Below are 108,770 nucleotides of genomic sequence, written 5' to 3' on the forward strand. Positions count from 1 at the left end.
CCTTGCTCTGTGCTGGTATGGCCTCACCTTGAGTATTGTGCAAAGTTTTGGACACCACAATATAGAAAGGTGTCACGGATTTGACCAGATCAATCTATGTCCGTGACAGGGGCGACAGGCCTCTGCCCTCCCCCCCCACCCCTGTCCCACAAAATGGGAAGGAAGGAAGGGAGGAAAAGAACAGCGGCAACAATCTATGGAGGAAAACTTATTTTACTATAATATCGGAATACAAGATAACACAATAGATACAATTTAATTGCAATTGAGATTAATAAATCAGACAAGATGAGAGAGAGAGAGTTCCCGGGACCGATTCAAACCTGAAAAGCTTGGAACGGCTAGGAAAGCACCCTCCAGCACCCACTGCCAGGCAGCAAGAGAGCGCCCCCCCCACCCGGAAAGGGCCAGATCCCGTGACTTCTGTAATGTACAGGGATAGGTAGCTGGGATTGGGCAGTGACACTTTAATGCCCCGTACACTACATGATGTTTTGATGTGGAATACTGAAACCCAAAAACAAAAAGCATAGAACCATGACAAAAGGACATAAAACTATTAGAGAGCATTCAAAGGAGGGCTACAAAGAAGGGGAAGGGTCTAGAGGGCAGGATGCATGAGGAGCAGCTGAAGTCATTTGGTTTGTTTGTGAAGTCCACAGGAGCTGAGGGGAGGCCTGATAGTGGCTGCAGCTCCTCGTAGGGAGCGGAGGGGCAGCACTGAACTCTGCTCTCTGGTGACAGCAACACGATCCAATGGAACGGCATGGAATTGCATCAAGGTGGGGTTGGGTTTGGTGTTAGGAAGATTTTCTTCAACAGGGGGTTGTCAGGCACTGGAACTGGCTCCTCAGGGCAGTGGTTGCAGCACCAAGCCTGACAGAGTTCAAGAAGCATTTGAATAGTGCTCTCAGAAATACTGAGTGTTGGGTGGCCCTGTGTGTAGAGCTGGACTGAACGATCCTCGTTAGTTCCTTCTACGTCAAGATATTCTGTGATTCTATTATTTACGATCTGAATACCTTTTAAAGAAATGGCATCACAGTGACTGAAGTGAGAGGTAATGTCTGCATAACCCCCAGATATAATACCAACCATCAGGACACCGGGAGAGAAAAATCTTCATTATACTTCTGGAGTGGAGTTTCCGCTAGTGAATGAATATTGGGTAACTCAAACCCATTTGCCATGGCGTGAAAGCTGCTTGAAGACTCCTTGTAGTGAGAACTTAGAGGGTTATATGTACATCCTTGGTAATGTAAAACAAGCTCATGCTTGTGGGTACTGCCATTCAGATGCTCACTTTCTTAGAATAGATTTTTACTCTGTGACAATCCTACGTATTATTGCCGGAGTGATTACATGTATACTCTATGGGTAGGAAAGTACTAATTTCTAGAAAAACAGAAAAACTTGGCCTTCAGTGTTTGGGGAATGAATTGGCTATGCTTGTAGTCTCAGTTGAAGAGGTATCAAGGAGAGCTTTGATTGCAAAAGACAAGCAGAATCTGGATCAGTACACGTGCAACAAATTATTTAGTCATCAGCACTTTCCTTTGCAAATAGATGACTGCTAAAATAATAGTTGTTACTGTCTTTCCCTCAATTGCACAGTAGTTCTACAATGAGTACCAGAGATGGATTAGTAAAGCAATTGCAAATTTCAACCACAACATTCCTCTCAAAGGTATCACTGGTAAAAACCCAAGGGTCATTATGTGGAAAAGAACAAAAGCTTATTCCACTATTTCTGAAATAAAGATGTGCAAAAGTTGTCAAAAAAGTAGCTACTGAGAACCTCACCATATATAAAGCATCGTAACGGGATCACTTCTTTTCTGAGTAGTTCATATTTTACTAATATTTTACTTCTGAAAATCAGAATGAAGGAAAAAGTTTCTACTGAAGAACAGAATTTATCATTAGCTTCAGTATCGTCTTTCATTTTAGTAGGCTTAGTATTTATTTTGGTTTATACTTACTGACAGCTCAGTTAAAATATTTTGCTATCAAATGACAAACAAGAAAGTATGACCTCATGAAATAGTTGATATTCACTGCTGCAGTGAAGAAATCACAACTTCCTGCTAGTAGGCAAGAAACTTTTCAGAACTTTAAAATGAAGGAATCTTTGAATTCCTTAAAAATTTACAGCTTAGGCTGCTTGAGGTGGTAAATGAAACATATGTAGCTCTTGTTTTGCAATGCCTGTGGATTTCCTGCTTGTGTTTTCATGTATGGTTAATGGTAGCAATTCTTAGCAACTTAACTGAAACTTAACATTTTGTACTAAAAGTTTAGTAATCTAGATTGTATGCGTCATATCCCATTAATATCTTCTTACTCTTCTCATTTTTCATCTTTTTTCAGTAGTATGAATGCCTTTTGTTTCTGAACGAGAGGAATCTGGGATGCCAAAAGAAGTTATATACCTAAATTCCTGCGGTAATTCTAGGCAAAGATCTTAGGATCTATGCTGTACTCAAATATGAATGTTATCTTCATCTTACATTCTTCAGACTATCAAAACTTCTTGAGTTTTTTTCCTTCTCATGTGGCAACGTAGCTTTTGCATTTTCTGAAGGCAAAAAAAACTAAATTGTGTTGGAGTAATTCTAAGCAGAGAAAAAGAGCTGTTATGTCCCTTCATGCAGTTCTAACTGAACTTGTTTAGTCACAGCTATGGGGAAACTTGGCTGAAGTTTGAAAACTGAGATGCCACTGCTAAATTGACTAGACAGCTGTAACGGCTACATTTGACTGAAAAATCCCTTCTGAAAATACTGGCTGGACATCTGTCAAAAAGCACCTCCTCACTCATCATCTCACATAGGAAACGGGAAGGGCATACATTATTTATCTGCTGAGATGGATAAAGCTGAAACTGAAAAAGCAATTGTATCAAAAATAATGTGAAAGTCTTATTACAATGCTCAAAACAAGTTGATCTGAAAAATTGGCTACTTTTTCTTATGGGAGAGGGTCTAAGTGCACACAGGGAGCGTTTTGAGAGGTGGTTCTGTGCAGCCAAGGCACAGCATGGTTACAGCATCACCCTATCCTCTTCATTCTGCACGTGCATTCCAGGAAAGCAACACGTTCAAAATCTATGACGCTGCAGGGGAAGTGTGTGGCAGGTGGTTTAATGTTGTTTTCCACATGTACAATGCACTTTTGCAATATTTCACTTTTAGAGAAATAATGGGAAACTCATGATTTTTCATTGTGTGACATTTCTCTGTGACAGCCGTTTTGGTTGGGTTTTGCCTTTACTTCACTGCTTATACATCTTTGAACTCTATGAGCCAGTAATTCACTACAGAAATTAATCATTGCAATTACTCTATACATTTAGGAATTCTTGTTTCCAAAATTAACTTGCCAGCAATACAACCATTAAGTCCCAGTCAAAGAAGCCACTGTCACAGTTACAATCCAACTAGGTGCTGTAAGCTTTAGATTCCTAGGTTTGAAAATCTCTACCAATCTGTTTTATAAAGATGGGGTTTGTAAAACCACGTGGTCCAAAAGCTAAAATTGCAGGCACATCTTGTTTTCAGTGGGAATTGTTATGAACTTGTGATTGCAATGTATGTGCTGTGCGTGTACTTGGCTGAACACTGTGTGCTACCAAAGGAAAGAAATCACTTGTATCCACCGATAGCTTTCACCATCATCTAGAAATAGGCTAAGCTCTGTTGTGGGAAAACCTTAAGGGTAATCCTCCCTGCCTTCCATAGCTGCTGAAGGAAATGAGTGCATTTGTGGGTACTACGAATTATAAAGATAAACTTGGAAAACCACCAAAAATCATTAAAAATTAAATGCAGCCTGACTCCTGTTTCATTTTCCTCTTGGAGGTGCACAGCTCATTGTCTGTGTTGGTGTTACCTAACCACAAGCAGCTTTCTCATCTTCTGCGAGCTCCATTTCTGTCAAATGATAGTGATGACCCAGACCCTCTGTCTAAAGATGTCAGGAGAGGAGAAAAACCAGACTGCTGTAAGTGACACAGTGAATACTCCTTTCCTGTTACAAATTCCATATTAAATCTAAGTAATTACTTGGCTGCAGTGATACTCAGTCTACAGGACAATACGTTTACAGACATTTAGAAACAGCAGTTTACAATAATGCTTGCATATGGGTTTGATATCTCATGTTGTTAAAACAAATCAGCAAGTCTAGACTGTAATTTGCTGAAGCAATTTATGGTTATTTCATGCTTCTTTTCTCTAAGCAGAGGTGAATACATTTGACTGTCTTAAGAGGAAGGATGGCACATTCTTTTCATTTTAACTGGCAGGCTGATTTGAAGCAGAAGCATTAACATGCTCATTTTCATACCACAGGAAAACTGCCCTAGACTATTAGTGCTTTATTCCACTATGATGTTTGAATATTTTACCAACTGCTGCTTAATCCTGCAAACAGCAGTGCAAGGTGGTCAACACAGCTGCAGCCATTTCTTCATAAATTAATAAATTGAGAATGTCAGTACTCATTGACAATACTCAAACTTAGTAGCAGAGCAGGGGAAAAAGGCCCATCTGGGAACCTCAGCTGCCTTATATTTGTGCTGAAATCACAGAAGCAGAGCAGCCTGCAGGAGTTGAGGATTCTTCTTAGTCCCTCTCTTGTAGGCTCCTGTTTCAGTAGCAAGGTGAAACAAATGCTGTTGTATTTAGGGGAACGTTGTTTTCCAGCAAACTTGCTGATACTTTCCTTCTGGGTGAACATTTGCAGATAATTGTGTCACCTTATTTTTCCAATCCATCCCACACAGCATCAAGGTCTGCAAAACCCTAAAAGAGACCATTCTAATTCTGCTTATATGTGATTGTATTTCTGAAGAATGTACACGATATACAACTATACAAAAACAGAGTCCCCAGAACAATGGAATACTTTCCCAGTGAGAGTTTCCTTCGCACCATTCAGCCAGGAAGATGCTCCCATTCCCATGGCTGGTACCCAGCACCCCACTGCTGAGCCCTCACATGGGTGAAGCTACAGATGCAGAGAGCCCTGGGATTTGCAGCACACCTTCACAGGGACTTTTCCCATGTAGGAGCTGCCTGTCCTCCACAGAGCAGCCTTCCAGAATAAGGTTGGCTGTAGCTTCAGGGTACTCCCCAGCAAAGGAGTATACAGGTAGAATAGAAATTGGCTTTATACGAACTAGTCTATTAATCAGAAGAATATTCAGGCTGTATGTTTCTATTAAAATTTTACAACAAAAAATGCAAAAACTTAGCCTATGGAGACCTCCACATCTGCATGGACTGCAGTGTTTTCTGGAGCTGATCACTTATTATAATGAAGATCCTCCTGGATTTCATGGAGCTTTGTACTCTTCCACATTCCTTTTTTCTTTATTTCCCTATTTCTCATGGAGATACATATGCATTACGTTCTCAGTAATAACCTGATGTCTAGATCAAGTGCTTTGTGTAGTGTGGTTGTTATGCTACTGACAGAAAGACTTTGGAAAAACAAATCACAGAATGCATTTATTATTCCTGGCAGTGGTCAGATTTAGAATTCACAAGGAAGTGTGTCATTTTAGTAAAAAGATCAAATGGGCATCCTCCTCTATTGTCAAGGGGAAGCTCTTTACCGAGAGAGTGGTGAGGTGCTGGAACAGGCTGCCCAGAGAGGCTGTGGATGCCCCGTCCCTGGATTTGTTCAATGCCAGACTGGATGGGGCCCTGGGCAGCCTGGTCTAGTATTAAATGGGGAGGTTGGTGGCCCTGCCTGTGGAGGAGGAGTTGGATCTTCATGAACCTTGAGGTCCTTTCCAACCCAGGCCATTCTGTGATTCTGTGGTGTTGGTACAAAGTGGTGCAACTCTGCTAATGGTGCAGTACTTTCTTTTCATTGAAAATCAAAATCTTTATGAAATGCACAACTATATACTCATTGCAACTAATACAAAAGCTCGTAAGTGGCCATCTTAGGTTTGACACTGGTTACTCATTTTCATCCTTCAGATATATCATTTTGTGATGAAAAATGAGATAAACCTGCCACTTTCAGAGCACTATGTGAGGAACTCACAGCACTGTACAAACTGTAACCAATGGAGCCTTTGAACTTCCAGGGCTGAGGAAAAGGAGTTCTTTTCCAAACAGACTGCAGTTTGTAACAAGCCACCTCATTTCAAATTATTGCTCTTCTGATATTATTACAGTTTGGGCTGTGTTTGGCTTCGCTTACTTCGCACAGCACACATGGACGGCAGTTTTTCTGTAACTTAATCCTAATAACATCAGTTCTGAGAAATGATCCTCCTTCAGGTAAAGAGATGAGTGTGTTTATCAAGGTATCAAGAAACAGTCTAGCACTCAGAATTGTCTGACCAGGTCAAAAAAAGCCTGCTTTGGTGGCCTAAGAAAGCTGTAGTAAGACATGAAACTACACAATAGTATTGGCGTGATCTACAAGTAATAGCTGAGTACTTATCTCTAATAGCTCCAAGAGGTGTGCCGGGTTATTAAATCAGTGATCGGAAGAGAGAAACGTCCGAGGGCTCACACTAGTGTCTGTAGAGAGCTTCAGTCCATGTCTGATGTTTTTGCAATTTCAGTGTGACATTCCAGGATATGTGTCATGGCCTCTTCTGAGAAGAGTGAAGTCACTTGGCCTTTGGCCTTGTGACTTCCAGCACACCCCAGGAAAGGAATAACTCCATCAGCATCCACAGTCTAATTGTCCTCGTCTGCAGTTACTGCCTTGGCTGCGCCAAACTGCATTAACCCTTATATAGTGGCATGTGTTGCTGCACTCCCTGAGATGCCTGCGCTTAGGCAGCTCTTAAAAAGGCGTCCTGCAATGTCTTTACCTGTTACAAGAGCTGATTCCAGCATGCGTGAATGAAGTCTGTCCAGTTCCATAGGGTCTGATTTATTCTTTTACTTTTCAACATCCTTCAACTCACACATAGTTTTCAGATGGGATAGAAACCAACAAAAAATCAAGAGAAACGAAGCCCTACAGTCAAATCGCGATCTGCTCATGGTGCTTTCTGCTATGACTTCTGTGAATAGTTCACTGTTGTGTGCACGATGATGACACCGAATGTGACCGTGACACCACAACGACCAGCAGTGTCATCAGACCAGAGCCATCACAGGCAGGGTCACTCTGAGTATGGCACAGACATGCACTTAATCTTTCTGTCACCTGTGCCACTTGGTAGACGTACTTGTTCTGTGCCATCTTCCCAGCATCCTCTAAGCAAGCAGCCATGTTTGTGTGTATGTGACAGTCACTGTATCAGGCAAGAACATTGCGATTAATTGTTTCTAACTGGACTCATGTCACCTACTGCTTTATAAAGGAGCTAAAACTTTAAGATAAGTAGCTAAAATTTATTTGTGTGTTCAAGCTAATCCTCTACCTGGTGTTTTTCCATAGCTCTGAAGAACATTTCTGACAGCACCTTTCACGATCTCAAGTCCAAATGTTGTTTCACACTGCCTGCAAGCAAGAAAGAGAGAAGAGGTCCAGGTGTTATCCTTTGTCATTTCCCTGCAGTCCATGTAGAAGATCAGATGGAATTTATTTTCTAAACATTAGAAAAGCTTGCTAGCATGAAAACAGAAATATTGATTAATGAAATGTCCCCCACGGGCTTCCCTTATTTCACTTTAGCTAATTAGCGTGCAAAATTAATTTCGTCCTGATTATCAATGACACAAAAACATGACTGGTTTGGCCTTTTCACCAGAGTCCTCACCTTTCATCTGGCAATTCAGCCATTGTTCTGGATGAAATGAAGTTTGACTAATAACAGGAAACAAGTGTTAGAAAATGGCATGTAACATACCACGCACAATATACATAGCAGTCAATCAAGACTAAGGCATTATGGCAACTGAGCCATTTATCACTGTTTAAAACATATGTAAAGCTTTTCTCAGGGGAAAAAAAAAAGGAGAAAGAAGTGCAAATTTTTCACAGTAGGCCTATCTAAGAAAACAGTTCATTACAGAATTGTATGCAATGTGCAGAAACAAACACATTACAGAAAGTGTTTTAAAGCACTTTTCTCAGTGTATGCTCATTTTGTCTGCTGCTACTCCCCATTCTTATTCTGATTTTTAGGGAATAAAGCATTTTTTGGCCCATGGCCTGAAATGGCCCTCCCTCTGTTCTCAGGAACTCTGTCAAAAATCCATCAGCTGCAGCAGAACTATCTTAGGCATTCATCTTCTTAAGATATTTTTTCAAAGTGAATACAACCAGCAATCATAAAATAACAACTCCCACTGGCAGCTATAACAGAGCATTGTTATATATTGGATACTAAAATAAAGTATTTGATGGGATAGAATCAGACTGTGTTGGGCAATGCAGCCACGTCGGGTTATATTGGGCCATAAACTTGTCTATTCTGTTCAAAAATTATATTAAAGAATGTTGGAAACTGGTCAGTAGATTATTCTGAACCTGTTACTGCTTCCTTCAGGAGAATATTGCTGGAGAAGGGTACATCTAGCAAGAAAGCTGGCAATTGCCATACAGGACATCTTCAACACTTGTTTATGAGTATGCTTTTCTAGCCATTCTTAAAGTTCTCTTGAATTCCCTGGTAAGGACGCGCTTGATCCCTCTATTGAGAATAGCATTTTTCTTGTTTCTAAGTGTTTCACTGGGAAGCAATTCTTCAAACTCTCTGCTCTCTGTGGCCACAGTGAACACATCAGAACCATAAGCAGATTTTGCACCTCTGGTGTGAGGCTTGGCTCTCTGTACAGTGATCTCAAGAGCTCACATAGATAGCTTTGCCAAAATGCAGTTCCTGGCCTCAGTTTCTGCCTCCCAGAGCATTCAGCCTAAGGAAAGTACATTGAAGTGGTGTTGCACAGAACCATGCAAACTTTACCTGTTATGCTGTGCACATAGAGAAGATTCAACAGGGGTAAGCCACCAAAGAGGTGTGGTAGGCTGTGCCATGTCTTACAGGCTTTGTAGATAAGAAGTATCAACTCTAGTACATGAAGGAGAAGATTTTTTTCTATTGCTTTCTGTGGCTGTAAAATAAGTCTTTGAATTCTTAAGCAGAATTAAGACCAGAGAAAGGGAGCCCCTTGGCCTCTTGCATAACCATGTTACTCTGCTACCTGCCAAAGTAACCAATCTGAAGGAGAATGGGGCAGCTGACTGGCTTCTGATTGCCATTGAAAGAGCAGTGAGGGGGAGAGGAACAATAGACTGAAACCAGACTACCCACAGCACGTAAGAAATACAAAGCAGGAGACTAATACCAAGGAGAGCTGTATGAGTGGCTGCTCTCTGCAGCACTTCAAGCGCCATCACGTTCACCACCAGACATTTGGTTCATGTTTCCACAACCTGAGCCTACAAAATAATTTTCAATTCACACGGCACAGGATTTGCAGGATATTCAGCAAGGCATCAGAGGACTCCTCTATATAGGTGAGACGTAACCTATACAAACAAAACAAAACAAAAACTCTCTAGGAAGAAAGCTTGGCACATCCGCTCTGTTTCGGACAAGAAAGTCAATACCCATATGCCTAACAGAAATGAATTTTAGTACGAGGACAGACTCTGCTCTTGAGGAACTACACAAAGAATGAACACAGGAACACAGCAAATGCATCCCAAAGGAGCTCCTTAAGTAACCTCACTGAAGGTAACTCCTGCTCAGCAGCAAAGCATTTTGTAGACCTGATACAGTTGTTTGTTTCTACTTCGGCTGGAAGGATGTTCTGGAACTGCACACCTTGGGCGGTAAATGTCTCCATCCTGCTGTGTAACAACTGAGCTAGGTTATCTCAGTGTGACTATTCTAAACAACGTGGTAGGTTTCTGGGAAGGCAGAAAGAAGCTGATTTTAGTAGATGATTGAAGAAATAACTCCACCCTGGATACAATTTCTGCAAGTGGAATTGAAAGAATAAACATAATCTGATACCAGACCTGAGAGGAAAGTATTCTATAACAATGCCAAAATTATGAGAGAGGGGAAATACATTTGTGGGGGGAGACAATACTGCACATAAGTACTTCACTTGAGTTGGTAAATAGAAAAGAGTGCCACTCAAGATGCCTATGATCTGGTTTATTCTTCCACCAATCCACCAGATATTTTTGGAGCACTGTCTGCCATTATCCCTTCGATTTGATGTTGCCACTTGTATGTCATGTGAAATACAATTTCCATGCCAGGGCATGAAGATTCTCGTACACGCTGCTGACAGCTGTTTTGAAACTAAGAATCTGACGGATGCTACATCTGGTGGTGCTGGAGTACAGACAGTGGAAAAGTACAAATTCTCTGTTGGGATGGCTAGGAAGGGCTTACAGTATCTAAGTACCTTACTCAGGATAAGGTACTACGTAATGACCTGTCCTGAGAGATAACCTTGTGAAATCAGAGCCAAAGACTGAGCTGAGTATGTCTGCCATGCTGGTTCACTCTTTGTAATCAGGGAAAATGACACAGCACATGAAAGATGAAAGGAGTTTAAATGTGTGAATAAGTTAAGTAAGTGAATCAATAAATGATCTAAAAATACTTTTTCATTAATTTTCATGACACAGATGTGACTACACCAAGCCAGGCATCATGTGTACTCAAACTTAATAAAGCCTAATGCCAATGACTCAGTGGCAGAAATGGCAGCTGGCTCCCTGGAAGCTACAGTGAAGGGATTAATTAGGGGATTGTTAGTTTTGGGTCTACACTGTAGACAGTATCGAGTAAAAGAGAGTAAAACCAACAGTGCTTTAAAATGTTTGGAGTGGAACAGCCAGGTGAACAGCTTTCTCTCTGCTAGCTCCAGATGTATTTCTTACAACTGATTTTGGTGTAAGTTTGTAAATACTGGTGATCTGAGCGTCTGTACTGATCTGCTCTCCTCCTACCCACTGTTTTTACAAAAGAAAAGTTATCACTAGACAGAAAGACTTAAGCAGCATCAGGAGAGAGTCTAAGAGAAGATAAGTTTCCTTTTTCCTTTCTTTACAGAGACAGAGGTGTTGGGCTCTGGTGTATGAACATCAGACACAGTGAAGGCATTCTTGGTTCCTGAACTGATTCAGGATGATCAGTCAAGTATGGGAACTTCAAAACAGGTGATTGCTCAGCACTTGCAAGACAGCACCTTCAGTACTAAAGTGAGTCTGAGTTGACTGACAAATCATGATGTTATCTGTTCAATCTGACATAGATTTTCCTTTAAATTAAGGTTAAAATGGTAGATGTTTGACAAGCTTTGTAACCGCTTGACTTAATTTTGGTAAGGGCCATTACAGCTTCTGAGAGAGCTGAATATACTTCAAACAAGAGAACTAAGGAATTTTTTTTTCAATTGTGCTCCAGTTATTTGGTTTCATGAGTAAAGGGAAATGAGCATATCCACACAGAAAAGAATTATCCAAGTAATACAAAATACAAAAAATTTAGTTACTTTGTGGGTATGTAGGTTTATGATGAATAGTTCTGAAAGAATAGAATAGATAGAAAGAATAGACAGATAGAAAGAATAGTTCTGAAGCTGTCTGATTGCCACAAATATGTGTACATATGAGCGCACAAAGTATTAATGATTAAAAATGTACAGAACTACATTTTAAATGACAAGGAAATTATAATTCAGGCTTTCATCGTATTATTTTATCATACTAAAGATAACTCTTTTGATTCCTGAATAATATATAATAATGATTTAGCATTCAGAATAAAAAGATGAGATTCAAATCCAACCACAGAGGCTCTAGAAACAATCTATCGTTTGGGTGCTGAATAGACTTCAGGCCACCCAACTGTCACTTGGCCATCGGTTCTTCAAGTAAAACCTCTCTAGCTTCTAGAAGTCTGAAGGGCTCTTAGTCTTTCTATCATGAGAGAGAGCAGAAAATGAACATTTCATAAGGGTAAAACAGTAATTAGGAAACTTCCATGACATTTCTGATTTTAAGAAGCAACAGTTCTTAAAAATAACATGCCAGGAATACAGTGGGTTCCCATATAATGCATAATATCAAATTTATGATAAACAAGGTTTTTCTACTTAAGATGTGCTGTGAGTGAAGCTGACTGAGCAGCTTTGAGATTTTCTCGATTTTCTTTTCCTACCAGCAGCTCCACTAAATGTAAAATCACTCTGTGGCTGATACTCAAATCCTTTAAATATGCAATTTTAAAATACACAAAACTAAACTCAAGTTCCTTTGCCATTTCTTTAATAGGGATTGATTAGACGGAGTGTCAGAACCCAATTAAAACCATATGAAGATGGAGCTTGCCTGGGGAAAGTGAGTACATCAACAGCAATCCTAGTATTTCATTTCACATGGAGAAAGTCTTTCTGTTGAGGTTGCACGTTCCTCTGGACTGGAACGATTTGGATAGAATTTTGCCCAGAAAATACAAACACATTTTGTACTTCTATGAGTTATAGGGTCTTCAACAAAGGGCTGCAGTGTTGTAAGATTGTCTTAGGTTCTGAATGTTTTGAAACACAAGCAGAGTGGAAGTTTATGTGGATGACTACCTTATTCTCAGTTGACTGATTTTGGGAAAGATTTCTGAATTTCCAATGCCAGTGACATCAAATGAAAATATAGACTTGAAACTGGAAGTGAACAACAAGCATGAGGCAATGCTTGAACTGGAATCTGATCAGGTACAGCTACAGAATGAAGCACTCAGTAGCAATCATCATTTGAAATACAGGACATAAGACAAGTCTGGGTTTCTATATTAACCATCACCATAACATCCAAGAGCATCCCAAGAAGGTCTGCAATTGGCTTTGCCAAGTCATAAAATCATTAAGGTTGGAAAAACCCTTCCATATCACCAAGTCACCAAGAGGGGTGGCCAGCAGGAATAGTGTGGTGATTGTCCCTCTCTACTTTGCCCTTGTGAGGCCCCATCTGGAGTACTGCATCCAGGTCTGGGGCCCCCAGTTTCTTGTACAGGGAGCTGTTAGAGAGTCCAGAGTCCAGAGGAGAGCCACAAAGATGATCAGAAGGCTGGAGCTCCTACCCTACGAAGACAGGCTGAGGGAGCTGGGCTTGTTCAGCCTGGAGAAGAGAAGACTGCGGGGTGACCTCATTACAGCCTTGCAGTACCTAAAGGGAGCCTACAAACAGGAGGGAAATCAACTCTTTGAAAGGATAGATAATAGCAGGACAAGGGGAAATGGTTTTAGGTTGAAGGAGGTAAGATTTAGGTTGGATATCGGGGGAAGTTCTTTACCAAGAGAATGGTGACATGCTGGAACAGGCTGCCCAGGGAGATTGTGGATGCCTCCCTGGAGGTGTCCAAGGCCAGGTTGGATGGGGCCCTGGGCAGCCTGGTCTAGTATTAAATGGGGAGGTTGGTGGCCCTGTCTGCAGTGGGGGGTTGGAGGTTGATGATCCTCGAGGACCGGGTTCCAACCTGGGCCATTCTGTGATTCTATGATTCTATGAAGTCCAACCACCAACCTGACCTGCTGACTCTCACCACAATGCTGAGTCCTTTCACAAACATTCTGATCTCACTTCCAGAACCTCCACTGTTTCAGGCACTGATGCTTGGGTGTTGGAGAGAAACAGCGCATCTCAGTGCCTTGCCAGCTCCTTCACAGCAAAAGAGAGTGGAACTGGGCTGAGGTTGGGAATGCTCTCTCCAGCCCCAAGTAACTTTTAAGTCAAGCTTCTGCTAAGTGATACAACACATCCTTGGAGAGGGATAAGTGTGGACAGAGGAGATCCTGTGCTGCTCACTGGCTGCAGCCTTTCTTCAGCGACGTGTTCAGGACTCCTAGCTGGTGCTCAGTTCACTGGAAACACCATCCAGAAGGATGAAAATACTTGCAGAGCCTTAGAAAAAAATCAAGAAAATTCCAGTGATCAAGCTAGTGATTTTTCCAGCTGGTGAAATAAAGCAAAAACAACTGCATTTTTGTATGGCACTTCTTTATAAAGAATTAGTAAGTCCATAAAATTAAAGCTTTCTTGTAACTATAAGGACATACTGGTTTTAGGTGATACGAATGTTTGAAGTAATAGTGTTTAACTGGAGAGGACAGTAAATCATTAATAAAGGATCATCATTATCCCAGATGAAAAATCTTAATGGATCAAGTTTAAAAAAAATATCTCTTCACTTCCATGTTCCTTCTTTAAGACAGACCTCATCTTAATTAAGGAGGCTTGAATTTATTGAGATTAATATTATTACAATTTTAGCAAATCTCCAGACATCCATAAAGTCTGCTATGAATTTGGGATCCAATTTCACAAAGAAATACAGTAATTAAACAAAAACATATTTTAAAAATCAGAAGAAAAATTGAACAGGAAATGTGTACCTTTTGGCTCCCATTTGAGAATAGCATAGGCAATTTCCATGAGTCCTCTAACTGAATATTTAGCTTGTTTTTACTTAACTTATTTTGTAGTATCCCAAAATGTGCCATAGAATGTTTGGCTTTGATTTTGCAAAGGCATCTGCCTGAGTAGATCCTTATGGAGTCCCCTTCCTGAATAGTATAGCTTAGATATAGTAAATCTATCCCAGTCATCCCAAAAGAGAAATTGGACTTTTCCACTGTCTGAACTCAAACCTCAGCACCTCCAGATGCAGCATGCATCAAGTCTTCGCTTCAGAACAGCTGTCAAGATTGTGCTGCAGACTTTCTACTGTCATGCCATAGAGACAGGATTCCATACGACATAGAAATGGCAAAATAAAGTGAAATAATTGTACATGATATAAGAAGAAAAATCCAAAATGGTAGCAGTCATTCTCTTAAATTCAGAGTTTCTCTGAAGTGAGTATAATCTGATACAGCCCTGAAAACGATGATGCTAAGTTGTAGCATGATTTACTGGGAGAATAACTCTACCTGCCTAACATATATGAAAAGAGGTCTTCTGGAATTTATCCAGTCTATTAACTTCTTTAAAATTGTTAAACTTGGAACAGGTCCAGAGGAGGGCCACTAAGATGATCAGAGGGCTGGAGCACCTCTCCTATGAGGAAAGGCTGAGGGAGCTGGGCTTGTTTAGCTTGAAGAAGAGAAGGCTCCAGGGAGACCAAATTGTGGTCTTCCAGTAGTTGAAGAGAGCTTATAAACAGGAGGGGGAACGGCTGTTTACAAGGGTGGATAGTGATAGGACAAGGGGGGATGGTTTTAAACTGAAACAGGGAGGTTTAGGCTAGGCATTAGGAGGAAATTTTTCCACATAGAGGGTGGTGACACACTGGAACAGGTTGCCCAAGGAGGCTGTGGATGCCCCATCCCCAGAGGCATTCAAGGCCAGGCTGGATGTGGCTCTGGGCAGCCTGGTCTGCTGGTTGGCGACCCTGCACACAGCAGGGGGTTGAAACTAGGTGATCATTGTGGTCCTTTTCAACCCAGGCCATTCTATGATTCTATGACTCTATGAAAATACCCACTATTTTTAACTTAGCTATTATTTGCAGTATATAAAGTTCTACGCATGAGCAATGAAGCAGAGTTTGTAACTTGCAACCTTCACATCATGGTGTAAAAAAAATCCCTGAAACTGTTTTTATATATAATTTGGAATGATTTTGCCAATTACCAACACGCTTCCTATATATAAGTAGAATTTTAGTAAGTAATGTATTTGATGAGGCAGATTAAGCTGACAACTTTAATTAGTCAGACATACAACCATTGTAAAAATTTTCCAAACCAGAAGGTTAGTCTTCAGAAATTAGACACTGATGTTGGCAGGTTCTGAGATACTTTTTCAGCTTTATAAAACAGTACATCTGTGCCATTATAAATGACTCAGAAAGTAATATACTGGAGCATATACTGATGGCCTGACGCTGAAAGATGCCAAAAAAATAAGGGAAATTTAGATGGCCCTGTTCAAGTGGTTTTATTCCTATATATGTCAGATGTTACAACAACAGCAGCAGACAACTTGAGCTGAAATTCAGATAAATACTAGGAATTAAGTTTTTAATTGGTCTTTCAAATAAACGTCATCAAAAAGGCTATTCAAGAGGTATATTCTGAAAATTGTTTAATACTCTGTTTGACAAATTATTTCATTTTGTGTAATAGCATTGTGGTTTATTAGTTATACAGTATCAAATAAATTGAGGAAGAGCCCTCTCAGAGGACTCACTATACATTGCTTTTATACAAGATCAAGTCAGGCCAGATGATCTAATAGTCTCTCGTGACAACAACACTTATAAGTCTATGAAAAAGTTTAATAAAATGTTTAGACCAAAGATGCTCTTGTGTTTCTCAGTCCTTTGAGCTTTAGCTATTTTTTCCCCTTTCGTGTTTATCTTAAACCGATTCAGTTTTTTACTTCAGATTTTCCTGTATATTTAAGCACACTGGTTACACGGCTTTTCCACTTTTTTTATTCTTGAATTCAGAACCTACCAGTCACAATTTCTATGTTTTTATCTAAGCATTTAAGCTTCTTGTACACTGTTTGCATATTCAAATAGAAAGTTGAGAACAAAAATATATTTGATAACCCAAATTCATCAAAATTGTGTTACAAATGAATCCTCTACAGACTTTTACTACATCCTTATTGTAAAACCTGTTATTTATCTTAAAAAATTATTCATTGTTCTTAAATAAGAACCTGTCAGACATAAATCTTCATTGCCATAATGCTCTGTAAGGTTAGCTCTAAGTAATGACATAATCTGATTATTGTAGCATTTTAGGAAAGTTAAAGAACCACAGAATGGCTTGGGTTGGATGAGACTTTAAAGATCATCCATTTCCAACCCCCCTGCCACAGGCAGCATCGCCACCACCAGATCAGATTCAGCCTGGCCTTGATTTCCTCCAGTAATGGAGCATCCACAGCTTCCCTGGGTAATTTAGGTCAGTGCCTCACCACTCTCTGAGTAAAGAATTTTCTCCTAATATCTAACTTAAATCTACCTTCTTTAATCTGAAACCTGAAAGATATAGAAGACGTGTTTCAGCCTTCTGAGCATTACTGTGCCCTTGTCTGGACACGCTCCACAGCTCAGTATTCATCCTCTGCTTGGATGACCTGGATGCAATACTCCAGATTGCACCTTACAAGGACAGAGCAGAGGGGCACAATCACCTCTCTTGACCACTCTTTTGGAGCAGCCCAAGATACTTTTGGGCTTCTGGGCTGCAAGTGCAGATTGCTGACAGATGGTCCAGCTTTTTGTCTACCAGAAACCCCAAATCCTTCTCCATATGGCTGCTCTCAAGAGTTCTCCCAGTCTGTACACATATTTGGGATTGCCCCAACCCAGATGCAACACCTTACACTTGGCCTTGTTGAACCTCATTAAGTTCACATGAGCCAACTTCTCAAGCTCACCCAGGTCCCTTTGGATGGCTTCTCTTCCTTTTGTCGTATCAACTGCACCATTCAGCTTGATATTGTCTGCAAACTTGCTGAGGGTGCACTTGATTCCACTGCCTATGTTATTGCTAAAGATATTGGAGAGCACACATCCCAAGATGGACCCCTGATGGACACCACTCATCACCTTCAATGAGTATAAATTTTGAGACCACAACTCATTAGTTGTTAACAGTTCATATAGCCTGTCCTTTTGTTTCTGTCCAACAGCACTTACCTAGTTGTTTAGTGAGAACTTCCCACGTGCTAGCTATTTTGCAAGTGTTACTCAAGAAATACTGCAGTATTTCAACTTTTCTTGAGCATCAATCATGTTGGTCAAAGAGTTCTGAATGTATTGCTATATCATAACGACTTTTTTATAGTATGTCATCTACAACATCATACAGAATCATACAGAATCATACAGAATGGCTGAGGTTGGAAGAGACCTCTGGAGGTCGTCTGATCCAAGTCCTGCTCAAGCAGAGCCATCACTGAGATCATCATGTAGGATGAGTTACGTGCAATGATTATGCAATACTGATTTTATAAAAACGGGTATTTATTTCATTAGTAGTACTAATACAGAAAATATTTTGCAATAATAAGAATCAAGTACTACTAATGAATATCTGCTTAAGAATCTGAGTAAAAAGATGGACTAAATTAGTTCTTATTTGATTTTTACTTATTAAACAAGCATTGGAAAGCATTCAAAATCCTCTGTACTTGCTTCAATTTTTTTGTATACCAGCTCCACAGACCCAAAGAATTATGTTTAAGTGAGCTACCAAACCTGGGTTTCTCAGTCAGCCTGAGTGCTCTCAGCTTATCAACAGCTTACATGCTGCTGCTATTCTAATATCCACATCCTTGCTATACAAGTGCTTTTCCTTAAGAAGCAGATTTCAGAGTCACTGAAGCATATCCACACTTATCAAGGTGTGAGGTGTGAGCCTTGGTTAAAATACCCGGAAAAGGCTGTAGCCTACAGCACACTCTGGTAGTTACCTGAGTTTCTACCTGTGTTTATGATTTCCAGGATGTGTTGGAATCACTAACTTTTTACAGGCATTTGTATCCAAGCTGACAGCATGCACTGCAGCCTAACACTATCCCAATTGTTTTCCAGCAGAATTCGTGGCAGTGGGCACAGGCTGGACCTGATTTGGAGGATGGAGATGGAAATAGGGATTGTAAAAAACACCCCATTATCATACGGTCTGGTAGTTGGCTACAGTGCTGGTTTACTGACATGATTTGGTACAGATGTTTCATTTAAACTCTAGGTTTATAAAGGTACACATTTTTTTGGTTTACTCTGATTATAACCACAGTCTACTCCTCCCCAGTAATCAACTGCAAGAATTTGTCAAATGTTGTCATTTAATATGTGGGTCACTTCCAGTGCTGTGTTTGTTGCATGGAATGCTCCACTTCCATAGAAACAGATGTTTCAACTTAACAGCAAAAAGAGCTAAACAAGTGCATGTGAAGGCACTGTGCAAATAATGTGTTTCATTTCTGTTATTTATAGCTGTCCACAGCTATCATAATTTTTTTATTTGAAAATTATTAAATCAATTACAAGAAGTTTATCTGCAGATGCTGCCAACAATAATGCACGTTAGGAAACTGCTTCTGGAGGAAAAAGTGGCTTCTTTTTGACTGTTACAGGAGCATTTAAGTGAAGCCAATGCATATCTGAAAGACTACAGAATGAGTCTATGCACCAAGTCTCAGAGTACATGCAGAATAAAATAATTTTTTTTAGATCTCCAAATTCCACTGGCAGATACGCCTGGTGGCAAGGGCAGTGGAGCCAGGCTATAATTTCTCAGCATATTTGAACAGGTGAAGGCCAGCAGAAATGATGGAGAAAAAGAAGATGCTCAGGAGAGAGGAAAAAGGCAATTTCACTGGAATACTTCCCAACTAAACTGGGAATTATGGTTCTATGAAAAACCAGTTCTTATTTTATCTACAATGCAAGCAGAAAATGGCAAGTTTCAGGTCACTGCAGGAGTCACAATTTTATAATGAAAGTGATGTTTGAAAATGAGCCATACCACAGGTTTATGAAAACACACAGCCAGAGTCATTTTCAACAGTTCTGTAATAATGCATATAGATGGACTGACGACATAAAGAAAGAGCTGTGTGCAACCAAGGTAAGGGCTGACATTTCATGCTGCCTAATCTTTTTTCCAAACTAATCCCAGAATTTCTACACTTGAGCTGGGCTGAAAGTACAGCCCAGGCTATTCCAAAAGTTCAGCGTGTTCCTTGACGGCCCACCCAAACACCCCGGACGTGTACTCCACCCACCTAAACTGGGCTTTCTGTGCAGAAGACAGAGCCAGGCCAGATGAAAGAAGTATCTGTAGTTGGAAAGCCTCTGCAAATGTAAGACACAAAAGCAGTAAACAAATCAAACGGGATGCCAGACCAAATGTGTTCCACATTTGTGAAAATAACAAAGTTCAGTCAGGAAGAAAGGTTTATGTGTCTTCTCCTCATATAATCCTTCCCAAGGTACTTTCCTTCAATCCCTCCCAATATTAAACCCAGCACAGACAGCAGCAGTATCTGTGAAATGAGCATGAACACACGGCATCACCAAATGCCTCACAAAGCCACCATCAGCTCCGCGTGGCTTGGCACTGACCGGTGAGCAGATGTTTCCTTCCAGGCCTTCCCCCAGGGCCTGCCCTGAGCAGCAGCACACTTGGCAGGGCTAGGAAGAACAAACGTGCATACTTCCCTCACCTGCCACCTGTAGCAAGTAGTTGCTCAGGATCCAGGCTGGCAACCCCCTCCTACACAACTGTCAGATCTATCCCCAAGCCTATGAATTCCTGCATGGGAAAATCTTACCATTCTCCCTAGCTGTGAGAAGGAGCTAAGGAAGCCTGCCTCCATTGGTGGCAGTTCCTGAAGGCTTTTTCATACTTCCTTCTAAGGAAATCATGAAGTGATGTGATCCAGCACAGCTCTCCTGAACAGATCCCTCAGCATCAGACATCTCCACTGTTTGGTGTCCAGTAGCTAAACTACTGCTACAGAACTGCTGTTCAACATCAAATTTACATTAAATGTTAAATATAAAAAGCATAAATTACTGAAAAGTTTGTCAGAAGGTTCCTATTAATCCATTTTTCTGTATAAATCTTGATGTGACAGAAAAATCACTTGGAGCCATTCATTAAAGATGTGCCTTTGCTTATCCATCATGAAAGATCGATTCAGGTTGGATATTGAGTAAAATTTATTCTCCAAAAGAGTGGTCAGGCTCTGCAACAGGCTGCCCAGGAAGGTGGTGGAATCACCATCCCTGGAGGTGTTCAAGAAACGTTTAGATGTGGTACCGAGGGACACAATTTAGTGGGGAAATATTGGTGGTATGGGATTGGTGGATGGTTGGATCTTGGAGGTGTTTTCCAACCTTGGTGATTCAATGTTTCCATGGGAATTTTGGAAGGTTGGGAAATCCGGGAAGCACTTACAGATCTCTTTAGTGCATTCAAACTGAATATTTCATGACCCTATATAGTAAATAAGCACAGTCCCACCCAAGTCTGCAATAAATAAAATTAATTTTTGTTGAAATTTTAAAATCCTACTGTTTACTCAAAAGTAAGTCTATATTAATTTATTGAATATTAAGGTATAAGGTTATATTATTTATTCAATAAACTCAGACTTCTCACTGATTGCAAGTTTTCTACAGAATAAGTGCCATAAGTTTGTTTCAAATTCATTTTTGTCTAAAAAAAGTTAATATTTCAGTACAATTTACATGCATGAGACTATGCATTTATTATTTCAAATGCAGAATTTAATTGTTCACAGGATTCAACTCTCATTTTCAATTTTTGCTGAATGGACTTAACCTTTATAGAGTGGGCAGAAGGGCTTCATGAATGAACTGGGACCTTCATTCATGTAGAATTGTGAGTAAAGAAGGAACGTGTATTAGAACTGGATAACCAGATACTAGGACATCACATATTTTTCTCAATTTCTTTACTAATAAAATCAATATTTGCCTATGTGCACGGTCATATAGATTTAATACATGCTCTCTGGCCAAATGAACCAGAAAAACATTGCAATAAGACTCAACTGATTTAGCAGACCTCAAAATTCCAAATTCTTTTTACGCATCAGATATGCACAGCTTTGCCTGTGTATTATAGTCACATTCATCTTTCTTCTCTTTACACTTATTTGTCATAGAGCCAAAATCTGGAACAAAGATTTGGGAATCCACCTTCACATTTCAATGAGAAAAGAAGTCTTACTCTGAACATTAGGTGCGACCTTTTCTTGCTTTTTCTTCTGTTTTCTGTTCACTAGCTAAATTACATTCTCAACTCTGTTCTACCAGCTACTCACAGCACTGTAGTGAATACACGCTTCGTGCAGGTTTTCTTCAAGATTTCCCCTCATATGTACATTAAGATGCATTACTAATGCACGATGCATTGTCACAGCTCACAACCAACAACTTGTAAACTTCAGTTCAGTGGTTTTTCCAGTGCATATAATCTCCTCTGGTCATATACTTCTGTCCACTGTCAGGAGGGCTACGTTGTCCTGCAGCCACAGGAATCATCTGGTGTATGGTCAGCCTCTGATTGCAAAAATCAAGCAAACAATGAACAACTTCTCATATATGTAGGTAAAGCTGAGGCAAAGCTAAATCCAGGAAGGCAAATATCTCTCTACCCTGTTCTGTCTCCAATGAGCATCGTTGAGCTTTGGTACTCTTCTTCGAAACCAATTCCCTGAACAAATGGCTCCTGTCCCATAGATCTTCTGTATTTTTCCTCCCTGAGAAAAGAATGTATTTGTACCAGGAGCTTGCATATTCTCTGAGCTTCCTTTGCAACTGCACTCATGGGGGCATGGACATTACCTAGCAAACAGTTTCTTCACAAGAAGTTTGCTATCAATCTCCTGTTTGACTACTCCAGGCATTCTCTGGAATTAAATAACTGAAGGAACTAACATGAAAACTGGATAGTACTGAATTTCTCAGACTGTTTTCTAGCTGTTCATTTATGCCATGATTCAGTTTTAATTAAAATCTTGCAAAGTTCTTGGACTCTTTCTTTTTCCCCCTGGGTAATGCGCAATTTCATACCATACCATACCCAACATTTCATACCAAAAAGAGTAATTTCAACAAAGATAAGTAGTTTATTTTATCAACACATCACCCCATACTGAGAAACAAAGGCTTAAATAAAAGTGGATGAAAGATGAAAAGAGATGAAGTGCCCAGGGATGCAGCATGCACCACAAACAATTGTTCTGAAATAAAGCTAAAAGGAAACCAGTCAAATTCTTCTGAGCTTAATAAACTTTAGATTAGATCAAATTAGGTATGAGTCAGAACTTCTCCATGCTTACTGTGTAACTGATTTCTACTTTCCTTTTTCCCAGGATGAAAAACATTGGAATTGATTTATCTTTGCAGACTCACAAGATATCTACTTGAATTGAGTTTTCTGAGTGCAAGGAGACAGTCAGTCTGCAAGACAAGAGGACTGCAGCGCACCTGACAACAGCAGAGGCAAAGGGAATGGTGAAAAAAAATCATGATGATGGAAGCAGAAAGACTTGCCACAATCTCACCTCATTGATACTCAAAAAACTCCACCTTCTCTACCTCTGAAAAATAAAAGGATGGACCAGCAGTTTCCGCAGCTATAGTGATCTGTAAACTTGGAATTTGGGCTGGTTAGGCATACCAACTTCATAATTTTTCTCAATTCCTGTGCAAAAATAAAGCACGTGTGCTTGAAATAACTGTGAAGCTGCAGACAAAGGCAATTCTGAACAAGTTTGTTCAAACGTTTTATACTCATTTTTACCTGCTTTGGGGGACTCAGTCTATTGGTCAGTGGCCCCTGCTCCTGTGCAGTGTTTTGTTTCCCTTAGCAGTTTGTGGTGCAGAGAGCTTTGTTCAGTTCTGTGGCAGCTTTGGACCTCTCAGAGAACTCAGCTGGGGAAAGTCATTTTTCCTGCCAGCAGGCCAATGCCAGCTGTGCACTACATTTAATGGCCTTTTATAAAATTTGGTAGCTGTCTCAAGAGTTGAGAAGAAATATGAGGATTTCATTTAATGAAGTAATTTTATTACATAGAAATCAATCTCTTGCTAGGATTTTCTAACTGCAACAAGATTTTCTACTACATTTTACAGAACCTCTACCTAAATCAATCCATTAACTTAGGTAGAAGAAGACGGCATCTATGGGATCTTCATTAAAACACCAATATGAAACATTTCAAACTGTGTTTGCAGCCCCTTCCTTGTTTAATATGGAGCCCTAAATCATAATTATCATCAGCAGGAAAAGAAAAAGCAGAAACTTCTCATGCTGGCAACTGCTCCTGAGTCATATTTTTCTTGAAGAGTACTCTAAATCTGTATATTACAACTACATTAAAGCTTATATGTTTGAGGTCTTAACGAATCTGAATGTTGACATGGGACGGTTTTAATCTCCAATTTGTTTATTGCAAGTGTGCTTCCTGAATATTTTGCTTTTGCTTCTTGCATGCTGGAATCCATGTTTTTTGTTTGTGTGTATGTTATAAAGGAAAAATGCTTGTACGTTTATAAGTTCTCTTTCTTGAAGATGTTGTTATTTGGTAGGGAAGAGGATAATTTTAAAAATGAGGCAATGAAGGCAATACAAAAGCACAATTTCCTTTCATGATACTTGTCTTTCTCCTTCTATTCCTAATTCTGCATCTAAATTCCCTCTTCTCTTTCACATCTCAGAACAAATATTTGCAAGGGTTTCCCTTGGATGCAGAGTCAGCCCAAGACCTGGAATCTGTACATAGATTTTATGCACAGATGGATCAGTTTCATGGGAAGTAAATGGCAAGAGGAAACTTGACTGCGTGTACTCATATGTACACCAGTGACTTGTCTCAGTCAAGTAGATGGAAGCACATATTTTTAGATTCTGATCTGTAGTTCAGCCATAAATAAAAAATTTGCAAAATACGTCTTCTATGTAATACTTGCTCTGTTCATTCTTTTCCATTTAAGCTAAATAAAAACCTGTTCTACAACGCACTGATGGGGGAAAGGTGCATTCTCAATGAGAAATAGTATTTCTCAGTAAGACCTTACATTCCAATATTTTTTGTGGTCTAAGCACAAAATGTTAATTTCCCTGGAGAGTCAAAGGTTATCATATTCAGGCCCAGGCTCATGAGTTGAATTTCAGTGGTGTTTTCTTCAGTCTTGCCATGAATAATGAGCCTCCCATGCAAGGGCTGAGAAGGCACAACATGCTGAACTGCTGCAAGCTTGGCATCAACAGAGAGCAGCTTGCAGCAGTGCTTCTGGAGAGCTGATCACATGTTCTTTTGAGCATGGTGCATAATTATGTTGTTTTTTGTAAAATTATGAACTATTAAATCTGCGTGACATGTAGATGAGAGAAGAAAAGTTCAAAATCCCACTGTAATTTATGAACATGTGGTGAACAGATGTTCTGTGAGATTTTTCTTCCCCTCACTTTAAAAAATTTGGATTATGTTTTCTCTGTTTTCTCTCCTTTTCTCTCACTCATGTTCAGACTCTGTACTTGATGCTTTATTAGATGTCTCAGCAGGGTAAATGCATGATTAATAATTGTCGATGACAGAAATTTGGTTTCTATAAGCTATGGAATGAAAGATAAATATGATGGGAACAGTTCTACCTAAGTATATATGTTTATGACAACTAAGCCTCTTTAAGACTGTCTGTGTTAGGGTTACTCATGATTTATGGGGATGTCACCACTGACCCTAGATCTGGAAAATCTCTTGCAATTTCTCTTATTGTAATCATCGCTTTTTCTTCAGATACCTGGGGAAAAAAAACATCCCCCAAAGAAAGAAAGGAAAAGTTAACATTTTCAGGGTCAGAAAATATTCTATAAGCCCTTCAACTTCTAATACTAAGGCAGTACAAACTTTCTTTATAACAATACACTGTTGTGTGCTACCATCTCTCAATTTACCTGTGACAACAGATGGTCAGAATGAGAGCATTCTTCACATGTGCTGGCATTCTGAACTGAAGCACCAGTCCAAGGCAGACTCTAGTCACAACTTCACTGTTTTACTGTGGAGAAATAAAGAACATTTTGACCCCCTCCTGAACGGAGATGATCTTGATCTTGTAGTGCTATCCACCAAGACAGGGTTTCTCTTCAAGACCATCTATTTTCTAATGAGAAGTAGCAGGTCACAACAAATTAAATCAAATTTTCAGGCTGTTAAATTAAAGGAAAATGTATGATAAGATAGGTAGATAGGCAGTAATAAGTCAAGCAATCGACAAGCTAATACAATAGTCTTTCTTAATTTTGAAGTCTATCACACTTGAAAATACAAAGTTGTAATTTGATTCTTTCTGTTTCTTCAGTTTATTGGAGAAATACCAAAAACAAACAAACAAAAAAATTTTCTTGGCCATATTTTCCATCTTCTTTAGGCCTAGACAGTATAAGTTTCCTAAGAACAGTTAAAAAAATGTTGTCACTGTGATACTAAATTACTTCTCATATCAGTTACTGATAATTGGAGACTCCTGAAAGGAATCACAACACGTATGTGCAAGGAAGTGTACCGTCTAGGAGCAGAGATGAAGGAGAAGAAACATTCCAATATTTGAAACATTATCAAGGAAAGTCAACTGTAACAGCTGGGGGGGGGGGGGCAGGACTGTGTTATGAACACTTCACAACTATACTAGCAATTCCCATGAGCTAAACAAAACTATAGGCCATTTACTTATCATTATTTAAAAAGACAAAGCTCCCTTTTGATACGTATGCAACTACTGAAGATACTTTTTTCGCTCAAAGTTTCTGTTCTGCAGAAAAAGACGTTTTCTGGGAAAAAAAAACACCTACTGCAGATATGGAGGGCTGAACAGGCAACAGACACATGACATTCAACAAGAACAAGTGCTGGATTCTGCACCTGGAATGGGGCAAACCTGCAAAAAGGTACAGAATACAGGACAAGAGGCTGCAGAGCAGCCAAATGGAAAGGGAGCTGGGGGTTCTGGATGACAGCAAGTTGAATGTGAGTCAGCAGCAGGCTCTGGCAGCCAAAACGGCCAAGTGTGGGGAACATCAGGCCCAGCACTGCCACTGGGCGAGGGAAGGGGTTGTTCTGCTCTGCTCTGCGCTGTGCGGCCTCACCTCAAGCACTGGGTGCAGTCTGGGGCACCACAGTATAAAAAGGGTATGGATTAATATTAGAGAGCGTTATAGATCACTGTCAGAGAGCATCTGCAAGAGCACAACCAAGAAGGGGCAGGGTCTGGAGGGCGAGATGTGCGGGCAGCGCTGAGGCCCCTGGCTGTGCTCAGCTCAGAGCAGAGGAGCTGAGGGGAGGCCCGATGGCGGCTGCAGCTGCTCACTGGGAGCGGAGGGCAGCGCTGAGCTCTGCTCCGTGTGACAGCGACAGGGCCCGAGGGAACGGCATGGAGCTGCGTCAGGGGAGGGGGCTCAGGGACAGGGGCTGCACCAGAGGGCGGTGGGCACAGAACGGGCTGCACGGGGCTGTGGTCCGAGCCTATTGGAGCCCAAGAAGCATTTGTGCAACGCTCTCAGACCTAGGGTTTGATTTTTGTGTGGTCCAGCCAGGAGCTGGACTCCATGATCCCTGTGGGTCCCTCCCAGTTTGATATACGATTTTGTGAAATTACTCAGACGCCTGCTGTTACAGCATTGTGTTCCACTGGGTCGGCAGGAGGATGGAAACTCTCTGCTTTTCTGCATCTCTTCTCTCTCATCTCCATGACATTTTCACCAGGTAAGTTCGCATCTAAAAATGAGAAATACACCTTCAGGCAATATGTAACAGGCTTGGGAAATGTATCGTCTGTTTTGGGATAGAACATTATGCATGTATATAATGCATACATAAAGACTTTCCTGCTTGAGAACCATTGTTGAACAAATTATATAAATTATTCTTTCTTATTACCAATAATGCATACTGATAGAAACCTTACCTAATTTACAGTCCAAGAGAGTACGAAGACTGGTGAAGAGTTTTCAAATATGATACAAAGCCCTCTTTCTGTCATGCTAAGGTTTGGACTCTATCTTTGCTTTGAGTTCAAACCCACATATATCTAAAAGTGTAAAACAAAAATAACTGAAATAAGTTATTCTGAAAAGACAGGAAAGGTCTGCACTGTATTCTGCACTGGCTGCCTCCTCCTCTGAGGCTCTTAGAAAAAAAAAGAAAAAAAAAAAAAAGAAAGCAGATTTATTTTCTCCTATCTGCAGCTTTGATCTGAGCTGCTGGCAAAATGTTCCTCCGCAATATGAATTACCAAAACCAATGGAAGACTCCCAGTAATTTATTTGGCTCTGGAACAGCTTGTTCTAAACATTGCTTGTCCCATAGCTTTGAATTGGACCACAATTTTACCATAGACAGAAGAGGTAGAAAAGTCAGAAATAAGGAACCTGTGCCAAATGTTCCTATCAACCTCCAGAATTGGTTTCGTTGTGAAACTTCATTACATAATGCTGAAGCAAAGCAATAGTTCTTAATTGCTTTAGAGGACAGAATTGCCTGAAGTACAGCTCCACTCATGAAATGGCTCCATGTTTGCCAGGCAGCACTTCAGGGTTAGCGAAAACTGTGGGTTCTCAGTAGAAACTGAGAAAAACAAATAAGAAAACAGAATAACATTGCTTGTTTTAAAACATGATTTCACTTAATGCTAAGGCTCCTAAAAGCCCTCAGTTCCCATGGCTGTGAAACCCAATGTGCAGCCCTTGTAAATCACACGTGGCAGTGGAGGGTCCTGTCCTGTCCCTTTCCACCAGCTGGGGCAGCTCCTTCTCAGCCCCTCCTAAAAGTTCATTCATCATGCTGAAGCCACCATCTAAATGTCAAGGGTGAACCAGGGTCTCCAGAGCTAAAACCACCATTTCATCCATGCAGGATATTTTGTTCACCTCTCGGCATTTTAGAACAAGTTCCATTATATAAACTATTTATCTTTGTGAGTGAGAATTACTGTGTTTTAATTCAGAGATTTTTCTCTTCAGGGCAGGGCTTTCATTTGACAGTACAAAGCAGAATGCTTCACTACATGCTTCCATGCCAAAGGACTGGTTCACCCAGATGGTTCTCCAGGGGTTTCAAGCTGTTAGAGCACTTGGTTTTAGCTTGAACAGTCTGGGTGGGGCTGCAGCTGGTAAATTTTCATGCCACCCGCAAGTCTAGGCTGAGATGGATATTCACATTAATTCTAGGTCAGTGAGGTTAATGATAATGAATAAGTAGATTGGGTAGGTTGGGAGTCTTAGCAACTGTGGAGGCTCCACTGACAGGCTTGAAATTACCACCTCTGAATTGCACTGTCTTACAGTCTGGTTTATACAGCATAAGAAACAAGACAAGGATAATTCAAGAAACAGCCTGGAAAGAATTCATCCCACTATAGATGTCCAAGTCCTGTATGCAGTGTGCAGTATACAGGGGTTCTTCTGAAAGTAATGCCTTTTATTTTATTATGTTGGCCCACAATGTGTGAGGCAGATGTTGGTAGCACAGCAGTAGAGGCTGAACCTTCCCTCCAGTATCCCATCGGATGTTGCTGCAGTGGGACAGATGGCAGCAGAGGGGCACTCTGACAAAATGATGTCTGATGTGGAAATGTAAATGAAGCAAAGGTGTGTCACTGCATTCCTCCATGCACAAAAAACTGCCCTCAATGACATTCACTGATGCTTCCTGAATGTCTAGAGAGACCAATCAATGGATGTGAACACAGTGAGGCAGTGGGTGCTGAGTTTCAGCAGTGGCATCAAGCCACAGTGGATCACCTCTACAGGTGCAGATTTTTACAAGTGCGGCATGCAGGCTCTTGTTCACTGCTGGTGAAAATACACAGCTAATAGTGGTTACTATGCTGAAAAACAGTGTTTTGTAGCTGAGAATTTGCTGTACTGTATCAAATAGCGTTGTTGTCTAGAGGTTGATCATTGTGGTCCTTCTCAACCCAGTCCATTCTATGATTCTGTGATCTTTTTTACTTATTTACTTACCTAATTTATTTTTTATGGAAATAAATAGGAAGCATTAGCGTTGGAGTGACATTCATTACTTTTGGAGTAACCTTATGCATATATATATATGCAGGAACACATTTCTTCTGTTTCATACCTTTCATCTGTAAAACCCATCTCTGAGAGTTGACTGATGTCAGTCCATATTTAAAGGCCACATGCCAGTATTACAAATACTGATATCTTACATAAAAGCAAAACTAATTTTTCTCCCTGGTCATCTCACTTATTCATTTCTGAGACAGTGTACTTCTTCCAGATGGACTGACTATAGGTAGATTTTTTCAGTGATGGAAAGATAGAGAGAGACAAAGATGATTAGCATAAAACTCTAATATATGTTAATTTCACCCATTTTTTGACAATTAATGATAAAGACTACCGATCCTTTCAGATATTTCTGACAATCTCACAGTTCCCACCAATGATGCAGAAGAAACCCTAAGAAGAATGGATAAAAGAAAAGTTAGCAACATTGGGTATGTTAGTACTTTGGAATCTGGTATAGCATGATGCTGCAGACAGAAGATCTGTCCAGCTGCAGAATAACATGTGTTCTTATGTTTGATATCCTGGACAGAGATATTCAGGAAGGTCTGAAGTATTGTCAAACTTAGGTGCAAATCCCACTCTCAGCTTCTGCTTTAGATTGCCTCCAGAATCCTCATGTTAGCAACTAAGCAAAGAGTGTAAAAGAAAGGAAAACATGCATTTTATTAGTGTTGAGAATAAACTCAGGATTTATTTCTATCTTCGAAGGGCTCTTACATAAATTTCAAATATTTTTGCTGTTTGATATATTTCAGACATGCTGCCCTGTACTAATGAGAAGGAAAAAGAGGATATGCTTCCTCTTTTTCCTGCTCTCCAGTTGGTCTGAGCTTAGTGCAAACATAAGGCTTTGAAAACTCTAACTGGTTCCAGCTGAATCCTAGAGAGCCTACAAAGACCAAGTTCCTCTTAGGCAGATTGAGGAAACATAAACTCCTCTTCTGACATAGCGGTGTGAAGCACTAAAAGCCCCAGCCACTGGGAGAAGTTCTGCAGAGCTACGCAACAGCTTATCAGAGACAGAACTGAGTATGCTCTTAAGTAAAAGTAATAACAATAAAAAAATTAAAACACATGAACATGAGACTGCAATAACCAGATACACACAAGAATGGACCTCATCAAGAAAGTATAGAGAATTACATCCCATGAGTTATTTAAAACTGGACTGGGCAAAATAATGCAAAATACACTGTACTGAACAATCTTTCATTAGGAGAAAGAAAGATACAGTGAACTATCAGGTCATTTTTCTTATTAGTAATGTCTTCTATTGCTTTTGAAAATAACCTTGCTTGCCAGACAGATCTTGCTGAGGGACAGAAAAGCCTCACATTTATAATGACAGGATACAAAGAATGAGTCAATGGGGAACCCGTTGCAAAATGCATTTTTGACAACATTTTGCAAGTTGAAACATTGCTCTTTAGGTTATTGTTCATAAGGAAGTACAAATCCAAAAGGTAAATTTTAATGGCAGGCATTGTGCATAACTGGAACAGTTTTCTTGTAAATTTGTCAACGTATTCAAACAAATGAACCAAGGCAGAATTAGGGCAGTGAAAGACAAAGATGAAAATCAATATAATTCTGAGTAAAGCTGGTGCTCTTGCAGTATACTCCTACTGGGATTTAGTTTAAAAGTTTTTTCCAATACCCTAGTATTTACTTCTTTCCCAGCTGTTGATAGCAGATATCATATGCTTGCGCTGATGTCAAAAATGGCAAATATTTGTTTTTATGGAATGTCTCATTTTAGCTGTATGCAAACAAACACTATATTGTAATGCTGAACTGGAAGCCTTTCACTGACATGAAAACATGGAAGAAATTTAATTGCTTCCGTAATTCTTCATTTGAGTTAAATAAATCTATTCAGATGTGTAACCTGAAAAGACTGCAGATGCTATGAAGTGAAACCTTTTGTGCTTCCTTCAATAGAAAATGTGAACTGAGAGTGTTTATGCAAACATACAAGATAGAAAATAGCACACTTCTAATTTAACTCTAATAACAGCTTCCAAATATCATCTGTAAATATTTAAGCAGGGACAAAAGGTACTCCTTTTTTACAGCATTTCATTAAAGACAAAAGCAATGATCTAGTATATTCAATTACAATATCGTGCTGGCAATTGACTGCTGCTCCATCCAGTATTTTCTCATAATGTCTGCTATTTGCTCCCATTTTGTGATTGCTCTCAATTTCTCCTTTTATCAAAAACAGGCCTGAGTAAGTTCATTTTATTTCTTTCTGTAGATCAAGAAAGAAAAGGTAGTATAATTTCCATTAGACCTTGGAATACGCTTTCCTTTGTACCAGCAAGTGTTTTCTTTTTCTAAAAATACAACATTTATCCATCACTGAAGCCTGTTATAAAATAGAAACTGAATTGGCAACACTGAGTAAAACCACATATCCAAACCAATTCTTTTACATCTGCTTTTATTTTTTGGACTTCTTTAACCTTGCTCAGATTTCAGCTCCATGTATCAACTAAGCAAGAATTTTGCATGGGATAAAGCCATCAACCTGGAGGAAAATGCAGAGCTCACAGGGAAGGTTCTGAGGATTCCGAGGGGTCAGCATGGATGGTGTGAGACTCCCTGAGTACATGGGTGTGCCTGGCATTGCAATGAGAAATGTGGGCTCATGCTAGCAGAACACATACATCGTGCCACTCTGTGAACACAATTACAGAGTAATACAAATTGTTTACTTCTAGAGTTACTTGATTAGTTCTGCTATTAGCTAGGGTCTTGCAAACATTGTCACAATATCACAGAGAAATAAAGGGCATTAAGGATGGTCCCCAGATGAACTTTTCTCATATGTCTGAGTAAAGAGCTATTGTTAGAAAAGAGTGTCTTAGTTTCATTCGGGACAGAATTGTTTTCTTCAGAGTGTCTGGTATGATGTGGGAAAGCGTTGGAGGTAGAAGGCTGTTGTATGGATTTCTGCATGACGAGTTGCAGAAGCTACTGAAGGAAAGGGTGAATTGAGCCAGTTTGCAGAAGTAAAGGCCATCCAGCTGGCTTTAGGCATTGCTGAATAAGAGATGTAGCCGGTGCTCTACCTCTACACTGACCCCTGGATGGTGGCAAATGCCCTCTGGGGTGGTTACAGCAATGGAAGCACAGCTGGCAGTGCAGGGGCAAACTCATCTGGGCTGCTGGATATGGAAAGATACTGCTGCTGATAGAGAACATGGGTGTAAAGATACATCACATACCCAAGAGTTGTGCCACTGAAGAACACTGAAACAACCAGCAGGTGGATCAGTCCTCTAGGATTGAAGTTGCTCAGATAGATCTGGACTGGCAAGAGAAGGATGAACTATTTCTAGGTCGATGTGGCCATGACACTTCAGGCCATCAAGGAAGAGATGCAACCAATAGATGAGCTCAGGACTGGGGGGTGGGCTTGACTGTGGATGCTATTGCACAGGTTGTCCATGACTGTGAAATGTACCATAATTAAGCAAGCCAAGCGAATAAAGCCCCTTTGGTATGGAAGACAGTGGCTGAAATACATATATATAGGGAGAGCTGGCAAGTAGATCATATCACATTCCCACAGACTCACCATGGCAAATGCCATGTGCTTACAGTGGTGGAAGTAAACACTGAAAGGCTGGAAATATATCCTGTGTGCCATGCCACCACTCAAAATGCTATCTTGGGTCTTCAAAAGTAAGTCTTGTGGCAACATGTCACCCCAGAGAGAATTGAGTCAGACAATGGGATTCATTTCTGAAACAATCTCATAATCACCTGGGCAGAACAGCATGGCACTGAATGGGTCCAGCACATCCCCTATCATGTACCAGCCTCTGGGAAAATGGAACGATACAATGGATTGTTAAAGACTGCGTGGAGAGCAATGGGTGCTGTGATATTCAAACACTGGGACACGGGCTAAAGCCACCTGGTTAGTCAACACTCAGGGATGTGCAAATTGAACTGGTCCTCCCCAGTCAAACCTCCTGCATATAGTAGAAGAGAATAAAGTCCTGGTGGTGCATATAAAGAACGTTATGAGCATGACAGCCTGAATTATTCCTGCCTCAGGGAAAGGCAAGTCTATTGGTCAGACTGCTTTTACTCAAGGACCTGAGTGGTGGGTAATGCGGAAGGATCGGGATGTCCACTGTGTACCTCAGGGTGATTTGATGCTGGGTGAGAACAGCATAATTTAAACTACATGTAGCTAAACTGTTACATAATACCAAATCATCATTATTATGATTATTATGTGTCTTGTTAAAAGTAGTACAGTAGGAATTACTCAAGTTAAAAAAGAACAATCTCTGAAGGAACCAGAACTAGCTTCTGCATGCAGTAACCCAACACTGAATCATCCCTCCCTGAATGACTGCTAATGACAGATAGAGTCCAAAGTTATGAACTAAATTAATAACATGGACAATTTACATGGATGGCCCATAGACTATGGGAATAATATGTGTGCATGTATCTACCAAAAAGCAAGATAGATGATGGTGATTAGCTGCGACATGTAGAAATGGTAGGACCAGAGCATGATGTAGATGGTATGGAATAAGGGGTGGATATTGTCTTAGTTTCAGCTGGGATAGAGCTGTTTTCTTTGGAGTGTCTGATACCATGCTGTGTTTTGGTTCTAGGGGAAAAACAGTGTTGATAACACACCAATGCTTATAGTTGCTTGCTGAGCAGTGCTGTACAGAGACAAGGTCATTTTCAGTAAAGGGCCCAAGTAGCTGGGAGGGAACAGAATTAAGACAGCTGACTTAAACTGTCCAAAGGGATATTCTGTATTGTATGACATCACATAGGAGGAGTTTTGAATAGAGTGATAATTCATCTTTCTCTCTTCTGCTGCTCAAGGCATGGGATGGTGAACAATCATTTGTGCATTTGTTATATACATTAACGTATATATTATAATTAGTGTCGTAACTATTATCTTTTTCCTTTTCTGTATCTTACTAAATTGTTTTATTTCAGTCTGTGAGTTCTACTTTGTTTTTTCCTGATTCTTTCCCCAGTCCCTTTGGGAAGGCAAAGGAGTGGGTGAATGACTGTGTGGTGCTCAGCCACCTGCTGGGTTAAACCATAAGAGAGAAAATTTAATTAAAAAAATGACTCAGTAACCTGAAGCCACCAGAACAAGGTGCCCCATCTTCAGAGGTAGCTGTGACTCACCTTCATTGAAGTTGACATTGAAGTGGTGGGAATATTTAGTTCTGATATAATTCCTCCTTAAGCCAGTAATGCATATACTCATCACACCTGACATATCTCAATATAGCCTTTAGCCATCTAATTGGAAATGAGAAAATAATTTTCAAAGTAACTGCATTTCAGTTATTAACTTTAGAGTCTTGCTATTCTGCTTTGTGTTCCAGTAGTCAGTTTGCCAAGGAGATACAGAAGAGCCAGAGAAAAATATGAGTAGTTGAAAAAGAAAGCACTGTCATGATTTAAAAGAGGTTGCTGGCATTTACAAATTTCTGTGTATTCAGATTCAGTATTTTCAAATATGAAGATCATCATTTAATATTAATATTGAAACTCTATGCTGGTTAGGGCCCTTCTTCCAAATCTGGAGATACAAAGACACATTCAGTCCCTGCCCAGAGGTGCTTGGAAATAATATCCTGTCTGTATAACTTGAAATAGAAAGGTGTTTATTTTTACAACAGTAAGTGCTTAACAAGCAGTATCTAAACCAAAACTATTATTTCAAAAGTATTTAGAATAATATTTTAATTATCCCAATGTTTATAGAGTTGAAAAAGCAGGAACTTTTAGCTACTAATAATGGCAGTCTCCAATACTTGTAATTTTTTTAAAAATCCGGAGACCAGTATAATGGTTTAGGCTTGTTAAAAAAGAAAACAGTTGGACAGAGCAGCTCTTCCACTGCAGAATTTAGCTTAGAGAACTGTAAACAAACCAACATTCTCTTCAGGGCAATTTACACCTATCAGCCTTCAGAAATTTGTACTGTTAAAGAATTTTGGGGAGTTTTACTATGCCAAGTCAGAAAACACGGGAAGTTATTTATATGACCAGCAAAAAGACAGTAACCACATGAAAGAGAATGCAATACTTCGTTCAGGTTATGTGGGAATACAGAACGTCAAAAGTAGCAAGGATAAAAGTAAGTGTCTGGACCCAGGAAATAAAACGGCCTCTTCAGATAATTCTTATCACCACAAACACTGAGGAGCATCCAGCCTTTATCATCAGTCAACCTCACTGTCATCTGATTCTTGAGAAATGCATCATTCAAGGAGTATCTGTGATACTCACAGCACGCCTGTGAATGAAGACCTAACGATTCTTTGACTACTGCGCAGCTCTTCTGGGCTCCGCAGTTTAAAAAGGAAGTTAAGATCTGCAAAAGCATTCAGCATTGGCAACAAACTGCTAACTGGGCAGGAAGGTGTGCCCTGTGAGGAGAGGCTGAGGACACTGGGCTGTCAGCCTGGATAAGGCCGAGACGTGACCTCACTGCTCTCTGCAACTTCGTGGGAAGGGGAAGCAGAGGGAGATGTGGGGCTGTGCTCAACAGGATGTGTGGGAAGGGCACAAAGCTGTGCCAGGAGAGGATCAGACTTGACATTAGGAAAAATTTCTTTACCACGAAGGTGGCCAAACCCTGGGACAGGCCTCCCTGAGAGGCATTGATGCCCCGTGCTGTCAGCCTTCCAGAGGATTAGGGCAATGCCCTCATTAATCTGCTTTATCTGGTGGTTAGCCTTGAAGAGGTAATTGGACTAAATGCTCTTCGAAGACTCCTTCCAACTGAACTCTTCTATTCTACTGTGTAACCAACACGTATGTGAGACACCAAAGAAGAGATTCACAAGTAGCGCAAGTGAAGAATAAAAAAAGCCCTGTTAGGATAATGCTACAATATGGACAGCAGAGAACAGCTAGCGTGACACCAGCACTGAGTGGAGACAGGACTCGGCACTGTACTGCCATCCCAGCCGCTCCACGCACAGTGCTGCTGCACAGCCAGCAGCTGTCCCCAGGCGCTCCCTCTCCTTGCTGTGCTCCTTGGCTGCTGAGTGGAACAGGAGTCTCATGTGCAGGGAATCTACTCCCCTGTCTGTCGTCTGGGCCCTTGCACGATCCATTCCCACAGAGCAGCTCCCGCACAGCCAGTATGAAAAAGCTAAAAGACGAAAATACGCAAGAGAGTACAGAGAGGAGAGGAAATCCCTGTTTTAATATACACCACATGCACAACATGTCTGTGCTACAGCCCTTGGGAGTCATAATTTTGAATGTCCTGACTTTTGTGTGTTTAAAATCTCAACTGCAGCATTACGACTTTTTTTTCATTTATTTTTTTTTCTTAAGGAAAGAAGAAAGTATGCTTTACTATAAAGTCAAAAAGACTAACAGATTAACAGTCAAATAAATATCATCCACACATTTATGTGCATGATTAAGCCATTGGACACTCAAGAAAATAGAACTGAGTGCATTTATTTGAATAACCTCAAAGGTATTAGGTGGTACATAAAGAAAAAAGTGACAGCAAGACATAGACCTTTTCATTGTTTAAAACAGTGCAACTCGAGTAACTCCTCTGAAACGAATAAAAAATGAATGAAAGAACAAGTGACACACATCTGAAACACTTTCTGCTTTCCCCATTCTCCCTCTACACAAAAAAGCTGTTGATTTTAATTCTTGGTGATGTACAAGATACATTACGAATATGTGTCTAGACAAAGTTCAGTGCCTTAGTGGTTTGCTAGATATCCAACACAAGATGGCACAGTGCCCACACATCCTTGTTCCATTAGGAGATCATGAAGCAAAACTACTTTTCAAATAGATAAAGAAGAAACAAAGACAAATGGTTCTTCTGTGGTGTTGTTCTTTTCCTTAAAAGCATTTAGTATTGCACTGTGCACTGTTGCTTCCACATTAAAAAAAGAGCAAGAGGACAGAATTGGTAGAGCAGATCACTTGGTATGGAAGGGTTTTGTTGTTTGTCTTGTTTTTGAAAGGACTTCTGGAGGAGCTCTGGACAAGCCCCATATGCTGAATGCCCTACTTGTAGCTGGCAAATATTAGGTATGTTCTAGGAGTCCATCCTCCGGTTTAGTTTAACCCAAATGAATGTAGTCCATATACTCCAAGACAATGAGAAGCAGAGCACAGTCAAGATGGACAGCTGGAAGTTTTGTTTCAAAAGTGCACTCCTAATTTGCCCTACAGTATTAACAAGGGCACGCAGTGTGAAGGGTGGAAAGATGACTTGGGTTGATGAATGATGCCTTCTACATTTTTCTCAGTGAAAAAGAATAAACTGTAGAAAAAGCACCTAATTTTTACTTCTTCCGTGTGTGGACACATTAATGAACCTATTATTAGAAAAGCTTCATGAAATGATTGTGATGATTCTTCCAAGGAAGCACGTATGAATTCAGACATTAGTCCTCTGTGACTCAGAGCCGGTATGATGCTTAGTCATTACTCCTGTGCTAGTGATGACAGAAAACAGTATCCAGAAGCATCCAAATACCCAATGGATCTTATTTTCACTATCTGAAACAATAGTTTCATTTAGCAATGGTGAGAGAACTGAAATGAGTTAAGGCCTTTCTGTACAGTATTACAGAATCACAGAAATGGCAAAAGGGGTTCTAAAATGATGATCATAAACAAAGAGATGATTAAAAAAGAAAAAAAAAAGTTCTGTCAAGATAAAGAAAATGTCTTAAGCCATGCAGTATTTTCCTTATGGTTAGACTCATGACCAAGACCATAAAAATAGCAAAGGTTGTAACTTCCAGACCTGCTGAAATCTGATAATTTATAATGGAAGCAATAACCACTCCTGAAACCTGCCCCGGGAGCTGGGAGCTGGGTATTGTCGTTTTTGTCATGCAGTACCACAGTATGACATCATATCATCCAGTAGATTGTATCACGTGGGAACTGGTCCATACAGCTCTCCCAGGTCACCTGATGATCAACAATGAATAAATGATAACTTACTCTCCAGCCTTCATTTGGAGAAAAACAGTTTGTTCCCCTCAAATCAAAACATGTGTCCCTCTGTGCATAAATGCACTGTTCATTGCTCCTAGAGGACTGCATGGACACTCATGGGGTTTGCTTAATGCAGTCTTTCACCCCTATTCCACATTGCTCACTGTCATATCCCAGAGCCTGCAATCCATGCCTTAAGATTTATTTAATGAAACCACCATTCTTGTGGACTGCTGTTCAACCTGCACACTGCACTTAATGAGAAAAACTACAGAAAATCCAGCAACGTATAGGACAGCCAGAGCACCATATGAGGCACCATACAAGGCTCAGAAAAATCAAACACTAAATATAACTAGTCTGTTTCAGAGTGCAGCAGTCCTGAGAATCCTGGGTAAGTCTACTCTTCACTTGATAGTCCGTGAGCTAGACATTATGTCTACAGTGCATACAGCTAACAGCATAAGTGTATTAAGAACATCTTAGTTTCTTTAAAGGGAACTCTTCCATGTTCTCTTAATAGGAAACTCCTGGGTATCTGAGAAGAAAGACAAAGCCATTCTTGGATCTGTAATTGCAAGGGAAAATAGTGAAGGGAATTCCATGATTGTGTCACCTGGCACACCAGTGCAAAGGAGGATCACTTGAACCAGTTCTGTTCAGCTGTTCTTTGGGAAGAAGCAATAGGTGAGTGTGCAGTGGGCTACTTACGTAGCCTCTAGAACTTGAGCTACACATTCAGCACAAACTTGGAAAACTTAGGAGAGAGCAGTGTCTTGAGACACAGTTTGACCTACCAGGAAGGTAGGCAGAGTGCAAACAGCTTCTTCCACCTCTTCATGCTCATTATCCCCATGGCATCTTTATCTGCATTGCCTGTTCCAGCCAACACAGGTAGCTCCAGACCTCCTATATAGGGGAGTATGAGCCGCATGATGAAGTGTCAAGTTCTAGAAAATCAAGCTACAAGGCCAGTGTAGTGCCAGATGGCTGTAAATTGTTTTCTCTGGCAACAAAGTACTGGTCTGAAAGCCTGTGAATACGTTATTATGAATTCTGCTTTCCTACAGCAGGTTGGGAACACGGTCAGGTTTATTGGCACCATTCAGGTGACTGCTAGTCACAGAGCAAATGGTTTAATAAGTAGATTTGTTCAAACATTTATGTCTCCATTCCCTGAGGACTAAGTGAGATTAAAAGCCGTTATTAGTCATAATAAAGATTAACTGCCTGAATAAAGATGGACTCCAAGCTACACTACAATGCTCTTTTACAGATAAAACCAGTCGATGCTATGAAAATAAGAGCACTCTTTGGCAAGAAATGAAATTAAAGCATGTTGAAAATATTTAAAGCAATATAAATTACAATAATAGAAATCCTTAATTATCCTAACATATTACTGAGAGGGATTTCATTAACTCCTTCTGAAACAAATCATTTCAGTTATCCAATAAAAATTTTAACGAGCAATCTAAACTGGAAGTGAACTAAACCATAACTTCTGCAGATTTCTCATAACTAATCACAGAATGTGACCTGCCAGTTATCTCTGAACTGCAAGCTTAACATATAGGATACTGCTTCGAAAGCATCTGAAATTCATCAACCACCTATTTCGGTGCAGTTTTAGAACTCCAGCTTTAGAATTTCCAGCTCCAGTTTTAGAATTTCCAGCTTCTTGCTGAAAATGCAAGAAATTCAGTTGCCACAAAGCCAAATGGGAGTCAAATACAAGAATATAAAAATCCTTTCTGCAAAAACTTTAAAAAGAAAGAACGACAAATGATAACAACAAATACCACACCAAACACCACTGTTCACTGAAAGATTGAGCTAGCCAGTACTTACGTTTAACTTTACAATTGTGAACTTGCAATCAGTTATGCAGATTTCCCCTGGCAAGCCATAACTGAACTTCACTCACTGGGGCACTAACTTGAGTCTCTCTTCTTTAGCATCAATTTTCATGAAATGCATAAGACCTTAATAGTTCTGAGACCTCTAATCCTCAGTCAAATTTAGTTAAAATTGACTACCAGGTTCAGAAATTACTTATAAGACTGTTAAACAAGCAGATGGAGGAACAAAAGAGCAGTGCAATCAATAATTTGCTTTTCCTTATAAAAACAGTTTAAAAGAAAACAGGCAGATAGAAAGTAGGGCATGAGTCAAGGAAAAAGTTCTACCTGATGTTCCTATTTGATTATCAGGAGTCTTCAGAAGAAGGTGCTGGAAATGGCATCCCTTGAAACATTTCAGACTTTACTTAACAAAGCATCTGTGAATATATTATAATAAATAACCCTTCAGTCAACGTATTCTTATAGTGAATAATAAAGCACTTTCAGTAGAATTGGTCAGCTTTAAACAGAGATGATTCCTTGCCATTTCTCTCAGGAGAGCAAATGTATATGCATACATATAAAATTTTATTGAGATATGAAACAATTCCTAAATGAAAATCTCCTTCAGTAATTTTTTTAGGAGATGAAAAAATACATCACTATATCAGAATGGTAATATATAAGGCTTAAAAAGAAAATTTCTATGTTAAACAAAAATTTGTCCATGTTGGATGCCATACTCTATCACCAATGCAAATAATTGGTTTTACTTAACATTTATAACCAAATGAGTCATCCTGTTTATATGTCCTTTGTCATTAACCATGCTCAAAACAATCTTAATCATCTCCAAAAGGTACGTATACATACATCTTTATTGACAAGAATGCACCATGTCAGTTAATAGAAACCTCTTGGTTTGTACGGCTGCTACCTGCTAACGTTGTGTTCCTCAAAAAAAAAAGGGAAATTTTCTTTGCTTAGTCTGTTACTGTAAAACAAACTAATTTTTTATTTCAAATCATATTCTTCTTAGGAACTTTATCCTTAAATATCACCTTTGCGGAAATTCCTTAACACTTGGAACTGTGTTTCATTTTCTTTTGCAGACCCAACTACAGCAGTCTGCAATTGCTCTGAATCCTTCAGTGTACACAATGGCAATAACATTTGGTCCTGTAAATGCAACATGCATTGCAGGTCATCACCTAGCAGGTGGTGTGAAGCTTCTGAAATCACAGAACCTAAATGCATGGTCATGTAGTATGTTACAAAAAGCCCCAAAAACATTCATTGGCACATGCAGCCTGGCAGTTGTAACATCATAGAATGGCTTGGGTTGGAAGTCATAATAATACAGGTTGCATCAAACAAGTACTGTCTCCCTTTAAAAACAAAACTTTCCGATGTCACATTTGTACATTGATTCTGATTTTTCGCTAAGTTCTATTTTTGTATTAATCTTTTGCTTATCATCAATGGCAAAGAGAGAAAGCAGGCAATAATACAGCACACAAAAGAAAATCCCAGCTGGTTCTGGTAAGCAACAGAAAACATGCCCTTTCAGGACATTTTTAGATGACTCTACAATGCTTTTGAATTTTGATGTGCTTACCTTGAGAACAGTAGGGGTTAGAAGGCACCTCCAGAGATCACCGAGTCCAACCCCCTGCAAAGCAGGCTCCCTACAACAGGCTGCACAGGTAGGCATCCAGGTGGGTCTTGAACATCTCCAGAGGAGAATCCACAGCCTCCCTGGGTAGCCTGTTCCAGTGCTCTGTCACCCTCACTGTGAAGAAGTTCCTTTGTATATTGGTGCAGAACTTCCTATGCTCATGTTTATAGCCATTTCCCCGTGTCCTGTCATCACAGCTAGCTGAAAAGAAGTTGGCCGTGTCCCTTTCACTCTCACACTTAAGGTATTTATAAACATTAATAAGATCACCTCTGAGTCTTCTTTTCTCAAAGCTGAACAGACTCAGTTTGCTCAGCCTTTCCTCATAAGGGAGATGCTCCAGGCTCTTTATCATCTTTGTGGCCCACCACTGGACTCTCTCCATGAGATCCCTGTCTTTTTTGTACCAGGGAGCCCAGAACTGGGTACAGTACTCCAGGTGAGGCCTGACCAGCTCAGAGTAGAGGGGGAAAGATCATCGCCCTCGACTTGCTGGCCACACTCCTTTGAATGCACCCCAGGATCCCCTTGGCCTTCTTGGCCACCAGGGCACACTGCTGGCTCATGGCCAACCTGTCATCCACCAGGACTCCCAGGTGCTTCACAGAGCTCCTCTCCAGCAGGTCACATCCCAATCTGTACTCATACTTGTGGTTTTTCCTTCCCAGGTGCAAGACTCTACACTTGCTTTTATTAACCCCCATTTGGTTTCTTACTGCCCAGCTCTCCTGCCTGTCCAGGTCTTGCTGAATGGCAGCACAGCTTTCAGGTCTTTCAGCCACTCCTCTCAGCTTTTTGTTGTCGGCACACTTGCTGAGGGTGGACGCTATCCCCTCATCAAGGTTGTTGATGAAGATATTGAACAAGACCAGACCCAGTACTGACTCCTTGGGAGCACTGCTAGTCACAGGTCTCCAATCAGACTCCGCACCACCAATCACCTCCCTCTGAGCTCAGCCAGTCAGCCAGTTCTCAACCCACCTCACTGTCCACTCATCTATCCCACACTTTCTCAGCTTCGTTCTCAGGATGTCATGGGAGACAGTGTTAAAAGCTTTGCTGAAGTCAAGGTAGAAAACATCCACTGCCCACCTACCCAGCCGGTAATGCCATCACAGAAGGCTATGACTCTTGTCAAGCATGAGTTTCCCTCGGTGAATCCATGCTGACTACTCCTGATAGCCTTCTTTTCTACCAATTGTTTGGAGAGGGCATCCAGAAAAAGCTTTTCCATCACCTTTTCAGAGTCAGAAGTGAGGCTGACTGGCCTGGTAGTTTCCCAGATCCTGCTTCTTGCCCTTTTTGAACACTGGACTGACACTGGCTATCTTCCAGTCTTCAGGCACCTCTCCTGTTCTCCAAGACCTGTCGAAGATGATAGAAAGCGGTTCAGCAATCACCTCTGCCAGCTTCCTCAGCACACGTGGATGCATCCCATCAGGGCCCATGGATTTGGGCACACTGATGCCATCTAGATGCTCCTGGACCACCCCTTCCTCAACCAAGTCCATTACATACTGTAAGCCAAAGTCTTAAAAGGGGAAACTCCACTCCTGCTCAAGTCTCTGGTGTCTTCCTGCCTTCAAACCTTTCCATCAACTCCAACAGAAGCAAGGTTTTATCAGCAGATTTTACAAAAGAGGTTGCACATATTACTGGAGCTGTGTCAGTACCAGCTGAGTCAGTTCTTGCTTCAAGTATCAGTTTAATTTCAAGGCCTGACAGAAAGCTGTGTGGAAATGCAGAGCCCCAGAAGGAGGCTCAAGGAAGCTCCCCATCTCACCCTACTGAGTGACAGCCCTGTGCCAGGGCCAGTGCACTTTCACACGACTGCAAACAATTTCCTCCACTCCTGGCATTAGATCGTAAGGGCCAGCAACTGCTGAGCAGACGACAGAAAGAATCCTGCCTGTGAACTACACCAGAGTTCTGACAACAACACTGAACCACCTATGCAAAGGAGAGGAACAGCTCAGAAAACACAAAGTTAGTTGTGTATTGCTATGAATCTTCCAGCCCATCATGCCTACAGGAACAATATTATTTTTTTCTTTCAGTGCAGCTGATGAAAACTGACTGATATTTGGCAGCCAAATAACTGTTTTGTGAAACTTGCAGACTGAAAGTCCAGAATGCTGCTTGGTTTTGCCAATACCTCTTCATGACAGCCCTCAGCACAATCACAGCCTTTTCTCTTTCTGATCAAAACGCTGCACCAACACCAGGAGCTTGTCAAATAACCAAGACATGCAGCCCCAACCCACAGAGGACAGAGGACAGCAGAATAACTGAAAACAGTAGTGACGCCTCCTTGGAACGGTACAGTGTGAGATGAAATGTCATTTAAAACAAAGTGGAAAATGATGTTATTTCAATGCAAAGTGAACTGAAAGGTGCCACTTTGTCCAGCTATCCTACATGTCTGTCAATTGCCTCTAACTTACTGAATAACAACGACAAAAAAAAGTTTCCTCCATTCCCTGCACTTCAGTAAATTAAATCACTCAAGCAACTGTTTACCAGATAAGCAGAACCTACAACTGCCTCTCATAAACTCAGTGTAACTAACGTAAATAGGAAAATATACAGTGTTATCAGTGAAATCTGAAATACAAAGACATTGAATTGGATTCCAAGGTAAATTATACTCTATAAAAGGAAATAAATGAAGAAGTGAATTTTATTTCAATGAGCTGAAGTGGTTGTTTCCAAGGCAGTGTGTTGAATCATCCCTTACTTTCAAGCCTTCAGCTTTAGGAGTAGCCCAACCATGCATTTACTAACAATTGATAATTCAATTTAATTTCTGGTAGCAAAGTATGCTTACAAGTATGCTAAAATAAGAAGGAATGAGACAGCTAGTAATATGCATGCAAACATGAAAATATTCTATCAGAGAGTCTACTATTGCTCTGAAGCTTTTGCAAATTAAGTTGTACTGTAAACTCTGGGGAGCTAGTATCTGCAAGAAGTTCTGCTTTTGGCTATTTCATACCAGCTTCTGGTATCAAGACAAGCAGCTCATCACCCTAACGGCTTCATTACAAAAAACAGATAGTGCCTTTATTCATGCCAACATTGTTTAAATTATCTTTAACATTTTCATAAAGGGATATCATTAAACTTTGCACCTTCATACCTGAACTGAAAAGGGCAAAGCCTTCAGGGTTTTCAGACAGCTCTGCACTCACCTTTCCCTTCAATCACAGCACTTACTCAACACCACTGTTAAAGTATAAGTATTAGACCTTTACTTCATCACTGTGGGAAAAGAAATATGAACAAGTTCATTTCTACTTTTGTATTTCTCAGGATTTCAGCAATTCCTAAGGTCTGATACACATTAAGGTCTTGTTAGAGACTGCTTGTAGGTTGGTTGCCAAAGGGATCAAATGAAATTTCTTGAAGCTTCATCGATCACATGGACGCACCTTTTCTTTTTTAGAGGATGTATTTTTTCTTGACGGGTTTCCAGTGTTTTAAAACTCTATATTAAGGCAAATTTATAATCATTTCAGACAAAATTAGGATAACTACAAGACTCAGCACAGAAGCCCACAAAACACACAGCAACTGTCCAGAAGCACTTTGATGTTGAATTTCTTTAACCTGTATGATGGTATTTTCAACTGCAGATATACGAGGTAACATTTTATTAATGGAGTTCATAGTACTAGATTTTAAGGTTTGTTGCACACAATCAGGTGCAGTCAAATACCTCTTCTTAAAGCTTGGTTTCTGTTTTTTCACTTGTCATAGCTGAACTGTAGCATCAACAGATCCTTGCACACTCACACTGTAGCAACAGCCAGACCCACACACTCTTTTTGCAATTATATCTCCTTTTATCAGTTCTCCTTATCTATGAGGGCTGCTCTGAAAGTAATGCCTCCTGTTTCATTATGTCAGCCACGACATCAGAGGGGGATGTTGGTGGTATGGCAGTAGAGGTTGTACCTTCCCACCAGTATTCCTTTACATTTTCTTGTTATGTGACAGATGGCAGCAGAGGGGCACACTGACAAAATGGCATCTGATATGGAAGTGCCTATGAAGCAAAGGTGTGGAATTGAATTCACCCATACACAAAATATTGCACCCACTGACATTCATCAACACTTGCTGAATGCTGATAAAGACCAAGCAGTGGATTTGAGCACAGTGAGGTGGTAGGTGATGCATGTCAGGAGTAGTGACAGTGACAGTGGGTCACCTCTGCTGCTGCAGGTATTTACAAGCATGGCATGCAGGCTCTTGTTCAACACTGGCAAAAATGCCAGGCTAATTGTGGTGACTACATTGAAAAATAGCGTTTTGTAGCTAAGAACTTACTCTATCATAGTGTTATTGTGATCTTTGTACCTGATGTTGTTTCCATGGAAATCAATAGGAGGCATTGCTTCGAGAGCCACCCGCATACTTTTATTTGGTTTCTGTAGAAAAAGAGATATTCAATACCCTTCAGGTAGACACATACCTGATGGGCTGCCTAACATGTAAATGTTGATCTACTTGACTTTCAGCTGCATTTCCTGGCATCTAGCTTTCTCATTGTCTGATAGATGAACAAATACTTTTATGGGCAGCATTCAGTCCCAGGAACCACTGTGGAAGTTTTTCCTTCTGATATTTCTACTCTACTTTCCAGGTTGCCTGAACTGGCCTACAGGTTGAGCTGTTACAGAGAGACTAACAGAACTATCTGCATGCCTGCAGACACCTTACTTCTCAGCAAACTTAAGCTAACTAAGTCTGATCTCAGGAGTAAACTACACGTGAAGCAATGGCTGTTGAATGTAAGAATAACTATTCACAGGAACAATTTAACTAAGGCTTTGCAGGATCACTCATAGGCAAATGTTTAAGACAATCTTTTGCTTCTTAACTAGCTATCTCCCAGCTTCCTCTATTTTCAACTCCTTTAAAGCCACTGAAGCCTAATGTAAAGGTATGTGGGACTTCAAATCTTTGGCAAAGAAAAACCTCATACACTTGAAAATCTTCCTTGAAGTGCTCCCTATCGATACCTGAAGGAAGAATGAGAGGGACAGAAAAGAAGGTTTATCCAATTATGTAGCATTACTGAAATTTTAAAGTCAGCATTTTCTCCTAAAATAGGAAATCATGTATGGAAAATGTTTCAAGTTTCAGGCAGAAAAGTAGCAAACTAAAAATCAACAATATAATGCATATCAAACAATAAGATAAGCTCTTAATAAACAATAAGAAGCTCTTAAAAGAATACTTAGAGGCATTATAATATTCACCAAAATTAATTTTTCAAATTGTGTGGGTTTATGAATGTAAAAAAGTGGAAACAGAAGATACCAGTGCTACAGAATCTAGAGTATAATCTCCCAAAAGTCTGCAGTGTAAGCAGCAATTTCTTGTGAAACCCATGTTGTACTTAAGCTTACGTGCCATGAAATTTTATCTGTAATTTCAGACCTGCAGCTTCTATTACTTCACAGCAATCTCATTCCCAGTCTTCTTATCCCTTAACAATGCTGTCATTATCTCAAAGGCACCAATCCCTGAAATGTCTCCCTGTGATTTCCAAGAAAGCTGGACATAGTTCCATATGAACTGTATTTCTCTTGTACACTGCCATGCATTTTATGCCCAAGTTAAATACCAAAATCCCTAACAGACACCAAAATTCCTAGAAACCACTTTTTGCTCTGACTTTATTCCTGAAAAGCAATCCTGAATAGAAGCAAGCAAATCTAATAAAACAGTTTTTGGAAAATTTTGCCCATTAATAAAAGATAATAAACGTTTAACTAAAGTAGAACAAGTGTGCTCAGTGAAAACTGAAGCTTGGAAAACCAGATGGGAAGCTAGATGCTAAACGGTATGCTACAGAAACAGGACCAGAAAAAGCAAATCCATATCAAATGGGAAAGAGAAAATGTCCTGTTAATATTCACAATTAATGTGGACAAGTCTAAACAGCTGCTATATCATAAAAACTGCTGATTTATCTGCAAACTTTTCTTGGAGGAACACAGGGGACAGAATGTTATGCTTTAGTAGAAGTGTGAGCAAGACATAGGGCTAACTCCCTAGGGCCTCAGCAGTGCAGTCTCCCCCCATTAGCAAGATGTGATGCAGCACATGCACTTCAGGAATTGCCATACGTTCACACAGCCTCCTCCATCCCGCCTGCTGCTGCATTTGGCAGCTAGACAAACCAGAAGGTGTTGGCAAAAGCAGAAAAGTTCAAGAGGAAACCACAGTTTCTCCAAAGAGCAGAGATAGCAGCCCCACAAAACAAGTGCATGTGCACAGGACACCCAGAACAATAAATGTATGGTGTACAGCATGTACATATCCAGTGGGTGCAAACCTCCCGCGTATCAATGTGATTTACAGAAAATCTTCCCAATGCTTTTGCCACTTGTACTGTTTTGTTCAGGAAGCTCATCTTTCTCTTAGCAAAGAAACTTCAATTTAAAGTGCTAATTTCATGTGATCGTAAGAGTTTATTGTTAAGCATAATTCTTGTACACAGGGAAAAAAGCACAACCTAGATTAATTACAAGAAAACTGTGAACATAATTTGCTCAAGCTGTGCATGCATGCATAAGAAGATCTTTGACATACACACACCTGTGACAATTACATTGTATTTGAAGCATATGAAATTATCTTCAGATTTAGATGGGATCACAGTATTAGAAATATTATATAAATATATTATTGTTAAAGTCATGCTGTGCCTCCTGACCAAATTTCTTTAAGGTTTGATGCAAAGATTGAGAAGACTTCACCACACCCAGGAACACTCTGAACTGTCTTGGGAACGCACTGCCCCAAGCAATAGCTCTTTTCAATATCTACGTGCAAGAATATGTTTGAGTTTTCACTATCCTCTGGATTTGTTCCCAGAATAATTTCAGAAAATTTCCAGACCTTTCTGCATAATTAAGCTTTACTAAAATGCCCTTTAGGAATATACTGTAGAAGCAGAGGGATCACAAACACTGGACTGCAGCACGAAACAGATTATTAGTTAAGTCAGCAATTAAACACACACTTGTACTTCCCCAGAACTTTTCTTTTTTGTTAGGAAGCAATGAGTGAATGGATGAAGAACTAACATCACTTGTTTTGGTCTTCTGAATAGTTTTAGTTCCTTCTGTTGCATCTAACTGTACTTGTCTGATATCTCCGTCCTGCTTTCATCCATGATGTTTGCCAAGTCCGTGCTAGCGATACAATGGTCTGCCTTACTTGATTAAGTAATTAATTAGTTTTCACAGCACCTTCTTTTTGATGCACAAACAGAAGTATGCTTCCTAAAACAGCTCTTTGGCCTTTTTTAAAGGAGCAGCCATTAGGGATTTAGTGAGCAAATGGGCTATTCCGAACAATAAGGTGACAAAAGAGAGAAGTCAGTGTTGAACATCAACGCCTATTAATTCTATTTCCCTTAGGAATTCTACTAGTTCTGTTTTCCTTGACATTACAGAAGATAGATAAGTGTGAATTATACTCTACCCGAGCTGAATATGGAAATATGTTAAAAAGCAATACCTCTGCAATCAGATTTCCCAGGTCCTGCTCTCTCAATCAGCTTCTCTTCTATCTCACATATAATTTTAATCAAAACTTTTCAGCACTGAAAAGGGTGAAATATATTTATGAATCAAAGACCTGTTCCCAGTGTTGGCCACTTGATTTTCCTGTGAAAGTTTCTAAAATGCTGTAACAGAAATTGATTTTTAGAAGTATTTAATGTAAAAAAGTACTTATTTACTGTATTGAACTAATTTTCTCACTACAGTAATTTTATATTTGTATCTGCATAATTACGGATCAAAATTTACTTAGAATATTTTCATATGAAAGTTTAAATATTGATAGAGGAGAATGTTTGTAAGTAAGTGCAGTTATATTCAAGCAAATGTTTCTAAGACAGAACACTGATGTGCAGTTAAATAGCTTGGCAGTCAAGAGAGACAGTATTTCAACAATTCTTCAACCTATTGTTATCTCAGCACAAAAAGGCTGATACTCCCTTTATGGAAAACACTTCTTAAGTCCCCAGTGTATATAACACATACAGCAGCATTTTTGGCTCGTTAAAAATCACATGAGATTAATGTCTATTTTTGACGTTAAAGACAGTTAACTCTACTAAGACTTCTAGGTAAGTTTCTGATCTACCCAAGAACTCCAAAAAAAGTTATCTTTCAGTGAAATGCACATATGATGAGAAAAACACACAGTACATAACAATTATGTAATACAGACTAGTTTTTGCTAATTTTATTCATGATTTCATTCTAAATGAGCACTCTTAATAAACTGATTTTATTTTAGGATACAATCATCTAGCTTAATTCAATATTAGAAGGAGATAAAGCATTAATAAACACATGCATTTTTTACTGTTTTGTAAATGAATATTGAATAGAATACTGCCACCTTTTGGCTATGATCTGGACTTAAAATATGACTTCTTTGTAGAACTTTTAAAAACATTTGACATAACAATTATTCTAAAGCATTCAGTATGTCAACAGGCTAATGTTATGCTCATCATTAGCATATTGTTGATGTAAGCATGAAAAGTCTTATTCTTAACTGCTCCGTATTATCCCATTATTTCTCGATAATGAGCAAGCACTTTCACAAGAGCTTTTGTCTTTAACAGAAAAGAAGCAGGCAGAGTTTTGACATCAAACTAATGGAACTACTACTTTATAGTCATGGCAGTTCCCTTCTGCTTAGAGTAACAGGACAATGCCTTCACGTAACTCTAAGAGCTTTATAGACACTGATTGACTGATTCTCAGGCAATTCTTATTGGAGAATTCTTCAGTATAATATTAACGTAAAAGCACTTAAAAACACAGGTGAAAGATGCATAAGTCTTTCAGTAGCCCTCCAAAAGAAAGGCTCTAAGGTTTCTTACTGAGAACAAATGATGCCACTAGAAAAGGCAGTGCAGAAGAATATGGGGCCTGGGATTTGCGGATAATCTCTAGCAAGTGTCCCAAGTCATTGCAGAGAGATTCTCCCAACTGTGAGCTAATCAGGTTTCAATTTAATTCATTTATGTTGAATAAATTAAAAAAGAGGATTTGATCCATCTTTTGGGATGAGATTCCTGATTAAAAAGTTTAGGAAAACAAGCACTCCCCTTTTTTGTTTCGGTATTTGTTTTACTAATTGGTGTAACTGCCTATAAAGCTATGTGGAAGGGCTATTGCCTAACTAAAGGGTATTTTAATTAAATCAAACCCTGTAAGCCTACAGCATGCTTACTGCGAACTCAGCTACCTAAACTCTGTAAATAAAAAAGTAACTTGATGAAAAATACAAAGAAAACTCTGAATTCCTCAAAAGAAGAAAGGTTGTTACACAACTCCCTACAGATTGCCAATGCTGCAGTTAAGTGGAATATGCTTTTCAATAATAAGCATTTTCATCCGATTATGCAACCCCTACAATTCTGTGATTCTGTGATTTTGTGATAAAGTATGTTAAAAAGCAATAACCACAAATCCTTTTGCTACTGCAAAGACGCAGTTAATGTTTCAGTCTTTATCTTAGCATTCCAAATAGCTTCTGTAACTGTGATATAGTTTATTAAAGTTTTTAAGCAGGGGGAATTTGCTAGACTGGAAACTTCCATTTCCATCTGTAAGTATAACCATTTGAAATGCATGCTGAGGACATTTTGGAATTGCAAACCATCATTCGCATTTACAGGAGATCAAATGGCAGAATACACAACTCATTTTAACTAGTAATACATTAGGTTTCCTTCTTACACAGATCCTATTTAAAACATCTTCATTGTTTTGAGTATTGGCGATTGGCATATGCAGTTTCTCTTTCAATACAGAATGGCCATCCTATTTTTCTTAAACTGTGCGGTCTTCTCTGTGCTGGCTCTGTTTTCTGTATTTACACAGAAAACCATTTCTTCATAATTAAGCAAACGAGTAAACAATTTCAGCTTAGACACTTTTTCCATCTGCCCTATCCAAAACCATTTAAAAAAAAAAAGCAACTAAATAATCTGAAAACAACAACTAATAGTATTTTCAAGCTACTCATTTTAGAAACAACAGCTGAATTATTTAACTTTGACAAATAGCCTTCACTAACCTTTACAAATTTGCCTCTGGGGTTAAAATGACAAATGACTCTCACAATGGGACTTATTAAGCTCCTAGAATATTGTTCCAACATGGCCCTTCAGGAAATACTATTTCAAATTATATCAGCACTTCCATTTTTCAAGGGCTAACAACTCAGCTTAGAAAAAAAAAGGAAATAATAAGTTCCCACACCTTTCCTGTGGGCTTAAAGATAATGTAACATCACAAACGAAGGCTGTTTCCACAACTTAAAACACATGACCACAGTTTCATAACCGTCCTATGCGCATATGCATCGAGTGCTGCCTGAATTTTCTCAAATGCAATACTGTAAAAGATCAGCATGAGTAATTGATATGTTTTCAGTATTTTGGGAGGGGAAAGGAAAAATGGACTTCTTTTATTTCCTCAGACATCTTAAGGTAATTAAACACAGCGTGGGAAATGCTATGCTGTTGCAGGCAATAATGTTATCTGTCAGGCTAATTCTCTGGTCAAAATCTCCTATCTGTTTCTGATCTTTCAAAATCCAGTGAAATCAACAGATTCATTCCACCACCTTCAACAGCCTTTTCATAAAACTCCCTAATATTGTATCATGACACAGAGACTTTTCCACAGGATTTCCAGACATTCAGATGTAGCAGCTTTGTTAGGACAGGATAGAATTATTATTGCAACCAAAGACATTGCATTTCATTGACTGGAAAGTTCTGTAGATCAGTAACATACTATGTATACAGCAGTGAGAAAGGAAAGACAGCTCTCCCTTCTCCCTGCTTTCTGAGGCTGCATTTAGAATGGTGATTCTGAGACAGTTCTTCCCACTGTAGGCACTTACAACACTGCAGTCAGCAGCTAATCTCCCTTTATTTTCAAAGGAGAGAGAAGTCCACAACCACAGGGTGATTTCATTAATCTGAGAGTCCTCCTTCCACTGCTTGTTCCTGTTGCAAAGCATCCAACACCGAGTGGTGTTCTTGGTAGGTGCCTGTTAACAAAAAGTATCTTGACCTTATTGAATCCTTTAATTATAACAACAGTTTATCTGGTTGCATCTTCACTTTTTTATCCGTTTCTCTGGGTTTTTTGTTACAAAATCTTCCAAAGTGTTCTTGAAGCTAAATTCAAACTGCCAAGAAGAACAGCACAACTGACTCACAGTAAGAAAAGAAGAGCTGGGAAATGTGAGAATACTCGGCTCTCAAAATACCTTAGTAAAAAGCTGGGAACTGATTTTACTAAGGCTAAAAGAAAAAAGAAGGAAAATTCTTTGCCTGCTTGATACCATCCACGTATCCCACACCCTTTAGGAATGACCTCCAATCTACCTGTGCTCTGCTTCCCATGCTCTGAATGAATCTCACTCAAGAAGGCAGAGGTCTCTCCTGCATTGTATCTCAGCACCTCTGCAGCTGCATCCAGGCAGTTCTGCAAGCTCTGCTGCTTGCCTGCTGGTCCCAATCTCTCCAACAGCCAAACCCTGCCCACACATCTGGACTTCTCAGCCAAGGGAAAACAGTGCACTTAGTTCTTGTTCTGGTATGAAAGAAAGAGATGAGGTGCACAAGGAGTGCAGGGCTTTTCATAACCATGAAGAATTGGTTTCCTTTTCTGTCTGTCACCCATTTTCTGTACTTTTTCTGCCTTACCTGTCTGTAACAATTCATGCCCTGTTATGTGATCTGTTGGAGGGACAGCTGTATTTCGTTTCCCACCCATTTTTAGCCTGGTTTGGATCTGCTGTCCCCATTCCGTTTTTGCACCCCACTAAATTTGTCCTTAGCTTATTTCTTTGAGCTGTCTTTGCATAATTTATTATCTCCATATGATCTTCTAGTAATAGTCTTACACAACTTTATCTCATGTATCAATCATCCATCCTACATATTGTCCCATAATTATCACAATGAATGTAGGCTACTGCAGCTGTGGAGGAACAATGCCTTCAAAGACAACTCTTGAACAAAAGAAAAGGAATGAACATCTTCACCACAACCCCCCGCGCCGTGAGAAACTCTGCCTTTCCACTGTCTTAGACTCATTACCGACTGGAGGCCCCTACAACAATTAAGTACTGCTAGAGACCAGACTGAGGTCAGATCTTTCCCTCTTTCCTAGCTTCTGCTACCAGTCTATTGTGTTAGCTCTGAGTAAGTCTTTATCATCACCCTGCTTCAATTTTCCTCCTCATCAACTGTGCAGACAATATTATCCCTCCTGGAGAAGCTGATTTGAGATGAGTACAGGGAGAACTTTAAGGCTGGACTGTTTTTGTCACAGTCAGCATGGTGACTCAGCCCACTTCTCATGGACAAAAAACGAGAGCAGCCAGCTTCATTTTGTATTTTCAGGCATCTCTGGTGCATTAATTATCGTAAACAAAATAAAAAGGTAACTACAAAAAAAATATTTACTGAGCAACTGATAACTGTGTCTACACATGTGTTCAAAACTGAAGTTTTAAACTCTTGGAGAACTGCTACTGGTAAACAGGGTCTGCAGAATGGCACCTACCAAATCCTCCAGTTCATAGCCAAACCCTCTGTGAGGAGGCTGATCACTTAGGTTGGGAAAATTAGAGGTGAAGCACCTCAGAGAAGGGTTCCCCCAAAAGATAAGGCTTTGGAAAGAAGAAAGGGACATGAAAAGGTGATGGTGAAAATCCCAGCTGAAGTAGAAATCCTGGAAGTTGGGAGATTCTGGGGATCAAGGATCAATATGTGGAAACAACTGCCAAGGGTGATCAGGGACCGTTTGCTCATTTTTAGTTTAGATTGAGAAACATTTACAACTTATCTGCCACACTTGCCCTGTCCACGTACACAGCAGACAACAGGAGACCACAGTTCCTGGTCTCCTTGACTCCATCTTTCTTGCAGGAAAAACGAGCTATTTGGCAGCACAGTGGATGGGCTTATGAAAAACATTATAGGTGGTAAAGTGAGAAGCGGAGGAGCTCCAGCTCCCTTCCACTCAGTTCTGACTCTGAACTGTTTTTCTGATGACTTTAAGTTTCTGTCTGGGCTGCTACTACTGATAGTAGTTGTATAGCAATGGATTTTAAATCTAAAAAAGAAGGAATATATATGTCGAGCATCTTCCCCCATCCTATGATTTTCCCCTTAAGCTTGCTTGACCATTAATTTCATGAGTTGATCTTTCTGTTTTTGCTCTAGTTAGGAGGGCTTAACACAGAGTTGTTCACACGGAGCTTCAGACCTCTGAATCAGAGCTTACTGGCTCCTGATGAACATGTGGAGCAAGCATGTTAAGCACAGCATTTATATCAGTACTGCTTCTTTCAGTTATTTTAAAACTCTGTATTTAAGAGTCACTCAGAGGTTGTGAGTGTTACTCATTTGCAGCCCTTATTACAGCAATACGGTACCTACAACACGCCACAATTACTGATGACCAGTTCCTTCACAATCTTACTTAATTAGTGCAGTAACTAAAAAAGCAGGAACAAAGTATTTGCACTATTTTAAAATAAAAAAAAAGCAACAAAAATGAATTCCTCACAAGTTGGGAAACTTCTACAGGTATTACTCCTGACCTACATGAATGTGATTTTACCTTTTTTTTCTTTTTAATTAGAAAAAAAAAAAAAGAAATCTAGTCAATCTTCATTTTTAAGCAATATGCCTATGTGCTACATAATGCTTGAAGTCTGCAGCCTCTATGCTGAAGTCCTTGAGAAAATTAAGCATTCTCTCCATTAAGAAGTTTTAAAAAACACTTTAAAATACTACGAAAACCTTAAGATAAAATAGTTTGAAGTCCTGTTTGCTTTAAAGCTACAAAGAGAAAATATATCTGAGACTATATAACAGTGGTCATTAAACTCCTGGCTGAAAGCAGATTCATATCAAATTCAGATATTTTTCAACTTAAGAAGCATGGTCCTATAAATATTTGCAACACCTTCAACTCAGATTTTCATGTACTATCATTCTACAATTGTTTATTTTTTTTACCTGAATCTAAAACTGAAATAAAATTAAAAGATAGAAAAGCAAAACAATAAGAGTCTGTCAGCATGAAGAGTTGGGGAACATTTCTATATTAACCTATTATTCTATCCCCAATGCTTCCAGAAGATAAAATGATTCAAAATAATTGCCCTTTGGAATTTTATTTTCCCTCTCTCCTTGATAAAAGGAATAAATCTTCCTAATGAACTTTAAGCTACTCAACAAAAGATTCATTAATTTACATATGATATTGACTTATAATGTTATACTGTTATTTTGAAAAATAATTTTACCACATGAATATTTTGAAAAACCTCATTTCTTCCTCTGATCCTGAGTTGGAGTACCTTGAACTTTGTTTTCTCTCCAAATCTGCCTGCTAACAACTTGGGACTAGAAAACAAAACTGGTTTCTTTCAGGTTTACCCATCATCACCAATAATAAAGATTTGAGACTGAATTATGCCCTTACTCACTGATTCCAGAATGTTGGGATAAAAAGCTTTACTTACAATTTCCTTTTCTTGTTTTGTACATTTAAAGCATATTATGTCATACTTATAGAGCCAAATTCACTTATTTTTAAGCAATCCAACTAAGCTCAGTGAAGTGTTCTGTAAATTCCAGTTCTAGTTCTGTCTTCTAACAGGCCTTTCAAATGTCTTGAAAGCAGAAAATTGGACAAAGCAGAAACAGCTAAATTTGTTACTTTCAAATTAAATAATGCTTTCTCTTGCCTTTTCTCGCTAGCTTCGAAAACAAAATCAAAACGGTAGCAAAAGATTGGAGGGACAGAAACTACCTGCAGGTGACACCAAGCTGTGTGGTGCAGTTGCCACACGAGAGGGACAGGATGCCATTCAGAGACACTCAGACAGGCTCGAGCAGTGGGCCCAAAAGAACCTCATGAGTGCAAGGTCTTGCACCTGCGTTAGGGCAACTCTTGCTAACAGTACAAGCTGGGGGACAAGACAGACTACAGCCTTGCCAAAAAGGACTTGAGGGCAGTGATGGTTGGTAAGCTGGACATGAGCTCGCAATAGAATCAAAGAATCCTTAGTGTTGGAAGGGAACTCTGAAGGCCATCTAGTCCAGGCCCCCTGCAATGAACAGGGACACCACAGCTAGATCAAGTTGCCAGGGCCTCATCCAGCCTCACCCTGAAATTCTCCAGTGACAGGGCACCAACCACATCACTAGACAACCTGTTCCAGTGCCTCATCATCATCACTCTAAAAGACTTTTTTCCTTATATCTAACCTAAATCTACCTTCTTTAAGCTTGAAGACATTTCCCCTTGTTCTATCACCACATACCCTGCTAAAGAGTCTGTCCCCTTCTTTCCCATAGCTCCCCTTTAGATACTAAAAGGCTGCTATCAGGTCACCCCGCAGCCTTCTTTTTTCCAAGCTGAAAAGCCCCAGCTCTCTCTGCCTGTCCTTGCAGGAGAGGTGGTCCATTTCATGGATCACGATCAATGTGCCCTTGCAGCCCAGAAAGCCAACCATATCCTGGGCTGCACCAAAGGAAGCATGAACAGAATGTCAAGGGAGGTGATCCTGCCTTCTTCTCTGAACTGAATCTTACCTGGAGTACTGTGTGCAGACATGGAGCCCTCAGAACAGAAGAGACTTGAATCTGTTAGAGTGTATCTAGAGGAGGGCCGCAAAAATGATCCAAGGAATGGAACGCTTATCCTATACAGACAGGCTGTGAGAACTGTGGGGACCAAATAGTGATCTTTCAGTATCTAAGTAGGGGTTATAAGAAAGAAGGGGACACTGTTTCACAGGGTCTGCTGCGAGAGGACAAGGGGAAAGAAGTGTGTGGAAGTGTGCAAAACATAACTTCCTTACACAGCTAGTAAGAGAGCCTACTGAGAAGGCACCCCACTAGAACTGCTGTTCACAAATAGAGGACTGGAAGGAGCTGCCTTGAGCAGCGTGACTACACAATGGTAGAGTTCTTGATCCTTGGTGAAGTTTGGAGGGCGATGAGCAAAATCACTAGCTTAGACTTCCAGAGGGTGGACTTTGAACTGTTCAGGACACTGGTAGGGAAGGTCCCTTGGAATTCAGTCCTGCACAGTAAAGGAGTCCAGGAAGGCTGGTTTTGCAAGAAGGAAGTCTTAAAGACACAGGAATAGGCTGTCCCCCTGTGCTGTAAGATGAGCTGGCAGGATAGACTGGCGTGGATGAATAGGAAACTTTTTCTGATTCCAGGAGAAAAAAAGACAACCTACCTTCTGTGGAAGAAGGGAAGGGCAACTAAGGGAGAGTACAAAGAAGTTGCTAAGATATACAGGGAGAAAATTGGAAATGAAAAAGCCAAGCTTGAACTCAACTTGGCTACTATAGTAAAAAAGAACAAGAAACTTTGTTACAATTATATTAACAAAAAAGAGGGCTAAGGAGAATCTCCAGTCTTTACTGGATGTAGCAGGGAACGGACCACTGAGGATAACTAAAAGGCTGAGGTTCTCAATGCCTTCTTTACATCTGTTTTTATAAGTCAGATCAATTATTGTCAGGACAATCAACTCCCTGACCTGGAAGTCTGGGATGGGGAGCAGAATAAATGCCCCAAAATTCAGGTGGAAATAGACTGTTTCTTGAACATTCTTATAGCTCTCTACTACTTGAAAGGAGGTTGTGTCAAGGTGGAGGTTGGCCTCTTCTCTCATGTAACTATCAACAGGACTAGAAGGAATGGCCTCAAGTTGCATCAGGGGAAGTTTGGGTTGGATATCAGGAAAAATTTCTTCTCCAAAAGAAACGGGCTGCACAAGGAGGTGGCTGAGTCATTGCCCCTGGAGGTGTTCAAGAAACATTTAGATGTGGCATTAAAAGATGTGGTTTAGTGGAGAAATTGGTGGTAGGACAGGTTGCCCAGAGAGGTGGTAGATGCCCCGTCCTTAGAGACTTTCAAGATCAGGTGGACTGGGCTCTGAGCAACCTGCTCTAGCTGTAGGTGTCTCTGTTCACTGCAGGGGAGTTGGACTAGATGACCTTTGAAGGTCCATTTCAATTCAAACAATTCTGTGACTATGAAGTGAATTCTTGTACATGTCCCATTCTTGACTTCAGGAATATTTTTGTTTCAATAAAGATAAATAAATAAAAGTAATGGAATGCAGACATTTTTTAATTTTTTTTTTCAAATATTAAAAAATGCTAAAAGGCATCTTATTTCCAAATTGTAAGTACTGAAATGAAGAAAATAAACAAGTTACATAAGATTTGAATCACACAATCTATCATTTGTTTCAAAGGATGTGCAAAAGGTTAAGCATCCCCTTGACAATACAAGAGGAAAAATATTTTACTATGATTATTTAATTCTAGCAACCTGAAGAATGCTGGATTTCACTGTTATGGTAACAATGAGATAAAGAAAACCAATTATGTAATTGGTATCCTTTAGACAAAAATTCTTCACTAATTAAGAACTATGGAATCACAGCCACAGTAAAAGAAACCATTATCTTGAGATATTTTCCTAGGTAATTCTAGCCAAGTGACTTTTATTTCATAAAGAAAAACAGAGATTTTAAGCACAGTAGTAAATATCTTAAGTACAGTAAAATGAATTTCCAGAAAGGAAGTGGTCTACAAGGTTAAAGCACTTTGGCTTCACGTCTGGTCTATGTCAAACGTGAAAGCTTGCCCAGTGGTTAGTAACACCTCATACTAATTCTCAGTCAGGTGTTTGTACAAGAGCTCTAAACAAATCCAAATTTCCAGTTACGCAGTTAAAACTGACTAAAACTGCTTTGCCATGAAAGTGTATTTTAGAATAATTTTCATCAAGGGCAGTGTAGCTATTTCAGTAAGTGATATTTATTCTTTTCTTCAAGCAATATTCCTCAACATAGTATATTTCACTTTGGGAATTTACAACAGATAAAAAGTTGTCCAGACAGCTTCTCTTGGCACAGCACTGTCAGAACTGTTTCCTAAAAGGCCATTCCCAGCTAGTTCTTCACACCTTTTCACTCATTACTGTACTTACTTCTCCAGATAGTCATGCATGAAATAGAAAGCAGCATTGCACAATGCCTTGGATTCTTTAGAATTTTGAATGGCTACAGGCCCTCCATCTGTACCTTCACAGCCTGTTTTCCACTGGCAGCTCTGCAGCCTCCCACCAAAGCTACCATGGCAGTATTTTTCACCAGTAGTTCTAATACTCTTGTTCACCGTTCTTCTTGTATTCTACTGCCTTTACGTCTCTCTAGCAAAACAGAAAGCACATCACTAATGGTGACAGAATGGCTTAGTGTTATTAAATCCTTATTTCCAATTTCTCAAATACTTTTAAAATAAACCAACTCTAAAACTACTCTGTAATACAACTATATTAACTCGCTATTCAACACAAACAGCAGCTGTAGCTGCCATAGGCATAGTCTGCACCTATGATTCACTAAGCAAATTATTTATGCCTTCTCAAGGATGGAATGGGCCTTATATTCTTGTGACAAACACTGGAGTCATGCATAATTTCAAAGGATGACACAACTCATTTGGTTAAATTCAACTCTATGCCATGATAAAAAGTCAGAGAACACTCTCAAGCAGTACCTTCATGTATCTGTTACGCACAATTTACATAAGCTAATTCATGCAGCTTATTCCAAGCTTCCAATGAGGCTGAACCTTAAAGCAGGCTGCCATGAACAAAAGTGTACTCATAGTTAATGTCTTTTTCTTCCTTTGACCTGCTAATAGTAACATGTAGATGTTTCCCATGTATTGTCAGAAACAACATGACATTTTCAAAAAACAAACAAAAGACAACAAAACTATAAACAAAGGAAATGCTTTAAAAAATTTTGTGCAACTGAAACCAACTGTATTATTAATGCATAGTAACTGAGAAAGTAGTGATACATTTCCATTCTTCAAGCAGAAACTTGCCTTCTAGGTGTCCAGTGGCACTTCATCTCAGTTTGAGAAAGTTCTAATTTTGCAGGCTGCTTACCCAGTGGGTGATTCTTCTGTTAAACTCCTTTTAAAAACGAAAACTAAAAAATGTGGTTTAATGTCAGTCACCAGCAGAAGTAAAAAAGCTGAAAGATTTGAAAATCAGATGATCCTGTTAATACAACAGGACCATTCCCTGTTGTATTAAAACCCACAGAAGGCTCTTCAGCCAAGACTTCATGCTCAGTATCCCATTTGGCATGACTGAATTCCTTATACCTCAACAACTGAATAGGGGAGCAGGAATGTGAAGAAACAAAGCCCTGCATGCTTCTTGGCATGTTCTGGTGACATCCACTTGAAAGAGTTGTCCATCTTGTCCTTCATAGTTATCTTCCCTTACCTAACAGAAATAAAGAGCCAGCAGAACTCACAACCCCCAACTCAGACGAGAACCCTAGCCACAAAGTTACAGTTATACAACATATTTCAGATCCTTTCCACCCAAATAACTGCACACATTTTTGACCACTAACCACTTGGAAATATGGTGCTTTTCTTTTCTTTTCTTTTTTTTTTTTTTTTAAATAACACTCCACATAAATGCTTTATTCACTATATTTATTTCATTCCCTTATCTACATGTCTCCATTTCATTAGTACGTCAAAGAAAAAGGTTCAGCATCATATCTGGTGCTCCAGTAAATCCTAGTTTATTGTTCACAGTGTAAGAGAACAAACAAAATATAGGCTCTTCTACTATGAACACACGCTACAGATGCACACGTTGTCTTTTTCTTAAATGAAAAGATTATAACATGAGGTATGTCACACACAGCTTATAGAATAAAAAAATAGTTCACTTGAAATTACAAATGCAAAAGAAAAGTTCTTTGTTGTTAAGGGCTAGAAGGTTCCCCATGATGCACCAGACTCTAGACCAGGCAGAAAAACGATCATGGAACACAGGAACAAAGGAGGCCAATTATGGAAAAATCTGAGAAAAGAGCTTGTGAAAAATCTCACTTACCTGCTTTAGCCGTTTACTACAGATTCAGCATGACCTGATAAAAGATACCAGCTTCACACTTCAGTGTACAGTACAGCTGTGGTAGATGTCTTTACATACCCCAAGTATCTGACAGCAGCGTAGGCCACACGCATCAGAAACATATTCAGGACCAAAGTCTTAGTAAAGAAAAACTACATTTGTCATAGCAACTAACTGTACAACATCATCTCCACCACCACCACAAGTCCTTTCTGTCTCCACGTCAAAGTTATAATGAATGAATCTAAAAAGCCCACAATCAGGTAAACAAAACAAATGAACACTAAAGTATTTCTGGCAAGCTTGTTCAATGCTTGGATATAATGCATATTAACGTAGTAATAAAAGATTAGCAGAAAATATGAAGAAGGGAGTCACAAGCCAATCAAAGAACAAGCAGATAAGTTACAAAGCCAGCAGGTATACTGAGTTTAATTTCTGATTGTTGGAAAATACTCATTTCTAGACAATTTAAGCCTGAAAACATTACAAGCACAGTGCACTTTCTACACCATTTAGAGTGAGTGACTTCACATCTTAGAAAACATGCTGCTCTCCTGACTCAGGCTACATGCTGTATCCACGCTGTGATGTATCCATAACATCGTTGACTCCTCTGTTTCTACGGCCAAACTTAAGAAAGCATTCCCATGTTTGCCTGGATCTCTGCCACCTGCTAGCTTCTTCAGGAAGCTCACAGGCCCCACAGTCACCACTTACACTGGGGTCCTACAGCCAGCGCCCACACGGACCCCAAGCCACCTCAAGTTTGGGACTGGAAGCTCCCGGACACCAGCCCACTCATTCCTTCCACACAGAAAACCCAAAGATCCCACAACCCCTCGCCTGCCTCACACCAGCGAACACTGAACACTCCTGCGCATGCGCCCTGCAGACCATTTCCCCTCAGTCAGGGCGCAGTCGCAATCCCGCGCAGGCGCACAGCCCTTAAGAGAGGCCGTCACGGCCCGCTTCCTCGCGTGCCGGCGTTCGCCCCGCCTCTTTCTTTCCCGCACCAAGATGGCGGAGTACGACCTGACCACGAAGATCGCGCACTTCTTGGACCGACACCTGGTCTTCCCGCTGCTGGAGTTCCTCTCTGTCAAGGAGGTACGCGCGTGCTCTAAGTGCGAGGGAGCCGGCTCTGGAGCGGACGAGCGGCGAGGAACGGTGTATCGGCGCCCGCCCCGGTGCCGGGTGCCGCCGGTGCCTCTGCCTCGCCGGGGCCCTGTGGGCGCGGCCCGGCCCTGCGCCGGCTCGGGGTGTGCGCTGCGTAGGGAGGAAGCGGGAGGGCGGGAGCTGTGCCTCGCGTGGCCGCTCACTCTCCGTCGCTCTGTGGTGGTGGGGGCCGCCCCCCAGGTACGGCTGTCAGCGGCGCTGGGCCGTGGGGCCCTCGGTGCGGGCGGCGTTACTTACCGGCCTCTGCAATAGAACGTTGCCGCTCTGGTTTTATTTCTGCGCTCAGACCAAGCGCAGGACCCGCCGTGTCCCATCCCTCGTTGTTTTTGTGGGTGTGAAGCTGGATCCCGGTGTGAAACCTGGTTGTGCCAGAGGTGCTTCACGCTGGACTTGTGTCAATTAAAATTACGTAAAGTACTTAGTTCCAATGTCTTAAAAAGGAGGCAAAACGTGCAAGGCTGCCCAGGTTTGGATTTTGAAGTGTGTACTATTTTAGGTGCCATAAAAATAAGCTAGCCCAACATGCACGCATGGGACAACCTGACCTGCCAAGTTCTTCTGTCTGGGGTGTGGGTTTGGGTTGGTAACAGTCATCTCCAGGGTGTTTTTTGTGTTTTGGCATTTGTGAACCACTACAGGTTAAGCAGAGATATTATTGCACTGTGTTATTTTGACTACTCTTCAGTTCAAAGCTGAACTTAACCTCTCAAGTTTTGTGTCTGAGAGATCATGATGCAGTGAAGTGTAACACAGCCTTCATACATGTGCATGTTTGAGTTTTTTGGTAGTTCACATCCTCACCTGAATCTTAAAGACCTAACATTCGTAATGCATAGCTCAGTTATTACCAAGACCTTTAAGAAGTAGTTAAACAAACTTGAAGAAAATGACCCAACTACAGAAGCTCAATGCAGCTTGCCTGAGGTGTAGACATATTTTAGATTAAGCTGTGCTACAACTCAAGTTTCATCTTGAGCATCTTTTGAGATTAAACTTGAGTAACTTGAGTCTACACTAGTCAGAATGCACTGTGCAAAGCATTCACTGAACTTTCCATCAGAGCTGTGCTTCCTTAAGTTCTGGGGCCAGAACAGGTGTGTCTTTATTTGTTGGTTGGTTTGTTTTAAGTCTTGGTCAGATTTTTCACGTTGGATTCTCTCCCCTTTCTCCATGAAGAATTCATAGTTTGCTTTGGCCCACAAAGTAACTCATTTACTTTCATTAGGAATGATCATCTAAAAAGATGACTTGTCTCCTAACTATTCTTTTGAAGTTTCTGCTATTCATAAATAGCAGGAAATTAGCATTGTCTTACTGGTACTAGAAAAACAGAGACACTTTATGGTAACCCTGCCACTCGACAGAGGTATCGGACCTTGAAAAGTTGAGAGGTTGATGTTTAAAATAACTTTGTTGGACAAAATTCATAAATTGAACGGTAACAATAAAGGTAATTAGATAATTTGAATTGGTAAATGTTTAGCAGTATTCAAAGAAATCTGCTGATGATTTTTGTTTCAGATATATAATGAAAAAGAACTACTTCAAGGAAAACTGGATCTCCTTAGTGATACCAACATGGTGGATTTTGCTATGGATGTGTACAAAAATCTTTATTCTGATGAAATTCCACATGGTAAGTTGCTCAGTTGATAAAGAAATATTTTTATATTTATTTAGCTTGTAAATTAATAGCTGGTAGTACTCTTAATGTGGCACTCAAACTTCAGTACTTTTTTCTTTTGATGTTAAGGAAAGAATGCATAATACTGGAACACTGCGTACTCCTGGTCTTAATCACTTGTATCTACAGATAAATGCTGCTTCTCTAGAAGGAGAAAGTCCAAATTACATCATTATAGACATACAAAAACTAATGCTTAATGTTCTATCATTAGGAAAAATATCTCCTTCTGCAAGATTTTTAAAAATTTAAGAAGAAAATATCCATTTTCCCACATGGCACCTTAGGGGGGAGAAAAATAAGATAACTAACTTTTAGCTTGCATTATTCGTGTTTGTTTTTTCTTTATTTCTTTTCTTTCATTGTATCTTTATTGTGAGTTTTCTTATTCCTGATGCTGTTCTCTGAATAGGCACTTCACCCTGTTTACACGCTTTTAGTTCATCTTATGGAATTGTTCAATCTTTTCTAAACTGCAGTGGGTTTACAGCTTGCCGAGGCTGCAGCTTCGGAGGAACAAATTCAGGTGTTTTTGCTTTTCTGGGTACAGGTTCCAGCTGTTTTGCCTGAGCCTTGCTCATTCCAGGTTCCTTAAACTAAAGACTCACAGCCCCTTTTGAAATATGTAGAACTGTTAAGACTTACAGATGTTGGATTGAACGTTTTGATCAAATATGTCGTATGTTAGCATTGTCTGTTCTTTATAGGTGTATATGCAGTGCTCCATTGGGCTGATAGTGCCGGTTATGAGAAGGTTATGAGAGGTTTTCACTTTTGTCATTCAAGGAACAGTTACAATGATAGCTTCACCTTTCAGTTCCATCAGGTGATCTCAGGGTTGTTAAATTCTCAAAGCTGCAAAGTTTATTTTTCTTCTCTTGCTCCAGACTTTCTAAACTACTAGAGAAGAATGTTACAGTATCAGTAGCACGCCTTCAAAAGTAATTAGTCTCATATTTTTCATCTGATTACAGTGAAGTATTTAAGCAGGTTGTTAAGCTCTTTAGGTTTGAAAGCTCATAGCTGCACCTGAGTTGGATGAACTTGGCCATTGGGAAAACTGCCTTCATAGTGGCCAACAACTTTAATCTTGTTAATGATGTTTGGCTCTGCATGCATTTTGGAAGTATAGGACTTATCTTAGTATGATGACTTATTTGATATTGGCCTTTTTTTCTAAGAACAGGAAGTAGCAGAGCTAATGCTTTCACAAGCAATCTGAACAAATGACTCTTAGGTGGAACTTCCTATGCAAAGATAGCTTACATTTAACAGAATGTATGTATGTGCCATTTCTTTTTACTTGCAGGCTTACTGACTTCGTTCAATTTTGCAGTAACTTTTTGCTAAGACCTTACTGTAGCAGAAGTTTTCTAAAGTTAGTGTACTTAAATGTCTTGCCTTCCACAATCACCTTATGATTATGCAGCCAGTCACAGGGAAAGGGAAAAACATTTGTTAGTAAGTTAACTGAATGTTTTTGTTTTTCATCTGTTTCCCTTTTTAAAATCTCAAGATTCTTCTGAAGCTGGAGATAATTTCTCCTTACTGGAATACTTCCTGTCAGGCAAGTCACTTCTGGGTTTAGGTTGGGTCACTATAATGGTGTTATCCACTTTGGATATCCTCTACAAAAGAAATCATGAAAGAAAAGTCTGATAGACTCACTGTAATGCACTGTGCCCTGGTGTGTGACCCTCTCCAGTGGCTTCTGGGTTCTCTTATCTCCTAAGATTTGGTCTTGGTTTGTCTTTCTTGGATCCCATATCCCATGGCATGTATTTCCAGTCCTAAGATGCTACTGTCTTTTTTTTTTTTTTTAAGCACATGGGCTGAACTTTTAAGTATTCGTTTTATTGCACATGGAAGTCTTGGATGGCCACTTTTTCTTACTAATTTCTCTTAAAGAGTTCTGAGTTAGCATGTGTAATGTTAAATAGTTTAAAAGTGTACTTTTAGAACCTGGTTGGTTAGAGGAAAATCTAATTAGTATCATAGCTTAGGTTTTTTACTTTTTTTTCCCCCAGGTTTATTTGGAATGAGCAAAGTTACTTAAAAAGGTGCTTCTCCTTTAGTGGAAGCCTGAACATACCTTAGCTTGAGCCAAGGCTATTTTAGGTATCTGCTCTTGGGTGGTTCGATTAGAACTGTGCACACTATGAGAAACCATATGGTAGAGACTACTTGTTAAGCCAACGAGTTCATAGGTATCTCTGGTTTTGTGACTTCCTTGAAAGGACGAGCTAGGTAGCAATTGGAAGAAAACCTATTTAAATGTGCTGTCAGCACCATGTGATTACAGGTTAGTTTCTGCAAAGACTCAATCTGTATGTGGAATTTTTTTTTTTTTTTTTTTTTAGCTTTGCGTGAGAAGAGAACAACTGTTGTTGCACAGCTGAAACAGCTTCAAGCTGAAACTGAGCCTATTGTCAAGATGTTTGAGGATCCAGAGACAACAAGGCAAATGCAGTCTACTAGGTAACTTTTAATGTATTTTCCTCATGAGGTCTTGTTGGTATCTTCTTAGGTGTTGATGGTAGGGGTGCTGTCTGTATACTAATTGCAAGGAAAGGTGTTTTTACTTCAACCATTGCAAGCAGTGTTTGTGATGAGGTGATTGAAGTTGCCTTAAGCAGCTTCTTGTTGCTTTTACCTGTTGTACAAAAATCTCCTCAACTAATGTTCAGATGAATCAAGTGTGGACAAATGCCAGGTATTATTCAGTACAGCCTGGATTTTTTGGAGTTGAAATAAGGTTTGAAAAAATGAAATTACTTTTTCATAGCAGATCATTTATCATCTTTATCTGCCTTCCACAGGAGGCTGTAGAATGCTGTCTTTCCATTTTGAGAGGCTTTATAGATGAACATCCTTCTGGTGTTGTAGCATATGTTTCTTTCAGGCGTGTTCTCTTACTCTCTCCATTCCCTGCCTTGGACAGGCCAACTGGATGTGAGGTTGTGCTAGGAATTGCTTTTTTTTTTTTAAAAAAAAAAAGTGTCCAATTTCTTAATTGATTTGGAGAACAATTAAAGTAGGATGAGAGTCTACATACTGCCTGTAAGGACTGTGAGTTTTATGGTTGAAGCTTAATTAATCCCTGTGAGAAAGGATTCAGCTATCACAGTTAAGAAAGTTAACTGCATGACTTTAACAGAAAGGTGGGTGGTATTTACTCAGTGGAAGTTACTGCTGGTTGTCTTTGTTAGAGCCATTGTTATTATGTTGTGTGTCTAACCCTTGTATGGAAAGCTCATCAGATCCTTTGTTCAGCTTTCCTACTCTAAGATTCAAGTAGCGTGCCACATTAGATGGAACATCTAAGGCTCAACTTCAATTTGTAGGTGAAGCCAGTGCTTAGATCTGTTGTCAGTGAGCTCTATGCATCTCCTGGCATGGAAAATTGTATTAATTCTGGAATTTTCTTAGGTGAATGTGAAATGCACAACCTGAAATCCTTCTGAGAAGTCTTCCCAAAGGGAACAGTTACCTGAAATAACTGAGGGAAGAACTTAACTAAGTGCAGATTACCATCCTTTTTCTCCTATTCCCATCCTCACCCAACTTGCTGAGAAGCTTAGTCACCCCTTTTGGCCCATGCAGATGAACAATGTGCATTTTCTCTACTCAGCATGTTATTTCCAGGATTTTTAATCCAATGTAGTCTTTATCAGTGCAGAATGCAATGCATTGGGTCTCAGTGCACACATGAAACAGGATTTCATTAGAAATTGGGTAGTTTTCCAGCACTTCAGGGAGGAGATTTATTTTCTCTTTTGATAGTCAGAAAGTACTTAAGCTTTTGCTGGCAAAAGCGTGTCGGGGGTAAGGAAACTCTTGCTGATTTCTGTGAATATGCATGTCAGAATGGTTTCTGCTACTCAGAAATACTATTTTTTTTGCTGGAGGTTCTGGTCCCCATCATTGGACATCATTGATTGAAATGGGTTTGATTGGACTGAAAAGAAGTATCTGTCTAAAGAACACTATTAAATTCTGTAAAGATCAATAAGAGACAACTTTGGATTCCTTAATGTATAATCAATGAATATTAAGATGTTTCTAGAGAAATAGTCAACATCCCTTATCCTTGCAGAATCTTCCACTGGAAGAAACTGATGATGCTCTTCCAAATCTTCTGCGAGTCATACTGAGAACTGCAATTCTTAGCTTATAAAAAAAGGACTTAGTTTTATAAAGCAAGATATGATTTAACTGTGTTCATCAAATGCCAGTTAAGAGGCTATTCAGAACTAGGCTTGAGTCCTTGTGTCTGTCCTACTCCATTGAAATGTGAGTTCTCAGAAGAAATGAAGTAGGGGGTACCTGCAGGTATGGGAGAGCTAGAAGAGAGAAAATGCAACATTCTTACAGTACTTTGACAATATGAACCACCTTGTTGCAATACAGAGGATAGTTGAATACATTTCCAAATAGAAACTATGTGTATGGATTCAGTGTTGGTGCTTGTTGCCAGGTAATTGCAGTACATCACCAGATCAAAAACTGGCATGCTAAAATTTTGTTCTAAGAGCTGATCAGGAACCTTTGCAAATACTAGACAAAAAAAAGCTATTAATAAAATGAACTGCTCAATAATATCACATGTCTAAAATCCAGGGGTCACTAATGGAAGACTGGCTGTAGATAAACCTGTTTTTGTATAGAGGACACTTGAATTTCTCTATTGTCATAATAAGAGTGGTTGTTTTTATTATGCATTGTAAATAAAAAGAAATTCAGAAATATGGTTGTATGTAAACGTTTAGAATTTAACAAATGCACTGGTATAAACAATTGTGTCCTGCAGATGCCTCTGTCTGTGGTAGAGGTTTGCTTACTTATTTCCAAGTGTTGACACTGGGTGGAGAATTCCTTTCTAGCTGTTTGACTTGCTTTTTTCCCTCTTGTCTCTTACTAAACTCCCGACTGCTTGGGTAGAGTAATTGCTATGGAATTAGAACAGGACTGAGAAGAGCTCTAAATCAGGTTTAAATTTTCATACTGAAAGCTGAGAATGCTGTCAAATGGAAAACTTACTTTTTCTTGATGGTAGTGTTTGCTGGTAGCTCTCATTTTAAACTCTGTTAATTTTAACACATAAAACTTTCATAATGCTAGGAACGGTTGCTTCACTACTATTGCAGTTACTTTTGTACAGTCTCTGGAGAAGTATTCTGAATTAACACTAGGTGATTCTAATGGTTGAAGGCTGGTGTGCAGGGTGTTGCACGGTGGCAATCAGTTTGTTTTGTGAAAACATCAGTTTTTATCTTTTTGTTTTAGGGATGGTCGTATGCTGTTTGACTACTTAGCTGAGAAGCATGGTGTAAGTGTTCTATTGCTGTATCTTTTGGAATTCAGTTCTAAACATCTCCACTCTATTTCCCCCACAGCCAACAACTGAACAGCAAAGTACTGCTGATTTGGCTTGTCTCACTTAATTGTAGCTAGTAGAATACTTCAGTAATAGAAATTTTGCCTATTTGAATGTCTTTGAGTGCATACATTTTATACAAACAAAATACATCCTTGTAACTAGCACATGTCTTACTTTGTATAGCAGAACTTCAACTGTTTTTCCCCCAGCATGATCACTAATTCAGTGATGTGGATTAAAGTAGTTTTGCATAGTACTTACTGTTCACAATAACTTTCAAAGATAGTAATGGTTGCTATTGAAGGTTTTCCAAAGCTTCTATTAAAAGGGGTGTGTAAAAACATTTTTTTTCTTCCTAGTGAGGAAAAAACTTTGTTTCTTTTCAGTTTAGACAGGAGTACCTAGATACACTCTACAGGTATGCAAAATTCCAGTATGAATGTGGCAATTACTCTGGAGCTGCAGAATACCTGTACTTCTTCAGGGTTCTGGTAAGTTCTGAATTGTTTACTCTGAGAGCAGTGAGGTACTGGAACTGTTTGCCCTGAGGATGCTCCATCCTTGGAGGCATTAAAGGCCAGTTTGGATTTGGCCCTGGGCAGCCTGGTCTGGTGGGTGGTAACCTTGCCTATGGCAGCAGAGATGGAACCGGATGGGCTTTAAGGTTGCTTTGAACCCATGTTGTTCTCATTTTGAACCCATGTGATTCCATGGAACTTATCCTAAGCTTTGTGAAATGTTGCTAGAATAAATAGCAATAACTTTTAAAATTGATTGTAAACCATAAAGTAACTTTGAGATTAGATCTTAATGAAAATGGAGTTGAGAGTGACAGTGAATTGAATTATCCATCTAAATGTTGATAATAAGGCTGAACTTCTCTGTGTGATTTTGTGTTGTGTGTGTGATTCATGGGCTGAGGGAGGAAGTAAGTTAGGTACTAACGATTTGTGGGCAGATGTCCTTAATTCTCAGTGCTTTATTTCTAGGTTTAGCATTATTCTCTTATGTCAAATAATTTCAAAACAAGTACTGTTTTTATGCTGGTAATATTTTTAATGTATATATATTTTTACTAAGTCTGAAAAGCTTTTCTTCTAAATTCTGTATGATGACAATCTATGAAGAAGCTATTGTAACTGATCTGTGAATAGAATTGGACACAGTGACCTAGCAAAACCCAGTCCTGTATAAATCTAACACAGATTAGTCTAACGCAGGACTAGCACCTCAGAACTACCCTTCTAGGACACAGGCTTGTTACTGCAAAGCTAGAGTTGGTCTGGGCATTTCTATAAGTATGCTTTTGTTGCAGCATTAGCAGAAAGAGCTTTAGAGTAATCACATCATAAGAACTAATACCTGCTATCACAAGTTCTTTGGGAGCCTGCTTTCTAAGAGGCTTGTGCTAATGGTTTGGAAACACTTCTGCATAGTATGAAAAACCTGGAACTAGTGGCTGAGCATTAGATGACATTTAATTATTATTTCTTAAGTTGAACTGCAGCAGCAGGGAGTCTTTCAGGATTTTCTAGTTTCTACTTCAGAAGTTTTAGTCCTGTCTTTATGTATGTAAATTGCTTTAAGAAATATATCTAAAGAGAGAATCGTGCATGTTTGACATTCTGTAAGTTAAAAATATTACCAGAAAATATTTTTCTTCTCTTTTTCAGAAGTTAATAATTTAAAAAAATGAATATAACTCTGCTGTTGTTAAAATAGGTTCCAGCAACAGACAGAAATGCTCTGAGTTCACTGTGGGGGAAACTGGCATCTGAAATTCTCATGCAGAATTGGGATGCAGCCATGGAAGACCTCACAAGATTGAAGGAGACGATAGATAACAATGTAAGTACGATCTTGGTCATGTTAGTGAGGTGAGAGGTTAGAGTTTATTAGTTCTCAAATTTTGATATGAATTGCTTGAAATCTCATTAAGAGCCATTTACTGTGCTTCATTAGAGACAGTTGTGCATTCCTTGAATGGTGGTGAGAAAGCAAAAGGATGCTGGAAAAGAAAAGGCAAAGAAATATGGAAGCTTTCTTTTTAAATGACCTTTTCTTTTCTTTTATTGCTTTGGCAAAAAAAAAAATAAATAAATAAAAAAGGCGAGAGCTTTTAAGGTACTTCCAGGAAACCAAACCTGCTTCAAGGATGTATATGAGAGCATTTGAGAGTGTGGTTTCGTTATGAGAAGCTGCTACTTAAATTTCAGGGAGTTATACTGTTCCTTTAATATAAGGAAGTAGATGTATGCATCTAAACTATACTCTGTCCTAAGGAAAACGATATTCTTAAAAAATGCAAGAGTTTTTTTTTTTTTTTTTTATCAGAAACAGGTTTCAGTCAATTTAGCTTCCTTACCACGTGACAGTGAGAGGTGGGCACCAGGAACATGAATTGAAAGAACTGGACTGCAGTACTAATTCAAAGCAGCTAACATGATTAAGAACTTATCTTCCTGTCTTGCTTGTTGGGCTTCAATGGCCATATATGAAATAACTTGATGTTCTACTATTCTAAACCAGAATCTTAATAGGAGCTTTGATTTTTTTTTTTTTTTTTTTTTTTTTTTTTTTTTTTTCTTCTCCTCCCAGAATTGTTCTTTATTTTGTGTGGCAGATAAGTAATGTTAATGAGTTTTTTGAAATTTTCTAATCTTTATGAACCTGTATGGCTGTAATAAACTCCAAAACTTGATTTAGTTGTTAAACTCCCATGGCTTTTTGGGTAGAATCATGGTAGTTAGTTGTCATGATCCCATGAGTGATTATTACTTGTTATATCCATTCATTCACAACATTTTGCTTTCCAGCCCTTTGAATTGCTGTTAACTTTGGAGCAATTCCAGCAATGTATAGATTTGAATTCTTATTTGTGCCATATCAGTTGGTTTAAATGAAGGTTATGTTCCTATTCTGTGGTGCTTCATGACTGGAAAAAGTCTATGGCAAACGTTGTGATGCTTTAGAAAAGAGGATAAGCTAAAAAGGTAGAGAAGCCAAGGAGTATTCCTTCTTCAGCTGTGGTCTGAAGAACTAGAAACAACTCAGGATCAAAAAGGGAAGTAGTAACTTCAAATTAGCATGGTGATCTTCTAAGAATTGAAGTCTTAGTACCTTTGTTTAAATCATTGCTGTATTTTTTTTCTTTCAGTCAGTCAGCTCTCCACTGCAGTCTCTTCAGCAAAGAACATGGCTCATCCATTGGTCTTTATTTGTGTTTTTTAACCATCCTAAAGGGAGAGACAATATCATTGACCTCTTTCTCTATCAACCACAGTAAGTTGTGTTGTGCTGTATTGCTGGGGTTTTTGAATCACTAAAGAAAGATGATTTATGCAGTCTTGTCCAACACCTTGAGTCCACACCCTGAAGCTGTCTCAGAAGTTGTAATTATGCTTGTTTTTTATTTTCCAAGCATGTTTTGGAGGGGGGAGGAGGAGAGGGGGAAAGGGAAGGGTTGTATAACTTGTCCTTTTTCAGGGAGGCAGGTAGTAGAACAGTAAGATCTGGCACTATTTTTTTTTTATTTTTTTTTTCTGGTGTTCTGGGGAATTGAAAAAATATTTGTTATATACCAAACTCCTACTGCATGTTTTAGGGTGGTAGGGGAAGATGATGCCCTTTAGACTTACCTAGTTGGATTTGTTAAGATGTATTTGAAAAGGATTTTTGAGGAAAATCTGAGAAGAATAAAAATGCAAACTGAAACGCTACTGTTGTTTGTGAGAACTAAATTGTTGTGCCTGTATGATACCTACAACAGATTAATGCTGAGAAGTTATCAGCAGTATATGGACTGTTCTTCTGCAGTGCTAACTGCCCTTTCTTTACTACCTGGTGCACTGCTGTCTTCCTTCCCCTGTCCCCAGCTAGAGATCATCAGAGTGTTAACATGCAAATCATCCTTCTTTATTTGATTAAATGCACACTGCTGGCATATAGTATAAAAGATTTATGAGCTGTCTATCATAAGTGATGTTTTGATGGAGAACTGTTATCTGAACTTTGTGATTTTTTTTTTTTTTTTTTTTTCTTCAGGTATCTCAATGCAATTCAGACAATGTGCCCTCATATCCTGCGATATCTCACTACTGCAGTCATAACAAATAAGGATGTTCGAAAGCGTAGACAAGTGCTGAAGGACCTCGTCAAGGTTATTCAGCAGGTAAGAACTGAAATCTCTAGTAGTTTCTGTTCCTTTTCACTGCAATCATATAACTTGCTTCTAATGTGCTTGTTCTGGGACTGCTTACACATTCAGTGCTGTTTTTTTTTTTTCCTCTTATTGAAGTCATTCCTTAAGGAGTAAAATGTGCATCAAGTTTTACTTTCCCTCTCCCTTGTAAGTGCAGAACATTCTGCAAGACACTTGAAATGGTTTTGAATTGTAGTCTATTTTTTTCAGCCATCACTGCAAGGAGTTTTTTTTTTTTTATACAAAAGATATATTTCAAAAGTGGTCTTTGTATGCTGATTTACATTCAAATTTTCATGCCCTTCTTAAATGCTTCTGTTCTCACAGTTATGAGTAGTCTTAGGGTCTTACTGGAGTAACAAAAGGAACAAGATGCTTGGTAGAGATCGAGAGGTTTATTGCAAAGGCTTTTGTCTGAAATCGGCATGCAGTTTGTATACAAGCAGTTAACCTTTAAACACTAATTATACCATACTAGTTGATGTGTTTAATAAAGTGATATTACATAATATGAACTATACAGAGTAGATGAATAATATCAAATTCTATAATGTTAAATTTTATGGATCTGAAAGTTGTTCACGCAGGATGACTTGTAACTTGTTGGGAGGGGGGGAATGAAGCATTGAATAAAGTGGTTTGTCCAGTGTTAATGGCAGGCTGGTACTAAGAGGCATGTCTGTCCATTCTCTAAGACATGAAGATTCTGCAAGTATTGAACTGATAGTAGGTAGTTACATGTTCATCTTCATTAAACTGAAAATATCCAAGCTCTTTCACATAATGAGCAGTAATTACTTGAAGTACAGTGGTGTGTAAAAACTAAATGTTGAACCTAAATAATGAGGTTTATAAATACAGTTCTGGTAAGGAAAAATATTTCATCTACTACTGAAAGAGCCTTTTTAGTAACTTACTGAATCACTGGTGGTCTTATAAGTACTAAAGCTGGTAGTAACAGATTGAATTTAGCTGTCATAAAGTGTTTGTTAGAGATATGCCAGAAGGTGTTGTATTTGCATCTTAATTTACACTCACAGGTGTGTGTATAATGTTGGTTCTGCCTTGTGATTGAGTAACTTATGTAATATCAAAATGGAGTACTTTGTATAGAAGTAGCATTATATGTGTAAGCCTTATCTTGTTGTGTATATCAAATGATGCAGGTATTTGGACTTGAAATTTAGGAAGAATGTGTTCTTACCATATGTTAATAAACTGAAGTGCTTGATAGAAGATGAGTAAAAGTCATGGATGCTTTCTTAACCTGAAGGTTGCAGTCCTAAATGCTAGGACTGAAATGGCACTTGTGGTTATTTAATGAGACTATTAAAAACATTTATGTGTCTCTTATAAGAGATGTTTTTCCAGTATCTGATTGTTTGAGTAACGTACATAATATTCAAGTGAACTTGTTGCAGTGATTCCTAATAGAGTTGTTTTTTATTTTGACAGGAGTCCTACACATACAGGGACCCCATCACAGAATTTGTGGAATGCCTGTATGTTAACTTTGATTTTGATGGTGCACAGAAGAAGTTGAGGGAGTGTGAAACAGTAAGCTCTATAATTCTATTTTTTTCTTTGACTACAGGTCTGTATGAAATTCTCAAAAGCCAGCTAACTTACTTGAAATTTGAACTCAAATTCCATTGCCAGTGTTTTTTTTGTTAGCTTGAAGATTATATTTAGTCAGCTCCTAGAACAAAAAGTAAGTGATTGTGCTTCTGGCTGAGCTTCAGCTTCTCAGTTAGTGTCAGTTTGAAGAAAAGGGTGGCTTTACCTTCTGTTCCAAGGAGTGTTGTGCTCTAGGATGGTGACATTGAAAAACACTGTAAAATCAGGATAGGTAAGTGTATATTCATGTAAAATGAGTATAGTTAAAGATAAGCAGTGCTTGGGTTGACTAGTGTAAAAGTTAATGATTCTCACAGCTGAAAACTATTGTCAGTTCTTAATCTTTTTTTTTGACTCTTTTGACTGATATCGGTTACCTTAGTAGATAAGAAGGTTAGTAACTCTATTCACTGCTAAGGGCTGGTGATCCTTTTATCTGAACTTAACATGCACAGTTGTACTGCTAATGAGCCTGGCTTGTGTGGTAAGACAGAATGAGAAGAATCTCTTGAAGTAAGAGGAGAGTAGTTAAGTTTTGTGTGTTACTGCAGGGGTCTTCAGGTTTGAGAGACCCTGTTCTTTTTGGTAACCTCAGTTATCAGATTAGTGTGTAATGTTAATTTAGCAATCTGCAGATTCATGGGAAGTCATTTTAAATGCAGACTTTTTTTGTCCGTCATGGATTATGGAACACTGGAACAGGCTGCCCAGGGAGGTGGTGGAGTCTCCTTCTCTGGAGATGTTCAAGACCTGCCTGGATGCCTACCTGTGCGACCTGGTGTAGGGAACCTGCTTTGGCAGGGGGGTTGGACTCGATGATCTCTGGAGGTCCCTTCCAACCTCTACAATTCTGTGATTCTGTGATTATGCTGAGAACAGTTTCTAATACATTGTTCCATCAATAAATAAGATGAGTGACCAAAAAAAAATTACTCTTTCCATGTTTCCACACTTGTTTTCAGTGTTCCTCTTCTCCTTACGCTTGCAGGTGCTTGTGAATGATTTCTTCCTAGTTGCCTGCCTTGAGGACTTCATTGAGAATGCCCGTCTCTTTATATTTGAGACTTTCTGTCGCATCCATCAGTGTATCAGCATTGGGTAAGAGAGCTCTTTTATACAGCCATACAGATAAATCAGTTGCAAGTGAGATTGACAAACAGCATAAACTTTTGTACTAAAGATGTTCAATCATCAAATGTAATGATTTTTTTCATTAACTAAAACCTAATTAAGTAGTTGTCTTTCTAGATGCGTAGCTCTAAGGTGATTTCTTTTAATTATAGCAGTCATATTTTAAAGCTACGTGATTTTAATGAAATTTAACACAAATTGTCTTTTCTCCTCCCTTCTCCACCCAAGCAAGCATTCATTTCTGCACACATTGATGAAGAATGATAGTGTTAAGTAAATAATAGCAAATATAATAATTGTTTACCTAACCATAGGTTTGTCAATCAATTATGTCTTAACTGCACATCCCTTGAAAATGATTGTACTACTTTTTTCAATTATATCTTCATTCCTGTGCATTACTGGAATGATCCAGCTATAAGGCAATGATATTCCTATAGGCAAAGATGTCTGCTACTTCCTCAAACTAATATTCTAAAAGCAGACTTTTCCAATACCTTTATTGTAAAACCTAAGCAAAAAAATGGTGTTATGCATGTTTGAGATCTTGCTGCAGTTGGTGTATGCCTCCATTCTCTGTATGTCCATGTTACTTTAAAATTTTCCTGGAGAATATTGGAGAGATCCCCCAAACAGCAGAAATCAGAGCTGGTAAATCAATCAAATTCAGTGGACTCTTGTTTTGGAGACCTACTAGCAACAAGTGGTGTTTGTCTGGCCCTCTGAGGAAGCTGTTTAATGCTTCTTGATTTAAAAAATAGAAGAATTTGATTGAAAATTCTTCCAGAACTTTGTAAGCTTATTGAAAGGATGACTTTTTATTAACTTTTCTAGTAGGATAAGCCCCAAAAATTACTTTCACAATGTATCTGGAAAATGATTGTATTTTGTTAGGTGCTTAAAGTAATTAAGTTCAATGCAAAGGTTGGTAGAAGGTGATTGTTTTTTTTTTTTTTTTGTTTTTTTTTTTTGAGAACTTAACTCTGCTGCAGTGTGTTTTAAGCATACTTAAAAGGTAGTAAACTGAACTAACCAACGTGAGCAGAGCTTTTTTGTACTTACATCCATGTTTGTAAGGAGACTAATACTTGAATCAAGGTATTACACAAAGGGACTTTGAAATAAGAATTCTGGAATAATGTCTTTGTAAACTAAGCTCTGTAAGGGTGGAGTTTCTGGAATACACGAAACTACATAAGGTCTTGCTATCTCCTGCAAATGATTCTTCTGTGAAGAATATTCTTCCGTGAAGGCGCACGTTCTTAATGAAGTTAGATGGTTAGATAGTAGTTCTTAAACTAAGGGCTAAATGTCATTCTTAGAAGTTTATTAGACCTCAGATCATAGAAGTGATAAGTAGAGAACCTAGAAGATGCATTTTAATGCATTGCAGGTGTCTCTGCTGAAAGAAATGATTAATGATAGCAAAAATAGTGAGCTTTGTTTGATGTTTCAAGATATGTGGCACATTATCTTCTATGGAGCATTTATTGCTTTATGGTTCATACAGTTTTGTACCACAAATGATGATAAAAATATTTTAGTTTGTTTTCATTGTGTGGTTTGGAAGTAGAGGTAGCAATGTCTTTATTCCATAATTGCAATGATGTGTTCTGAGGAAAGTAATAAATTGCGTTAGGTGTGGATATTGCTGGCATAATATCATTTCTGGTGACTTCATGTGGAATCAGTCATCACTAAGGAGATAGTTTGCACTAGGTCATAGTGTTTAAAATGATGGACTCAAGCCTTAAACTTCTGCACAAGTTGTGACAAGCATTAGATTTGGGCTTCCGTGGGGTACGTAAGTATTCCTTGGTGCATTCTAGGCTTCATTTGAAGGAACTGGCACATCAGAATGCTTTTATTGAAGTTTGGCTGAGCAGAGTTCTTGCATTTCTCTCTCCATGAGCAATTTCAACTGCTATTTCTGTATATTAAATATATTAAATTACTTATATTAATGTCCTTATTAAATACTAAATAGGAGGCTTATTTGATTTCTCTAACTACATCTGTTAGGCAGCTGATACTTTTTTCCAAAGGACGTAGTTTCCTTATCAGTTGTAATTTTAAATTTATCAGTGCTAAATCATCCTGTAATTAGTTTACTGTTTAAAATACCATGTTTAGCATGGGGTAATAGATTAAATTATTTCAGAATGTGATTTGATTAGTTTTGATATGCCTATATTTAATTGAAGAGCTCAGTATGCTTTATTTCTCTTCTGTATCTTATCTTTCAGTGCACAGAACACAGCAGGTCTATTTATATATGAGGCTGTGTGGAAGTTCAGTAACCATTCTGTTTATGCAGAGGAAAACTTTAAATAGCATTTCTTCCAGCATGAACCAAATAAGTGAGCGTCCTGTTAAGACAGAAGGGTGGAAATAATCTGGAGAGCTTTTTTTTTTTTTTTTGAACAGCATGTAACACGATACAGTAGACAGGAGTACTGAATACATGCATATTTAATAGTGCAGTAGAAGAATGGTGTTTGTAACATAGTTATAATTAGGATAAGTCTTCAGTGCATTCAGTTTGGAAGGATTGAAAATGCTTTCTTGCTGTGTTACTTTGCCAGAGGATTATCTCCTCGCACTGCGTATCCAGGCACTTTAAGGTGGTGTTGGCTGCTTCAGTGTGGCCTGTGAGGGGACTCTGAGCTGGAGCCTAATTGTAGCAAATGCTGAAATTGGGTTGTTTTTTTGCCTTAAAAGTTTGATTGAAGTCTTAGTATTACTACCAGCATTAAAAAGCCCTTTATTTTACTGAAAGGTGACTGTTCTGTTACCTGTTATTTTATATTTAGAATCTTAAGTCAATTTGAATTTCAAAGTTAGAAGTTCAGGTAAGTTTCCCTATATCCTTCTCTGCCCTCTTTTACTTTCATTATGTAACTTTGAAGATTTTTAAGTGCATGTTGGAGGAAGAAAATACCTGTACAGAAGTTGCACAGAGGTGTGCTGTATGCTTGTCCATATAACTATTTTAACATACTTGCTCAGCTTCTTCAGAGGTAGGCTTATTTTGTAAAATACAGACATGGATAAAGCAATTCATAGCTCTTATTTGTCCCTTCAAGACTAATAGTACATGAGTGTAGAGAATATATATTCCTTCTCATAAGACATCTTGAGGTTTGAAGAACTTTCTAGGGCTGTGCTTATGTTGGCAAATAGTGGGTGTAAGAGGATTGGATCTACAGAGAAAAATGTGTTGCTCAGGAATTTGCTGGCATCCGTACTCCATGTGTTCTGCTTAAAATAAGTTATAATTGGAGTAAACTAGGCTTAAACCCATCATAGTAGTTAAAGTGCGCTTTATTCTTTGAGTGCATCTTAACTTTCTATCTAATTAGAAGAATCTAGTTTTCAGTATGGTTTTGATCATAGTTGGCAGTGCAGTCTCCCACGATAAGAAGTAGGAATGATTGGTCTAATTTCTTGTGCAAACATACATGCTGATGAAGACTACTCGGTTAACAAACCTTATCTTCAGTGGCTCTTGAGAAAGGTACAACTTATCTACTGGATGATGTGAAGCAATTAATTGTTTCTGCTCTGCAGTAGCTCTTCCCTACAAGCCTATGTTGCACCTACACCCACTGCAGTGCAGAGGGGCTGTAAGTTAAGGAAAAAGTAAAATCTGGGTGCTGTGGCTTAGAAGTGACCACTGGAAGTCACTTGATTCAAGTCTGTGCACCCAATTACAACTTGGTGCAGGAGCCACCTCATGTTATGCTACCCAAATCCTTGGCTACTTGATTCTTGATTGTCTCCATAGCCAAATCACAAAGGTAGGTAACTTAATCCATGAAGTTGTGGCAGTGGCTGCTTCGTGTGGTCATCTGGCAGAGTTATCAGTAGGATTCTAATATCTCCTACAGAAAAGTAGGAGAATTCTCCTAGCTTGCTCTCCCCTACTGTTCTTTCAGTTTAGAGTTTCTTTGTTCAGAGTCAAGTACTTAATATCACAAATTCAAAGACTTGGGGGGAAAAAAAATTGTGGTTTCTTCCTGCTGAGATTTCAGTACCCCTTGCTGCTTATATGCTGATAATTCCACGAAAATTTTACATCTGTGTCTTCTGTTCTTTTGCTTTGTCTGCCATAACTGTAGTTTTGAAGTGCTCTACTGATTAAAAGTTCAGATGAAACAGTAGCAACTATTTTTGGGTTTTACTTACCTTTTCTTTGTAAGATTCCAGGTACCCTGTTGTGTATTTGTTGTTATTTCACTGACTGAGGTCAGTATTAAAGTTACTTTGATTTTTCTCCTTGCTTCATTTCATATTCATCTGTGACAGAAATGAAATTGGAAGAAAGTTAAGAGATAAGAGTGTGTAAAAGGAGAGACCATATAAAGAATCAATAGGCAGTCTAGCTATGTGGACTGGCTAATAATTGATAGAACAGTAATTAGTATAAAATAAAATTGCTCTTGGGTTCAGAAAAATGTTTTAGCAAGACCCTGTAAATTGGTGAGAAATTGACCTCTTGTGCAACTCCAGCGTAACCAGCTGGGTTTTGGTGATGTCTGCAGCCCTTACCTCATGTTTGTCAACGCAGTCTGGAAGCTGATGGAAGAATGAGTGTTACAAATAAACTCTGGGAGCCAAATGCCAGCAGGAAGCTGGAGGAGTTGGCTGCGAAGCCACAGGAAACACCATCAGAGGGAATTATTTCTGGATAAGAGTGCCTGTTTCATTAAGCATTTTCCTTTCTCTGTTCTCCTCCTCTGCTTATCACCCTTGAAATTGCAGAATACTGTAGTGTATCTACATTGAATGCATGATGAATACTCAGCATATTGTGTACCAAGCTATGTACTCTTGTGGCCCTTGTTTCTGGAAGTTTAAAGTTCATTGGTAGTTGTGTGACAGTCAAACAGCTTTACTGGTCTAATTGCTCTTAAAATGTGTCTGCTGTCTGGGTTTAAAGAAGAGTAAAAGGAATTCAGTTTTTTCCCTTGTAGTAACAGTTGCTGTTTTATGGAGTCTCACCACAATGTAATAGACAATTTTTCAAGGAATTCTTATGTAGGCAAGCTTTAATAGGAATATAAATAAATATATAAGTTAAAGGTAAGATATGCAGTAAGCACGTACTTCAAGGAATGAATTCCTTATTCAGAATATTCCAAGCAGTTACAGGATTTTTCCTTTTTAAGGAGGTGAAAAAATACAAGGGGAGGGAAACAAGGATTTTATGTTTTAAAGTTATTTCAAATGAAGGAAAGTAGGTTTCCCAATTATATAAAAACAGTGAAGAAAAGCCTTGTGCTGTGCCATGTTTCGTGTATTGGTTTAATGCGTATTTCACAGGCTCTGAGTATATTTATCAACATGACAGAGGCTGTATTTGATCTTCTGATAAGCCTGTTATCTTCTAGTATGTTGGCAGATAAATTAAATATGACACCTGAGGAAGCAGAAAGATGGATCGTCAATCTAATTCGAAATGCACGATTAGATGCCAAGCTGGATTCAAAGCTGGTAAGACTGCATGCATGGATCCAAGTGATTTCTTACCTAGAAGTAGTGTGTTCCACTTCATTTTTCTTTGCCCACAAACTATAGTAAGCTTCACTACTGTGTATTGGCTCTGTGTGAGAGAGAACTTTTGTAGAAGCTCCGAAAGCAGAGCATTAAAATAAAGGCTTATGTACTACTGTTAAATTTCCTTATTTTTATTGCATTTTAGGGCCATGTAGTTATGGGCAACAATGCAGTGTCACCTTATCAGCAAGTGATTGAGAAGACCAAAAGCCTGTCTTTTCGTAGCCAAATGTTGGCTATGAACATTGAGAAGAAATTGAATCAGAGTGGTAGATCAGAGGTCAGTATGAGTTGTATTTTTCAGAATCTGTGGGTTTTTTTTGTTTGGTTTTTTTTTTTTTTTTTTTTTCTTGAACGTGAATGATGTTAAAAGTGTAATTCTAGCCTGTTCCTTAGTTCCTCAGGCATGCTCAATTCTAGTTCTGGTGCCAAAAGTTAACCAACTGACCAAATTGACAAATGTTTATTTTTTTACAGCAGTTCTTGTTTTCTTCTCTTGTTTCCTCTCACTACAAAACAGAAAAAAAGAATGTCTAATTATTTGTTTCAGTCATTTGATTGTGCTTCCTTTTAAATGGTCCCTTTCACCATCCAAAAACACCTTTTAAGGAGGTGACATGTATGAAAATAGCTGATATCTTTTGAGTGAATTATACTTGAATTACTCTGAATATTGAACAGAGTTAAATCGCCCTCTCCATCACACATTGGTGCTCTTTGACAATACTGGGTTGTAAGTCAGTGTTCCTCTGACAGTGTCATTTGTGATACAAGTATTTGTGGGTAAGTATTATTGGAAGAAAAATGAACAGCGTTGCAGACTCAGGAGTAGAAAATATGTTGGTCAGCCACCAGTGGAAAAAGGGGAAGTTGGCAAGTTGATTCTGTTAGATGGAAGTTGTATGAAACTTAATAGGAGAAGAAATGAGTATTGCATATTTTTGACTGATGCTTATTTTATTTGTTTTTAGGCACCTAACTGGGCTACTCAAGACTCTGGATTCTATTGATACAGTTCTGTAGCGGGAAAATTATCAGTTTTCATTTGAATAAGAAGCGTATGATAAGTATGTCTAACTTGGAGAAGACAATTGTTTCATCTTAAAATCATTTGAATAAAATTGGCTACTTTTAACTAACTGTGTTATCTCCAATTTGTATAGATTAGTACTATAATTATGTTGTACTGGGGCTTGTTAGTATAATGGTATTCTGGAACGTTCTAGATCAGTTTGCAGGATTTTAAATGTCACTTCTATTTTTATTTGCCTCGTACCAGGGGACGTTATGGCTTTTAGAGCCATCTGAGTTTATAAGCAGGGAATTTTATATACAGCTATTTTCTTCTGCAAAAGTTGCATTTCAAGAAAATGGAAAGCATACAGTATGAACAAATGCATCCCTAATAGCCAGATCAGAATCTTTTTTTCTGTACTTCCGCATTTGTCATAGAAGCTTGTCATTACTAATGCATTTCTAACATACATCTCTTGGAAAAACCTAGCATAGTCCATATTTAAGCAGTTTGGATGGGCACTGTGCTTCAGAATTATAGATTGTTCCTGTTTTCTTGCCTGGTTTTGGAGATTCTTTCTAGAGTGGCACTTTTTCAGCAGAAAAGCCTTTCTAAAGGTGTGGATAACGAGCTTGGTAGGTTGAAAACTTTTATTTTTGGCAGACAAAATTCTGAAGATTCATAAAGCAACCAATAAACTAAATTCTGTATTGTTTGACTATTGTAACTTTTAAAATCTATTTTAACATGGTTTTCTTCAGCCATCATTTCAATGATTGTTTTGTTTTGTTTTTCTTCCTTAGCATCTCTTTTTCTGCAGAATACAGCATAACACCTCCCAGGTCAGATCCCTAGAAAGTATCCTGGGTTTTCTGTGAAGTGCAGACTGATTGGTCAGTGCAGGCATTGGAAAGGAAAAGATGGCATCTGCACAGTTTTGCTTTTAAGATCAGGGGTGGGGATGTAACTCCCTTGTACTGTATCCCAGTCACATACTAACTTCTTAGCTCTTTTTGTGAAGTTCTATGAAGTGATGTACTGACATACATGTAGCAAGTTGTTTTAACTCGCCCACTCTCTTCCTACAGTATTTTTCCAGCTAGTTTTTTTCATCTTTATTTAAACTGAAGGACTTACTGGATAGTTAGTATGATGCCAGAGCTGGCAAAAGGTGAGCTGTAGAACTATTTCATGTAAAGAAGGACCTTTGTACCTTGTGACTTGATCATAAGTTCTTAGAAAATATTTAGTTCTGACTTGGAGTGTTTCTGTTGTGTTGCTCTTTGTTACAACATGTTCATCTCCTTGCATAAGAATAACTTATGAAGAGTATTAAATACCTAATTTGGCATAAAGCATCAAGTAATGTGAAAGATACTGTAATAGACTAGGAGTATGGTGCTTTTAAATCAGCTTGAAGTCTAAGTTGGCTCACTTGTTTTCTCCTAAGGAAGGATTGGCTAGTACAGCTTTTCTTGTGCAAAAAAGATTTGTTTTCAAGGCAATTTCATCTTACTTGAACACTAGTATTTTGTCACTGATAGCATGCTGAGGGCATGTCTACAGAAGTGTTGAATGCTCAGTAATGTGCAAGTTTAGCCTTCATGTGACTGATTCATCAAAAATGGTATCCAGGCTGCCTCATTAATCAATTTCTATATTGCATTATGCAATGAAAAGAGAATCTGAATTGTTAGTAACAGTGAAAAGAAATTCCTTTTCTTTCCCAAACTTCTACAAATGTAATACTAACTTCTATAAGACACTTAATGTCTGTCGTCTGTTATCCAAGAAACAAAGTCATAGGAGCAGATTTTTCCATGAAAATAGCAGGTATCTCTTTAAATGTGGTTAAAGTTCAAGGCAGACATTTCTTTCCCTCTGTCTAATCACATACAGTTTGCAATACCAACCTTGGAGGTAGGGAGAAATCCACCTGCTGGAGTGCAAGGTTGTAATTCAGAATAAGTGAAGCAGGCTAGAGGAATTGACTGATGGGAATTGTCTGAGTTTTGGCAAAGCAAAGTGTGAAGTCCTGTGTCTGGGATGGAACAACCCTAGTATAAGGCAGATACTGATCTTGTGCAAGTCCAGTGGGGATTACCACCAAAAGAGTGAGGAGTCAAGAGCACGTGATATAAAACCTCCATCTGAGGGAACTGCATGTTCCTTAAGTAAAGCAGGCAAAGAACAGATTTCATTGCTGTCTTCATTGGTACATAATTGGAGATTTCAAGTTAGAACTTCTTTGAAAGTCCATTGGTGTAGAGCGAGAAGATACAGTTGTAAGTAAATTGTAATTGGAAAATTCCAATTAGATTTAAAAAGTTTTGTTTTTTTTTTTACTTCAAGCACAGGAACCAGTCATCCAGAGACACTGAGGAATGTTTACCCTTAAAAATGCTCAACTGAGTATGTGAGCATTGTGATAAAGTTACAACTTTGAGCAAGGAGTTGAACTCAATGAATCCCAGAGGTTCTTTTCAATCTAAATCATTTTGTTGTAATATGTCAGATGTATTAATATGTGTACTAATAACTCTAAAACACACTTCATCTTTAATTCAGCAGAGTATTTGTAGTAGTTTCCAGTAGATGCTTAAATCTGACTTATCAGTATAGTACAGTCTCTAATCCTGTAATGTTTTGTGCTTTTTTATTAAGTATAAAGGAATAATACTGACGAATTGTCTTTCTTGATATGGTACAAGGGATGGAACACCTTCCCTATGAGAGCAGGCTGATAGAGCTGGGGCTGGTCAGCCTGGAGAAGAGAGAGCTTCAGGGAGACCTGATAGCAGATCTTCAACATGTAAAAGGGCGCTGTAAGAGGGAAGGTGACAGATTCTGTGGCAGGGCCTGTTGTTTCAGAACAAGGGGAAGTGACTTCGAACTAAAAAAGGCAGATTTTCTGTAGATTTAAGGAAAGTTTTCTACAATAATGGTGATGAGGCACTGGAAAAGGTTTTCTAGGGAGGTGGTTTGTGGATGCCCTGTCCTTAGAGACATTTAGTATGGACCAAACTCTGAGCAACCTGATCTCTGTAGATGTCCCTGTTCATTGCAAGGGAGTTAAACTAGGTGACCTTTAAAGGTCCTTTCCAACTCAAGTGATTCAATCATTCTATAATTTTGCTTTAATAAATACTGCTTATTGTTCTTACTGATGCCTCTCATCTCATGACTGTCAAAACAATTTTGCTGCCCTGATAGAAGTTAGCAGTTAATGGTGAGTTGTTTTGGTCTGTACACATGAATATAGAAAGCTGTTCTAATGCCCAAGGATTCGCTTTGCTAATATATGGGATTAGTTCCCAGGATGAGAATGGGGAGGGAGGAGGGTGGGCAGAATCAGAGCTGGAGATAGTATTTGGTATTGTAGTTTCCTAGAGATGAGCACATTCATCTATGCTGAGCTTCTTGCTGTTTCTCAAGTTTTCTCTTGAGAGTGATGAAACTGCAAAGTGTGAATTCCAAATTATTACAGTGCCAAGCTACTAAGTGAAGTAGCTTTAGAACAATCAAAATACTGTAATAGCCATGTTCTGTTTGATAATGCAGTCACAGTACTGTTGTGTAATAATTAAAGAATTTTAAATGAATTTTTTTTTTGTGAACTGAGGGGAAATGACCCAGGTACCTCTTCACTTTTGGCAGTAAGAATTTTTTGAGTATAGTCATTCAGTTTTAAAATCATTGTCATGTTACAACTTTCAATTCTTCAGGTTTTTCTGACCTTTCATCTTTCAGATATGCGTATACAAGGAGGTGTGTGCAGACTGTAGCACTGCTTAAATTCCAGAAGTATGAGCCTTTATGGGATCAACTGTTTGCTGCAGTGAGTTTCAGTAACATGTCAAACTCAAATCTTCACAAAATAGAGTTGTGACTGAAACAAACAAAGCTGGGAAGCAAAACGTTCTCAGCCGAAGGATGAAGCTGTCTGGAGCATGTGTTGCAAGAGGCTGGCAGTAGATGAAACTCATTTTAAGCATGACAATTGCAAATTCCATCATAACTTTCTTTCCATTGACTATTCTTTATAAATATTAGTAGTGATGTTTTATAAGCATCCAAGAATAGTTGCTCTCATCCTTGAGTTACATGATAATATCAACTTTGTGCATCTTTTGACTCACAAAAATATTTGTAGCAACTGTCTGAAGGAGTCCTTGAAAGGGGAAGAGATGAAGAACTTCAAAGATTTTTTTGGAAAGAGAATCAAAAGAAAAAACAGGAGGGAAGAGGGAGGAAAGCTGAGGATGGAGAAGTCTTCTAGTTTTACTCCTGCAATGGCATTTTGAACAAAGCTTTTTTTTTTTTCTCCAGTAAACTTGAGCATTTGCAATGTTATGTTGTTAAGTTCTCTGTTAGTAGAAAAGATTAAAAGATTGCAGTCTTTTTAAATATAGAAAAGTGCAAATCTGTGAAGCTGTGATTTATTTATTTTTTCTGAGGGCTAGGTTGTTGGTCATTTCTTAATTTTATGACTGTTTTGCAATGTCTTCTGATGGCAGATGAACACAGAAATAACTCCTACAGCATTCATTCAAGAATTCTTAAACAAATAGGGTTCTGCATCAAATAACAAGCTCCCTGTAGCATGTGGAAGTGTAAGAATGGTATGAGGATCTCCCAGTGTACAAGTTATGTTCTTTCCCTGTCCACTAATTATCTTACTGCTAATGAGCCTTAACAAGCAAAATCAGGTGGCTATGAGCTGTGTCAGCAGCTTGGAAAGGCAGGTATGTAGAAACATCATGAGGCTGTAGCTTTCCTGTGAATGGGAAAGGCAATTCTTCTATTTGTTGGAATAGGCAAATGGAGGGAGTTGGAAATCGTGGTTGACACACAGCTGGAAATCTGACTATGTTTACCTGGTGCCTTCTGTGGATGCCTTGGTGTACTATCTTTGTAAGTAAACACGGCAGCAGTGAAGAAATACCTGCCTAGCAGACTGCCATAGCAAAATGATGCAGACAGTGGGTATTGTTATGGCATGTTGCTCAGTACTGAGAACAAGTTGTGGAAAACTTGCATAGGAATTGCATGTGAGCTCCCTGCAGACACACTTGTAAATCCTGTATCCTATGAAAAGAAGACAACTGGCATCAGGAGCACAGTTACAAAATATTTGTTACCAGATCTTAGCAGCAAGCTAGCAGGCTATAAAATAACTCTTTTTTTTCTTGTATAATGCAGTCCTGAGTGAATAAGCTATACTTTTCAATAAATGGAGATGCTTCTCTGCAAGCCTCCTAATGCATATTTTCACTTCAGGAATGAGTGGTACTTTACAAAGAGCAAAAGCATCATTGAATTATAGCTGTCCAAGGATATATTAAGTTACTGAAGTAGAGGTTGGTTATGGTACTTTTGCAGTCTGAGCTAAACATTAAGCTACACCTCAGCACCTTTCTTGGTTCTACTCCACAAGCACCACCTTGGAGATAGGATGTTTGTTTCTTGTTCTGTGTCCTCAGTGTTATGGAGGCATTTTAAATTCAAATGGTATACAATCCCTTTTTCCCTTCTGTAAAAGAGTAGGTTTCATGGTGGCAGTTGGACTGGAAACAGCAAGTCTACACATCTACACTGTGCTAATGATGTGGACTAAAGTTCTTTATCCTGTGTTCCTAGGCATCCTCTATGAGAGTTTGCATTCTTAAGTCATGGACTTCAGACACATTTGATCTTTAGTAGCCAGTAAAATCATGATGTGGTATAAACGTGTTCTATAGCTCAAGGAGCATGAAAATATGCATTAGGTTTTAATGTTGGAGCTTGTTTTCCTGGAGATAATTAAGTACCAGCTATGGGCATACTAAGATAGCTATGAAGAGAAATCTAGTGCTAACTATGTGAATGTTTAAGCCTATTTTAAGCCCACGTGTGCAACCTGGTGTAGGGAACCTGCTTTGGCAGGGGGGTTGGACACGATGATCTCTGGAGGTCCCTTCCAACCCCTACAATTCTGTGATTCTGTGATTTAATTAGGTTGAGGTTTTAATACCCTGAACATCCAGTGTCCGTAGGAGACTGGCACAAGGAAACACCTGGGTGCTGGTGAGAGGGCTAGCAGTACAGGGCTAGCTGTACATGTGCGAAGAGGAGCTAGCCCTGCTGCTCAGCTCCTATAGACTGGATCCCATGCTACAAGACTCAAGGTTTTATTCCTCTGATAATAACCATTGGCAGCATATGCAGAAGTCACTAGGTCAGAAACCTTTTTATGTCCAAGCTGGGAACGCTTATTTGTTAACCCTAGTGAGCACAAGGCATGCTATTTATCTCATGCTGTACCTAAGGGCTCTATTGAATGCATAAGCAGGTTTTGATGTCATAGTTAATACAAGACTGGATGTGATGCGTGGCTTGTGTACCTGGCTTCAACATGGAACTTTTGTGCCTGCAGTAAGGAGTTAAAGCACCTTCTTAGAATATTGTGATGTTAACCAACTATTTCAGTGTTTTCATATCCTAGTACTCTAAAAAGGGTACAGAAATACATGATATTATTTCTTCAGATGATACTTAATTTTTTTTTTGGCCTATTTTCACTGCTTTAATGAGCATGTTTCAAGGATCCTTGTTTCCTCCCTTTATACTAGATGGATATGTTTTGAGTAAATAAGAAGGTAATAATATTTACATAGTACAAGTTTATCCTACATAAAAACATAGTTCATCCTTCCATCCTACCAGAGTGTTGTGATGAGTAATTTCTTTCATGTGAAAACACTTTTCCTAAGATTTTTGGAGGAAAAAAGCTTGTTCTTAATGGAGGAAATCTTGACTGTTAAGCATATATAAAATAGAGAGTTATTTTCAAGTTATTTTCCTCTCTGATGCTTCCTGGTGCCTGAAGGATCTGAAACTTGCTGAAAGCAGTCAGCCTCCAAAGATTGCAAAGCATTTGTTAGGAGGTATTAGTACAAAAGTTATAGTTTGTATGTTGCACAATTTGAATATCAAGACCAACCAAGAGTGGGAAATGACATAATTTCTCTTGGACTACAGGGGGTTCAAATTAAGTTAGAGGAAAAAAAAAAAGACAAAACTATTTTAGCTTTCAGTGTGTTTAGGTGTTAGTTTCTTGCACAAATTCAACTGGGATTACTGTGTGGTAACTGTTGAGTCATGGCCTGAATCACTGATTGATCACCTGGGGAAAGGACCCAGTTAGTCCTGGGAGCACAGGTGAAGGCAATTCAGCTGTGTGACTGAAAGGGATGGAGTCTGGCTGCACCTCTCTTAGACATCATTTAAGGGCTGACTGCCACTGGGGGAGAATCTCTAGTTGGAGAGCCCATGCTTGTAGAGTTTCCCTTGTGAGCCTTGATCTTCAGAGATGGGTGAGCACTTTTCCTTTTGCAATACCTTCCCACTGTGCTAGTCCCTTTGTCATTACACCTCTTGAATCACCATTCCATCGTGTTGATCTCTGATCGTTACAAATACATCATAGCCTTAGTTCTGAAGGCTAAAAAGTTATTTGCACCATTCAAAGGTGCCAATAATTTGTGAAGCCCCCTCCCACACAGTAAACAGGATTTGCGAGACATCAAGCATTTGTGATTATCAACTTATTAATGATATGTCCAAGTGAAGACCAAGAGAAACCTAATTTGCGTAGCTGTGATAATTCAAGTCTTGGTTACAGTGCTTAAAGTGCCATTGGAGTTCTTTGGATAAAGGTGCTTCCTTTAATAGTATGTTGAGGAAATACCCCTGATGTGAAGTGAGCTTTTCATTTTTACTTCTTTCCATCCTAATCCTCCCAAAAAACTATCAGACAGCATCTCGTTATATAATTTGTCAGCTCTGTCAAAAAAAAAAAAAAAAGCTTGTGTTACTTAGAGGGCCTTCATGCCAGTTTCAAAATAAAAAGCACTGCACACTGCCAGTGCAGCAATTGCCTTCGGGCTTATTGGATTTCTGTCTTCACTCCCACTCACCACCAAATTCAACTCAGAAGAAAAAAATCCTCAGAAAGTCTTGTTAGAAGGCAGCAGAACTGAAAGCTGATAAAATGCTAAAACCAGAATTTCCTTGGGGGGGGGGGGGGGGGGGATTGCACATTATTTATAGCTTATCGTATAAGTGCTTTACTAAAGTGTAGCACTGGAGTTAGTAGGGCTGTTTAACATGTGGGCCAAAGCTACAAAGAAGTTAATTGTGTGAGTTTATGAACACAGGTTTCAGTAGCCTAATAAGTTCTCTTTACCTTTGTTTTGTCTGCTAGATCCTGGATTTGTTTGGAGGGGGTCATCACAGGACCCTCTTTTTACTCCCTTTATATGTTGACTCTGTGTTATGTGAGGAAAGCAAATAGGATATAAAAGTATATCTACCACCTGGCGTTATCCTTCCATAACAGCATCCATCAATTTGTGCAGACTGCAGCAGGGAATCTGAGATGCACTGCATGCCTCACACGAGTTCTTTACAGCTCTGTGATATGCTTGAACTGAGGATTTTTTTATAGACTGTCACAAGGGAGTGCAAAGGGTGCAAGGGGAAGCCATGGGGGAAAGTCTCTGCTCTAGAGGAGAGTTTGAAAGAGATATCTAAAGAAATGGGATGCAGAAGTGGAAGAGAAGACTGAGGGGGGGAAAGCACAAACAGTGCTGAGTGTGTTGTGGAGAAGACAAAAGAAGCTGTTAGAAACGAATCAGTAAGTACTGAGCAAAGGTAGGAGGAAATGAGAGCTGAGGTGTGGAGAAAATACAAGTGTTAATGGCCATGTATATGTGGAAGAAGTGTTAAATTTGCATCAGTGTAAGGGGTTGTTGGCCAATGACCTGGCAACTTTTTCTCTGAATATCTTTCTACGTTAGTTAATGGCAATGGTGGGGCTGGAGAGCCAGGCAAGGCATTTGGGGAAAAGAAAGAGGATAAAATAGTCTAGTGTTTTTCTCTTAATTTTATCTGGTCTTTTTTTTTGTTGTTGGCTCATTAAGAATCCCACCCATCTTCCAAGAGAGAAAGCAGTTTGGTTTCTCCTTGATAAGATATTTCAGGCACACCATGCTGTTTGCATGGAAATATTACAATTGAGGAGTTAAATGGCAGAAACAGAAATGGAATAATAAGCTTGGGGAAAGTAGTCTCTGGCAGCTGGTTGGAGGTTTTGGTTAGTACTTATAACAATCCAAAGGCTTCTAGTACCACAGGCTTCTTCCTTTCCTCTTTGGTTTACTTGTGATGAGAGAAGAATGACAGAAAAGATCCAATTCTAAATTTCCAACATACTTTATTTTTTTTCTCTTGTGTTGGAACTCTGATTTATTAAGTGACGCCGAAGCAAGCTCTCTGCTGGGGGAACAGCTCTTGCTATCAGTCTGATGAAGGCTCCAAACTAGAATTTTCATAGGAGCTGCAAGTAAATAATACAGCGTGAGGACGGCTGAGAGCAAGGAGTCAGCACAGTCCAAACCTCCCAGAGTTAGAGGAGCAGTCTGGCTGGGAGATCGTTGGCTTGAACAAGGGGGAGAATGCTTCTCATACTGAGGTGGCCTGCCAGGAACTGTAAGAATCAGTTTATTATTACTAGATTGATCTAAAGTGAGGGCAGAAATTTATGGAGTGTGATTGTTCCAGGTGGCTTGTGCGTCCTGGTGCTTTCAAATCACAAAATTGTTGGGATTAGAAGGGATTTCTGGAGATCATCTAGTCCAACCCCACTGCTACAGCAGTTCTCTACAGCAGGTCACAAAGGCAGGCATCCAGATGGACCTTGAATATCTCCAGAAAAGGAGCTCTAGAGCTTCCCTGGGCAGCCTGTTCCAGTGCTCTGTCACCCTTGCAGTAAAGAAGTTTTTCTTTGTGTACATAAGGAACATTCAGTGTTCCAGTTTGTGCCCTTTGTCTTACCCACTGAAAAGAATCTGATCCCATCCACTTAACTCCTGCACTTTTTGTATTTATCAACAGTGATGAGAGATCCTGCCTCAGCCTTCTCCAGGCTCAGCGGTCCCAGGTGTATGAGGAAAGGCTGAGACAGGAGATGCTCCAGGCCCATCATCATCCTTGTGGCCTCACCACAGCAGAGTGGAGGGGGAAGATCACCTCCCTTGATCTTCTGGCCATGCTCTTTTTAATGCACTCCAGAATATCATTGGCACTCTTGGACACAGGGGCACACTGCTGGCTCATGGCCAACCTGTTGTCCACCAGGACACCCACCCAGGTTCTCCGCAGAGCTCCTCTCCAGCAGATCAGCCCCTAACTGGACTGGTGTATTCCTGCTGCCTGCCTGCCTGCTAGGTGATGCTCACAGTACAGATGTAGTGTGTTTAAAAACACCTACCTCAATCTGCAAAGCCATAGCAAAGTCATAGCAAAGCTAGGATCACGCAGTGAACATCAAAGAGTCAGGTTATGCCAGGGCTTCTATAGCAATACTGTCCTAGCCACACTGTACATCCCTAAAATTTTCTGCCTAACTTTCTAGTGAGCAGTGTGCTAACTGTACTTTTACATCCAGTGTCAGGTAGGTGGGGGATTTACTGCAAATATTACTTGGATCCTTAAAGACTTATAGTATGGTGTTTTCTTCATGTTTCATTTTTAAACATAACTTCACTGACAGAGAAGGAAGAAACGTGCTGCTTAGCACACTAGGCTGCATGTGTTAGTTCAGCAGACAGAAACACGTAAAAGCAGTCTGTATTCAACTATCTTTCTTCAATCAGCCAGTGGGATCAGAGCAGTTTGGGCATCTAGCTGATAAACATTGCAGCTTTTGTCAACAGCAGTGTCCCTGTGTGACCCCACAGGATGAATTAGTGGAAATCGCTCCTTTCACCCCCAGGTGCTTAAATCCACAATTTAAATCTGTGCTGCCTTTCCCAGCTGCAATCCAACCTCTGGGGCTGCTGAGCTCCCTGCGTGGCTGAGATCCCAAGGCCATGCACGCAGGCTCAGCTTTCCAAGCACTCCTGGTGTGATGTGTGTGCACACAGTGCCCAGCCTGTGTGGTTCACACCCCGAGTGCAGCTCTCAGACCTGGCCAAGAAGGAAAACAGAGAAAATGCGAAGGAGGGAGGTTGTGTGATGCATTGTCTCAGCATGTGTCTCAGCTGCAGGCGTAGTCTGTCTTTTGCTGATTTGGAACTTAAATATCACACCTTTCAGGAAAGCATTGGAGTGACTTTTTGTCTTTCTGTTTTTGCACTTCTTGAATGGTTTCTTGGAGCAGTTCTACTCCAGCAAGTGTTAGTTATTCCCTTATAATCAGTGTTTGCATGCTTTTTTGAAAGCCAAAGAGCTGTCTCAAGGAAAAATAAACAGGCTATTAACCTAGAAGCCAGTAACACAAACACACATGCTTTTTATACCTCACATACAAAACAGCACAATTTAGGGAAAGATTTGAGCAAAACTCCCCAGTAGCTTGTCAGTAGTGACAGCTTTTTTGGTTGACGCATCAGCTAATGATATCAGAGATAACTGAGACAGACACAAAGAAAATCGTTCTGAGTGTAGCCATGCTAATTGCTGACTTAACTCAAGTTGACTTTCTTCCAGTGTTTGTTCAAAAAAATTTTGTAATACTGCAGGATTTTTCCTATACATCCTCAGTCTTAACCTGGGCACGTATAACATATAAGGACGCATATTTTATCTGTTAAGATACTGTTTGCTTTTACGAAAGCTCTCTGCTTCCCAAGGAAGACTGAAAAACCAAATCATAATAATGAATCAACTCCTTGGTCAGTATTATAAGTATTACAGTGGAAAAGCAAGAGCAAAACTGGGTGCAGACCACTGGAGGTATAATTAAGCATGCTGGAGCTACCTCAGCCAGATTTGCTGACTTGGTGGTACAAAAAGACTACCAAGTCAAGTGCTGAGATCATACTTGTCACATAATGTTTGTGACCTCTATTCTGATGAATCTGGGACTGTATGTTTTGGTGGCGTATCAGCTTGTCTGATGAGGTTCTCCATAATAAGACTCAGACCTGTTGTCCTTGTGCTACCCAAACAGAGTCAGCACTGTGTCCATCTCAGCTGGCATTTCTGTGCCACCATTCATTTATCCCATTCAAGAGAGAAATGGACATATTCAAGTGATCCCAAGAGAATCATGAACTTCCTGGAGTGAGCCCAGAGAATGGCCACAAAGGACTGGAGCATCTTCTACTGAAGAAGGGGCTGAGAGAGAAGGGGCTATTAAGTCTGGAGAGTGGAATGCTCAGGGGATTCTTATCAATGCATATAAATACTTGGTGGAGGAGAATGAATAAGAGGGATACAGGCTTTCTCGGTGCTGTGTGACAAGGTAAGACAAATTAAAAAGCATTCCATTAAATCTGAGCACAAGAAAACATATTTTTACTGTAAAAGTGATCAAACTCTGGCACAGCTTGCCCGGAGAGGTCATAGAGTATCCATAGAGTTATTCAAAATCTGACTGCTCTAGTTCTGGGTCCCCAATTCTGGGTGAGCCTGCTTGAGCAGGGTTAGACCTGATGGTTCCAGAGGTCTCTGTCATCCTCAGCCTTTCTGTGGCTGTATTCATCTCTGTACTTGAGATAGCTGAATGGAAATGTGCAAGTACCAAGCAGTGCAAGGCACCCATACTTAAAAAGAATGTCACAACCATGCTAGGGCTAAAGTCAGGCTCCAGGATGGGGCCATAGAACTTGCTAGGAATGCTTTCCCCAAGGCTGGCAGTATGTGCTCCCTCTTGCCTTGAATGGAAATTCAAGCTCTCCACAAGTGCAATCTGTCCACACAAGGGTGATGTCTGAGATAAATTGGTTCCTACCCAGCAATTGCAATACGGATGCAGCCAGGATCTGGCACAGGACTGGAAAAGGCTGACTTCTGGTGGAGGCCTGGAAAAATGTTTTAAGGGTACTGATGGGGTCTTTGAAGACAGAAGGATGTCCTGCTCCTTTTCCAAACATCTGAGTCATACTCTGGGCATGAACATAGATGGAGAGCATTCTGGAGGAGCCATCTTCCTTTAAAATTAGTTTGCATTTCTCAAGAGAGAAGCTCAATATAAGAATGACATATAGCCTGAGTGAGTAAGAATACCGTTGTTGGATAATGGTATGGAGAGGGCTGCCCTCTTGCCAGCAGTATTTTATGCTGCAACAGTATTACCAGTGCACTGATAAAAAAGGTGATTTACAGCCCTCCCATCTAAGAAGTGTAGAATTAGCTCCTCAGAAACTTTCCTCTCTTTCCACATCCCTCTAATTATGGCTGATTTTACAGTTGTGTGTAATGGGTTTGCTGTCTTTCAGCATATCATGCTGCTGCTGGCTGGCCCTGGCTCCTACTTGTGTCCTCCTGGGGACAGCACTGTTTGCCTTTTTCCAGGCATCTTCCAAACAGTAATGAGCAGTTTGGTTGGGCAGTGAGCAGGACAGGCTTTATTGACAAAGCTATATGTTGTGACCCAACCAACTTGGTCTCTTCTATGCTCACCGCTTTTGTTCTGTGTTGGTCACATTCCAGCACATTGTGACAATCTTGAGAATCCAAATGAAGGTACAGAAACAGCAAATATAGCTTGTTACAGAAGGAACAACATGGAAAAAACTTTTCTAGCTTTGGAGGTGTATGTGCTGCTCCCTGCCTTCCTGTACCATCCATTCCCTGCAGACAATGATAATTTAAGCATCAAACGTCTGACAAGACATCTTGGTGATAAATGTGAATTTTAACCTGAAGTAGCAAACCAGTGCCATTTATTACATGTCTTGTCTAACCTGGCAGGCAGCTACTTTGCCATATCAGCACATCGGATGATATCAGACATGCAAATACTGATCTGGACTTCCTGTAGCTCGGATGAAGAGGTGTTTCCATGCTCTGGATTATCACATTCTGCAGTTTTGAGGACTACAAGATATGTGCCAAAGCAAATGATTGAGGTTCAGCAAACACTATTAGTGCTGGTTCTCTTTTTGACAATTTTCCCACCCTTGACTCATGATGGGTATTTTTTAAGACTTGAAATAGTAGATGGATGCAAGCCAGTGAACCACAGAATTCTGTGCCCTTCACCAGTACCCCAAAACCTTCCCTGATCTGTTGCATGGAGAACTGCTGAGGAAGTCCAGGTGTAGATGAGAGTTCTCTATGAGCAGCACCATGATTCAGGGTGGTGGGGAGGCAAAACAGCGTCCTGAAGCCCTGCAGGAGATGTATTACTTCCTTTACTCACTGCAACTTCATCATTATTGACCACAGCGTGTTTGCTTTCTGACTGCTCTGAAGGATACACAAAGGAGGCTCCCTTCTGAAATGGTTTTGAATTAAAGAATCATAAGGGTTGAAAAGACTACTAGGAACATCTTGTCCAACTGTCCACCTATCACCAATATTTCCCACTAAACCATGTCCTTAAGTACAACATCTAAGTGTTTCTTGAACAATTCCAGGGATGGTGACTCCACCATCTCCCTGGGCAGCATGTTCCAGCACCTAGCCACATCCAGAGAAAAAATTTTTCCTAATATCCAACTTGAACCTCCACTGGTGGAATTTGAGGCCATCCCCTCTAGTCCTATTACTAGTTACATGGGAGAAGAGGCTGACCATCACCTTGCCGCCGCCTCCCTTAAGGTAGTTGTAGGTCTCCCTGAGCCTCCTTTTTTCCAGACTAAATAATTCCAGTTCCCTCAGCCACTCCTCATAAGACCTGTACTCCTCACAGCTTTATTACCCTTCTCTGGACATATTCCAAAGCCTCAGTGTCTTTCTTGTAGTGAGGGGGCCCCAAACCAGCCAGCTTCTCTAAAAGAATACTGTGGGAGACAGTGTCAAGTGTTTTGTTGGACAGTAGGTAGACTACATCAACAGCCTTTCTCTCATCCACCAGACTGGTCACTCAATCATAGGAGATCAGGCTGGTCAAGCAGGACCTGCCCTTCATGAATTCATACTGGCTGGACCTCACTACCTTGTCTATACTTCTTGAATATCTCCAGGGTCATGACTCCACCACCTATCGGGGCAGCCGGTGCCAGTACCTCACCTCAATTACTTCTGAGAAGTAATCTTTCCTAATATCCAGCCTGACCCCCACCTGGTACAACTTGAGGCCATTACCTTTCATCATATCACTGTTACCTGGGAGATGAGGCCATATCCCCACCTTGCCACAACCTCTTTTCAGGTTGCTGTAGAGATCGATGATGTCTTAACCCAAATAAAATTTTCTCTAGTGACTGATGATGGACATTTTTTGGGGCATAGAAACTGAAAGCTCAAGGATGTGTCTTTTTGATGCTACAGACTGGTTTTTCTTGTGTCCCTCTAATTTAATAAATCCTGGTTCAGTGCAACGTAGGGACCCAGCAGCAAGAAGGAAGATATAGATTGCATCCACCTGCCTGCCCTACCTTCTCCTCCTGAATTCTTTGGAGACATTCAGAATTGGAGATTTGGGTATTATCAGGCAAATGAGGGAAAACAGTTACATAGTTAGATACAGTTTTAGTAAACATATGTTAAAAAAAACTATACATACGTATATATATAAACTATATCTATAGTTGGATATAATTTTTTCACCCTGATGGTGGTGACACATTGGAACAGGGTGCACAAGGAGGTTGTGGATGCCCCATCCCTGGAGGCATTCAAGGCCAGGCTGGATGTGGCTCTGGGCAGCCTGGTCTGATGGTTGGTGACTGCACATAGCAGGGGGGTTGAAACTAGATGATCATTGTGGTCCTTTTCAACCCAGGCCATTCTATGATTTTATGATACTGACTGAGTCTTCAGGCAAAACATTTTGCAAGTGGGCCATTGTGAGAGATTTTTTCAAAATGTATGTGGTAGAACACTCCAATAGGACCAGGGTGATAGACTGAAAATAGCAATACACATTTTGTGCCTGTTCTGCATTTGGAGTTTGAGAATGATGCTGTCAGAGAAAAGCTCTGTCTTTCACATTTGCTGGTTTGAGGTAGACACAAAACTCCTCTCCTAAAGGGTATTTGAAATCAGGCTAAAAGTTGCTATGGAGGTAACAGACTGCAGGATGAGGAGCAAGCTGGGAGAGGATTTAGTTTTATCATTATTTCAATTTTGGATTTAGGTGCAATAATTCAGGTGAAATTTAGGTGCAGATATTCAGATACTTGATCCATCCTTAAAGCTCTTCAGGGATTCAGCCCCCAGTTTCTATTCCACACATATGTAGCACAAGATTTATGGTGTCTCACCTTTTCCAAATACTTAAAAAGCATCTTAACATTTCTAATCTTAAGAACAGTGGCACTGCAAAGGGGACAACAATAGCACAAGATGAATTCACTTTCAAAATCAGTTGCTTGAAGCTTTCCCAGCCATGTCCCATGATGATAAAATGTGGATTTTGATACTGCAACAACTGCTTACTGTGCAAGATGTTGTTCCACAGCAGAACTAAGCAGCAGGGGATGGGCTGGGGCCCAATGTTATTACTGGTTGTATTCACCAACCCAGCTATCAATCCAAAAATATTCAGCTTTCAGTGATGGGCCAAACCAGGGTTGGGGTGAAGGAAGTTTTGAGAATGTCATGAGGGCACTGCAGCTGATCAATAGCTGTTTTCAGACTGTGCCATGTGCTTTGTTATATTCCCTTTGTTAATTGTCATGCTGTCTGAAAACCCAAACCTTGTGCTTTACCCAGGGAGAAAAGCTGATATTAAGCAACAAAATCATCACAAAGTTCCATCTCCAGTCCCAAGATATTCGTTTAAGTGGTAATGAAAACTTCAGTGTTGATTTCAGGGAAAGCAAAGTGAAATATCTCTGGCATGGCCTCACTAATTCCATTTAAAAAGGCCCTATGGAGAAAAAAAAAAAAGAATGGTCCAATAGGTGAACGGTTGGACTGGATGATCTCTTAGGTCTTTTCCAACCTTGGTGATTGTATGATTCTACGAAAAGGAAGCAGTAATTAAAGGTGGATATCATTTACTCGATTACTGTTTGTATTATTCTGCCGGTGCAGGACTGAGTCCTTTAATACTTGTTTAAGCCTTTTAGTCCCTTAAGAGTGAAATTTATGGGCTCTCTGCAGAAGATTAGCAGCACAGAGCCATAGAATCACTAAAGTTGGAAAGACCAATAAGGTCATCCAGGGCAACTATCACCCCATGCCTGTGACTGCTCTAGACCATGTTACTCTACTAAAGGCATGGTTAAAGCCTAACTCTTCTTATGTGCTGTGGTTTATGCTTTTGTCTCTAGCAGTCTTATTCTGACCTCGCAGTTCTTCTGTTCTATTTTATAACTTCATTTCACACTGAAGAAAGATAACCTTAAGATTGCACTTTTTCCCCCTCACTGTTTAGCTTTATCCTACTGTAAGGACAGTTAAGGTTACATGTTTGTTCCAGAAGCTGTATGATTTATCTTTCCAAAATGTAATAAAGCAAAAAGCCATTCAGTTTTGGGCCCATCACTACCAGAAAGACATTGCAGCCCTGGAGCGTGTTCAGAGAAGGGCAGTGGAGCTGTGAAGGGTCTGGAGCACAGATTTTATGGGGAGTGGCTGAGGGAACTGGGATTGTTCAGTCTGGAGAAGAGGAGGCTCAGGGGAGACCTTATCACTTTCTACAGCTATCTGAAAGGTGATTGTGGCAAGGTGGGGGTCAGCCTCTTCTCCCAGGGAGCTTCAGGTTTTGTATTAGGAAAAAATTCTTCACTAGAAGAGTGGTTGCATTTGCACAGGCTGCCAGGGAGGTGGTGGAGTCACCGTCCCTGGAGGTGTTCAAGAAATAAGGAGATGTGGCACTGAGTGACATGGGTTAATGAGCATGATGGTGATGGGTTGATGATTGAAATAGATGATCTTACTTGTCTTCACCAATCTTTATGATTCTATGAAAAACTGGCATTCAGCTCCCATCATTATTAGCCGAGTATAGAGCCAAAACAAAACAAGATTCTACTGTGGTTTTTGCAGTTTTTAAATTAAAAAACTGTTGTGACTCTCAAGTTGTAAAAATATTTCCTTGGGGACATCAGTGGAATTCCTCTGGCAAAACTGAATGTAACTCCCTTTCTTGCTCTTTCACTGGAAACCTTCTTTTCAGTGTGTGGATATTTGTCCCAACACCATGCCAAGGGCTGGTATCCTGAGTAAAGTGATGTTGCACGTCTGTTTCCTATTAGCATCACCACTGGTGTGACCCTGGCTCCTCTCTTATAGGGTTATCTGCCAATTCCAGCTTTCTTCTCTGATGGGCTGAAGAAGGTAACAGTGTTTCAGAGAGAATAATAATGAATCCTCTCTTAATTTGTTTTCCTCAGCTTTGTTTGCCAGATAAATAAGACATGGGGTAATCAACGAGGTGACAGTGGAGAAGTGCAATATTCTACAGATTATGCAAGTATTTTGGACATATGTTTTTATATTAATGAAGGCAGTTTTACTTCTTAAACTCATTGCAGATTAACTACACTATTTGTTAGGATTTTATCTAGGGATTCTCAACTGTCCAAAATTCTTCTTTAAGTCTTTTCTTTACTATCACTTGGCAGAAATACTTCTTATATATTCCAACAAATATTGTAATCACTTTATTGCTAAATATATATACTGGAGAAATCATGTGGTTAACATCACAACATTTAGAACTTTATTAACAACAGATATTAAAGATCTCTAAGTTGTACTGGAACACTCCTCCAAAACCAGTTACAAAATTAGATTATTCAGACAAGTTGTTTTACACAAAATCTATCTATGCTGTACTGTGCCTGTTAGAAGTAAATACTCTGCAAGCTCTGATGTCACAGCCACTTTTTATTGCCAACGCTTATCCCTGCAACAACTCTCATGTTTGCTGCTTTTTTTCTTCTGTAATCAAGAAAAACAGAAAACATGAGGTAGATGTCATGTTGGCAAGTCTTGAAGATGTCAAAAAAACTTCAATATTGTATGATGTGTAGGTAGCAAAGAAATAGAGGAAGTTAAATGTAAAAGTAAAGGAAAAATATTTAAAACAGAATACGCCAGCAATGTACAAATATTTATGTATAAATATGTAGACAAATACATTACAAATATACATGTAAAGGTGGATTAAAAGAAGATGAGGTGTACTGGGAAAGGCCGAGGGGTAAAATTCACAGTTTGCATCAGATATATGGCAGTAATTTGTGAGGGTGAACAAGTCTCAGAAGAGGTCTCCTGGAAAGGCTGTGGAATTTACATTTTCAAATATCTTCAAAACTCAGGTGGACAAAGCTCTCAGCAACCCACCCTAAATATGAAATTAGCTCTGCTTCAAGCAACAGGCCAGACTTGATGATCTTCAGGGTCTCTTCCAAACTCAGTTACTCTGTGATCCTGTGTGGATTTCTTTGTATGAATAAGAGCAAGAAAGCAGTTGTTAAGTGAAGCTTGGGGCAAAAAATGGGGAATCTATGTAAAAGGAGGTAAAAAAATATGTAAAAAAACAGTTCAGTTTTCATCTTTGCATTCAAAAGGTCCATTCTTGTGAAGTCAATTTTCTGAAGGTATACGAGAGCAAATTTAAACTCATATGTACATGTTGCAAACCACAACTCTGTAGTTTGAGTGTGATGAAAAGTATTCCAAAACACAAAGTCTGATAGGCATGGTATGCACTGATTTTTTTTTGTAGTCATTTTCTGATCTATACGCTGGCAAACTGATTCACCATTCTCCAAGAGAAAAGGATTGTCAACTGCCAAGCTGGCATTTGAGCTCTCTCACCTTAAAAATGTGCTATCCATGCACGAGCAAACTGTATTGTGCATTCTCCAAGAGAAATATGGTGTCCACAGCTGGCAGACAGGAACTGGTTGTCTTGTGCCAGTCTAAATTGGACGAGAACGACACACATCATTTAGAGCATATTTTTCTCATTATTTTTCCTGAGCTTTTTTTTTTTTTTTAACTTTTTCTTTTTCTTTTTTTTTTTCTTGAATGAACTGGAAATTAAAGTCAAGAGAGCTACCAAAGTCATTTTAGGGATGTTATCCCTTCTTTCTATGTTTTGCCGTTATACCTCCTTTCCATTTATTTTGCTGAACCCTCAATGAAAACATTTATTTTTAGTGAATTTGTTCTCATTCAGACAATATCTTCATGGATATTCTTGGAAGATTTTCATGAGGAAAGCCTGAATAATTGGGTCAGAAACTGTGAAGTTTGATTGTTGCAGAGAAATCAGAGTCAAAATGGTGACAATCTTTGATCCCTCACTCAACTTGTAAGAGAATTTAGTTGGATTGCTTCTGATCACAGACTCTTAATATTTACAGTCTTCTTCTATATGTCACTGGATATTCTTTCTGAGGCTAAACTTTTTTAAAATGAAAATAGCTTTCCACAGAAATTATTAACATTTCCATAACCTGACAAAAGAGTATGAGATAGTTTTGTTTCACTGACTTTATGCAGAAAATAATTTTTAAAGATCATTGTAGCTTAAAGCATAAAAGAATATGATTGGAATTCTTCCTGTTGCTTCAAAACCAAGAGACAGTTTTATGAAGATTTGTTTATGAAGATTTGCATACAGTGGATATTTCAGATTAACCAGGTGTGGCCAGTTAGAGCTTGATGTGAACCTAAGCTGGTGTCAGAAGGATACAGAACAGACTTCTCACCCTATTTTGGGAACTCGTGGTTGTATAGAGTTGGTAGGGATGCTGGGAGGTCCCCAGAGCAATTTCCTGCTAAGAGCTGGGTCACCAGAGTTGAGATGAGGTTGCTCAAGGCCTTGTCCAAGGAGGGTGAGTCTACAGCTTCTCTGGACAAACCTCTTCCTGAACTTATTCATTCCCATAGGGAAATTTCTTTTCTATGCTACCAGTGAAAACCCTCCTATTTCAGTGCATAAACACTGTCTCCCATTCTTCTGCCTGTCACTTCCATTAGCAGCCTAGCTTCACCTGCACAGTAACCCTCTTGTGGGTTCGGGAAGGGGCCTTTAGGGCCTCCCCAAATGTGCTCGGCTCCCTCAGCTTCCCCTCAAAGGGCCACGCTCCAGCTCCCAGATGTGCTGGTGGTCTTCCCATGGCCTTGCTCTAGTTTAAGAAGGCTTAGAACTGGGCAGAATGTTCTTGTATTATTAATGTAGATCATATTTTGAAGAACTCATTAATTAAGTGTATTTCAAGAACTTAAAGGATGTAAAATTTGACTCAGAAAAACAGTGTTGGAAGCAAGGTTGTATATAACTATTTCTTTCAGTTGTAAAGCTTATCAAGATAACTCATTTCTTTTTCTGAAAATAAAAGCTGTACCTCCTCTACTGCAGTACAAAACTACGTAGACTTTCATATTCTTGCTGATACTCTGATCTTGGGAAAGACAGTAACTGAAGCATGGAGGAGTTGAGTCTCCCAGGTATAGCAATTTGGAGTGATGTAGCAATTTCCTTTAAAATTAACTTTGGTATTGTTTATTTTAAATCTCTCTCTGCTACATGATGAAGTTAGGATGGTTGCAGATCACATCCTATGGAAACCAATAAGGAATAGAAGGATTCAATTACTTCATACTGTAAAAGCAGCAGCATTTTGGCTTTAATATAGCCGAAATGTAGAAGTCAGTGAAACCTCTGTGGAGCACCACACATAAAACTATTCATGGAACAGAGTTCTAATTCTACAAAATAATATGATTTCAGGACGGTGTGTAATGAATCATTTCAGCACTGTTCAAGTGCATTAAACTGGCTGCTGAGACTTCTGAATAAACTATGTAAAATGCACCCCTTCCTGGCTATCCACACAGCTGAAACTGCTGCCCAGACTCATCTGGTATTTCAGTTATTGCCACATCATCTTTTTGGGCCTTCAGTAATGTATTCTTCCCATGAGCATGTCCATCGAGCAGTGCAGTTCAGATCATATTCCCAGTTTCTCACTTTGACAAAGCCTCCCTGGAAGGCACAAAGTGCTGATTAATGGCCTAATGCTGCGTGATGGTGCACACATAGTTTAATGCCTACAGTGAGTTCTTCTCTGATGGTTTCAATGAGACTCAAAACAGATGCAAAGTTTTATTGTGTCCAGCAGAATCCATCCTAGTACCTTTCCTTCCTCTGCTCATTAACCTCACAGACAACTTGACTTTTCCCTCTCCCCGTAATTAGGCTTCTGAACCACCAACATAATTCTTTTAAAAATCTTTAGTTATTTTTTCTTAATCAAATCTCAAAGTTACCTTCACTCTTCTTGATTTACCAACCATCATAGACAGCTGGCTATGTTTGAAGTTTTGTTCTCCATTAGCTCTGTGGTTCTGCTTTTCAGCTTTCTTTCCTGTTACTGTTCCTTCTGAAGTTCACTCAGAGGTGATCCTCATCCACCTTCTAGATGCCCAACAGGTGCTGACTAGTCTCTTCAAGATATTTCTGCTTTCTCCCTCTGCCTTCTATTTTCTTCTCTTAAGAACACAAGTTGAGGTGTCACTCCCATAACAGTGACTAACAGCTGTCATTTTTTCTCTCTTTCACTGAATCCAGAATCTGTGCCTTTCTCGAATGCTTGTGTAGACAAAAAGTAGAGCTTTAAGAGACTTTTCTGGTGCTTTGAACACATTTATTGTAAACAACACTATCACATTTGATCAGTGTGAACTATCGTAGTCATCACCTGTGACTTACCTTTCTGTTTGTTAACCAAGCTACACCAAGAAAGATTATTTCTATCCATCATCATGTCGCAATGATTATTCAGATACTTACGGCCAAATATCTTGCTTTCGGCAGCACGGCATTCTGTGAATTTAAATGTAATTGTAGTCTGACATCTGTCTGGAACTCTGTTCTTGGACATTGGCTTTGACTATAATGCTCTTTTTCTTGCAAACTTCTACAGATTCTTCCTCATGATAGGAAGCATAAGATAGATGACATTTCTTTGAAAGCACTTCCTGCCTACTATATCTCACGCAATATTGAGAGTTTATTTCCCATCTCCAGAATGCATCCATCACCCAAACACTGAATCTTTCTGACAATTACTTTCATACCATCCCTTTAACAGCCCTTCAAGCATAGAAAGAGCTATTGAAAAAATATTGATAAAATAAAAATAATATTTATTTAAAGTTGTCATAGCTATGATTCCTATAGCAGTCTTGAAAATGCCTCTTGTGTTGAGCTGTCTGCCTGTTACAAACCACTGGTGGTCTGCAGGTGTTCTCCATCATCTGTCTTGACAAAAGCCATGCTCTCTGTTTACAAGGTCAAGGTACTTCACCTGGAGATACTTTCCAATAGGTATTTCTTTTCCAGATCTGGGAGACCATCAAAAGAGCCCAGAATAGAGAAGAGTGGCATGCTGTTCTGCCTAAGGAGCTGGAGAGATGCCTGAGTACTGCATCCCCTGGAAGCCTGTGCTATCCTCGGGGAGACCTCAGTCGCCTTCAGTGGTAGCAGGCCACCTATCTGAAACTCCCCTTATACCCTTACATATTTCTGACATATCCAGTTCTGGAGCTGAACTAGCTGGAAAGTGCAGATATCAGCACTTACACAAAAGACTCCCAGGCTGATCTCTAGAGATGAGATTCATACTCAAAGCCCCAAGGTTCATAGATCTGAAAATAGGAAACAGTGGTTCCTGAAGCTGTCTTTAAGGTGTGGCTAACACCTCTGTTTGATTTCCCCTTCTTCCACATCAAAAGATGGTAACTGCATACCCTAAAGATACTGCTACTGAATAAAGTCTTATACTCAGCTATCTCTGGCATACCCAGACTGGATATACTCATCCTGAAGAACTGTTTACCTCTAAATATCCTCCACTAAGGTGACTTATGACCTCTGTTACAGTAAGCCCTATCTATCTATCTATCTATCTATCTATCTATCTATCTATCTATCTATCTATCTATCTATCTATCTCTCTGTCTATCTATCTATCTATCTATCTATCCATCTCTCCTTTGGACAGTTTCAGTGTATAAGTAAGTATGGCCCAGGGCCCCATCCATCCTGGCCTTGAATGCCTTCAGGGATGGGGCATCCACAACTTCTCTGGAAACTCTGTGCTAGTGCTTCACCAGCATCAGAGTAAAGAAGTTAAAAGTAGAGTGAAAAGTAGACTGAAGAAAACAATAAGCCACAAATTACATATATGCAAGCCTTATTTCTTGCACTTTTCCTTAGCAATCACTTTGAATCCACTCAGACATCTCTGACGCTGAGCTGGAAAGACCTTGGCTGACCTAGTTCTTAGGTGTGGATGAGTTAGCTGAAGATTCTGGCTCTACAGGAGTAGCAGAGTGGGACCTCATACCCTGAAATCTCCGATAACAGTTACGGTAAATAAAGATTTGTCACCAGAAGTTATTATTCTATATTGTGGTCACAGAATCAATAAGGTTGGATAAAACCACTAAGATCATCTAGTACAGCTGTTAATCCATCACTGCCATGCCCGCTAACCCATGTCACTCAGCACAACATCTCCTTGTTTCTTCAACACCTCCAGGAATGGTGACTCCACCACCTCCCTGGGCAGCCCATTCCAATGTGTTACCACTCTTTCTGAGACAAAATTTTTCTTCATATCCAACCTGAGCCTCCCCTGGAGCAACTTGAAGCCATTCCCACTCCTCCTATCACTGTTACTGGAAGAAGAGGCCAACCCCCACCTCCTTTCAGGGAGCTGTAGAGTGATAAGGTCTCCTCTGAGCCTTCTCTTCTCCAAACTGAACAGTTCCAGTTCCCTCAGTCGCTCCTCATAAGACTTGTGCTCCAGACCCCTCACAGCTTTGTTGCCCTTCTCTGAATATGCTTCAGGGCTGTAATGTCTTTCTTGTAGTGATGGGCCCAAAAGTGAACACAGTACTCAAGGAGCAGCCTTACCAGTGCTGACTACAGAGGGACATTCACCTCCCT

General features: G+C 39.5%; 1 protein-coding gene and 1 long non-coding RNA gene across 8 annotated transcripts; one reads left to right on the top strand and one right to left on the bottom strand.

The window, feature by feature from the left end:
* Positions 1-19,699: 19,699 nt before the first annotated feature.
* Positions 19,700-63,018, bottom strand: LOC125690432 (uncharacterized). Of its 6 annotated transcripts, none has more exons than XR_007375678.1 (6): positions 62,125-63,018; positions 40,742-43,439; positions 27,419-27,541; positions 27,110-27,228; positions 25,410-25,513; positions 19,700-19,768 (listed from the first exon to the last, which is right to left on the bottom strand). It is a non-coding gene; the product is annotated as an uncharacterized LOC125690432 (long non-coding RNA). The 6 variants fall into 6 exon arrangements; XR_007375677.1 differs by lacking the exon at positions 19,700-19,768 and having other exon boundaries at positions 19,810-25,513; positions 40,742-40,833; positions 43,171-43,439; XR_007375675.1 differs by lacking the exon at positions 19,700-19,768 and having other exon boundaries at positions 19,810-25,513; positions 40,742-40,833; positions 42,015-43,439.
* A 91-nt stretch (positions 63,019-63,109) lies between these two features.
* Positions 63,110-84,031, top strand: EIF3E (eukaryotic translation initiation factor 3 subunit E). 2 transcript variants are annotated; one of them, XM_048938747.1, is made up of 14 exons: positions 63,110-63,255; positions 64,846-64,960; positions 66,525-66,575; positions 67,369-67,486; positions 70,295-70,337; positions 70,775-70,879; positions 72,111-72,236; positions 73,546-73,670; positions 74,433-74,559; positions 76,045-76,146; positions 77,195-77,304; positions 82,731-82,833; positions 83,042-83,176; positions 83,868-84,031. In XM_048938747.1, exons 1-14 carry the CDS (start codon positions 63,166-63,168, stop codon positions 83,904-83,906), a joined length of 1,389 nt encoding a protein of 462 aa, XP_048794704.1. In that variant the 5' UTR covers positions 63,110-63,165; the 3' UTR covers positions 83,907-84,031. The 2 variants fall into 2 exon arrangements, with proteins under 2 accessions (XP_048794704.1, XP_048794705.1); XM_048938748.1 differs by lacking the exon at positions 66,525-66,575 and having other exon boundaries at positions 63,114-63,255.
* The last annotated feature ends 24,739 nt before the right edge of the window (positions 84,032-108,770 follow it).

Source organism: Lagopus muta, chromosome 3, assembly GCF_023343835.1.
Source record: "Lagopus muta isolate bLagMut1 chromosome 3, bLagMut1 primary, whole genome shotgun sequence".
In the NCBI taxonomy this organism is placed as follows: Eukaryota; Metazoa; Chordata; class Aves; order Galliformes; family Phasianidae; genus Lagopus; species Lagopus muta.

Coding starts and splice junctions, on each gene's coding strand:
- EIF3E (XM_048938747.1), top strand. CDS start 63,166: ATGGCGGAGTACGACCTGACCACGAAGATCGCGCACTTCTTGGACCGA. Junction 70,880..72,110: donor TGTACTTCTTCAGGGTTCTG/GTAAGTTCTGAA, acceptor TTGTTAAAATAG/GTTCCAGCAACAGACAGAAA. Junction 76,147..77,194: donor AGTTGAGGGAGTGTGAAACA/GTAAGCTCTATA, acceptor TTACGCTTGCAG/GTGCTTGTGAATGATTTCTT.